At 40.8% G+C, this 121896-nt stretch overlaps 5 protein-coding genes, 1 long non-coding RNA gene and 1 pseudogene across 7 annotated transcripts in view; 4 read left to right on the plus strand and 3 right to left on the minus strand.

The window, feature by feature from the left end:
- Positions 1-2909, plus strand: part of LOC137047328 (uncharacterized) — a 4176-nt gene extending 1267 nt beyond the window's left edge. Inside the window, exons 2-3 of the long non-coding RNA XR_010899195.1 lie at positions 2409-2612; positions 2717-2909. This is a non-coding gene — a long non-coding RNA (uncharacterized lncRNA). The remainder of the gene's footprint in view (positions 1-2408; positions 2613-2716) is intronic.
- A 12498-nt stretch (positions 2910-15407) lies between these two features.
- Positions 15408-20208, plus strand: LOC137047430 (HMG domain-containing protein 3-like; annotated as a pseudogene).
- A 16336-nt stretch (positions 20209-36544) lies between these two features.
- Positions 36545-52478, minus strand: LOC137047818 (uncharacterized). Its single transcript, XM_067425705.1, has 6 exons — positions 52347-52478; positions 49591-49643; positions 43549-43836; positions 43405-43425; positions 37052-37096; positions 36545-36971 (listed from the first exon to the last, which is right to left on the minus strand). Coding segments are annotated over exons 1-6 (618 nt in total). The 5' UTR covers positions 52349-52478; the 3' UTR covers positions 36545-36762.
- A 10769-nt stretch (positions 52479-63247) lies between these two features.
- glmp (glycosylated lysosomal membrane protein) lies at positions 63248-75905 on the plus strand. The gene is made up of 6 exons (XM_067425673.1): positions 63248-63424; positions 65102-65374; positions 66780-66974; positions 67696-67914; positions 68799-69064; positions 75342-75905. Exons 1-6 carry the CDS (start codon positions 63335-63337, stop codon positions 75511-75513), a joined length of 1215 nt encoding a protein of 404 aa, XP_067281774.1. The 5' UTR covers positions 63248-63334; the 3' UTR covers positions 75514-75905.
- Positions 75906-76113: 208 nt separating this feature from the next.
- tmem79a (transmembrane protein 79a) lies at positions 76114-81634 on the minus strand. Its single transcript, XM_067425674.1, has 4 exons — positions 81178-81634; positions 78818-79003; positions 77468-77690; positions 76114-77326 (listed from the first exon to the last, which is right to left on the minus strand). The coding sequence occupies exons 1-4, from the start codon at positions 81560-81562 to the stop codon at positions 77134-77136; spliced, it is 987 nt and encodes a 328-aa protein (XP_067281775.1). The 5' UTR covers positions 81563-81634; the 3' UTR covers positions 76114-77133.
- Positions 81635-82427: 793 nt separating this feature from the next.
- On the plus strand, positions 82428-103326 carry msto1 (misato mitochondrial distribution and morphology regulator 1). Its single transcript, XM_067424929.1, has 14 exons — positions 82428-82962; positions 83636-83765; positions 84028-84097; positions 84185-84260; positions 84340-84403; positions 86338-86503; positions 89994-90108; positions 92532-92666; positions 94416-94568; positions 95484-95615; positions 98538-98722; positions 100121-100225; positions 101046-101158; positions 102976-103326. Exons 1-14 carry the CDS (start codon positions 82879-82881, stop codon positions 103230-103232), a joined length of 1785 nt encoding a protein of 594 aa, XP_067281030.1. The 5' UTR covers positions 82428-82878; the 3' UTR covers positions 103233-103326.
- Positions 103327-111008: 7682 nt separating this feature from the next.
- On the minus strand, positions 111009-120627 carry LOC137047706 (4-galactosyl-N-acetylglucosaminide 3-alpha-L-fucosyltransferase 9-like). Of its 2 annotated transcripts, none has more exons than XM_067425539.1 (2): positions 120406-120627; positions 111009-112564 (listed from the first exon to the last, which is right to left on the minus strand). In XM_067425539.1, the coding sequence occupies exon 2, from the start codon at positions 112552-112554 to the stop codon at positions 111475-111477; it is 1080 nt and encodes a 359-aa protein (XP_067281640.1). In that variant the 5' UTR covers positions 112555-112564; positions 120406-120627; the 3' UTR covers positions 111009-111474. The 2 variants fall into 2 exon arrangements, with proteins under 2 accessions (XP_067281640.1, XP_067281641.1); XM_067425540.1 differs by lacking the exon at positions 120406-120627 and adding an exon at positions 117345-117502.
- Positions 120628-121896: the final 1269 nt, after the last annotated feature.

The following is a 121896-nucleotide window of genomic DNA, read 5'->3' on the forward strand; positions in this document are numbered from 1 at the left end:
CAAATACAGCAGAGAAATAAAAGAAACTCACTTTGGAGGTGGCAACCAGCAGGTAACCCTCCATACTGGAGTTATTTATCTCAGTGGGGGGAAGGTGAAGTCCTTTGCATCGCTTTCGGACTGTCTTCAGCATAATGCCATAGCCACATGGGCTCACCCCATGTACTCAGGAGCATACGAGAGGAGCATCCAAATTCAAGGGACATCCACTTTATTTCAGATGGGCCCACATCTCAATACCGGAACAAAACTAATTTTTATCTAGCCTCAACTGTGCCATTCATGAGAGGATTTAATCGTGTAACATGGAACTTCACAGAAGCATCCCATGGAAAGGGTGCTCCTGATGGAGTGGGTGGTGCCTTGAAAAACCTGGCTGACAGAATTGTGTGCTACGGTACCAGCATTCCAGATGCCAACACTCTTTTTGAGCAGCTAAATCTCAATTCATCTGTAAGGCTCTTTAAAATTACAGAGGAAGATGTCAAAACAAGTGCCGAATTAGTACAACCAGACTTAAAGACAGTACCTGGGACGATGAGAATTCATCAGGTGAGTAAACATATTGAACAACATCTTCAAACTCAAAGCAAATAGACAAAAGTAACTTTACCTAAAAAGAGAAAATGTTGTTTTTATGTTGAGTTGCTGGATGAAACATTCTTAAAGCTGTAAATAAGAGATAGTTTAAAAAGAAAACTTAGTACTGAAATGTAGTTACTGTGTAAAAGTCTGAAATTTTTGTCCGAAATGTTTTCTCACACATTTAAAAAACTATTATGACCGCATGTTGTGTCAATCGAATTTACACACTGCCTCCAAAAATTTCATCTGTCATAAAAAAATTTGGATCAGGTTTGAATTTCTGCGTTTTTGTATCCATAGCAAGCATTTTGATTGGAAAAGGATGACAAACATGAAAAAAAAAAAAAAATGCACACGATAATTTTGGATTCAGTGTGCGGGGACCTTAAAGGGTTACTCCACTACAAAATTTAAATTTTGTCATTAATTGCTTAAAGTCACTGGAACAGTTACAAGACTCCCGGTTTTCATCCAAAATATCTTAAATTGTGTTCCGAAGACGAACAAAGCTTTTACGGGTTCGGAACGACATGGGGGTAAGTGATTAATGACAATTTTCATTTTGGGGTGGACTAACTTTAAGTACGAGTGTGGTCGGAACTAAAAGAGGCAGTTATGTGGGTCCATTGAGGTAATTACCTGCAAACTCTAAAAGAGAGAAGTTTAAGATCAAAATATGTTATTTACCTGTTATTTGATATTACACTCTAAAAAAATGCTGGGTTAAAAACAACCCAAGTTGGGTTGAAAATGCACTAACCCAACAATTGAGTTGTTTTAACCCAATGGTTGAGTTGTTTTAACCCAGTGGTTGAGTTGTTTTAACCCAGTGGTTGGGTTAAATGTTGCTTAAAGGGTTACTTCAGCGATTAGCATATGGCTTTGTATCAGTAGAAACCCTGGAGTATATTCAAATGATTGTGCTTTCCCCCCTCATATCCCCCTGAGACAAGAGATTTATGCATTTTTATTCCTGGAAAAATTCCTCCTATGATGCAAATTGACGATTTTTGCATCATAGGAGGAATGTTTGGCCAAAGGCTAAAGACTACAGCCAGCAGAGGGAGCCATTTCCGCGTGTTTTGAATCCGGCATTGGGGGATGGGAGATTACACTCAGCTTGCAGGGAGAGCTCAGCTGGCAGCTACAGGCACTCATTTAAACGGAGCTATGTTGAGCAATGTAAGTCTTTTAACTTCTCAAATTAATTTCTATGAAAGTTAAGCTTGCAAAGGCATGAACTGAAACGCGCCAGACTGAACTCTCGTTGTGAATGTATGCCGCGAGTGTAGTCGCGATTACCTCAGCTCTCATCACTCGTGCAGTTAGTGTTCAGTGCTGTGATACTCGCGCAGTGACTCACTCATTATATTGAACAGACACGTTCAGTTTTTAATTGAAGTGTCTTCTCTAACTCAGTCACTGTAATCAAGTAGGTGGCATTGGGAATGGCCTCGTAGGGCAGCGAAGCATTCTGGGAATTGTAGTCTTTCATCCCCATGGGACAAAAATACATTTTCTGTCTTTTCTCAGTCTAGAAGACACCAAATTCAAAAATAATTTCACATTTCTACTGCATTGATGACCCAGTTTAAATACAGATTCATCTTCCCAGCGCTGAAGTACCCCTTTAAGACAACCCAATTGCTGGGTAAGAACAACTCAACCATTGGGTTAAAACAACCCAATTGTTGGGTTAGTGCATTTTCAACCCAACTTGGGTTGTTTTTAACCCAGCATTTTTTAGAGTGTAGTATGTCCATATTTAATATCTTAAATATTTAATATATTTAAATCAAAATAACTGTTTGTTTCTCTTTAAGCTTACATCAACAAAAGCAGGCCTTATCTACACCAGAGAAGTGTCCTGCTTTTGTGATTTTGCCTGTGGATGTTTCAGTCCAAAAGAGTTTGACTTCCGAGACAATGTGGAGCCAGAAAAGGAGAACACCGAGGCAGTTTTGGAAGCAGGAAAGTGGGTCCTTGTACAATATGATGGAGAACTGTTCCCTGGCACAATCACACAGGTATAAAGAAGTATTTGGTGCTATGGATATTTGTTGTCAGTGATGGAAATATTCTTACATTTATGTATGTATTGTTTGTTTATTTATTTATTTTTACTCTCTAGATTGTAGATGGTCAGTATGAAGTTGACACAATGAGTTGTGCTGGACCGAACAAATTTTTCATTCCATCAATAAGATATGAGGGAGAAAAAGTGTGGTACTACTTTGATGACATAAAAGCCATCATTCCAGAGCCACAACCTGCCACATCCTCAGCTCGACACTTCTGCGTGTTGCCTGAGATCTGGGCAAAGTACACAAACAAACACTGAATTGGTAAAGATGTTACCAAGAGATTTTGGGGTCGTGATACCTCCAAGATGATTCCAATACAGTAAACCAGAGTGTCATTTAAGCTCCTGAAAGGGATAGTTCACCCAAAAATGAGCCTGTGATGTTTATCTGCTGACCCCCAGGTCATCTGAGATGTAGGTGTGTTTGTTTCTTCAGTACAACCCAAATGAAGATTTTTAACTCCAACCGTTGCTCGTATAATGGATGTCAATGGGGTGTATTTCTATGAGAGTAAAAAACACACAGATATACGAATCCATATTAAACCCTGTGGCTCATGGAGACACACTGATGTCTTAAGACACGAAACGATCGGTTTCTGTGAGAAACACAACAGTATTTGTGTTATTTTGTGTACCAGCGCCATTACTTTCGTCGGAAAAGGTCAAAAACCTGATCATTATTTATATATATATATAATCTGATATGAGGTAAAAAATAACACAAATACTGTTGTGTTTCTGGCAGAAACCGATCGTTTCGTGTCTTAAGACATCAATGTGTTGCCATGAGCCACAGGGTTTAATATGGATTCGTATGTGTGTGTGTTTTTTACTCTCATGGTAATACACCCCATTGACATGCATTATATGAGCAACGGTTGAGTTAAAAATTTTCATTTGGGTTCTCCTGAAGAAACAAACACACCTATGATGCTCTGCAGATAAACATCACAGGCTCATTTCTGGGTCAACTATCCCATGAAGTATAGTTAACAGGTTGTCTTCTATTAAATGTTCCTGTTTGCACCACAGCCAGTTAATTAAATACCATGCCAATATAATTAATTCATATTTGTTTTTTGTTTTGAAACAACCACTAATTTACATTGAAAGAAAATGTTTTTAGGCACACGTTGATATGTTGCCCTGTTTATTCCTGTTCTAATGTTTTCTTTCTTTCTTTTTTTTTTTTTGGCGTATGTATTTTTCAAACCCTACACAATAAAACTTTTTTTGAACTTGAATGGATGATTGTGAAAATATTATCCGTTTTTCTACTTTAAAATTAGTTTTTAAAAAAATCTCAGACTATTATACGTATTATCATTACCGAAATAATTAACCTCATTTCCGAAACCTATGTATCATTACCGCAACAGATGTTTATTAAATGTTAATTTAATTAATAGAAACATGGTACTTTGATTTTAAATGCATGTGCAGAATCTACAAATTATGTTCTTTCAGGTTTGTCATGTCATTTTGAAAATGTGTCAGGTTTCATCGGAATATATTAAAAAAATGGTTGTAAATTGTGGAAGGTGTTGCGGTAATGAGAGAAATTAATAAAAATAAAAAAAACTGTTAAATTAAAAATTAAAATTATTTCAGAATTTCAAGTAACTGTGCATAACTATTAATAATCAATTTTTGAAAATGTGAAAATATATTAGCTTTTCTAACAGTGTTGATGTTCTCAGACTGTTGCGGTAATGAGATTTTTTAGGACTTATTTTCAAAATTATGTAAAAAAAAGTGTTAAATAATAAGTAAAAGTTTTAAAAGTATTTTTTACAAATACTCCAGACTTTGTTTCTAATGTCTGAAAAAAAAAGAAGTACATTTAAGCATGTTTTACATTTTCATGCTTGACATTTTTAAAACCAAGTTTTCGTGAGAATCACCCAGGGATGGCGAAAACTAAACATTTTCTTGACCGACCACTGAGCCTCATTAGCCGGTTGAAACCGGTTAACCGATTAGTTTAAAATATGCTGTGCTATTTAAAATAACAGCCGCGAGCCGCGCTCCCTCTGTCTCTCTCTCACTCACACTCACACACACACACACACACGCAGTCCTAGCGCTGCCGCCTCCCATTCCACTCACGTCACTTTTTTTAATTCCCTCACAGCGCGAAACACGAGTCCCGCAAACGCGGCGCTGAGGAGCTTGTTTGTTCGGACAAATGGCTGCTTAGTTTCGAAATGGTTTGGGTACGAGGTGATCGCGTTGAAAATAAAGGCGTTTGTCCAGCGTTAGAAGCTCATCTGAAACATTGCCGCGGCTCATTTAAGAAAATGACAGCTCTGAAGAGACGCCGCTTTAGTTCGAGGTAAGTTAGTGCCAACAATAATAAAGAAAGACGATCAACACCTTATGTGTTACCACTGAAATGAAGATGTGATATATTTCCAAATGTAAGCCCATCTTATGTGGACTGACACTTCATCCTGTCGTCTGCCCCGGCTCTAACCTCCAGTGTTTACTTTTTGCAAACCTTGTGAGCGCGCAAACCCAAACGCTGACCTCGCGCCAAATGTTTTTATAGGTTTATTAAGTACAAACAGACGAGTTATGAAAAATTGAGTGCGAGGGATATGTTCACTTCACACAAAAAGATTTTGGAATGAGACGGCCACCTGTAGTAGCGTTTAGTCCACTGTCTATAATAGCCTAATTTAGAGATCACTTTTTTTTTTTAACCAACAACTTTGATTGGTTAACGTTGATACGGTCAGCCATCGGTCAAACGGTCATCGGTTAACATCCCTAGGCAGGTGTTAACTTTACCAACAGTCTTGCTTTAAAAAAAGGTTCTAAATAAAATAAAAATGTAGTCCATACTACCTTTATTTGTTTTGTATATCATTTCAAACTGCATTTCCACATTGCAATTTTGTATAGACTATTCATAAACTGAATTAACAGAAAAATTGCTATATCGTTATCGGGATATCAAATGAGCTATATCGGGATATGAAATTTTGGCCATATCGCCCAGCCCTAGCGCTATCCTATCGCGTGCAGAGGGAGTTTGACAGACAGCCGTTTATCCGCCCCTCAGATTGAGCCGTCAATGGAGAGTTTCAGACCAAACATCTGGATGAGGCTCTGGATTGTCAGGCTAGGGTAGTGCCTATATGTCTGAGGATATAGTGGAGCAAACTCCAACACAGCAGTTTGGGGTGGGTGAAGAAAGGATTATCATTGAGGAATGAGGCTGAATCCAGCTTCTTATTCGCAGCTTCATATTGACGCTATCCAGTCCAACTTAAAAGATGCGATGCTTCCCGTCTTTGGTTTCTTATTCACGCTCAACTAGGGATGTCAATTTTCACAAATTCCCATGATCGATCGTCGTTTAAATTAACGATCAATTAATCGATTAATCGTTAACCATAATACTGAAATATGCGTCTAGCAGTGGCTTATAGCCGACAGCATGACAGTAGGCCTTAGTGCAATGCTGCTCAAAACGCCATGTTCTTCACCAAATGAATGAGAAGGATTTTTATCTAAAGAAAGGGCTATGGGATTGTAAAATTAGTCGATGTTATTTATAATTTAATTAAATTAGGCTACTTATTTAATAACCAAATATAACCTGTAATACAACACGAACGCCGCCTCAGATCTGTTATTCAGAATTTGTGGACGCACTTGCAAGAGCAACGTGCTGAAACGTCACCTAAACCCAGTTAATTCAAAAGGATTTATTAAAATATTGTTTTCATTAATGTTATGTAATGTGACAGTCCCAATCATAGTTATTATTAGTCGTGCGTTGCTGTTTGAACTGCGCGAGCTGAAGCGGATCGCGCTGAATCAACACTACACTGAAACTTTGCTAGCACGTTATTTAACTGAACAAAAAGCTTCCTATATGAGATTAATCATATTTATATAAAGTTAACAAAATATTACAAATTATATATCTTCACAAAATGATGCGAATGGACAAGTGAACTTGAATTGAGTTGCTGATATTCATCTTCAGAATGGGAGACGCGTGGTGTTCACGCGCTCTAGGAACAACGCTCTGAACACGGCACCTAAACCCAATGACTTTACAACCATTTATTAAAACGGTGTTCTCATTTCTGTTATATAATATGACCGTCCCAATCATCGTTATTATGCATTGCTCTGTATGCGCTAAAGCAGAAGCACTGAATGAAAACCGGTAGCCATCACTGACGCCATTTGTTAGTGCGTTTTATTTCGCTTGAAAGAAACGCATCCTATATGATTGATCACATATATAACGTTACAAAATAAATGTAATATTACAAATTACTTCAGCACAATCTGATGCGAATGCACAAGTGAACTAAGTTACATGCGCGAGTCAGAATGCGTGACTCATGTTGTGCACGCGCTCTTCCTGGATCAACGCAATGAAACACACGACAAATAAACCCAAATAATTAACAATCCCAATGTTTTATTAGGCTACAATAGTGTTCTCATTAATGTGGTGTAATATGAAAGTCCCAATCATAGTCATTATTAGTGCTGTTGGAGCTGCACGCTGAAGCTGATCACAGCCACGCTTTTACTACCGCTCACCTCTAACGTTAATTATTAACCAAATGCATCCTTATGAGATAAATCAGCTAAAGATAGGCCTGCACAAAATAAACACAATATTACAACTTACATTTGCACAAAACAAAAGGCTGCGAATGCACATGCAAACTTGCAGTCATGATGAAGGAGTAACTCCAGCTGTAAAATGGTTCCAAATAGAACTCGGGCACGCTCGCATCATTTTTCCTCCCGTTTCCTCACGCACGCGCATGACCCTGCTTAATCGATGATCGATAAGTCTTATCGATCAAATGTCTTATCGACAATTAATCGATCATCGATTAATCGTTGACATCCCTACGCTCAACTTAAAAAAAACGTGCGTTTTTTCTCTTTTAATGCTTTTAAAGGGGTTGTGTTGCTTTTGTGTCCATTTTCAGAATAAAAGAATAATATATTAGTGAAGATTGACTATAAACATATTAAAGCACATACAATATAATTACAGTATGCCTTTAATTATTTGCACTTGCCATCAGCTCAATTTAGGGACCATGCATGTGGTTTTTCTCTTATTCACACTTTTTGGGACCCTGATACTATTGTGTCTATTTTCAGAAAAGAATAATAAATAAAGAAGGTAATTAACACAGAAATATCAGTGAAAAATATAAATGTACATAAAATATAATTACATCATTCTTCAATAATTGAACTTGAATGCCTTTGAATGCATTAATAAATCAATAAAAGGTAAGGTAACTAGAGATTAATGCCAGCTCCAGCTTGGATCCAGCCTCCGAAGACTTCAGATGAACCAACACCAGATAATACCTACCCCGGCAAGATCTCACATCAAATATGGATGAAATGCATACAAGAAAATGCATAATCTAATTGAGTTAATCGTATCGAATTTTAATGAGAATCGTCTTGAATTGAATCATTCTGAATTGGCAAAAATCGTTCTTGAATCGAAAACCTATGAATTGTGAATCAAATCGATTCACTGCCTACCCAAAGATGCACAGCCATACAAACAAGCCTATCATCAGCCTCAGCCGAACCGCTTCAACACGTCGTGTTGTTTTTGATTTGTGTATTTTAAGGAATCAAATGAATGGATTGAACTCACTCATTACTAGGGCTTTCAAAATTGTTCAAAAATGACGTTTGAATATTCCCTCTAAAACAAACACGAATATTCGAATTATTCAAACATCTGGGAGCGCATTTTGTCAATGACGTGCATTACGTCAATAACAGGACAAATAATACAGAGATATAACTACTTGTATAGGAAGTCTATTTAAATTTATACATATTTGACAACTAATTACTGACACAATAACAAGTAAATCAACTAACAACCCCCCCCCCCCCCCCCCCGCCCTCACTGCGGATAACGGTTTAAATGAACAAACTTTAAGTGCTGAGCAAAAGTTTTGTGCAAGCAATTTAAGGTCGTGACTCTTGTCCCAAATATAGCAGGCTTCATTCAGTGATTGAAACAAATATTATTAATATTAATTGAAGTTTCACAGAACGCTCCGAGCGAGCTCTGCTGTGCTAAACATGGAGCTTTACCTTGACATGAAACGGTGAATAATCACACCAGTGAAGCAGTGCATTTATCCTTTATTCATGCGACATCTCTTCAGTCGGTACTAGGGATGGGACGAAATATCGTTTGACAAAATATCGCGATACAAAACGTGACGAAACGCATCGAGGTCGAAAAAAATGGATCGCGAAATAAAGATAGATGGCACCGCTGCATGATTTGCTTAGTATATAAATAATTTAGTGTATTATATGTGTGTGTGTGTGTGTGTGTGTGTGTGGCAGACATGACATAAAACGCAGCGCGCATTTTCTGTTTGATCTGAGGCATAGCCCGTAGTTGGAAAAAGTGAGAGCAGTCAGACAAAGGATGTAGCAGCAAACATTAATAGGGAAAGAAAATGGCATTAGCATTAATATTCTAAACCAAAAATGCAGTTATTGCCTACATAAACTACCATATTTTCTGTTTAACTTTTATTAGACTCCAGAAAGAAAAGGGCGTTTTTTTATGAGCACATTCTCTGCAGTCTGAGCGTGATGCACTGCAGCTCACTCTCGCTCATGTCTGAGGTAAATCATTAACACCATCACCGCTTACAGTACACCTGTTTTATTGAACTAAATACATTACAATCGGCTAAAACGAATGCACAGGTTACTTTCCTGAACAAGCGCGCTCCCGAGTCCATGTTCTTCACACTGTCCACGTGAATCGCGGACCAGTTCGGCGCGCACAGCCGCACACGCAAAATACCGGCAGTTCAACAGGGAATGCGGATCTCTTAAAGGGGCCGCACTATATTCCTCCTCGTGTAATATGGACCTCCTCCAGGTATGGTGTGGTTCTGGTTTACTCACTGGTACACATTAACAATTTTTCATACGAACTTTGCCCTGTTCTGAATTAAACTGCCAGTGTAAAAACTCCCTTTATATTGTTAAAATGAGAGAAATCACTACTTACTCATTTTTAAGTTTAGGCTTAAGAGACATGAACAATTTCTTAGATAAACATATCTATGACCTTTGATATGTCTAGTCTTCATGCTGTATTGATTATTATTGAATAAGTATGGTTTCACTAATAATAAATGTACATTTGCATAAAGCATGCATATTTGTCCATACCTAAGTTGATTAGAGTATTAAAAACTTAATTTAAACTTAATTTAAGATACATTTACAATTGCTAAAAAGGTGCGATTAAATTGCGATTAATCACGAGTTAACTCAAGACAATCATGCAGTTAATCGCGATTCAATATTTTAATCGATTGACATCCCTACAGTGCCCTCCACAATTATTGGCACCCCTGTTTAAGATGTGGTCGCGGACTCCTTTTTTTTTAAACAACATAGAACCAAAATGCAAAAAAAGAGAAAAATCCCACCTTTCGTTTAAGTACATTACTTAGGTGGTACAAAAAAAAAAAAAAAATCACAGAATTTGAATTTAAAAAAAAAAAAATTTGATATCGTATCGTGACGTATCGTATCGTAACCCTGGCATATCGAGGTGCATCATATCGTGAGTTTAAGTGTATCGTCCCATCCCTAGTCGGTACAGTAGTCTACACTTTAGTAGTGTTTCTGTTTAACATTAAATAAAATGAGGCATGCTATGCTAACTGTATCTTACATAGCTTGCATATAACTTTATCTTTTGGCTCAACAATTTTACCGACCAAAATCCAACGTACTTCCAGACATGGCTTTAGATTATGGAGTTAAAATCAGAGGTCAAGATGGAAATTTGTCAGGTTTGTGCTGCAGTTCAATGGAGTTCATGGTGGTTTTGCTCTCCAAGGCTCCGTGAAAGTCACGTAACTGAAAACTATGTTGGCCTAGCTATAGCTATACTTGCAGAGCAGGGCCCGTATTTATCAAGCTTCTCAAAGTGCTATTTTAGTCTTAAGTGCTGAGAATTCATGAAATTTACTCCTAGTTTCAAACTTCAGTTTAAAAGCAAGTAATCAAATTCCTTAAAGCTAAGAATCCCTCTTCCTCTCCCAGTTATTTAAGACAGCTCGAGAGGTCTCTCAGTGGTCAGGAGTGTCCAGTAGGGGCTTGAGATGGCGCTGAGGAGACAGAGACGTGCGCAACTCTTTCAATAGATGGAAAATGTGTTCGAAATGTTTGACGACAAGCATTTAATCAAACAATATCATTTGGACAGAGCAGACATCATCTTTTTCAGCGCTGGTTAATGTTGGGCTCTTTATTGTCAAATGTGTATTGGATTTAAACTCCTCTTAGGAATTTCACCATTCAATGTGAATTTATCTGAGAATATTCTTAAATAAGGACATCTCTTCAGTGATTGGTTCATGCCTATGACATCATCCAAAATCCCGTTTGTGGCAGAGAAAAGTGTCATGAATCAACTCTAAGACTGACACATAAGATTTAGTCCTACTTTACTTAAAGTATGATTGGGATGCTTGATAACTAACTTTTAAGCGCAGCTTTGAGCCAAGAATTTTTTTACTCTTAAGTCAATTCTTAGCAGTGTTCCTGTGAGTAATTCTAAGATATTTGATAAATACGGGCCCTGAACATCAGCTGAACTCTGTGTGATGGGACAAGCAAGACCGGGGGAGTTGATGAGCGTTTTAGGGCACACTCATGCCAAAATAGGCCAATTAAAACAACCCACTTTTACCCCTGAACGAAAATTACACAAGCTCTAGCTTAATTTTCATAAAAAAAACTAAATCAAACCTTATTTCACTTTAAGTTGAAAATCAAATTATCAAAAGGTGCACCAGGTCCAATAAAACATGCAATATTTCATTAGCCTATTTCTTTAGAAAACCAAAATAATTTTTTAAAAATAAAATAAAAGAATTATCAACAATAATTATGTATGAAACAAACCACATACAATATTTGTTGGTTTGTGTACCGGGAGTATTTTCTGTTATGGTTCCATATTTCTTTGAAAATATGAAACTGTTATTCTTGGTTTTACATATGAGAAAGAAGATACGTGTTTTTTTTTTTTTGTTTGTTTGTTTGTTTTTTTTTTTAAATCAGTCTTATTTTGTTTTTGGCTATTTAATTTATTTTTATAGACAACCTTGGGCCTAAGCCTTTCTTTGATCTTTTTAGCTATACTAGACTTAATAGATATACTTTATGTAACCTAACTGATATTTTCTGATTCTTCTAATCACTTTCTAAGAAATCTGTGATGTATCGCCAATAATTCAATGTCATATATTTTAAACACAAAAGCAGCACAAACGATTGAGATTACTTTGCCGACGTTTTGCGTTGATGGAGGCAAACTCCACGCATGCATTCTACTGTAATACTGAAAATGATCGGTCAAACTCAATAAACAAACACCAGGCTTTGTTAGACTACATCATATAATAACCTCGCTAGTAAAAAACACATTCTTCTTCTTCTTTGGGTTTTAACGGCAGCTTGCATCCTTAATGTTGCGTAAAAAACACATATTCGTCATAAACATGTCGGTTCACTTCCTCATCAAGAGCAGGTTTAGTTTTACAGAAACACAACACTAGGTCTATATAACGAGTCTAATGTAACACACCGATTTATATTTAAAAACATGAAAACTTACATGGTTAAAAGGGTCTTCATGAGTCTTGTTCATCAGGGGTCAGAACTCTATAAACTACAGCTTGTTTAGCGAGATGTAAACACAAAAATGAAAGCAAGCGTCTCTGCAAGGGCGTACGTGTTTCCTTTTCCTTTTGTGTGTTTTCAGAGCGGGGCTGCGTTCGGAACCGCATACTTCCCTACTATATAGCTAGTATGGAAAAAGCAGTAGGTGAGCGAATAGTATGTCCGAATCCTTAGTATCCTTAGTGTTTGCACACGTATTTTAATTTGTTACCATCAGGGAGACCATCAGGGAGACGATTTAGGGTTGTGAAGTGTAAGTCAAGCCGTTACAAAAATTATTTTGTGCCAACTGCGGTCAAAATCTTAAATAGAGAATCTTATGTCTGAGATATAATGCTGTATTTTTTCATATTAAAATGTAGGTAGGCTTTTATGTATGTAAGTATGTGTGTATGTATTGTCCTATTGTACACTGGCGGCCCTGTCACGATATCTAAGACAAATTTCCCAGTAATGGGACAATAAAGTATATTCTATTCTATTCTATTCTATTCTATTCTATTCTATTCTATCTAGTATTCATAAAAGAGTAGACGAGAACTACCAGGCGTTTGGACTATTTCTCGCGAGATTCGGACGTGCGTGTGTTATGTTGCGTCCGAATATGCCTACTAGGCTACTAACCTAGGCTACTATAGTAGGCTAAAACAGTACGTGAAAGGAGTAGTATGTTCGAAACCTCAGTAATCATAAAAGAGTAGGCGAGAAATCCCCGGATGGCCTACCCGCGCTCCGCCCAGATTGTGAACTTGTTAAGCACTCATCGTCAGATAAGGCTTGTTTGAGATGCGCCTTGCCTCAGTTTTACCCTTTCTTTTACTGTCTATGGTTTACTTTACTGTACCACAGCAGTTCTGACCGCGCATGCGCATTGCGTCGCATGTTACTAGCATAGACTGTAAAACTAGTCTGCAGGTTACTAGCCTAGAAATCTAGACGCACCCTAGCGGCAGCAAATTTAATTTCATCTTGATGTGGGTCTGGCTTGTCAGGCTAGCATGTTACGGTACTGGAGGGGAATAATTTCCCGAATTATTCTAAATGCTCATATTGCTGCGACCAATTCCACTGTCCGTTCTGCTCGATTAAATATTATAAGCCATCAGGAGAAAATCACCTCAAGCGCCATCTTAAATCACATTTTAACCGGGCAGTCCAACACGAAGGTAAGCGACACTAACTTTAAGTTAGCCAACTGTTAGAACTTTAGAAAGCTAATGCTAATGTATTCTGCGTGAAATAGTTATCGATAAGTAGCCATAACGAAGTAACGTAGCCTGTACAATCTTGTCATCCTTAACAGATATTATTTTGTACCCCCGTTGTGTTCATTTCATGGTAACGTTAACTAGTTTTGTGTCCCCTGTCCAAAATGACTGCCCCATTATAGCAGATTATAAATTCGTAATAATACGTTTATTATCACCTAATGTGTTAGATCTTTTTTATATATCAATGTATGTTTTTATGAACAAGTTGAACTTTGTTATTTATGGCGCGTAAATGTACTAAAAAAAATACTAGTTTTTGAGTAAAACATGATGGATTATTTTGACTATAACAATTTATAAATCATACTATCACCAAATGTGATGTATATTTTTAGCAACTTAAATCATTGTGAACAGCACAAGTTTTGAACTTCTGTTTACTTTGTGTGGCTTTTTTTCTTTTCTTTTTTTTTTAGAAAAAAACAATATATGGATAATTTTGACTTAAACAAATACTTGTATAAAACATATTGTGCTCCTTATCACAAACTGTTTTGTAATACAAATATGTCATTGTGTGAACAAAAATCATGGAACCTTATGACAATCAGATTAAATGAAAAATTGTAAATCGTACACATTTGACCAGAACACAGACCCAACATTTCATTGAGTATGTTTTCTTATGTTACAGGATACACTATTCACCGGTGTGGCTTAGGCTGTAGATCACAACTCCATTACCACTGCATGTACTGTCAGTCTATGCTGCTGCGTAAGGAAGACTTTAAAAAACATTTAACTGTGTGCCAGACTAAGTAGTCAACCTCAGTGCCACTTTCAGAGCCATGTTCTGCCAGCACAATGCCTTGTCCACCCCCAGTGCAGAGTCAACCTCAGAACCAAGTGCAGAGTCAGCTGACCATGGCATTCATGCAGTCAAAAGAGTCCATGTGAGACCAGTTGTCCGGGAAAGGTGTCCTATGTGCAATGTGGTTATGAATAAACATAACATTAGAAAGCACATTGACCGTAAGCATACCAACCAGGTTTTGGACGTGAATTCCAAACGCCACCTCAGGAGTGAGTGTATTGATGAGGTTAATGGTATATATTCTGTCCAAAAGACTTTCCTTGGTCACAGTGTCCCTCTTCATGTCCAGAATAAAACATGGGGTGAAAATCATCGTGTGACCTGTGAGTCACAAGAATGTCAAGGAAACATGAATTTGGCATGGAGGAGTGGCATTAAAGCATATAGATGTGTACATCTGAGGTCAGTCACTTACTGTACCAACACAGCTAAGCTTGACACACTATGGGAGGATTCACTGGCAAAGATGGTGCAAACCAAATGGTTTACTGAAGAAACCAGGAAGAATGGCCTTGCCCGGCAAAGCCTATCCAGAGAGAACAATGTCCCTCTATCTGTGTGCCTAAATTTTGGATTTCTTCAAAACAAAAAAATAGTATCTGTATTTGAGCCCACGGTGTCCTATTACAGTGTTCTTGGACGAGTTATGGTGGTGTACAACACCAAATTAAACTTGTGGCATTGTCCATGTTCAAAAACAAAACGTTCCTGTCCACATATTTATGTGGCCAAGTGGCATTTTTTCCAAGAGCAGCCTGAATTGTTTAGGACAGTCAGAAGCACAGAAGAAGCAGTGGATTCAGTTGGTAAAACAGACAAGCATTAATGTCTGGGTGGGACAGAGGAGGGAGTGACCAGTCCATTATATCCACCAAAAGGTGATGGCCTGAGCAGTATGGTGAAATACATACTAAAAGACAAGAAGCTTCCTGCTGTGCTGCCTGATCATTTACGCCTCCCATCAAAAGAATTCCAGTACCCAAGACAACTGGTTCCAGTGGAAATGATATGCCAGAAGTGTCCAGGGAATGTGCCTCTCAGTGAACCGATCCTCATCACTGACAAAGCGAGAATCCTCACCAGCTTTGGCATTATTGAAGGTAGGTTACAATTCTATCCAGCAGCTTTTACAATGTCATGCTCTGACAAATGTGCCTAATATGTAAACATATTGCTCAGTTAACGTTATTGTATCTCCTGTTGAATCATCCAATCACTAGATGTGTCCACTTACTGCAAACGTTGCCCAGTCTGTGCTTTGTGTTACCGTTACCAAGAGTGGAAAGACGGTGTGCACAATTTCAGTGACCGGATATTGCTAGACCTGCCCTTGTGTGTCTCATTGAGAAACCTACTTCAGGTAATGTCTTTGGATATCTAAATTATAACTAAAAGTTATAACCAAAAGTTGCTTAAAGTGTAAACTATATAGGGAGCCCAAATTAGCCTAAATTCATTTTACATCAAAGAGCGGCAAAACAGCATTTATATATAAAATATTGATATATATACATACGTCTGAACTTTTACACATTTTGACACGTTGCAACCACAAACAAAAATGTATATTATTGGAATTTTATATGATAAACCAACACAAAGTGGCACATAATTGTGAAGTGGAAAGAAAATGATAAATGGTGTCCAAGCATTTTTCCAAATATCTGAAAAGTGTGGCATGCATTTGTATTCAGCCCCCATCAATAAATACTTTGCATATATAATTTTATGTAGTTTTTTTATATACACACACACACATATATATATGGTTTACATAAGTTTACATAAGATTATATATATAATCTTATGTAAACCAACTTTTATATATCGAGATTAATCGTTTGCCATCCCTAATACATATATTGTGATTTTTTTTTTTTCCATCCAGGTACATACAGCAGTCAGCCGAGCAGTAGATTACCTTCAGCTTACCACAGGAGTAAAGTTCCCCTCAAAGGATGCAGTGCTCCATGCGTATCTGCACTTTGAGGCCCTCACAGATCATGACTACAACTATTCCTGTGTGACCTGTGGGGATCACCCTGCTGTGGTCATAATGGATTTGCACAAAAAAGGTGCCTTCCATTTGTCAAGTAAGTATGTTTCTGCTTAATGTACTGATATAACTGTTGTCAGTTTTTTGTAAATTAATATTGAAAATGGTTTTAATGTTTCTCTTCTTTACTACTTAAGTAGGTGATCTGGAAGATCCTCCTGAGGGTTACAATGGGGAAGTGGATTGTGACATGTTTTGGAATGCTTTGGCCATGGAGATGATTGGTCGTGGATTTGTAAAAAGTAATTAAAGCTTAAGTACACCGTATGATACCAATACCATTTGCATAATAGACTAAGATGTATTAACAAATAACTCTTTCTGGAATTTTGTAAAGGTTCAAAAGAGAACCCATTTTTGGTCCCACCAACTTTTGGGCTCCATGGATCGGTCCACGCACAAGGTCAGACATTGTACTCAATACAGAGTTTGCCAAAATACATGCCCCAAAATCTGCAGCTGAAGTGCAAGAGATCACAGTCACAGAGGACCGCCTAACAGATGAGCTTTCTAAACAAAAGGTATGTCTGTATTGAATCAACAATACTTACTCAAAACATAGATGCACTTCTGGATAGATGCCTAACTGCATTTTGAAGTAAATCTATATTACTCTTACCAAACCTAATCTCTTCCTATTGGGACTGCTTTATATTGACATGCTGTTCGTTGTCTTACATTGTTGACTAGGTGGGAGTTTTACGAAAGCTGTGTAGAGAGTGTGGCTTAGATGCCACAGGTTCCCGTAATGATATTCTTCTCAGAATTTCCCGTGAGATGAAATCAAGACATGCTTACGACAAAATATTTCAAAATATTTGGGCTGCCTCAGGTAATCCCATTTTTGCATTGAAATATAAAGTGTTGGTGAAATGTGCATACTTTGTTATGCTATTTAAAAATTTGTACAAACACATACATTTACTTGTTTGAGGTTTAACCTGGTAGAAATGGAAAGGATTTGCCATGTAAAACCTATTTACATACATAATGTGTTTAATGTGATGGTAATAGCCATTTCTTTTTTCTAACCCTTGTTATTTGTGGCATTAACACATATTTTCTCAGGAGGATGGGCAGTCATCCTGCGCCCATGTGGGATTGTGTATAGCATAAAGCACAACATTCGTTCTGAGAGTCCACGTGACTTTGCCGATATCCTTCTGTCATGGAGGCACATGCTGAATGTGGCTATATATGACTTTGCACTTGGACTGGCCACCCACACTAACTTGAGGGAACCTGAAAAGGTGCCCTTTAGCCCCTTTGAAGGACGCTTACTGGCACCTTCTGAAGAAAGAATAGCTCTGGCAAAACAAGGAAAGGTGAAGGTATCATTACCTTGGCTGGAAAGCTCCAAAACAGTCCCGGACAGGGGAGGTCATCCAGTGACTGGCTCAGCAGAGCATTATTGCTTGTATGACAAGTTCCATGAGGCGAATACCAAAGATGACAGGGATCTTCTGCGTAAAATTTCCTTGGTCCCACAGTTGGCTGGGAAAGTAAATAGCCAAGTGGCAGAGCAGTTTTTTGCAAAACTTAAAAAAAATAACTACTTCCTGAACATGAGCCAACCATCTACCCATGTATTCTTGATGAGGAACATTGTTCACCACATGAATACACAAAAAAACAATGCAAGGTTGGAGAGAATCCAGAAGACTTTTGGAGTAGAGGTGTCAATGAACATCCACGGCCAAGCTGTGATGGGTGAGCAAACTGTTTGCCAGTGAAATAGCAGGCTGTTATGGCAATATCTTCAATAAATGTATATCTTTGACTTGCAGCAGATCATTTGTTTTAAGATTATTTATATTAGAAATTAATTTGCTATAATTGTTATTTTAGGAACTGCAGTTTCCACTGAGATTCCTACTGAAGTACACCCTACACAGATGTCAATTTCAGTTGGTGAGTGTGACTTTGGATGGATGTTAGCCTGTAAAGTCCTGGATCATGTGCTTAATCTGGTTTTCTGTATACCAGAAACATTTCCGGTATGTGGTGATGAATGTCGACGCCTGACATCCCTGGATAACATCTGTACTACAAGAGCATCATGGAACTTCACTTTACATGCTGGTCAGAAGGCACTGGTATGAATGTTTATAAAATATACCACCAAAATAAATTGTAGATTTTTTTTCATTGATAAATAATATTTGAGAATATCTGAACATCGTTTCAAACTTGATTATGTCCTGGACACAAAGAGGACTCCAGATGAGCCAATAGTAGACGTTGGCACAACCACACTGAAACGCTCTGACTTCTTGTCATTGGGTCTACATCAACAAGTTGAGGCAACAGTAAGTTCAATTTACTGCCACATAAGAAATGCTACACATACGTTTTGAACATAATTGCCTCTTAATCGAAACAATTTTACAGATTGCCAATTGCTGTTTCCAAATGATAAGCGAAATTGGAATACATCAGGTATATGGATATTGATGATTACACTCGCTGAAGACATTTAGCATGTTACGTATTGTTTCAGTTCTAATAAGTATTGAATTGATTCATTGTTAGGGAAAGGATGTACATGACATTGATGCCTATGTTATAGCAACCTGGATGCCCCCTTTGAAAGCATATCTGTCTCTTCCAGTAAGTGATCACTTTCTTTTTAATTTATTTTTGTTTCAAATTCACTTTGATGCTTTAAAGGAACACGCTGACTTTTGGGGTCAAAGAAAATCACAACTTTTAATTTCCGTCAGTCTTTTTTCTCTTATCCAACTTTAGGGGATATGCAGAATAAGCTTAAGTCCCAAAAAGTCAGTGTGTTCCTTTAACACATTTGTTTTTTTGTGGCCATTAATATGAAAACTGTTATATCTACTTCCTGTATGCATTTTCTCTTCAATATCATTTCAATAGGTTGATGTAGCATCTAAGGACATGATTATCCTCCCCGTGTGGAAAACAGGGCACTGGGTGTTGTGTGTAGGTTTATTTTGTTTTATTATGTGGACTGCACTGTACAACTAACTTATCATGGAATTATTAAAAACAAAATTATCAGGGAAACATTTTACTTTTGAGGCTAAGGAAATGTCATCAAATGGAATATTACACGCCTGTAGACGATGTATTTCTCAGGTCTTGAAGCCAAAAGAGAGAGTGATGCACTTTCTTTGCTCCAAAAACCTTCATGGCTACGGTGATGGCTCATGTGTGGCGTGGTTCAGGTTTTACATACCCATTATAAATTTGGCTTGAGTTCAGCCGTTCAACATTCCCTGTTCCACTGTTCAAGCGTGTGTGTGTGTGTGTGTGTGTGTGTGTGTGTGTGTGTGTGTGTGTGTGTGTGTGTGTGTGTGTGTGTGTGTGTGTGTGTGTGTGTTTCTCCTCAGATGAGATCTCTGTGAACACAGGTGAGGAGCTGAAGTTGGATCTTCTGTTGACCAATGCTGATAAAGTGGAGACAAACTCCAGTGGAGAGTGGACAGAGGTGTGGACGAGAGGTCACGGGGTCAGCAGTGATCGACTGACCGACAGTGATGGGAATCTGACCATTAATGCGTTCACATCCACTGACACTGGAACATACAGAGTTCTGGACTCTGAAGGACAAATCCTGATCACACTCACACTCACAGGTCAGAGGACAGCAGAGGAGGACTGGGAATATTAGGTTTAATGTGGTCTTTGAAGTCCTAATCCACACTTTCTGTCAAGGTATGATGACTGGTAGATCTTTAGCTCTGTGTCTGGACCTGAATGTTTCTCTTTTAACATCCTGTCTTTCCTTCTGAACACTTTCAGAGAGATTTAGGTGTAACTGGGACCTCCTCCCCATCAGGAGTTCTGCAGGCGAGATCCCATGAGCTAATGGAGTCGATCTGTAGGCCAAAAGAGCTCTCTGTGAGTCTTGAGTCTTCCTTAGCATCTGTTTCACTGTTCGCACCGCTCTCTCTGCCTCTCCTTTGCTCTCCGGGTAACGTGGACTACTTGTAACATGTTCAAAATCGTAGTCTTGAGCAAACTCTGCAAACTCACATGATGCAAACTGCGGACCGTTATCTGTCACCAGTGTTTTAGGAATTCCATACCTGGCAAAGATTACCTTCAACCTTTCCACGTTCTCATAACGTTACTGTTATGAGTTCCCTTATCGAGGGAACTTCCCACTGCGTCGAAACGCTTTGGGGATGCTCCCTAAGCATCAGCGAATCTGAAGTCTGAAATAAACACTAGTCCAATCCGATTGGTCGTGCGTGATGACGTCATTGTGACGGCGTACCCGGAAGTATAAAAGGGGAGCCGGCGCATAATGGCGGCAGTTATTGCTCTTCAGCATAGCGCTCTCTGTTTGGTCTGTCTATTTACTGTTGTCTGTCCAGTTGCGAGGGTGTGTGTGAAAGATTTATTTAAAAAGTATGGAAGAGAGAAGGAGTGCATTAAGGCAGTGTGTGCATCCGTGTCCCCGTTATATCTCGGGATCGGATACACACCTGTTATGTGTGCAGTGTCTGGGTGTTCAGCACGCTCGGGCTGCTCTCGAGGGAGCCGCCTGTGAACACTGCGAGCGGCTGACACTCAGACTGCTCCGCTCTCGGCTGGCCTTGTTCGATGAGACCGGCCAACCTCGTGAGCCCCGTGGTTCTGGACCCGCGGTCGCTGAGGCGGCTCGGCGTCGCAGATCATGGGGCTCACAGCGGGAGTCAGAGGGTTTCGGGACTGCCGCGGCACTTTCCCAATCCCCCTCTGACAGTTCCGACGATCTTCCTCCCCGTGTGGAAGCCCGCTTGGCGGCATCTTCCCCCGGGTTGGAGGGTCCGATGCTTGAGCTGTCTGATTCTGAGGAATTAGATGTGCTCAGCATCGAGGCGGGTGACATTAAAACACCATACACACTGCTTCATTCATAAAATAAGGTGCTCATGCAGTCCCCGAGGGGGCTGCCTGTAGTAACCCGGTGTTCTCCGTTCCCGTGCGGAAGCCCGCGATGCGGCTCTTCCCCGGGATGGAGAACCAGATGCTTGAGCGATCTGATTCCGAGGAATTAGATGTGCTCAGCGTCGACGGAGTGAAGCAAACGAGAGCTCGCCACCTCATAATGCAAGGCTCGATCTCGCGTTGCCGAGGCAGCGCGTGCATTAAGGGTCTGCAACAGAAGTGAACACATGCTATATGTGTACATGTGATACTGTTTAGCGAGGCTTGCAGTCAGCTCCTGACGGTGCTGGCTGTGGTCGTTGAGAAATGTCTCGTAGCGTACAGAAACGCGCGTTTTTGAGTGTTTCAGCCTCGCGCCTGTGGTCTTTCATCTCGAGGGATGAAAGCCAAATATGTTGGGAACGATTCGAATCTCGCGTTGCTGAGGCAGCGTGTAGATGACGAGTAGTTGAATACATATTTAAACAGTATGGTCTGGTGATTAGGGCTGCATTTAATTCTGAGGAATTTAAATTAAACATTATCTGACTTTGAGGAGTTAGATATGTCTATTCAGCCTATCATTCAGCATGTTCACGTGATGGGTGATTATGGTGGCATTTATTTCTGAGGAATTAAATGGGATTTATCTAACTTTGAGGAGTTAGATTATCAGCCTATCATCCCAGTTGTGTTCACTATTTGGGTGTTTTTGGTGGCATTTAATTCTGTGCAATTAAATGGGATTTATCTGACTTTGAGGAGTTAGGTATTTCAGCCTATCATTCAAATTGTGTTCGCTTGTATATGGAAGTCGATGCTGCGATCCGCCGTCTACGACGCTCGGGCCACATTGGCTTCCAGCGAACGCATGCTGCTCTAGCCGCCTCTAGAAAGACTGCAGCTGGGCAGCAAACGCGTTCGCACACCGAAAATTCTCCCCGACTAAGCCCTGCCGGGTGGCCGCTTCAGGGGGTCGGGCAGGAGGCTCGGTGGGTACCAGAGACCAGCCTTGAGAGGCTGGTTCCCCTAGTAGAATATATCAGCGCATAGTCATTATGCTCCTGAATATATCTGCTTGGGCCCTGTGTACCATGGGCAAAGGGTGCAGACTGCAGTTCAGTGTTCCAATACCGAAGTCATCGGTGTGGTCTGAGTGGTGGTGTGCCCAGCCCAGTGGCCTGCTGGCCAGCCCCCTCTCCAGAGGAGCGATCGAGGTCGCCTCCTCTGTGGAGTTTTCTGGAAGTCGATGCTGCGATCCGCCGTCTATGACGCTCGGGCCACATTGACTTCCTGCGAACGCATGCTACTCTAGCCGCCTCTAGGGAGACCTCGGCTGGGCAGCGAACGTGTTCGCACACCGAAAATCCTCCCCGACTAAGCCCTGCCGGGTGGCCGCTTCAGGGGGTCTGGCAGGAGGTTTGGTGGGTATCAGAGACCAGCCTTGAGAGGCTGGTTCCCCTAGTAGAATATATCAGCGCATAGTCATTATGCTCCTGAATATATCTGCTTGGGCCCTGTGTACCATGGGCAAAGGGTGCAGACTGCAGTTCAGTGTTCCAATACCGAAGTCATCGGTGTGGTCTGAGTGGTGGTGTGCCCAGCCCAGTGGCCTGCTGGCCAGCCCCCTCTCCAGAGGAGCGATCGAGGTCGCCTCCTCTGTGGAGTTTTCTGGAAGTCGATGCTGCGATCCGCCGTCTATGACGCTCGGGCCACATTGACTTCCTGCGAACGCATGCTACTCTAGCCGCCTCTAGGGAGACCTCGGCTGGGCAGCGAACGTGTTCGCACACCGAAAATCCTCCCCGACTAAGCCCTGCCGGGTGGCCGCTTCAGGGGGTCTGGCAGGAGGTTTGGTGGGTATCAGAGACCAGCCTTGAGAGGCTGGTTCCCCTAGTAGAATATCTCGGCGCATGGTTATGCTCCCAAATATATCTGCTGGGGCCCTGTGTACCTTGGGCAAAGGGTAGAGACTGCAGTTCAGTGTTCCACCACCGGGGTTCATCGGTGTGGCCTGAATAGTGGTGTGCCCAGCGCAGTGGCAGGTAGGGAACAGGAAGTGTGCTCCCTGAGGGTAAAGGAGGCTATATTGTGTATCCCTCCGCCAGACAGGGAGTCCGGCTTTACGGTCGCTACTTCATGGTTCCCAAAGAGGATGGAAGGGTGCGTCTTTTATTAAATCGGAGGTACTTGAACCGTTCTCTGAGGAGATTCAGGTTCAAGATGCTCACTATCCCATCGTGAGTCAGATCCAGTTCGAGGACTGGTTCGTCACGATGTATCTAAAGACGCATATTTCATATCTCCATCCTTCCTGCCCACAGGAGGCCTGAGGTTCGCTTTCGGGGGTGAGGCGTACCAATATCGGGTTCTTCCCTTCGGCCTCACTGTTAAGCACACCACTGTGAAGCACTTTCAGAGAGTGCTGGGGCACATGGCAGCAGCGTCCAACGTGATACCGTTCGGCCTGCTACACATGAGACCCCTCCAGTGGTGGTTTTCCCCCAGAGGGAATCCCTTTCATATGATCAGGGTAACACGCAGATGCCTTCGTTCCCTAGTCATATGGAAGAAACCTTGGTTTCTGTCCCAGGGGCCAGTGTTGGGAGCGTCCTGTTGCCGGAAATCCGTTTCAACAGACGCCTCCCTCACTGGTTGGGGCGCGGTCATGGACGGCCGCTTTGCGAGGGGCCCGTGGGAGGGCCGTCATTCCTCCTGGCACATAAATTGCCTGGAGATGATGGCGGTCTACAAAGCTCTCAGGAGCTTTTTCCCGGACCTCCGCGGCCAACATGTCCTGGTGTGGACAGACAATACGGCTGTCATAGCGTACCTCAATCGCCAGGGAGGGTTAAGGTCGCGCCCTCTGTGCAGACTGGCGCATCTAATCCTCCTGTGGTCCCAGGGGAAACTGTTGTCCATCAGGGCAATGTACGTCCCGGGGGTTCAAAATCAGGGAGCAGACATCGTGTCGAGGCAGGGGCTGAGGCCCGGGGAGTGGCGGCTCCACCCCGAGGTGGTGGAGGCCATGTGCGAGAGGTTCGGCCCAGTGGTTCGATCTGTTTGCGTCTCGAGAGACGTCCCACTGTCCACTGTGGTTCTCCCTCACGCATCCAGCCCCGCTGGGGTTGGATGCCATGGTGCAGACGTGGCCAAGGCTGCGTCTGTACGCATTTCCCCCGATTGCTCTGCTCCCGGGAGTCCTGGAGAGGGTCCGTCGGCAGGGGATCAGTCTACTTCTGGTAGCGCCCCGCTGGCCGACTCGAGTTTGGTTCTCAGATATCATAGCCCTGCTGGCAGGTCATCCATGGCAGATTCCTCTGAGGAGGGATCTCCTGTCTCAGGCGGCGGGTACGATATTCCACCCCCGGCCAGAGATCTGGAACCTTTGGGTCTGGCCCCTGAGGGGGCCAGGTACCTAGAGGCTGGCCTGTCGGCAGAGGTGGTAGAGACCTTACTCAGTTCCAGGGCTCCGTCTACAAGGAGACTGTACAGCCTCAAGTGGAATGTGTTTTCCACTTGGTGTAGGGGGCGTGAGGTGGACCCAGTTAACTGCCCAGTGGCTTCAGTGCTGGAGTTCCTCCAAGATCGCTTCTCTGCGGGCCTAACCCCGTCCACACTCAAGGTGTATGTGGCTGCCATTGCGGCTTTCCACACTCCTCTGGGTGATGGGCCTCTGGGTAGGCACCAGTTCGTGGGGCTCAGAGGATGAGCCCTGTGGCTCAGTCCAGAGTTCCATCCTGGGATCTGGCAGTGGTTCTCGAGGGGCTGGCTGAGGCCCCCTTCGAGCCATTGGAGTCAGCAGAACCGAAAAATCTGACCCTCAAGGTGGCTTTTCTCCTCGCCATTACCTCTCTGAGGAGAGTGGGAGATCTCCAGGCCTTGGCAGTAACGCCGACTTGCCTGGAGTTTGCCCCGGGTGGAGTGAAGGCCATCTTACACCCTAGGCCAGGCTACGTGTCTAAGGTCCCATCGAGGGTGGTCAGGTCTTTGGTTCTGCAGGCATTTCATCCTCCGCCTCACGTGACGGCGGAAGAGGGGGAGACTTCACCTACTCTGCCCGGTCAGGGCACTCAGGGTGTATCTGGCGAAGTCTGCACAGTGGAGGAGATCACAACAACTGTTGGTGTGTTTCGGCTCACCCAAGAAGGGGTTGCCTGCGTGTACTCAGACAATCAGTAACTGGATTGTCCAGGCGATACCATGGCTTATCAGGTGCGCAGTTTGCCTTCACCTGTAGCCGTGAGGGCACATTCCACCAGAGGTATGGCCTCTTCGGTGGCACTCCTCTCTCGGGTCCCCTTGCAGGATATCTGCGAGGCGGCGGGGTGGGCTACCCCACACACTTTTATCAGGTTTTACAGCCTGGATCTCCCTGCGACGCCTGGCGCGAGGGTGCTCCAACCCTAGTTGTGCCCGGTTTCCGGCTTCACACTAGGACAGGCGCTACCCTCAGTGTGGCCTAGTGGGTACTCGTTCCCCAAAGCGTTTCGACGCAGTGCTCGTTCCCTCGATAAGGGAACGGCTCGGGTTATGTATATAGCCCTTGTTCCCTGAGAGGGAATGAGCACTGCGTCGTTCCGCCACACCTCGGCACGCCTGGAGCGCATGCTTCAGAGCAAAGAACTGCCGCCATTATGTGCCGGCTCCCCTTTTATACTTCCGGGTACGCCGTCACAATGACGTCATCATGCACGACCAATCGGATTGGACTAGTGTTTATTTCAGACTTCAGATTCGCTGATGCTTAGGGAGCATCCCCAAAGCGTTTCGACGCAGTGCTCGTTCCCTCTCAGGGAACAAGGGTTATATACATAACCCGAGCCGTTTTGGCAAGTTCGCAACCTCGATGTATCTTGAGAAGTAATCAATCACGACCAGATAATGGCCTCCTTCCCATTGAAAGGTATCAGCTGCGACACATTGCCAGGGTCTCGCTGGTAACGGTGTTGGCATCAACTGCTCGGTTTTCTGCTGTAAATGCTGACAGCAGATGTCGCATCTCTCCACCAACTCTCTTACGTCTCTTAGTACACCAGGCCACCATATAGATTGCTGTGCTCTTGCAGTGGACTTGGTTCTTCCTTGACGACCCTGATGAAGTCTCTCGAGCATCTCATTCCGCATGGGATTTAGAATCAAACGCAGTTCTCCTTTCAGGAGAATCCCATCAGCTACATGGATATCTGCTCTATGAGACCAGAATGGCATGAGATGTTCCGACACTGATTTCTGATGTTCTGGCCAGCCTTTTAGTGTATATCGTTTCAGCTTTTGGCATGTTAGATCCTCGTTCTGCTTTTCCTGTTTCAGTTATGTTTTTGTCGCAGGGATTTGTTGAAATATGACATCCACAAAAACTCTGCACTCATCCTCCAATGTTGATTGTCTGTGGATTGTTCAGTTCCAGCTGGTGCTCGTGATAACGCATCTGCAGTGACCAGATGTTTTCCAGGGACATGCATGACGGTGTAACTGAATCTGAGCAACCTCAGTCTCAACCGAAGAATCTAGGAGGTAAGTCATCAATTGGTCTTCTGCCCAACAGAGATATTAGGGGTTTGTGGTCGGCATCCTAAATTCCAGTCCCAGCAGATATGGTAAATAGACTGCATTTATATAGCACTTTTATCCAAAGCGCTTTACATTTTTGCCTCACATTCACCCATTAATACACCGACGGCGATGTCAGCCATGTAAGGCGTCGGGAGCAGCTGGGGTTAGGCGTCTTGCTCATGGACACTTCGACACTTGGTCAGGTGGAACCGGGGATTGAACCACCAACCTTCTGGTTTGTAGACAACCTATATGAACCACTGAGCCACTGCCGCCCCAGATATGCACTGAGCTGCTCACATGCCCATGTTACCGCAAGAGCTTCTTTTTCAATTTGTGCATATCGTGTCTCTGTGGGTATTAGACTTCTTGAGATACACACAACAGGCCTAGTGGCATATGACAGAATTACATAAAATAATACAAACTGAATATGGCTCATACACCCCAGCCCCTAATTGCGTCTACCAGAGCAATTACACCAAATTCAAAAGAGCCATAAACACAGAGAATATAGACAGACCATATGCAATGGGAACCAATTAGTCTTTAGCTTCATTAAGCAAGCATATTTTAGTTATGGATCCTTCAATAATATTTGTCTTCAAATGAACCACATGTACCAAACCTTTTTTTTTTATCAGGGAGGGTCTCCAGGACTCTTCCTAGCATCCATGTCCCTCCTGAAGCTGTGGAATCCACAACCATGACCAGGTCTCCAGGAATATAACTCCTCTTTTCCTGGTTCCATTTTTGACGCTCCTGTAAAGCGGTAAGTACTCAAGGATCCACCTCTTCCAAAAGAGATCTGAAATGTACTGGGCTTGTTTCCACCTTCTCCTTGCGTAAACATCCTGTAACGGGGTTCGTGGATGGAAGGAAGGAGGTGGGAACCGGCGAACGTTCAACAAACTTTAATTCAAAATAAATAAACCAAAAACAAAAGTAAATCACGGGCAGCCCCTCACGGACAACTCCCCGCCCATACACACACATAATAAAACGCGGGCAGCCCCTCACGGACGACTGCCCACACACACATAATAAGACGTAAACAAAAAATAACATAAATCCAGGCCTGCTCCTCTCTCGTCTTCCGCTGCCTTCGCTCCTCCTTTTATGCTCCCGTCACTTGGCCGCGAGACGAGACCGGTGTGTGGCGCAGCTGGTACTCATTACCACTCGCCACCGGCCCGCTCTCACGGCCCCTTGCCCCGCTCTCGCGGTCCCTCGCCCCGCTGCTTGCCACATACCCCCATCGCCCCTCGCAGGCCGGGGGGCACTCCCAAGACTGCGCTCTACTCCCCAATCATGGCGGCCGCGGCACCTGGGGGTAAGGACAGAGAGGCGAGAGAAATGGAGATGGGAGCACGAGGAGCTACAGAACGAGAGAGGGGAGAGAGGGAAAAAGAAAAAAAAGAAAAAATCTGTTCCGGTTCCCAGACACACTGCCGTTCGGCCCTCCGCCCGCCGAGAGGCTCTTCCTCGCGGTGCTGTGCGATGGCACTGGACGATTGGTGAACAGCTCGATCCTCCTCCGCCCCCTGGCGGCCGGCGGTGACTCCTCCTACTGAGGGACCCGGCAGCGGGCAGCCCCTCACGGACGACTGCCCACACACACATAATAAGACGTAAGCAAAACATAACATAAAATCCAGGCTTGGTCCTCTCTCTTCTTCCGCTGCCTTCGCTCCTCCTTTTATGCTCCCGTCACTTGGCCGCGAGACGAGACCGGTGGGTCGCACAGCTGGTACTCATTACCACTCGCCACCGGCCCGCTCTCACGGCCCCTCGCCCCGCTGCTTGCCACACATGCCTTTTGTCAAACAATCCTGGTGGAATAACTGGTTTTTCTTTGAGGAGTAACAGATGGTTTGGCGTCAACACCTCAAGATCGTTGGGATCTTCTGACAGTCTTGTGATAGAGCAATCGTTAAGCATAGCTCCAGCCTCACAGAGCACAGTATGGAACCCTTCATCATCCAAGGTTTGCTGACGGAGCATAAGATCTTCCTGATCATCCGTATCATGCGCTCCCATACGCCACCATGATGTGACCAAGCTGGAGGGTTAAAGCTCCACTTAATTCCCTTTTTGGACAAGGCTCTTTCAATGCGGTCATGATTCAAAGTGGCTAATGCTTCTCGAAGCTCCCTTTCTGCACCCACAAAGTTAGTGCCATTGTCAGATCTCAAGTGTGAGACTTGTCCTCTTCGACAGATGAACCTTTGCAACGGGTTGATGCATGAGTCGGTGTCAAGAGAATTGGCCACTTCCAGATTCACGGCCCTGCTTTTCATAAAAGTAAATATCACTCCATATCATTTCACGATGCTACGCCCTTGTTTTACGTCAACTGGCCCAAAGTAATCTACGCCAACGTTAGTGGTAGATCAGGAACCGCTCTCTCTTCTGGCAGGTCTGCCATTTTTTGCTCACCAGGTTTTCCACCATGGATCTTGCAAATGAGACATCTTGAGATGATCTTCCTCACTGCAGTAGGTCCACTTGTGATCCAGTATTTTCTCCTTGTAGCGGAAAGAACATGATTTCTACCTCCATGTCCAAGCTGTAAATGGACATGACGGAGGATAAGATCGGAAATATGTTGGTCCTTTCACAAGATGAAAAGATGTTTAATGTACTCAGGGATAGTTTGTAGTATTGTTTTTTTTTTTTTTACAGTTTATGGTTTTCGCCTACTAAGTTTGGCAGCCGCCGTTGATTTCCCCGAGCGATGTAGCTATCCCACGTCCGGTAGCGGGTAAGGAAGCCAGCTGTACACTTTTATTTTCATTTCTGTATTAGTGTTTGATGTTTTTGTGTATTGAGATATATATTATATTATATTATATTATATTATATTATATTATATTATATTATATTATATTATATTATATATGTGGTGGTTGTATTGCCGGGGAGACCCATTTAAGGTGTGTGCCAAATTTGGTCCCCCGGCGCTTTTTGTCTGTAAAGTGAGTGTGTGTGTGTGTGTGTGTGTGTGTGTGTGTGTGTGCAGGGGTATGAGGGCAGGTTATTGTTATAATGAGTTGATTATTTATGCTACTTTGAGGTTTGCTGTGTAATGAAATCTTGCACGTTTTGTGATTAATTAATTAAATGGGTGTGTTTCTATAATAACCGTTGAAACCCCGAGCTAAATATGTTCCTGCTTGATGTTGTATTCTCCTTATAGTTAACCTTGCTGATTATTACTGTTATCAATTAACAAATCTCCAGTGACTTGTACCTCTAATGATCATATTAACCTGGCGCCCCCTGAGTTTTAATACCATTGTCCATAAATAAAAGTTACATTTTTGTCTCTTGATTGTTTTCTTGGTGAGCCCATAGTAAAGTCATTGTCCAGTAGAGAACCTGTAGATTAACCTTTCGTAGTATTTGGGGTTGGTTACAACATCAGTACATTCAGATAATTGATCAAGTAATGCTGAACTTTTTGTTGAAAAACTGTATACATTATATTAGAAAATCTGTATTTGTTAATTCATATAAAATCGGTGGGCTTGATTATTTAGACTTTTCAATTTTAAATAACACCTTCAAAATTAACTGGTTGAAATATTTTCTGAACAACACTGTGGAATAATATTTCTAAATATATTATTGGACCAACTTGGTGGCCTTTCATTTTTGCATACGTGTGATTACAAAGTAGAAAAACTTCCCGTTAAACTGTCAGCTTTTCATAGGCAAGCACTTTTGGCTTGGAAGTTTGGCAAGGTTTATTGGTATTAGTAAATGTAATAGGCATTCTATTGAGTAACCCCGAGGTGGCAGTATAGCCTTTCCTTTTATGTGATGCTTATGTTGTTGAGAGAAAAAACCAACAAGTAGACAGGAAGTTGTTTAATATACCATGTTGTGGATGCATACAAAAAAAAAAAAAAAAACCTGTAGCTCACAGAAGTTCGTGTGACTTCCTTTATAACAGAAGGCTCAACATTACAGTAAGGTTTGACTGTTACCTGATACATTTATGATTACAAGTAAGGTCAAGGAAATTTCATTTAAGATATTGCACAAATTTTACCTCGCTAAACATTTTCTATCTAAGTTTATCAAAGACATTGAGGTAAATTGTTCATTTTGTTCTTGGCACTGACAGTTTACAAAAAGGTTATGGTGGGAAGTCTCTAAATGTATTAATGACAAAAGAGAAACCTTTTTCCAGTGGTATTGAAGAATTTGAAAATGATTTGGAGAGTACAAACAAAAAGGCTGTTAAAACTGTTCATTTATTGAAGATTATTCGTGAAGATTTGTTTGTTTGGTCTTCTGGTTCAAATCACTTTATTGTATTTTATATTTTTGTATCCTTATTTTTTTGTCCTGTCACTATTGTTACTGTGGTTCAAACAATAAAAAAAAATTAAATAATAGAATAAATGAAAAAGTGACTGTCTCGGCTAGCATTCCCAGCACATTAGCTCCGACATATGTACACACAAAGGTCAAATATGACTATAGAAATGCTACTCTTTGTACAGTAATAATTTGATAGTAATACAAACCTTAATTTCATTCAGGAAGTTTCCCCTCGGACATTCTCTTACCCAACATTGGGTTACACTGACCCAGCACTGGGTCGGTATGTGAGGGAGTTACAGAAAAACTCTCAGCTCTGGGTAAAATAATAAACATAACCCAATGACCCAGCATTTGGGTTTAAAAAAAAATAACCCAGCATTATTATATTCGTATCTGTCACACATCTTCAATGCATCTGTTTTTGGGAATATGTCTTTGTTGATTTTATTATTTTTGTTCTTTCTCTTTGTATACATGCTTTACTTTAGGGTTTTATTAAAATGTATTCTTCCCAGTTCTGGAAATAATCAAATCAGTTATATATTTTAAAGGTCATGTGATCTAATGACTTCACATTGCATGTATTTGCAACAATGCCCAAACCATAAATGTGACATGATTTGAAATAATCAAATGTTTAGCAGATTCATGAATGTGTGGTGGATTTTTTTCTTCCTTGAAAGCTGTCCATGGCTTATAAACTGGTTCAGTGACGTGTGTGTGTGTGTGTGTGTGTGTGTGTGTGTGTGTGTGTGTGTGTGTGTGTGTGAACAGCGAGTAAACCTGCAGCTGTGGCTTGACATATTCTCCCAAACCAGTCAAGTGTAAAAGAGCCCAGCGGAGACGGAGATGAACAGGGGCGGGGCCGAGCGTACATCAGAACCGCAGTGACGGATTGATTGACAGCTGTCAGACTTGCAAAGATGGAGAGTGAAGTCAACAGAGCGGTCATTTGAAGTAGAGGACGTTTCTCCTTCACCTGAAGTGGAGGAGAGTGAATTATCTGTGGACACAGGGCCAGAGCCGCTGACTCAAACTGCAGCTTTAACCCTTAAATGTTTCGCCATCATTATTACATATTTGGGTCTTTAGCGACCCGGATCTATTTCTAACACAGATGGATACCTGTCACGATAAAATAAAACTCTCCTGATATTACAGTAACAAGTACAGCAGAGTAAAATAAAGCATATTTCTACATTTTGAAGCTTGTAAGGGTTCAGTTTGAGCAGATGTTTTATACCATCTTCACTGTCCTCGTCAGAGCTCAGTTCCCAGTACATTCAACATCTGGCTCGTATTTGCCATCTCAAACATTTTCTCAAAACCTATTCAAAAACAACTTATTGACTGACAGCAAGAAAGTTGATGTCCTTGCTTTAAAAAAAAAAAAAATGAATGAGGGGGTAGGTGGTGAATGACCCGAGGTGTGCGTTTAAGGGTTAACTCTGACAATGACAGCGAAGCAGAAGCGCAAGAGAGAATAATCTGAGAATAAACCACTGACCTAATCTGAGAACAGTCCAATCCTTACTGAATGCCCCTAAAATAGATTTGGGCAGTTAGCCGTTGGAAGAGACAACATACATTGCAAACAACGTCCAATAGTAAAACTCAACTGCAGATCCAATCAACCCCAAGAGGGCAGCACTCGGACGCTTTTACACCATATGTAGAATTAAAACACTTTATACCCAAATGACAAAACATTTACTCAAATTAATGAACAGCACTAAAGCCCCAGTCTTACAGATCATTAACTAAAAAAAGTTGTTTTTAGGGCTGTTACCCTTTAAAGGGGTCTAATCTAGAAATCAACTTTTGATATATAAAGGTCATGGTAATATAAGAATATCCTGTAAGTTTCAGAGCTGAAAACTTCCTTATTAGTCAAAGAAAAGCTTTTATAGACACCAGACCCAGAAAACGAGAATCTCAGAATATGCCTCACCTTGACGTCAGATTGTGAAGCAGCGCCTGGACGGAAGAACAGCGCCTGATTCTGCAGCTCCAGGCCTGACACGACACAGGTCTATAAACAGCTCAACCGCATCGAACTTCTAGGCAATAAACATACCGCATAAGCTTCACTCGGATTCTAATATTATGAATGCATGGATGAGAGATGAATGCTGTCCAGCCTGGTCTGCCGACAGGCTCTCTCAAATAGTTAATTAACTTTCCTTTATGTGTGTTGTTCTCTTGCTTGCCTTGACTTGATATTTAAAGTTTCTGTTGATCATCTGTCCGTCATCGGCTAAAGCCCGCCCTGATGATCTCATTGGTCAGTTTCTGTTGATCATCTGTCCATCATCGGCTAAAGCCCGCCCTGATGATCTCATTGGTCAGTTTCTCTTGATCATCTGTCCGTCATCGGCTAAAGCCCGCCCTGATGATCTCATTGGTCAGTGTCTGTTGATCATCTGTCCGTCATCGGCTAAAGCCCGCCCTGATGATCTCATTGGTCAGTTTCTGTTGATCATCTGTCCGTCATCGGCTAAAGCCCGCCCTGATGATCTCATTGGTCAGTTTCTGTTGATCATCTGTCCGTCATCGGCTAAAGCCCGCCCTGATGATCTCATTGGTCAGTTTCTGTTGATCATCTGTCCGTCATCGGCTAAAGCCCGCCCTGATGATCTCATTGGTCAGATTCTGTTGATCATCTGTCCGTCATCGGCTAAAGCCCGCCCTGATGATCTCATTGGTCAGCTTCTGTTGATCATCTGTCCGTCATCGGCTAAAGCCCGCCCTGATGATCTCATTGGTCAGTTACTGCTGATCATCTGTCTGTCATCGGCTAAAGCCCGCCCTGATGATCTCATTGGTCTGTTTCTGTTGATCATCTGTCCGTCATCGGCTAAAGCCCGCCCTGATGATCTCATTGGTCAGTTTCTGTTGATCATCTGTCCGTCATCGTCTAAAGCCCGCCCTGATGATCTCATTGGTCAGTTTCTGTTGATCATCTGTCCGTCATCGGCTAAAGCCCGCCCTGATGATCTCATTGGTCAGTTTCTGTTGATCATCTGTCCGTCATCAGCTAAAGCCCGCCCTGATGATCTCATTGGTCAGTTTCTGTTGATCATCTGTCCGTCATCAGCTAAAGCCCGCCCTGATGATCTCATTGGTCAGTTTCTGTTGATCATCTGTCCGTCATCGGCTAAAGCACACCCTGATGATCTCATTGGTCAGTTTCTGTTGATCATCTGTCCGTCATCGGCTAAAGCCCGTCCTGATGATCTCATTGGTCAGTTTCTGTTGATCATCTGTCCATCATCGGCTAAAGCCCGCCCTGATGATCTCATTGGTCAGTGTCTGTTGATCATCTGTCCGTCATCGGCTAAAGCCCGCCCTGATGATCTCATTGGTCAGTTTCTGTTGATCATCTGTCCGTCATCGGCTAAAGCCCGCCCTGATGATCTCATTGGTCAGTTTCTGTTGATCATCTGTCCGTCATCGGCTAAAGCCCGTCCTGATGATCTCATTGGTTAGTTTCGGTTCGGGGATAATTACTCCTCTATGGAGCGAGGCCAGACCGAACTGCCCGACCTAAAAATGTTGTGGGCGGGGCTGAGTATGGTTGGTATCCAGTAGGGCTGCACGATTTGGGGAAAATATATAATTGCGATTATTCTGGGAAAAATTGCGATTTAAAATGCGATTATTGTTATTAGTATTTTCTACAAATGAAAAGTGTGTGTATATAACATTTTGTGTTTTTATATTAATGTGACTAATAATAATTATTATGACTATTATTACTGCTAAAAATATTTTTAAAAATAAGAAATATTACCATTACAATAACATTTTCATAATTACAAATAAAAAAGAGTATGTCAGAATAAATATAACAATATAATACGAATACTAATTATTATTATTATTATTGTAATATTTTACAGAAAACTTTATTTTGACTGCTGGGTTACCTATTAATATGCAGACAGCCTATGACTAAAAAACATTAGAAAGGTCTAAGGAGTTATTGTAAAAAAATACACACAGTGTGTGTGTGTGTGTGTGTGTGTGTGTGTGTGTGTGTGTGTGTGTGTGTGTGTGTGTGTGTGTGTGTGTGTGTGTAAACAGTGTAAACAGAAGATAGAGATGCTTTGATTAAACATGACGACAATAAACACGACTGCAGCAAAATATGGTGTATTTGAGTTCTTCAAGCCGTCAAGGGTATTTTCATAATAATAAAGTGTATTATAATGCAGTGCTGATTGACATAGAATACTATAAAATAACGCCTCGTCTGCCTCACACTGATGAGAAGCCACATCAGCTCACACACACTCGACTGACGATAGGAAGTGAGGTAAAACATGTTATTAAACGTCTTTTGTTGAACAGGTTTATGAGCGCTTCACTAGTTTGTGAAGATGTTTGACTCGTGTTGCTTTTTCAAACGCTCGTTATAAGCGACTCAAACTCGCAGTCTTTCAGACGGAGCAGCGTTCATCACAGAGCCGCTCTTCGCTAACGCTGGGCATTTATTTATTTAATTTAAATCGCAGCCTTTGAGCTTTCATAATCGCACACAAGCCAAATCGCGATTGCGGTTCGATTTCGATTAATCGTGCAGCCCTAGAATCCAGGCTAGGAGTATTTATCTATCCAGCAAAACTCTCCTGTGCATTCAATGATGTCCCCAGAACTCTTCTGCGCATGCGTATAGGACGTCATCGAATTGTGAATGAAACCACCGCGCATGAGCGTCCAGTTCGTGTTGGATCTGATCCAGTACGTCATCGTGTTACAGACTGCAGCGAGGACTAGCCTATTACTTATTAGTTATGATGTTTTTGAATGTAAAAACCACACAAACATCATTAGTTGACCTCAGACAACAGTAAAAGATTAAAAAAGCCAGTTCATGACACCTTTAATTCCCCTGGAACACTTATTCACTGCAGTTGTGCAATTACATTACTGTGTAATTACTGTGTGTTTGTGGATCAGCTACAGTGGTTCAGACTGCAGGGTTGCTGAACGACTAAAGAAACGTTATCGGCGTGATGGTAGAAAACTGTACATTTCTCGTCTATAACCACCCACTGCAACTTATACCAATGATGGAAATAAGTGCAGTTACAATAGCAAAATATGTGGGTGAGCGTTGCTTTAATGTGACTACCGGTCTATTTGGTTGCAATAGGTAACACTTCAAAGTCAATACCAAATCAAAACTAGTTAGCAAATAATTTATAATTGAAAGAATTTAATGACATAATTTGGTTATTGTTACACTTAAAATAGTTACAAAACAGATGAATGAGATGATGAAAACTTTTAATCATACCCATCATGAATAGAATGATACCTGAGGGATACACTGTACATCAGTTCCACATGACTCAAACAATTAAACAAACAGTGGTGTGCACAGTTATAGTACAGTGACTTACTAATTATTTGTTTAGTTAACAGCCTTCATTTCAAAGTCTTCTGATTCTGATTCTGATTGAGATTCTATTTCTGTTTCTGGTCCTGTTTCTGATTCTGGAGCCCTTTCTGTGTTCTTGTGTTGAAGTCTGCATTCAGAAACTATAATCCAGGCCACAGCCAGAACCAACAGAACCACTATAAGCACTGAAGACACTAAAACAAGAAGAAACTGGAAAGAAGCTGGGAAGAAGGAAAGTGAGAATTTTTTAATATTTTTTATGTTTTGTTCATTTTTAAACTCATTGCCCAGTTTTACTTACTTGGTTCAGTTTCATCATTGATGTCGTTCAGTTTTCTCTTTGATTCTGTAAATGACATTTAAAGGTCAGTCGTTCAGTTTATCATCATCTGATGTTCAGATCATGATGTATCCTCACCTGTTTAAATGCTTTAATATTCACACACACATCACAGGACTAGTGCTGTACAGTATAATAGAGCTCAGACTAATAATCATCATTATTTTACTCAATTATAATCAATTCAGTTTCTGTTTGCCTTTGTCACTGTAAGTTGAGTCAGTTTCATCGCTAATGAAGTTGCGATGAACGACAAACTGCCGTTATAATGAAAGGTGACACTGTTAAAGGAGCACAACAGGAGCTCTTACTGTATCATGTCGGTGTCGTGTTTGCTGTTAGCTGTGGTGAAAGCATTTTGTGAGAGAAATAAAGAGTTGCAAAGTTCACTCGTGTTTATTCAGAGCTCTCAGATTAGAGGTCAGATCGGGCTGAAAAAATCAAGCCCGACCCTACCCGAGCCCAGCCCGACCCGACACATTAACTGTAATTATGAGCCTGAGCCTGATTTAAACCCGACCATTTTTCAATACGTGGGCGTTTTGATGAGAACGAGCCTGTAATGAGCAAAGCGCAGCGAAGCGGACCAGTGAGACTCATGTTAAAACCAAGCGGCAACCTCCCCCAGTTTCTCTTGAAGCCAATACGGAAGTAATGTAAACTGCAGTTCATCGTCTGGCCACTAGAGCGGCTCCAGAAGGAGCAGAATCTCATTGAACCCCATGTTAAAATGCCCAACTTTACAGCAGAATAAAACATGTTTACAGTCTGGGACAAATTGTGGTTTTGGCCTATACGGCTAATTTTGATCTTCATGACAACTCTGAGGGGGGTGAATTTTTTTATAACTCATTCGTTTACGTTATATAAAGCCTTAAAGTTCTGCATAATTAAGGGCGTGGTTACAAGTGGATAGCCATTTATCTGCCGTCTATAGTTATTGCGTCACCTCAGCTCCGCCCACATCCCGTCTTTTTGTCCATTTTCTGTTATCCGGGAGTGACGCGCGATGACTCGCTCACAAGATGGCGACGCCCAGCTCGCCCCTACTTTAAGCTTCAGAACGGCTTATCAGAATCCTATGGGTGACGTCACGGACACTACAGCCATATTTTCTTACAGTCTATGGTTAAAACTAACATTGATAAACTTAAATGAGTTGATAACATCGCTGTTTTCTCCACAGCGACTATACCACCGAATCCAATTTTGTTGCAATATTTTCATGTTTAACACTTGAAACTGCTTTGAAACAATCATCATTGTAAAACCGCGATATAAATAAAGTTGACTTGACTCCGCTCAATAATCCGCAGGCGGGCGCTCATGTAAACAGGTAAACTGATGTCTGCTCAAATCCAGCTCAGAAATTTATCTGTAGCTTACGTCATTCAGAAACACGGCTTCTCCTATCACTGCTATGCTGATGACACTCAACTCTACTTCACTCAACTCTACTTCACTCAACTCTACTTCACTCAACTCTACTTCACTCAACTCTACTTCACTCAACTCTACTTCACTCAACTCTACTTCACTCAACTCTACTTCACTCAACTCTACTTCTCATTTCATCCAGATGATCCTACAGTCAGTGTTCGTATCGCTGCCTGTCTGACAGACATTTCTGACTGGATGAAAGAGCATCATCTTAAACTCAATCTTCCAAAGACAGAATTACTTGTTTTCTCAACCAACACAGCACTTCATCAAAATTTCTCCATTCAGCTTGGTTCATCGATCATAACTCCATCAAGGACAGCCAGGAACCTTGGAGTTGTGATTGATGACCAGTTAAACTTCACTGACCACATTACTGCAACAGCCCAGTCCTGCAGATTTGCTTTATACAACATTAGAAAGATCAGACCCTTCCTATCAGAACAGGCTGCACAACTCCTGGTTCAAGCCCTTGTTCTCTCCAGACTGGACTATTGTAATGCTCTTCTGGCTGGGCTTCCAGCATCCACTATCAAACCCTTGCGGCTGATCCAGAATGCAGCGTCGAGAGTGGTCTTTAATGAGCCGAAGAGAGCGCATGTTACGCCTCTCTTCATCAGACTTGCACTGGTTGCCAATGGCTGCTCGCATCAAATTCAAGGCACTAGTTATCGCCTAAAAAACAACCACTGGCTCTGCACCAATATACCTAAACTCACTTGCTCAGACTTACACACCCTCCAGAAGCTTGCGTTCTGCGAGTGAGCGGCGCCTCGTGGTTCCATCCCAAAGAGGCATGAAATCACTCTCACGGACATTTTCCTGGACCGTTCCCACCTGGTGGAATGACCTGCCGATCTCAATTCGTGCTGCCGAGTCTGTAGCCATTTTTAAAAAACATCTTAAGACACATCTTTTCCATTTGCACTTGACCAATACAGAATAGCACTTACTGATCACCACAGCAACGACCAAAAGCGTACACTCCTGGATCATATCTACGTCTCTCATCCGGATTTGTGCCTTCAGGCGGGTGTGTTACATAGTAATCATAACTATCAGAATCCAGTGTGCTGTATATTGCGTACGTGAGTTTTTGTTGTAGATGGCTATTGCTGCGCGTTTAGCTAGAATACAAAACCAACCCATTGGGCCACTGAATCTGCATTAACGACAACAGCTGGGGCAACAGCCTTAGTCCTAATGGGTTGTTATCATAGCTATCAAAATCCAGTGTTCGGCATTTTGCGTACGTGAGTTTTTGTTGTAGGTGGCTATAAAAAAAAAAAAAAAAAAAATGTTGTGTCCTGTGCTAATTAATTGAGATTTCTTACAGCTCTTACAGGTTGTTGGCCTTGTCTGTTTCATTGCTTCTATTACTCTCCCCTTTTGTGTAAGTCGCTTTGGATAAAAGCGTCTGCTAAATGATTAAATGTAAATGTACTTTGTTGTTGCCATTAAACAATGTGTTTTTTCCTTCATTTTTATGTTTAAATATTATAATATTATTTTTACATATTTCATCTGATTATGATAAGTGAAAAGATGCGAGTGGGTCAGAAATGATTTTGGTGGTCATATTTAGTTTAATATTAAGTTTTGTTTTGTAGAAAGCATTTATTTTGTTTTGTTTAAATTGTATCTTAATTTTAAAAAGTTTTCTTAGGCCAATTGCCTGGATTTAATAAATAAAAAGCAAATAGCAGACTATAATCGCGAGGTGAAGTCGTGGGAGTGATTGCTTTCATTGCTCATGAACTGGAGCGCGCGTCTCATAAATAAACCCAAACTCAGCAGCTACTCGTCTCACAGACATGAGAAATATGCGTATAGAAAGCTTGAAATGACCACTTTTAAACGAAACGATTCGAAGATATTTAATTAAGCAGAGTGCAGTGTTGACGCGAGCAGCTCTTGACTGTTTATAACGCTGCGCTCCATCACTGCTCCAGCTGTGAGTTTAACACACATTTACACTAATCCTGACTAGTGCAATTTTGTAGCCGACACATTTGTTTCTTAGTTGTTGTATTAGTTCTTACTTTGCTAAAAATATATATAATTTCTGATTATAGCATAGCTTTCTGCTCACCCAATTAGACTAGTAAAGTAGGGTAATGATTAAAAAAACAAACGCTTGATCACGGGCCCGGCCCAACCCGACCCGAGGATAGTGCAGGGAAATCTCGGCCCGCGGGTCGGTTCGGGTCAGGTTCGGGCTCGGGCAGAGAATCTAAACTCTAGTGTGCGTGTGTGTGTGTGTGTGTCAGATCTGCTTCAAGGTCTTCATGATAATGTAGCATTTCTGTGTTTAGAATCCAGTATTACTGTAATCCTATTGTCTTTTATGAGTTTAATAAAGAGCTCAACAGGTCCGTCAGCTTAAACCTGCTCGGGCTTATTTCATGTAAACCGGGTTAGATCGCATCTTGAGCTGATGCTTAAAATCTGCCCCAGCCACTGCTACTGTATTACAAGAGTTCATTACTGAACCAGGGGCAATAATCATTTAAAATAATAATAAATATAAAAGTTTATATGAAAATAATATTTTAATGTTGTGTAAAATATTATAGACACAGTCACTGGATTGAGAGATTTATTTGTGAATTGTGATGGAACGATTGTATTGGAAGTTTACACACATTGTGCAGTTAATCTCCGTCGTGCATTAATGCGAGTGATGATGGATATTATGGGATGGCTGATGCAGCGCAAGAGATGCAGATCATTTGATCTTGACTGTTAAGAAAATTTAATTAATATTGTCACACAACAAATCTGCTTCAGATGACGTTGCTGGATCAGATCCAATACGTACTGGATGGTGGATCGTTAGCGACGTCATTCATACAGATCTTTGGATTAATTTATAATGTGTATGTGCTAGTCTTAATGTATGATCAATATTGTATATAGATGATGTTCTAAACTGTGTAGTTGTAGTACTGATAAATAGTTTTAAGTAATTATTGATGAATAAATCCACTTTTCATAAATATGATGCTTAAATTATCCTAGTTTCGCTGTACATGCATGCAAAACAGTTAAAATATTAATATATTCTGATCATATTTGCTGTTGAGGGGAAGGAAAAAATTAGTCAAGTAATTGTCTCTGTAATTTTAATCCTCAATGCAACACGATCTGTAAAGAACTTAAAATACCAGTAGCCTACACATTCAAGGGGAGATGCAAAACGTGTGTCCTGATGGCGTGAGCATGTTATTAATCGTTATTTTTGCGCGAGCGGTTTGAGTATTTATCTATCCAGTAAAACTCTCCTGTGCATTCAATGTCGTCCCCAAAACTCTACTGCACATGCATAAATGACGTCATCGAATTGTGAATGAAACCACCGCGCATGAGCGTCCAGTACATGTTGGATCTGATCCAGTACGTCATCGGGCTACAGGCTTCAGCCAGGACTTCTTGAAACAGAGGGCTAATATCACTATAGAAAAAATTATGACCGATATTGATTTTTTTATAACCAATGCTGATTATTTGCATGTTTATGTGTCGATAACCGATATATATAGAACCAATATTTACTTATTGTGTCATTTCGGTTTTGTACAATTACAACATCACTGAACTGAGTTTTTTAAACACTGTAATTTTTGCAGTTTCACTCCCTTACATACAGAACAAAACACATTTACATCAATAAATAGTCTGAATTATTTTTTTAAATACGGTGCAGACTTTTTAACATTAATGCTGTTTCACCTTTTTATTTATAAATACAGCCATATTAACAACAGGCAAAATACATTTATAAAGTCTAATGTTTTCAAATGAGAGTCGAGTCTATTAACTCCCCATAACTATGAGCATAAATATAAGCGTTCATTTTAAACTACAGTTTTAAAAGGTTATGTGTTTAATAGACTAAAGAGTGAATATTCTCTGGATTATGCAAACATTGTAAAAGCTGATGTATTCGCCGGTTTATTTCTTTTTCTTACGGAGTCGATCTCATCTAGTACGGTATCAGAATGATGTTTGTGTCCTGATGACAGAGCGCTGTTTTCATCTCTGCGTTTAACACACGTCTCTCGGAGATAGGCATTCATTTTCACGGAGCTGTAATTAATTTGATTATAAAACATTGAATTGTTATATAATGTTATATAGCAGACGTTAATATAATGTAAGGAGTTTTAAACGAGTCGGTCTTGTTAACATACGGTAGCCTGTGAGAGAACGGCTGAACGCGACTGAGAATAAACACAGAGAGACAAACAAGGTCGGCGCTTTTATTTCCAACAGGCTCTCATTCATGGCTGTTTTATTTTTTATTCATGTGAAGTTACGTCTTTATTGTGACATGACGGATTACCTGACCGACTCAGTGAGTTCATCTCTATCGCCAAGTTTAAACTAAATAACTACATATGATCATCTCATAACATCTTATTTGAGGTTATCTCAATTTTACATGACTGTTATGTTAAACAAAGTTGATTATTTAAGGGATGCTTTTGAGGTTATTTTACCTCTGAACACCGCTGTTAATAATCTCCCTTCAGACACAGTGTTTTAATGGCTTGTATGCAATTCTCAAAACGTCCACAAGATGGCGCCATTTATCGGGAAATAAGATATTTTCAAAACCGATACCCGATTATGGGAAATGCCTAAATATCGGGAATACAATATATCGGTCGATCACTAGAAAAAATGCCTTTTATTTCTAAGTTATGACATTTTTTTATGTAAAAAACATACTAACAATACAAGTACACCTCAGGAAACATTATAAAATAATAACTAAATCCATGCCATTGGACCTTTAATAAATAGAGAGAAGCAGAAATCATGATTAAAATATGATTGATTGATCAATAGAAGATCCAACTTCAGCTCACCTGTGTTTACAGAGATCTCATCTGAGGAGAAACACACACACACACACACTCATCATTATTATAATGCTGTCAGTCAGTCAAAGCCACACACACAGATTTAGGATTGGGAGATCAAATGTAATTTTAAAAAAAAATCAGCTTTACCGTGAATATGAAGATGGTACGTCCTGCTGAGCCGCTTCGTCTCTGTCTGATCATTAGTGTAATAGACGCTCAGAAAGTATTTCCCAGCATCCCTCAGTGTCAGATTCTTGATGATGACGTCACATGATCCTTCTCTAAACACTCGGCCGGAACAATCTTTAGTCTCACAAATATCAATGACTTCTGTCTGATTGCTTAAAACAATATACACAATCTTCTTGTGCTCAAGGTGACACGGCAGGATTACGTCACCTCCCTTTAGTCCTGTCAGAGGTGCAGCAGTGGATCCTGCAAATACAGACAGTAAAATATCCATTCAGTACAAAGTGTCAATACTGAAAAATACATGTGGTGTTTCTCTCCGTAATCGAGGCCATCATTAAATATTCTTATTTTCAGAATATGTCAGAATATGAGTCTGATGCTCCAATGGGCTGTGATTATGAGGCGTGTGTCAACCGAATCAGGAAAGACATCAATTGGACAGACCGACAACCTGTAATATACTTGAATAACTGGAGGAGACATCACAGGTTTAGGAACTTAACTGAAGTATCAGGCAGTGTAGAAAATACAACTTCATTTGGCCATAGTCGGAACTTAACTGACCCAAACACATATTCAATCCCTCAGAGGGAAAAACAGGAGCGCCCTCCCCAGCCTTGGGTCTCTTAAAGGAGCCTACTATTGCAAAGGTCCGTCAAAACATTACACAACCAATCAGAGCAACGAAGCGACGTCAACAGAGCTCAACTGCACTGTTGCCAAGTCCGCGTTTTGCCATGTCTGTGGGTTGAAGCGACTATTATGTGATATATAGACCTTGGCAACCTTGCCAAAAGAACACACATTTTACCCTCCAAACATCTTTTTTTTTTTTTTCAAAAATCAAGAATGTAATGATAAACAGAGCACTTCCCAACATGATCATCATTTCTGAGAGAAATAGTGAAGGTGATGCAGATACGAACAAGCTCTCCGTTTAGGATTAGAACAAATATAACCCAAGCCCCTTTGATGGCGTGATGATTACGCTACTGTTGATCATCCGTCCGTCATCGGCTAAAGCCCGCCCTGATGATCTCATTGGTCAGTTTCTGTTGATCATCTGTCCGTCATCGGCTAAAGCCCGCCCTGATGATCTCATTGGTCAGTTTCTGTTGATCATCTGTCCGTCATCGGCTAAAGCCCGCCCTGATGATCTCATTGGTCAGTTTCTGTTGATCATCTGTCCGTCATCGGCTAAAGCCCGCCCTGATGATCTCATTGGTCAGTTTCTGTTGATCATCTGTCCGTCATCGGCTAAAGCCCGCCCTGATGATCTCATTGGTCAGTTTCTGTTGATCATCTGTCCGTCATCGGCTAAAGCCCGCCCTGATGATCTCATTGGTCAGTTTCTGTTGATCATCTGTCCGTCATCGGCTAAAGCCCGTCCTGATGATCTCATTGGTCAGTTTCTGTTGATCATCTGTCCGTCATCGGCTAAAGCCCGCCCTGATGATCTCATTGGTCAGTTTCTGTTGATTATCTGTCCGTCATCGGCTAAAGCCCTCCCTGATGATCTCATTGGTCAGTTTCTGTTGATCATCTGTCCGTCATCGGCTAAAGCCCGCCCTGATGATCTCATTGGTCAGTTTCTGTTGATCATCTGTCCGTCATCGGCTAAAGCCCGCCATGATGATCTCATTGGTCAGTTTCTGTTGATCATCTGTCCATCATCGGCTAAAGCCCGCCCTGATGATCTCATTGGTCAGTTTCTGTTGATCATCTGTCCATCATCGGCTAAAGCCCGCCCTGATGATCTCATTGGTCAGTTTCTGTTGATCATCTGTCCGTCATCGGCTAAAGCCCGCCCTGATGATCTCATTGGTCAGTTTCTGTTGATCATCTGTCCGTCATCGGCTAAAGCCCGCCCTGATGATCTCATTGGTCAGTTTCTGTTGATCATCTGTCCGTCATCGTCTAAAGCCCGCCCTGATGATCTCATTGGTCAGCTTCTGTTGATCATCTGTCCGTCATCGTCTAAAGCCCGCCCTGATGATCTCATTGGTCAGTTTCTGTTGATCATCTGTCCGTCATCGGCTAAAGCCCGCCCTGAGGATCTCATTGGTCAGTTACTGTTGATCATCTGTCCGTCATCAGCTAAAGCCCGCCATGATGATCTCATTGGTCAGTTTCTGTTGATCATCTGTCCGTCATCGGCTAAAGCCCGCCCTGATGATCTCATTGGTCAGTTACTGTTGATCATCTGTCCGTCATCGGCTAAAGCCCGCCCTGATGATCTCATTGGTCAGTTTCTGTTGATCATCTGTCCATCATCGGCTAAAGCCCGCCCTGATGATCTCATTGGTCAGTTTCTGTTGATCATCTGTCCGTCATCGGCTAAAGCCCGTCCTGATGATCTCATTGGTCAGTTTCTGTTGATCATCTGTCCGTCATCGGCTAAAGCCCGCCCTGATGATCTCATTGGTCAGTTTCTGTTGATCATCTGTCCGTCATCGTCTAAAGCCCCGCCCTGATGATCTCATTGGTCAGCTACTGTTGATCCTCTGTCCGTCATCGGCTAAAGCCCGCCCTGATGATCTCATTGGTCAGTTTCTGTTGATCATCTGACCGTCATCGGCTAAAGCCCGCCCTGATGATCTCATTGGTCAGTTTCTGTTGATCATCTGTCCATCATCGGCTAAAGCCCGCCCTGATGATCTCATTGGTCAGTTACTGTTGATCATCTGTCCGTCATCAGCTGAAGCCCGCCCTGATGATCTCATTGGTCAGTTTCTGTTGATCATCTGTCCGTCATCGGCTAAAGCCCGCCCTGATGATCTCATTGGTCAGTTTCTGTTGATCATCTGTCCGTCATCGGCTAAAGCCCGCCCTGATGATCTCATTGGTCAGTTACTGTCGATCATCTGTCCGTCATCGGCTAAAGCCCGCCCTGATGATCTCATTGGTCAGTTACTGTCGATCATCTGTCCGTCATCGGCTAAAGCCCGCCCTGATGATCTCATTGGTCAGTTACTGTCGATCATCTGTCCGTCATCGGCTAAAGCCCGCCCTGATGATCTCATTGGTCAGTTTCTGTTGATCATCTGTCTGTCATCGGCTAAAGCCCGCCCTGATGATCTCATTGGTCAGTTTCTGTTGATCATCTGTCCGTCATCGGCTAAAGCCCGCCCTGATGATCTCATTGGTCAGTTACTGTCGATCATCTGTCCGTCATCGGCTAAAGCCCGCCCTGATGATCTCATTGGTCAGTTACTGTCGATCATCTGTCCGTCATCGGCTAAAGCCCGCCCTGATGATCTCATTGGTCAGTTACTGTCGATCATCTGTCCGTCATCGGCTAAAGCCCGCCCTGATGATCTCATTGGTCAGTTTCTGTTGATCATCTGTCTGTCATCGGCTAAAGCCCGCCCTGATGATCTCATTGGTCAGTTACTGTCGATCATCTGTCCGTCATCGGCTAAAGCCCGCCCTGATGATCTCATTGGTCAGTTACTGTCGATCATCTGTCCGTCATCGGCTAAAGCCCGCCCTGATGATCTCATTGGTCAGTTTCTGTTGATCATCTGTCTGTCATCGGCTAAAGCCCGCCCTGATGATCTCATTGGTCAGTTACTGTCGATCATCTGTCCGTCATCGTCTAAAGCCCGCCCTGATGATCTCATTGGTCAGTTACTGTCGATCATCTGTCCGTCATCGGCTAAAGCCCGCCCTGATGATCTCATTGGTCAGTTTCTGTTGATCATCTGTCCGTCATCGGCTAAAGCCCGCCCTGATGATCTCATTGGTCAGTTACTGTTGATCATCTGTCGGTCATCAGCTAAAGCCCGCCCTGATGATCTCATTGGTCAGTTTCTGTTCGGGGATAATTACTCCTCTATGGAGCGAGGCCAGACCGAACCGCCCGACCTAAACATTTTGTGGGCGGGGCTAAGTTCGGCTGGCATCCAGGCTAGATGAAAGTAATAACAATATTGGATGTGCCACATTTTAACATTTCAGATCTTGATGACATTAGTATAATTCTGTCTCAGATGTGTCAGTGCAGTTACAGTGAATTCCTGAACAATGTTTATTAATAAATGACCTGCACTGATAAACCAGTGATGATGGGATATGACAATCCACAAATGTCCACCAAAGTCACTTGACTGAGCGGCACGACAGACAACCTTTAGAGTAACTCCTGGAACTGAACATCAATAATAGTTATAATTTATCAACACAAATGATACTGACCAGTGGCGTAACTTACTAATGATGGGCCCCAGTGCAGGCTATGCAGTTAGTTTAGGGTCCAAATTGCGCTATTAAGTAATAGCTTACAAACATGCATACCCCTAAGATATTGGCTGTTTATCATTACTTATAAAGCAAATATTAACACCTTACTGCATGGCCATACTGTACATGCATTAATCATACCCAATAATGTAGGCAGGTTTATAATAACCAAGATCCCAAATGTTAGGGGGTTCTAACATGGTCCCCCGAGAAAATCTTGATTTCTATGGTCTACATATGAGCATTTTAAGATGTTCTTTTAAGATAATCTACTTACTTAATTTACTATTTATCAAAGTTTTAAGTTTATTAAAATCACAATATGAACACATTCAATACTAATCTTATGCCCAATACAGGCTGAAAAAGCTGAGTTTAAAAAAAATATATATTTATTGAATGTTAAAAATAGAATTATATTAATTTACAATATATACACATTTATTATTAATCTTATGCCTAATCTGATGAAAATGGCTTTGTTAATATTTCTTGTTCGTTAATTAGGCCTACATTATGAATCACATAGGCATATTTCCAGTTAAAAATGTCTAAAAATTAGACACAACAAGTTTATTCATTTGCCTAAATATTTTTTCTTTTGATTAACATTTCTGACTTAAAGCAGCAGCTGTCAAACATGAATGTTTAGTTTAGCTGCATTTATCTTACTTGACGTTGAGTTGCGCTCCTAAAAAAAAATTTGCGCTCAGCCTCAGCAGTTTCTGTGTGCCCATAAAGCCCGCCTTCTCTGATTTGATTGGTTTTATCAAATATTTTGACATTGACGAGCGGTGACAGACCAATGACGCTCAGATTCACACACACACACACACACACACACACACACACACACACCTCTGCTTCTGACGTGCGCTGCGCTCTGCTCAGAGCCGCTACGGATTGGAGAGACAGGCTAAAAAACGGGACGAAGCCCACATTTCGGACGTATTGTTTCGGTGATGAAAGTCTTTCGGCCAAGAATGCACCGAGAGAATGCACATGGTCCATTTTCGCCTGAATATTTGATGCATCCCTAATTAAAATAATTAATAATAAATTATATTATGGGCTATTATTTAAACATAAATATGAAACTAAATAGGCTACGGTTTCTTTAACCCTCTGGCTGAAGAACGTACCGGCTGTTTTTCCCCCTCACGAGTCATGACGAGGGATAGCCTATAACTCGCAATACTCCGTAATTTTTGGCCATACAGATAAATGTGAGACATAATTATAAACTATAAATTGTCTACTTTTATTTGTGTACACTCACATAACAACAAAACTTTGTGCTTTAGTAAAATAAATAAAAAAGGTGCGCTTTCTATCTGCGAGAATCTGAAACTCGGTGAATACATGACATAAACATGAACGTCTAATGAAAGCTTGAAATCGCTAGATTTAAATCAAATAATTCACATTTTATAGTGAATTGTGGAGCTCACTGGCATAGAGCGGAATATCTAGCGCAGCGTCACGCAACTGTGCTCCGCTCACATGCTGAAAAAAGGTGGTCAGTAGCCTATTCTAAGCGTGACGGTAGAGCACCGTGTACAGCCGTGTGAAATCTGAAACAAGTGCTTTTCATTTGAAATGTAAGTGTCACAATATTCTGTGGAGTCACTTTGTCGCCAGGGGCCCGTTTGCAATGTGGGCATGGGCCTGTGTGCGCTGCGGGCCCCCCTGCCGCACGGGCCCCAGTGCAGCTGCACTGCCTGCACTGTCTGTAGTTACGCCCCTGATACTGACCTCTATAACTGATGAAGCCACACAGAAACAGCTGAAGAGTCATCCATCTGAACCTGAGGAGAAAACACAAGAGCTGGTAATATCACAGACACACACACACACACACACACATTTATACAGGGAGAACACACTTTCCGAGGATAGTCCTGGTTTTTGGTGTTCTATCCCCGACTAGAGCTGTCCCCAAAAATGTCCCAGTTTTACAGCTCGTTCCAAACAACCTGCAGATATATATAAAGCGTCCAACCAACACACAGCAGCTGCTGGTTATTAGATCAATCGTGTAGCGATTATTTTCACCAGCAGAAGGCGCGATATCGATACAGTTGTAATGGAATCAATATCTTAATTTAAATATCTCTCCTCTACATTCATTGTACTTTGCTTGTGTCTTCTACCTCTACAATCCTGAGCAAAATACTGCTTTCACCTCCTGACCCACTTTACTCCTCTTCCTCTTCCTGCTGCGAGTCGTTGTTGTGTCGTCACGTGACTCACTGACACAAGACGCCGAGGAGCAGCGAGAGTTGAGTGAAGCTGAATGAGGAGCCATTTTACGGCACTAAATGATAATACTGCAGCTTGTGATACGTGTAAATAGAGCATTCGGTACTGTGGCAACACTACAAACCTATACAAACAGTTAAAAAAGGCTGTAAAGAATGAATTCTACTGTGCCTAATAACTAATCATTTTAACATTAAAAAATATTGCCTAAAGAATTGATCATTCATTCACCTCAGAAATAATGACATACTACTCTCCCTTACACAAAAGTCTTTTTTAAAGTAAAAAGTATCGTATCGTATCGGTATCGGCAATACTGGCTCTATATGTAGGGCTGGGGATCGACTCCTCTTTAAGAGCCCTTTTCAATCCTACACAGTTCAGCATTCACTTGTCTCTCACTCACTAATAATGACTGAAGTCTATTTAATTTCTGCAAAAGGTTCTTTTGAACAGTTACCAGTTAAAAATAAAGTAATTCAGCGTTTATGTATTTTTCGTCATTGCGGGATGACGTCACTAGAACGTAATTCTAACAACTTATTTTTATGCTATGAAACGTTCGAATAAAGCCATATGTGCACGCATATCGCTGATTATTACCACACCTTTTATTAACGTAGGTTATAGTCTTTATTGTCATTGTTTCCTTATGTGATCCTCTGGACAAGTTTACTACATTTTGCACACACATAATTTTAAATCGATTCAGGCTTTCGTAGATAAGACACATTTAAATTAGGTTTACTTTACCTAATCAAATGAAGTTGTGTCGAAATGTGTTCAATCAGCCTAATATATTTAAAACTGAAGTATGCTTTGCAAGGGACTGCGCTAGGAGAGAAAATGTACGGCTTAAAGTGTTATTTGATGTGTTTTTTAGTAAAGGGAAAGATGTTATTAGTTCATGTTCGTGTTTAATGTTCAGTTATGGTGGACATTAAGAGGAGTTTCTCTAATATTGTGGTTACCATTATGCAGAAGTGTGTGTGTGTGTGTGTGTGTGTGTGTGTGTGTGTGTGTGTGTGTGATGGGTAGGTTTAGGGGCAGTGTAAGGGGATAGAAAATACGGTTTGTACAGTATAAAAACCATTACGCCTATGGAGAGTCCCTGTAAACCACATAGACCAACGTGTGTGTGTGTGTGTGTGTGTGTGTGTGTGTGTGTGTGTGTGTGTGTGTGTGTGTGTGAGCCTGTTTATGTGGTTTATGAGGACACAAATTTGTATAACTACATGGGTATTACACTGATATTACACTATAAATGTGGTTTATTCAAATGGCCTTAAAAACATAATAAATGATGTTTTTTTGAGAAAGTAAAAATGCAGAATGTTTCCTGTGATGGGTAGGTTTAGGGGCAGTGTGTGTGTGTGTGTGTGTGTGTGTGTGTGTGTGTGTGTGTGTGTGTGTGTGTGTGTGTGTGTGTGTGTGTGTGTGATGGGTAGGTTTAGGGGCAGTGTAAGGGGATAGAAAATAAGGTTTGTACAGTATAAAAACCATTACGCCTATGGAGAGTCCCTGTAAACCACATAGACCAACATGTGTGTGTGTGTGTGTGTGTGTGTGTGTGTTGTATTGGAAGGATGTGGTACTGGGATTTGTTGGATGTAAAGGTCCATTTTTTTGTAATTAATCGGATCTTGTTACTCGCTACATCCCACATTCATAAATCTAAATATCTAAACGCTGATTGCTTATTTTTGTGAAAAAAATTGAAAAATACCTCTTTTCAGTTATATTATCTGAGAACAAAAAAGCCATAAAACATTATTTGCAATTATTCTCCTTTTTCAGTGTCATGTAGCTCATAATTTATTATGTTTAATGTATACCATTCCCTTCAGTTTGTTTGTTTTTGTATTCTGTTGTTATTTGTTCTGACGTCTGTATTGTTTTGAGCATCATAACTTTTTTCTATCATTATTAAAACGGAAGTGGCACACAAACACACACACACACACCCACACACAAGACTATTTTACCGAGGTTATGCGTTGAGGAGGCAATCTTCACGCATGTATTCAAATGACCAGTCAAACTCAATAAACAGTTTTTTATAAATAATGTCAGCCTATACAGCCTATACATATAAATGTAGTAATTTGAAAAACACATGAAGATAAAGATGTCGACTCGTTTCCGCAGCATGAGCAGGTTTAGTTTCCCACAAACAGAAACACGGCAATAGGTCTAACGTTATAACTATTATAACACACCGATTCATATTTAAAAACATGAAAACTTACATGGCAGGAGTCTTGTGTTCATCAGGTGTCAGAACTTTATAATCTACAGCATGTTTGGTAAGGATGATGGGTAGATCGACACACGTCTCTCAACTTTCACAAATCTTCCCGCAGTTTCTCTTTAACTTTAAGACAGAAGACGGATGCGACTGGTGGCCACTAGGGACGCTATTTTTATTTTTATTTTATTTTTATTGCTGATAACAGAACCATACAAACAAGGTATACATCACATAATATCGACTACAGCAATAATACATGAGACAACCACAGAAAAGATGTAAAAAAGCTAAATTAGAAGAAGAAAAAGAAGAGGAAGATGAGGGCCATTACATCACATGTTCACATGAAGAGATCAGAGCTAGGCACACTGGCAGAAAAAAAGTACATTTGCTGTCACTGGGGCGGTACCTTAAGGTATAAAACCGAAAAGGTATACCTTTAAGGAACTAACTCACACTCTTAGAGTACAGATATGTACTTTTTAAGGTATATGTACCATTTAGGGTCACAAAGATGTACCTTTTCCCTTTTGTACCTCAGGGAACCGCCCGGTGACAGCACTGTACCTTTCATCTGAGAGTGCAGTGCTAATCCTAACAGTCCTTATAGCTTTCTTATTAGTTGATACAGAAATCACATTTAAATAATTTTCCATTTCCTTTAAGAAGACAGAGAAGACAGGCTTAAAGTTTGTAAATTTACATTTGTGAATGTAAATTTTGCTTTGGAAAAAGATTAACTTAATAGCAAAACAGATATTTTGGTTTGTGGGGTCTGAGTCAAAATACCCAAATATAACGTTCCTCATGAGAAGCCTGGTAAAATGTTACACTTGACCGATACAGTAATATCCTTCCAGAGCGTCTGAGTATAATGACATGACCAAAATAAATGAACCAGTGCTTTAAGTGCCCAAAAGAAGTGCCGGTACTCTATTATTATTAGTGCTTGCGGTAGCAAGGCCTCACTATTGTTCTCCACCATACTTATTATTATTCTTCAATCAGCGTAGCGATTCACGATTCGGATCGCGTGTCAAACTGCCAAACTGATCACATCGGCCATCACTATATAAGTCGTTATTTAGTGTTTTTGCGCACTAACTCTATTCTGGCCTCTTCATCAATGATTGTAGAGCCGCTGTAGTGAGATGGGCTTTGTAACGACGTCTTTAGTGCCTTTATGGGCAAATTCCTCTGTCCTCAATCTTTTCAACACACTCCCCTTTTGTGTGTGTGTGGAGCAGGAGTCATCATCAGGGAACCAAGAGGAAAGCCTTCTTCTTTTCTGTGTATAAATATTGGGTCGAGAGGCGAGTTTGTGTCAGACTGCCCGCAGAAGCCTCGCATAGGGCTGCGTAGGAATGTGTAAATCAGGGACAGCTTTTACCCAGAGCTCTGTATGCTTCAAAAAATAATATAAATATAGATAAGATTACTGGTCAGCCAGTGAGGCCAGATCATGCAGAGCAGGGGCAAGAGGCAAGAGGCATTTATTTGTCATTTGCATAGTTAACACTGGGGAAAACTGGCCATTGAAATGCTTGTGACGAGGCTCAGACATACAGTGACAATAACAAGATATAAGACATAGACGTACATGGAAAGCACTGAGGTTCTTGAGTGACTATAGTAGCCATAGACAGAAAGACATGGACTGAGCATAATATGCAACCCAAGGAACAGTTACAATAAAGGTAATCAGTGTTTAGAGTGTACATAAGAAGTCCTGAGGTGATATTATGGTTACTGGGGTAGAACGGTGTCTAAAATGTCTTTGTAAAGTGACGTAAAGCTACATGGAGGAAAATAAAAGTGGCAGTGCAGATGCAATAAATAAACTTAAAGGGTTACTTCAGCGATTAGCATATGGCTTTGTATCAGGAGAAACCCTGGAGTATATTCAAATGATTGTGCTTTCCCCCCTCATATCCCCCTGAGACGAGAGATTTATGCATTTTATTTCCGGAAAAATTCCTCCTATGATGCAAATTGACGATATTTGCGTCATCGGAGGAATGTTTGCTGACCTTATGATTTTTTGAACCCGCTCATGAGGATGGAGATCACACTCACAGCTCAGCTCAGCTGCAGGCACTCATTTAAACGGAGATATGGTGAGCAATGGAAGTCTTCTAACATCTCAAATTAATTTCTATGAAAGTTAAGCTTGTAAAGGCATGAACTGAAACGCGCCAGGCTGAACTGGCGTTGTGAATGTATGCCGCGAGTGTAGTGGCGATTACCTCAGCTCATCACAGGAGCTCATCAGCTCATTTATCTCATTCCTGCAGTTAGTGCTCAGTGCTGTGAGACTCGCGCGGCGACTCGATTGTTATATTGAACACACACGTTCAGTTTTTAATTGTAGTGTCTTCTCTAACTCAGTCACTGTAATCCAGTAGCGGTGGCTTTGGGAATGGCACAGGGCAGTGAATTGCCATTCAGGCTTTTATTTCCTCTCGTCTCGATTTTTGTAATGTATTGTACACTTGTTTAAACAAATCCTCCATGGACAAATTGCAAGTGGCACAGAATGCAGCTGCAAGACTTTTGAATAAGACCAACAGGCGAACACATATTACACCTTTACTTAAGGCTCTACATTGGCTTCCAATTAGTTTTAGAGTACAGTTTAACATTTTAACCATTACTTACAGAGCCTTGCATGATCAAGCTCCCTCTTATATCCAGGATATACTGCATGTATACAATTCTGGTCGCTCTTTGAGGTCTTCAGGCCAAGACCTTTTAACTGTTCCTAGAACACGTTTTAAAACGAGAGGTGACCGAGCCGTCTGTGTAGTGGCTCCAAGGCTCTGGAACGCTCTTCCATTAGCCTTGAGAGCTTTGGACTCTGTGGAAGCTTTTAAAAAACACCTTAAGACACATCTTTTTAGACAAGCATTTAATTAGCAATTATGGTTTTGTATGTTTGTGTGTATTTATGTATATTTCTATGTTATGTGTATATCTTTTATGTGTATATTTTAATTTTGTAAAGCACTTTGTGACCTTTTCTCTGTGAAAAGTGCTATGGAAATAAAGCTTACTTACTTACTTAAAAAAGAAAGTGGCAGTGCAAGTACAATGAAAGTAGACAGAAGAGCAGCATGTATTCCGTTTTTTTAGATGGAGGACAGCTGATTGTGATGAATCGGGCAAGTTCAACCACGACATTACCCTGCAAGAGAGACAATCTCCAGGGTACCTGAAGGACTTTGTGGTTAAATGGTAAAACTGAGTGATTTCTACGGGGCAGAATAAACCCCACACTCAGTAGAAGGCTTGGGCAGTCTACCACACCTTCTTAGTTCAGCTTTTCAGTTCATGTGCTTATTGTTCTTGAGTTGAGCTGCCCCCTTGTGGTGAGGCTGTGGAAGTGGTAAACGCTTTGAGAGCACATGTCAAGTTACAACCACTTAACTCTACACAAACAACTTGGATGTTTAAGTCATTTAAAATTTAATTGTATTAAATTATCTGAAAAATGAATTGAATCTTGTATATAATCTTGTACATAATTTATTGATCAGTCTTGCCAGTACCAGTAATAAATGTCTAATACCGGCCATGGAACGGCATGTACATTCTTTCATGGGCAAAAATATAAAATATACAAATATATAATCTAAATGCATTTTTTTTAATTATTAAAAATAATAGTCAATAGAGAAACATCTTTCTAATCCTATTGTACTGTCCAAAGATAATTGTGTGTTGCATGTGCACTGTCGCTGTGCAATTACAGCTTTTTGTAAAGAAAATATGCTGAGAACTAAATAATTACTAAAGAAAACATTTAAATATATAAATATTTATTATATAAATATCTCAGCATATGGCATTTCACATTAATTCTTCACAGTTAAAAAAAAATACAAAATAAGAAAATTGCATGTAAAAAAGTGTAACTTGGTTGAATTGAGAATATTAGTAAAGGCATCCGTCATGGGGGACTGAATATAAAAACAGTTTAACAAAAATACTAATCTACTTTTGGTCATAAAGCTCTTCTGGTCTTGAATTGAGGTCCTCATGCTTCGTGTTTCAGGTTTTGTAATGCCGTATGTGTAAGATGAGATGAGAAAGCAGCATATAAAGTGGCAGTAAGGGTGGCAGAGAAAGACGGATATAAAACGAGTGTCTGCGGTCATGAACGGTAGAGTTTCAGTGGAGAACAGTGTTTGGCTCTAGCAGATGATTTGTCGAAAGCTGTCTCGGTTCAGAGTCTGCATCCTTCCAAGGCCGATTGTCCCTGAAATGTGGCCTTCGTTTCGTTTGCTAACCCAGAATTCAGTGCAATAAGGTCAGCCGCAGAAATAACCCCGTCCATCCCTTTACAGCGCTGATTTATCACTGCGTGTCTTTAGTCAAACTGGACAGGAGTTTTTAACGTCATTAGAGGGTCTGCACTGCACGCTGTAGTAAATCTGGCTGGTTTTATATAGCTTATGCTCTGAACACAGTTTATATGGTCCATTATCTCAGTTCCTCGAGGATCCAAAGGCAGAAGGTCAGCAGGATCAGGAGTTTGTTACAGCGGTTCATATCGGCATCATCTGGACCTGCAAAACAAACAGAATGTGCATGAAGTCCTGCACCATATTCCTGCTCATTTAACATTAATATGATTACATGTGCACCAATAATGTGATTATTTCCAATACTCGGAGTGAGGACACGAGCAAACCTCTTTACATGCAGATATTGCTCTGATTATTCACTAAGATTTGCGGTTTATTTTGGCTTTAGCACCATTATTGTCATAACACAATGCAAAGCACAAAGGATGAAGTTATTTGGCACGGTGTACTTTCATTTGTTCGTTTTCAACATGAACCGGCATACACCACGCTTTACTACAGTAAAGCTTAAATCTCATCAGAATCACATTATGAGGATGTAAATTTAGTCAGTCATTCAAAAAATAAGTTTTAAATGCAAGCAGAAAACTAATTTAAATGATAACTAAATGTGTGTTTCGCTTGTGTTTACTCACTGCTCCTGCCTGACTGGCCCTCTGGATCACAGTCTGTGGAAACATGAGAGGGTTTAATATAACTCAAAGAATAGTGCACTCAAATGATACATTCATCTTCATGTTTCTCAGAAGAAGGAAAACAGAACACAATGAGGACGAGTTTTGGGTTAACCAGTTGTTGAAAAACCTTCATCCTCTCCTCAGGTGGACCTGAAATGTATTTCGAAATGGTCGGAGATGCCCAATGTTAGGGGGTTGATCTTATTAGGGGCCAATACTCCTATTGTAATCGTTGGCGTTCCTACTATTATTCTTTACAGTAGAATCTCTTACACAATGGCAGCCCATAGGACCGCTTGTGGGAGAGTTATGAAATTGGCACGCAGACAAACACAGCACCTTATGCCGGCATTTTCGGTTATGCCGATTTTCCTGACAATGACACTACTTTTTTGAAAAGTAGAAGGTTTATCCGATTTTCATGAAACTCATCATCTGCAGACATTAAAAGCCTTTTGATAAACCCAACTGTTCTCAAATTACGTGCAAATGAATCTGATGTAGAGCATGTCAAACTGGCCATGAGGCTCCGCAACGCTTTACCGTATATTTGGACCAAACTTTGTACGTCATCCCTTGCGTTTCAGCACCTACTGGTCAAAAGATATGAAAAATAAATACATTTTCTTTTATAACTTCTGAATGGTTTGCCCAAACAGCCATAAATTTAAATGTGGTCTCGTTAGATTCAGGGCAGCATGCCTTTCATGTGTATCTAATTTTTCCATATCAGCCAATTTGGGCGTCAGCCATTTTGAATTTTGTAGTAAAATGCTGTATTTTATGAACACATTAGCGAATCGTTACAAATCTCGGTATTGGTCATCAGGACGATGCCCTGAAGCAATCTGAGATGTTTACCCAGCGCCACCTAGTGGTAAAATCAAATTCACATGCTTATAACATATTGGTTAACTAATTTTCATGGAAGTCATATCTCTAGATTCCCGAATCCTTGCCGAGTCCAACGATACCAAACATGCTAGGTTTCGCCTTATGCAAGGTTGTGATTTAGTGTATTAAAAACTTTCATGAATATCTTTGAAACCGTTAGTCCGATCGAAATAAAACCACCGTAGGAAAATCAGAATCAGAGGGTTGACTAAAAGCCAATGGTAAAATATAAACATCGATAATAAGTGCCAAAAAAAAAAAGCTACATTAGGTGTGGGTCATTTTGTATATGCTCATAAATACAAATCCAAAACAAAATGAGATATTTTCACCTAGTTTGACACACGTATGTACAGGCGCACTCTGAGGACACACACAAAAAGCGGTGTGACTATAATTAAACAAGACATGAAATCGGCTCTATACAACTCAATGTATTTATGTGTTTTTGTGTAAAATGGTCTCCAAATGACTGTCCTCATGTTTGTAGTTGATCTTCTGCACTTCCTGGTTTGCTTCTGTTGGGCTCGGCCCTGATTATTGCTGCTTGCAGCTATATTTGTTATTAAAACGGCCTTTTAAAACGTTTTATAACCGCTTTCCTTTTACCATTTTAAACCTATAAATTGCCTTTATGGTGATTATGAGTGTCAGAGTGAATGTACATGAGTGTGTCTTATATTTGAGTTTAAAGAATGTGAAGAATGTGCTGATGTTCAATTATTAATTAGTGATAAAAATGGTAAATAACAAAAAATAACATCCACAAAAATTGCATTAAAAAATATCAAATGGGGAAAAAAAGGACACAAGTCTAATTTCAGGACTTTGAGAGAATGATCTGTTACAGTAAAGGAGGAGAGGATGAAGGTTAAGCATCGGTTAGATGATGTGTGACCTTACCCGGCAGTAAATCTGTTTTGTTGACGAGTTCTTTAGGCACGGCCTCATCATCATGTCTATATATTTTCACCGAGTACCGCGAGTCCTTCTGGAAACATCCTAACACTGAACAGCGTTCTCCATCACACAAACTGGACACGGTGTGAATTTCCTCCAGAAGTGTGTGCGAATACTGCTCCACAAGAACATGAACACTGGTGTGTGTTTTCAGATCAGGAGCTTCATCCCAGGACAGAGAACATCTGACACACGTCTGTGGCAGAGAAGCACAACCTGAGGACACAAACAAGGCAATATTAATACAGGTCCTTCTCAGAAAGTTAGCATATTGTGATAAAGTTCATTATTTTCCATAATGTAATTAGAAAGAAGTTTATTGTCACTACAAATGCACAAGTACACTGCAACGAAGCCTCCGGGCCGCAGTTATTTACCAGCGCTGCCACACACTCTCCAGAGGAAAAACCAATGCAGATTTTGCAAAGCATAGCATACATACATTCAAAACACAACATAACACCGCACACGTGGTCACGGGATGGGATTTTTAGTTTGGATTGGGTAAGGGAGGAAGAGAGGGAAGAGGCAGACGGATGGAGGGGTGGATGGGATCGGGGAGGAGTGTATGATGCGAGTAAGAGTGTGAGTTTGTGTTGTGAGAATGTCAGCCATAACTTAAGATGTTCACAGTTCAGTTCTGTGGCTTGTCCTTTAAGGGAGATAAGGCAGTGCACGGGGAACGATAGCAGACCCAGCTGTCAGGCTGACCTCCCAAACGAGAGAAAGGGAGAAGGTAGGGGGTGAAGAGTGAAGAGTGAAGTGAAGCAATATTTTAATCCATTTAGTTGATCTTCGGTAATTTGTCGGGATTCAGTCACTGTTCCTCAGCGTTCCTGGCGTGTGTTCATGGAGTGATTTGGACATTTCGTCCAATTTCATACCCAGACCGGTCATAATCAGTTCACCAGTCTGTCCCCCGATGGTGTCCACTCTTTTCTGTGCCTCCACAGTCCGAGCTGAGATGTAACGGTTCAGTTCATCGATCTGTGTCTCTCTCTGATCTAATACCTTCAGTCAGTCATGCACAACCCCGAAGCACCCTATAATTTCCTCAGACAGCGGCTGGGTGAATTTGCTGGTAGCTGTCTTACAAATCTTCCGATGTGTCAGGGCAATCCCAAGGCTGAGAAATAGGAACCCTGCTATCAAAAATACAAATATGAAAATGTCCTCTGCATCCTCCACGGACAGGGCTTCCAGCCACAGGACTTGCCCGTTGATCCAGGCGTCCCGCATGTAGCCCGCAAAACCAAATCTTCATCTCCATAAAGCTTTTCAGCAGATGGAAGCATGAAGTGCTCCAAAATCTCCTGATAGCGAGCTGCATTGACCCTGCCCTTGATAAAACACAGTGGACCAACACCAGCAGCTGACATGGCACCCCAGACCATCACTGACTGTGGGGACTTGACACTGGACTTCAGGCATTTGGGCATTTCCTTCTCCCCAGTCTCCCTCCAGACTCTCGCACCTTGATTTCCGAATGACATGCAAAATTTGCTTTCATCCGAAAAAAGTACTTTGGACCCCTGAGCACCAGTCCAGTGCTGCTTCTCTGCAGCCCAGAAGTGTCTTGAGCTGGGGAATGCGGCACCTGTAGCCCATTTCCTGCACACGCCTGTGCACGGCGGCTCTGGATGTTTCTCCTCCAGACTCAGTCCACTGCTTCCGCAGGTCCCCCAAGGTCTGGAATCGGTCCTTCTCCACAATCTTCCTCAGGGTCCGCTCACCTCTTCTCGTTTTTTTGCCACACTTTTTCCTTCCCACAGACTTCCCACTGAGGTGGCTTGATACAGCACTCTGGGAACAGCCTATTCGTTCAGAAATGTCTTTCTGTGTCTTCCCCTCTCGCTTGAGGGTGTCAATGATGGCCTTCTGGACAGCAGTCAGGTCGGCAGTCTAACCCATGATTGCGGTTTTGAGTAATGAACCAGGCTGGGAGTTTTTAAAAGCCTCAGGAATCTTTTGCAGGTGTTTAGAGTTCATTAGTTGATTCAGATGATTAGGTTAACAGCTCGTTTAGAGAACCGCTTCATGATATGCTCATTTTTTGAGATAGGAATTGTGGGTTTCCATGAGCTGTATGCCAAAATCATCAGTATTAAAACAATAAAAGACCTGAAATAGTTCAGTTGGAGTGCAATGAATCTAAAATATATGAAAGTTTAATTTTTATCATTACATAATGGAAAATAATGAACTTTATCACAATATGCAATTTTTTTGAGAAGGACCTGTATAGGTTTGCTCTCATATTAAAACACTGCAGAAATAAAACACTTACTTGCACAATAAATAATGCACGGCAGCAGAATCAGCCATTTGGCCCTGAGGAGAAGAGGAAAGGCTGATTATTATCTGGATATGACGGCGCCTCATGTTTTTATGACATGAAGAGAGTATTATATAATGAGTTATGATTTATGTGTGCTATTTCATACAGAAGACCTTTGAGACAAACTACTGTTGGGATGTTTTTTTTAATCATTTTGAATTAAAATAATATTAATCTGATTCAGTATTAGCTGTACATGTCATTTAGTGTAATGTGAATATAATTCTACATTTACTATATTGATGTAAATTATTAATAATTACGCAAATCCTTCATTTGAAGTTTAATCAACCAGTGATAAACAACATTGACTAGATCAGAGCTGAAATATATGGATTTATGTGTCATTTTCTCATGTCGTCATTATTATATTGTAACTACACAACTAAATTCATTCAAATTTTGCAATTCTGCTCATAATGTAATATCTGCACATGATGTATTACATTACATTATTAATTACATTGTATTACATTACATTATTAATATTAAAAAAATTCATAATGTGATAATTTTCTCAGAATGTAATAAAAGCTTGAGCTCATAATCTAATCACACATTTTTACAATTGTATTACGTTTTATTTTTTCACACATTTTTATTTACAATTTTATTACAAACAAATGTATTACATTATAGTACATTTAAAAAAAAAAAATCTAAATCCAGTCATAAACTACCTGTGAAATGCAACACATTTAAATATTCATGGTATTATTATTATTATTATTAATAATAATAATAAACAAAGCATTGGTATTCAGTACATTTTAAAAATCTAAATCCAGACAACAAAATTGATTATTATAGAGATTATACAGATTATTATAATTATATTGTTATTAAAGGTGCAAAAGTTTATTAATTTATCTGGGTTTTTTAAAGTAAAGGAATGGTACGGTAAAGGAATACCAATGTTTTATCTTTACTAAACATATAAACATATAATAATAATAATTACGAATATTTATAATGAATATAATGAATATTTAACTATTGCATTTCGTAGGTAGTTTAAGAAAATATGACATTTTGGGTGAGTTTAAAATTGTAATAATTTTCTCATAATTTAAAAAATTGTGTTACAATTTTAGCGTAAGATTTTATTACATTCTGAGAACATTATTACATTATGAACACTTTATTGTAATAATGATGTAATACCCACATCACATTACACAGTTACACACACCCCCCAATGTAAAAAATAAAATAAAAAATACACTACCCAGAATGAGTATAACTTTCCAGAGTGTCCAAAAAGAGTCGAGCTCTTGAGTTTGACATGTCTAAACAGACATAAACCTACTGACAAAATAAGAGACAAACTTGCAAGCATGTTTTGGGCTATATTTAAAATATACTCACGGAGTAAAGCGTGATGGCATGTCAGAAGGCAGCGTGAGCGGAGTTGAGAGTTGCTGAGAGTTCGGTGTTAAAGTAAACAGACGCGAGTACAGAAGAACTTTTGCCAGTGTCCTAAAACTACAACTAGCACTACAGACGAAAACGCGAACTCAGATTGACGACACGGTAAATGCTTAGATAGAAGTGTAAAAATGAATGAGGCTTCCGCACTTCAATGCGTTAAATGCAATGGCGCTGACGTCGATACGTGACGCGGCACAGAACACTGATCTCAGGTCAGCTGAGCGGGTCACATGACTCTGATACTGAACCCATTACAACAACAGCAGTAGACATGTCAGTTCTTCATTCCGCTTTTGTGTCCAGATTCAGAGTTTAAAACATGTCGACGTTTAAAGTTAATTTAATCTGTGCTGTTCTGTGTGTCGTGTTTGCTGCTGCGCTGGGGTTTGGAGATAAATTCCGACGGAAGGTAAGAGAATAAATCACAAAACAATGAAACAAACTTCATACCGGTGCAGCAAAAAGCCTCTAAAAAACTGCACACACCTGCACTTTTTAGAAAAACGATTCATTTTTTAATCTAGTCTTTGGGCGTGATGTGTATTATAGTTGATATAGTGTCAATTTTCATTATTTTGTTTTCCTGTAGCCTATCTTCACGCTAATCAAGGTTTGTCCAACAAGGTGGTTATCATGTTCCTCTTTGTGCTTTTGAAAGTGTTTCAGTATAAGTGACATGGACCAGTGTATTATATTAATGAGGTAAGATTTATGTGTGCTATTTCATACAGAAGACCTTCGAGACCTAACGTTATAACCTGCTGTTGGGATGTTTTTTTTATCATTTTGATTTAAAATAATATTTATCTGATTTAATATTAGCTGTACAACTGATTTAGCGTAATGTGAATATGATTCTACATTTACTATACTAATGTTAATTGTGGAAGTCATTAATTTGAAGTTTAACTGACAAGTGCTAAAAACTATTTAGCTAGATCAGAGCTGAATTGTATGGATTTCATGTGTATTTTTTTAATTTGACATGATTTTAATTTGTCGTAATTGACTTAAAGGGTTACTTCAGCGATTAGCATATGGCTTTGTATCAGTAGAAACCCTGGAGTATATTCAAATGATCGTACTTCCCCCTCTTATATCCCCCTGAGACGAGGGATTTATGCATTTTATTTCTGGAAAAATTCCTCCGATGACGCAAATTGACGATATTTGCGTCATTGGAGGAATTTTTGGCCAGAGGCTAAAGACTACAGCCAGCAGAGGGAGCCGTTTCCTCATGTTTTGAACCCGCTCATGGGGGATGGAGATCACACTCACAGCTCAGCTCAGCTGCAGGCACTCATTTAAACGGAGCTATGGTGAGCAATGTAAGTGTTTTAACTTCTCAAATTATTTCTATGAAAGTTAAGCTTGCAAAGGCATGAACTGAAACGCGCCAGACTGAACACACGCTGAGAAATATGGCCGCGGTCGCGATTAGCGTACCTCAGCTCTCATCACGAGCTCATTCATCACGATGAATATAATCTGACTCCTGCAGCGTTTGTGCTGACGCTCCCTCAGCGGCTCACTCACATTATATTGAACAGACACGTTCAGTTTTTAATTGTAGTGTCTGTTCTCTAACTGAACTGATTTTATGAAAACGAACGCAGCGGAAAAGTAATCCAATGATCCGGTAGCGGTGGCTTTAGGAGTGGCCTCATAGTGCAGCGAAGCATTCTGGGAATTGTAGTCTTTCATCCCCATGAGACAAAAATACATTTTCTGTCTTTTCTCAGTCTAGAAAGAACCAAATTCAAAAATATTTCACATTTCTACTACATTAATGCGCCAGTTTAAATACAGATTCATCTTCTGAAGTGCCCCTTTAACAACTATAAATTCATAAACACAATTTTGCAGGAAAATATTAGCCTGTAGAGCAAAACTTCCAAGACGTACTACAAGTCAACTAAAAGTCATCCATGTTAGTCGCTTTGAAATCGTCATTTTTAAATCAGCTGAATGTACAGCAACAATATTCAACACACAGTCTAAAATGAATCTGACATCTCTACAGTTATGGTTTATAGAGGGTTTGTGGTCATCCTAATGTGACCTCAGTGCTCTCTGATGTCTTCAGGTGTCTCTGGAGCTGAATCCTGGTCTGAATCCTCCAGCATCTCTTCCTCCTGGAGTCGCTTTGGTCCATGCGCGAGGACTGGGACTCAACGACACGCTTCACTTCCTGCTGTGTAATCTTGGAGCTCCGGCGCTGCTTTTGGTCCACACTAACAGCACAGAGTCTGAAGTAAAGGTGGACTGGCCTGTGTTCATCAACGGCAGTTCCCCAGGCAGCCTGAAGGTGGCGCCGGAGAGCAGCGTCCAATACAGATCTGCACTCGTCTTCACCAGGGTGAGTCCGGATTATCTGGGAGTTAAAGGGTTAGTTCAGCCTGTAATGTTAATTGTGTGATTAATTGGACAGCTGTCAGACCTCCGCTCATCTTCACACACAGATGAAGATATTAGTGTTGAAATCCGATGGCTCAGAAAGGCCTTCATTGACACCAATGTCATTTCCTCTCTCAAGACCCATAAAGGCACTAAAGACGTCGTTACAAAGCCCATCTCACTACAGCGGCTCTATGATCATTGATGAAGAGGCCAGAATAGAGTTAGAGCGCAAAAACATTAAATAACTACAACGCTTCAGTTATGAGTCAGTGAATCGATTCATGATTCGGATCACCAAAGTCTCGTGATTTCAGCAGTGTGACACGCCATCCGAATCATGATTGTGGCCAGTGGCCAGTCGCTACATCCTTTTTCATGTGACCACAGACCAAGCTCATACATAGTGTTGGCAAGTTTGATAAAATTACCTCATTCTGGTCAAGAGCGATAGCCTTTTTAGTAAAAGTAACCACGCCCACCTCAAGAGTTTTGGCGCCCCATCATGGATGTGAATATAGTCATTTTGCCTTTTTTTGATAGCTATTATTGAATAGATGAGCTATAGGCGAATTGAGCTTTTTAAAAAACCCAAAATACCTTAAAATGTCAACATTTGAGCCAGTGACAAACGGTTTAGGAGTTATGAGCCATTACGTAGCTTTTTAGCGCTGTAGCGCCACCATCAGGCCGATTGGGGCGATATTTGGTGTCGTTGTAGACGGGGTGGGTACTACCATCCCTCAAAGGTTCAAGTCTCTATGACTTACGGTTTGGTCTGCCCGAACACTTTTAGGAGAGAATACTGATCCTTGGAAATCCTAGCAATTACATTACAGTTTCAGAGCCGCGAGATTGAGCCCCTGATGAGAACGTTTACATTTATGGATTTAGCAGACGCTTTTATCCAACGCGACTTACAACTGAGGGGTACAGGAAGCGATCTGTCATGAGGCGAAGAAACGCAAAAAGTGCCTTAAAGGGATAGTTCACCCAAAAATTCTGCCATCGTTTACATGTTTGTAACCAAGCAGATAGATACCATAGTAGGGGGGGAAAACACTATGGTAGTGAATGGTTGCTCTCTCTGTTTGGTTACGAACATTCTTCAAAATATCTTCTTATGTGTTCAGCAGAACAAAGAAACTCACACAGGTTTGGAGCAACATGAGGGCGAGTAAATGATCACTTTTGGGGGAACTATCGCTTTAAATACAAAGTTTTGGATATTACTCAGAGTAGCAAAAGCTGGAATAGTGAGAGAAAAATAGAGGAAGAGGAGTTTTTTTATTTAAGATGATAAAGATGAAGTGATTAAGAGTAATGAAGGCAATAAATGAACACTGCTGTGTGTGTGTTTCTCTCAGTTGTGGGAGTATGATGACGTCAACAACACCGCGGACCCCCAGCAGGCGGCCGAGTCCAGTTTCTACCCTCCCTACGAGCTCCAAGACTTCATCTGGTCGGATCAGAACCACACGGCTAACGAGTCCGATCACATGATCACGATGTGCGGCGGAGAGAGAACCGAGAGCTTCCTCAACGGCTCCCTCTGTCTGAAAGTGAGCAGAACGGCAGCAAACAAACGACTGACGGACTGAGGCCTGTTTACTTATATTTATCTGTTTACTGGATTTTTAGAGTTCATAAAATTCAGATAAATCCTGACTCAGTTTATCAAACTCAGGATTAGTTACCGGATTAGTTTTGAGTTGACAAAACCAAACCAATCTATTCAGGCTTTGTTGGTCCCATGATGCTGATCATCAGCTTTCTGATGCGACGAGAATAGTTATTGTCGGCACAAAAATCTAAATAACGACTTTATCCTCCAAGTTATTGACGTGAACTCGACGCATGCGTGAGAATATGACTCCGCTCCACCGTTCATGACCCGGAAGAGGAGGAGCAAGACCGACACGGAAGACAATAACTTGGCGGATAAAGTCATTATTTTGATTTTTTTTTTTGCGCACAAACTATTCTTGCTGCTTTGTCAAATTATTGTACAAATAGCCCAATTTTTTAATCAAAATATTTTACTTTTTAATTTACAGTGTGGTGATAAACACTGATAAAAACCAATCCACCTTCTTAAGCCTGAAAAACCAGAGTTTGCTCAAACTAATCGCGAACTTATCTGGGTAGCAACTGAAACCAGCTTTGAGGAACAGGCCACAGGATGAATGTTGGCATGATTGATGCAGAACTGCAGTAAGCAAACGACTGACGGACAGGATGAATGTTGGCATGATTAATGAGTGTTATTCCTTCTCTCCTCAGTTCTCGGTGTTCGACTCGGCGGGTCGGGATCATCCTTGGCCGAGTCTCCTTCATAACGCCAACTCTTCTCAGCTGCGCGTGTGGATGGACGGAGTGAGGCCGCGAGGGAACAGCTCCAGATTCCTGCTGGAGTTTCAGTCGGTCGGAGACTCGGGATTCCAGGGCAGAGTTGATGTCCGCAGCTCCATAGATGATGAGTACACTCCCTCGATCTTCAAGGTACATTTACTCAAAGTATTAAAGCAACACTCCAGCGTTTTTAGAAATAGGGCTTATTCAACTTCTTTCCTACATTAGGTATGTGGGCAGTAGGGCTGTCAAAATTGCTCAAAAATGACTTTCAAATATTCCCTCTAAAAAAACACGGATATTCAAACATCTGGAAGCGCATTTTGTCAATGATGTGCATTACGTCAATACCAGGACAAATAATACAGAGACATAACTACTTGTATAGGTAGTCTATTTAGTTTAAACATATTTGACAATGTATTACTGACACAAAAACAAGTAGATCAACTAGATGAAGCTGTTCTCTGCGGGTACAAGAGCGATGAACACCGCTGACGGTCTGGAGCTCACATCATAATGGCCAAGACCGCAGACCTCTCTCTCTCTAAGAATGACTTCAGTGCCGTTCTTTGTTCTTTTCTCAGAGAAAAGCTGAACTCAAGTCTTCCAGAGTCGCGGTCAAAGCTGATTCGAAAGACCGCCGTTCGCCAGTTTACGTCATTATGGCCCCACCCACCGACTCTATACACGATGTGATTGGCTTGAACAGAATTTGGCGTTTACAGCTCAGAAGGGTATTGAGAGTTGCTAGACGACACTCGAGGCAGATTAGATTTGCTGCCGCTAAGGTGCGTCTAGATTTCTAGGCTACGCAAGCACAACTCAGCCATCATTGTTAAGCCCCGCCCACCGACTCTATACACGATGTGATTGGCCCGTCCAGAGTTTGGCGTTTACAGCTCAGAAGGGTATTGAGAGTTGCTAGACGACACTAACGGCAGATTAGATTTGCTGCCGCTAGGCTGCGTCTAGATTTCTAGGCTAATAATGATGTGCACCCATAGATGGTCTGTAATGCTCTTGATCCTCAGGTGTTGGAGTGGGTGTCGTCTCCGCTGAACTCCAGCTCAGTGAGAGGTTTCTCCCAGTGGAAGCCGGTGGCGTACCGGAAGCCATCGCCCCTGTTTGAGGACGCCACGCCCTGCAGACACTCTCCACTGGAGCCCCTGAGCCACATCCCTAAATCTGCTGTAATTCAGGCCTACTTCAGGGACCAGCCTCAGGTCCACGGCCTCAACTTCAGCTTCGGCGTCGATAAAGACCCCGCCTTCTACAGCGACACCGAATACATCAGCTGGTGAGTGGACACATCACACCTGCGAACTTGTCGCTTTTCGGCGATAATCTGCGTTTTCTTGGTCAATTGGGTCATTTACGTGAATCGCGTAGAACCGAAGAGGTTTTTTTTTTGGGGGGGGGGGGGGGGGGGGTCTACTAGACTAGACATGCGAAACATTATTGGATAATTCTTATAACGGACATTTCTCTGGGCCAATCGGAATCTTAGCTCACTTGCGTCAGAATATTGAAGCACACAGCGTCAACTGAGCTCGCCATCGAATGAGACGCCTGGCAGCCACGCGAGTCTGACAGATGGAAGGAAGCAAGCTTAGTGTTCAATTCAAGCATGGGCGTAGATTACGGGACGTGTCCCCCGCACTTTTAATAAAGTGTATTTTCATCCCCCGCACGTTTACTGGGTCTCCCCGATCCTAGTCGACCCGCTCCGAGCGGGATTTGAACCGGCGTTACCTGCGCGAGGGCGGGCAAGTTAACAGGGACGCTAAAGAGAGCTTTCTCTACCTCGATTGATTGAGCGCTTCTTGAGGTCACGGGCAAGCATATTATTTATACATAGAAACCTACGTGAATACATCAAGATTTAAATTCAGAAACAAAAAATAATATTTGCATGACCTGTCATTTTATTCGCATCTAAATATGAGGAGGCGCTCTCACAGAAAGTCCAAAAACGGATTTGTAGAAACTTTGTCACGCTGAAGGAAAACAATCGTTATGAGCTGAAGCGTGACGACGACAATCAGACGACTGCGACAATATATAAGATTTATTTGTGTTTTTCAAGCCATCTCAATGTAGGCTATTGATTGACTATAAAGCAGGCCTATATCATATGAATAATGCAGTGCTAACCGACAGCTTTTGAAATGTTTATCTTCTGCTCACCAAAGCTGCATTTATTTAATCAAAAATACAGTTAAAACAGCTGTGATCACAGGAATAAATATATATATATATAGGAATAAATAAGACACTTTACTATATATTCACGTAGCGAACAGATGATGTACATCAGAACAATATTTCACTTTATCACGATATTGGCACGTTTGTTTTTTATCCTTAAAACGTGTTTTTTCAATGGGATTTGTCTTATCTTGCGTTGTAACGTGCCTCCACACTGCAAAAAATGCTTTTCTTCCTCAGTATTTTTGTCTTGTTTTGGGGGAAAATAACTCAAAATGAAGAGAGTTTTTGCTTAAAATAAGATAAATAATCTGCCAATGGGGTGAGAAAAATAATCTTGTTTTCTGTTTGAATTAAGATTATTTTTCTCACCCCATTGGCAGATTATTTATCTTATTTTAAGCAAAAACTCTTCATTTTGAGTTATATTTTCCCAAAACAAGATTTATTTATTTTTTACGTGTCTAGTAAATGTTCCTTAATCTAAGAATTTTTAGATATTTAGACTACAAACAAGTTTTTGCAGTGCACTTGCAGTCATGCTTGTGGTTGCCAGATGCGAAGAGCTTAAATCCCCCAAATAGAGCTTTGCTCCTTAAAATGATGTACTTTCTTCCCCGTGTTTTACTTAATCTGTGCAATCTGGCAACTCTGCTCCATCTAAAGGCGGAAGAAGCGCTGATGATCTGAAACAAACCCTGGAGTTTAGTGATCTCCACAGCGGTTGAAGTGTTTGTTTCTTCAAGACACTTGTGCTATTCGTGACTAAATCTGCCATGATCAAACCTTCAGTGATGAATTTCAACAAAAGCAACACGGATCTCCATCTTATAGAGTATGAAGGTGTATTAACTGAAGTTATCATGTTGGTTAAAGGAAGTCGGTGTGCCTCCTACAGGCCTTTGGTAAAGAGCATGAAAAATGGCCATTACATTACCCTTGATGATAGAATAATCGTGATTTATAATTTAGAGCAAAATAATCGTGAATATCAGAGAGAGCAACCATTCACTACCATAGTGTTTATTTCCCTAATATAGCAGCTAATGGTAGTCTATCTGCTTGGTGACAAACATTCTTCAAAATATCTTCTTTTGAGTTCAGCAGAAGAAAGAAACTCATACAGGTTTGAAACATGATGAGGGCGAGTAAATATCATTTTTGGATGAACTATGCCTTTAAATCTGCTGTTCTTAATTCATTATTTACCGTTACCTACACCGGATGATTAGTGTCTGTTAGGAAATAATAACATGATAAAAATATATTTAAATATTAAATAAATATACAATTGTTTTATTGCATTTGTCATTAACAAACATTTTTAATCGTTTTTAAACGATATTAAAAACACTATGTATTAAATAAATATGAAATTAATTTATTGTGTAATTTTCTATTGATTCTGCGTTTACCTTTTTACTCATACTTGTCGATTGGTATCTGTCGGGAATAATAAAATATTAAATATATAAAATAATTAAATTATAAATAATTAAGTTTAAAAAAAAGTTGTATTTAAATTGTAAATATTAAAATACTATATAATAATGCATATGATTAATTGTAATTTTCTATTTGTATTTTCATTTGTTTTATCATAATAATAATTTTTTTTTAAAGTTTTTAAAAAATGAGGGAAAAAATTCCCCCATGCTTGCTGATTAGTTTCCCCAATTCACCAGCGTGAGTTCGCAAAGGATTATGGGTAATGTAGTCTATGATATAAAACTGGCAGTCTGGTTTGGAGTGCCCTCTGGTGGTGATCATGGGCACTCGCACTGGTGAATTGTGACATTAGTATAAATTATAAAATATACTTTTTGATATATTTTTTGATGTGCCTTTTGACCTTTTTATAAAAGTTTTGCTTTTTGAATATTTAAATTAAAAATCTAATAAAAAAACTACTTATTAAATTATTGTAATTGTCTTTAAACATTTTAATTGCTTTTGAATTAACTTTTTTGATTTTCATTTTAATTTGAAGATTAAAAATACTTTATTAAATAAATATTATTTTATTGATTATAATTTTCTATAGGTTCATCATTTACTTTTTCCCCCATATGTGTTGATTTGTATCTTTTAGGAATAATACAATATTTAAAATATTAAAATATAGAAAAATGCATAGTTTTAGAATATTGTTTTTATATTTGCATTGTAAATACCAAAATGTTATATAATAATGAATATACAGTTAATTAATAATTTTCTACTGTTATTTATTTTGGTTTATAAGAAACTTCTCCCCTCATACTTGCTGATTAATATCTGTTAGTAAATAACAAAATATTAAAACAATATTTCAAGTTTGCTTTTGAATATTTAAATTAAAATATTAAAATGCATACATATTAAATAATTTTATTGATTGTAATTTTCTATTGGTTCTGTTTTTTTGTTTTTTTACCCATACTTGGGAAATATTATAAATATTAAAAATGACGATATAAAAATACTACAAATGAAATATTTAAATAGTTATTTTATTGATTATCTTATTGTGTGATTGATCTTAGACTGGGTTTGCAGTAATTGCAACTGGAATCAACTGCATTAACTAACGGCGTCTGAAGCAAATCAAAAGTGGCGGCTGGTGAAAAATATTATAGGGGTCGGCAGGTTCTCACCCAGAAAAAATGATTTTATAGATGTGATTTCCTGCATTATGGTGCGTTTGAGGCCATATCCCTTTCCTATACCAATAAAAGACCTCAAACCAGTCAATACCAATAGTCTAATAAAAAGGCTATATTCATTTAACTGCCATAGACATCAACAGTCTCACAGATAATGATAATGAACAAGTTGCATGTTTATTACGCTCCGTGTCCAGACAGATAAAGTGCCGTTTACTAAACGATTGATTGGGCCAGACAGAATTACAGAAATCACTGAACTATTAACCGTGGCTGTAGAGTAGGGGTAAGAGACGCAGGTTATTAAGTTTTGACACTAATCGATCAGAGGTTCGAATCCGCCTTTTGCCACACTCGCATTACTCCCTTTCCCCATCACATCAGATCGGAAAGGTATTTATTTTCAATTAAAAAAGGAGAAAATATTAGAAAAGTGGAAATAAAGCATCTAACATGTGTTTACAGTTTTTCTCAGTCACTTTGGTACATTTCTCGAATCAAACTCACAATTTGTAAAACAGTAAGTGCATTTCTCAAAACAATTTATACAAATATCAAAACCCCATGGATAACCTGCAAACGCCACCATCTTCCTCAAAGCCCTTCGTTCATCTCTCAGAAGTAAATATCTGTGTCAGTGAACATGTCAGTGCCATCAGAATGACGAGTCCTCGTGTCGTTGTGTCGGATAAGACAGTCAGATTGTTCAGTCATGTTGTCAATATAACAGTTCACTCTGGAGGGATGATCTGATGAAAACTACGGCTAAAGTTTTGATGACAATTATCATCTATTGTAAGTTACATCTTAGTGTGTACACACTAAGATGTCAAATGTACACTCTTACTGTTTGTACTGTATTTTATTGACAGAACATGTCATTGAGATACGGAAATGAAAAGACAGCACTGAATAGCGCACACACACACACACACACACACACACACACACACACACACACACACACACACACAAAAAAAAACCTAAAGAAGAAATGTGAACATAATATATATCTATCTGCTAGATGATGTTTCATGAGAAGCACCTTCGTTAGAGAAAGTCAAGATTCACCTGGGAGCGATTTACCAATTCAGGACAGATTTAGAAAAACGTCTAATGGAAATATAGAAAGTATAGAAATATGCTTGACATATTATGATAACTTGTTCAGCCATTTTGCATGTGAAGACTTATGCTATGAGCTTGAGCCTAAATGTTGTGGGGGCTGAGCCCAGAGTCCTGCAACGGGTCGGGTACCCGCGGGTATCCGCGGGTACCCGCATAAAAGTGGCTAAAACGGGTGGATTATGACATTTATAAAATTCACGGGCGGGGATGCGGGCGGATAATTAACTCTGTGCGGGCGGGTAGTAGCGCGGATGGGCGGATGAAAAATATGTGCAATATTTCTGTGGCAAAGTGAACGCGAGAGCGAGAGAGAGAGAGACCAGGGCGTGATTGTGAATGAGCGTCACCTGCGAGCCACACCGGTCTCGAGTCCTCTGAGGGAGCTCGGAAGCATATAAGGACGAGAGATCACCAGACCTGGATTTGACGTTGAGTTGTGTTTACGTTTTATTATGCGTGTGCGCATGGGAGATGTCCATGAAGGGCTACTCACGTTACTTTCGTTTTGTTTGGTTAAGTCTTTTAAATGTTCGCTGGTTCCCGCCTCCTTCTTCCCCCATCCAACATTTTGTAGGCTATTACAATTTCTATGTCCAAATTACCATTACACATACACGCAACAATGATATACCATTTGACCCATCACGTCACCACCACTGCGACATTGAAACTTTAGTTGATGCCTCTCGTAGCGCAGATGCGAGCGTTGCAGGAGTAGCAATGGATGAAGTAAAAGTAAAGCTGGTGAGTGGAGTAGCTATATGAAATTGTTGACAATGAGTCTTTAAAGGCACTTTTGCCTGTTTCATTAGCCCATTCATGACGCTGTTGATGTTGAGAGAGGTGTAGGATAAAAAAATTAAGCATTTTAATTTGAATGTTTTAGCGTGTGTGATTTATCGCGGGCACGGGTCGGGTAACGGGCCAAATATTAACGGGTCTGGGCGGGTACGGATTTAATTTTGAAATTTTCACGGGTCACGGGTCGGATCTGGTGCTAAACCTTGCGGGTACGGGCGGGGGCGGGTCTCCAAAAATGGACCCGTGCAGGACTCTGGCTGAGCCTGTTCATCAGAGACCCAATATAATACATTCTGATCAACATGACAGAAGCAATGATAATGGAGGAAACAGCAGAGAATTGGACATAATCATTGGCATGGATGTACCAAAGCATTTGCCACTTGTTCAGAGAAATGAGAAACTGCTTTGTTGATGTGCACACAAGAGACACGATGATGAGAGAACTGAACAGGTAGTTTTGAGAATTTCAATTCTGATCTGAGAAATGAACCAAAGCGACGGAGAGAAACTAATAATAAGTGTTCCTCAGTTAGGGGTGAACAGACGCGCTGAATTAGAGATGATAAAAGTGAGTGGGTCCGATATCATGGGTCGTAAAAAGTGGGTGGGTCTCGTCCCACACGCACAAAATGGCCGCCCATGAGTCCCGCCCCCAAACACATGATTGGTTGAGTCAGCTGTCAAACAAACAGATCAACGTTCTGAAAGAGTCAAGCCACCAATGACTGAACATCCCAAACGCATCATTTTGAGTATGTGTGTCTGACCTCTGACCTCTCTCTGCATCAGGACTGTGTTAATGGGCCTGGGCGAGCCTCCAGCCGACTCCTTCTCCGCTTTAATCATCATCATCATCGCCATTGGGCTCGGCACTCCGCTGGCCATCATCATCGTGGGCGGAGTCTTCGTTTGCATACGCAAGAGGATGACACGATCCTCGGGCTACGAGCCAATCAACTGAGACCTCACGGTACAAGCCCCGCCCCCAGGGCACACGCACGACCGCTGATTGGACGATTACTGATGATGATACACACATGCCTGAACGTTTGCACAAACTCTCTCTGACTGGAGGAACATGCGTCATCTTTTTGATTTAGACACGTTACGTGTTTTTTTTATGCCTTAAATCTGATTGGCCAGTCGATCACAGAACAAACCGCGTGATTATTTGAGTTTGTTCAGTTTTACAGCATCATTTTGTTTTAGACACACTGCTTGTTTGTTCTGTGTCCCATCATAATGCTTGCATGATCAGTTATTTGACCATTTTTAATACATGAATCTCTCTTTAATCCTGACTGATATGCAGATGTTTTGGGAAATAACCTCAGGGATTGTGCCGCTCTCTGAAATCTGCTTCTGTTCACTAATAAAACTGTACATATGGACTCAAAAACTGTCAATCAAACCTCATTTATTCATAAACATCACAAAGATGGAAACATCAGATTCAAGATGGCGTTAGGCAAGACTGCGTTAGGACAAATATCAGTAAACATGAGAAATATGGCACAAATCAATAATTATAATCACGGCATGACAAAATCAACCACATAAACATTAAAAAATACTTCAGTAAACACTCGATTATCCAACATATCCGGGTTACACATGACACAGACACCTCGTGCTTATTTTCATGACTATTAAACAAAAAGCACAATTTTTTACATTTGAAAACTCAAAATGAACATGTTTTTTAAACTATAATGAACATTAAAGGAGGAATAATGCAAGCCATCATTCTAAAAGCAAAAATACGCATTATAAAGGTAATCATAATGTACGTTATAAAGCATTATATATATTTCCATTAATATTGTACCCAAAGTTAAAATGCATTATATTGGCAGATTGCTTGTTACAGTTTATAATGCATTATACTTTATAAAGATGTAAGAATTAATCCTCATAATTAGTGCTGTCAATCGATTAATCACATCCGAAATAAACGATTGCGTTTACATAATGTGTGTGTAATTATGTGAATTTGACAAGGTATTTAAGAAATATTTGCGTGTATAAATACACTTTATATTATATATAAACATAATGTTTTCTTAGATATATACATGCATGTGTGTGTGAGTATTTATAAACACATAATTACACACACACACACACACACACATTATGTAAACACACTTTATTTTGGATGTGATTAATAGGTGCATAATTAATCCATTAAAACACTTTATAGTGTATTTTATATTAAAATGCATTAAATCTGCAGATTCCTCATTACATCTGAAATGCTTATTTCAGTGTTGTTAATGCATTATACTTTCTAATGGCGTAAGAATTAATTTATGTGGTTAAACTTATTCATGAGGTGCATAATTAATGCATAAAAAGTGCATGGCTCTCTTTTGCGTCAGACAGGCTGTGTGCGATTGTCAGAGTACTGAGGTCAGATCCTGAAAGAGGAGCTCAGGGTTCAGCTGGTAAACTGGTTCTTTAACTTTCATCTCATCCTTTCATCACGCATGACCCTCCTCTCACTCTTTTGTCTGATTGTGTGGCGGTCTGGATAAAGTCTCACACACACACCTTTATTAAAGTGAACGTGTCCTTGTGTTTATCCCCACCATCTGGGTTTTGGGGGCGGGGCTGTGGTGGGCGGGGCCACGTTAAACACCGCCTCCTGTCCGCTCACTGAGCCAATGAAGTAAAGGTTTGCTCCCAGCAGGACGAGCAGCGGCAGGAAGGAGAGCGAGAAACCCAGAGCACTGACACTGCTGTCCAACGCCACACACACCCAGTAGATCAGCCTGAGGACACACACACACACACACGTTTGTTTTTGTGAAATGTGGGGACATTCCATAGGCGTAATGGTTTTTATACTGTACTAACCGTATTTTCTATCCCCTTACACTGCCCCTAAACCTACCCATCACACACACACACACCTGCCGAGCACGAAGATGATGGTGAGCAGCGGCACCAGTTTGAGCATCTCCGGTTGGGCGTACGTGGCCATGACGGCGAGCTGCAGGAAGTAGAGCAGGAAGAGATGGAGAGAGTCTCGGACGAAGAGTCGATGAACGGAGACCTCACGGTTCACCAACGGCCAGAAGAGAAGAGGCTTCAGAGAGCCCAACCTCAGCCGGGACACGCCCTGGACCAGCACGCCTGACACACACACAGACAGACACACAGACGCACACAGACGCAGACACACGCACACACACACACACACACACACACACAGACAGACAAACAGACAGACACGCGCACACACACGTGAACCGACGCACACACACGTGCGCACACACACACACACACACACACACAGACAGAGACACGCACACAGACAGACAGAGACACAGAGACACACACGCACACACAGATAGAGACACACGCACACAGAGACAGACACACACACACACAGACAAACACAGACACGCACACAGAGACAGACACACACACAGACACACACACACACAGAGACAGACACGCACACAGACAGACAGAGACACACACACACAGACAAACACAGACACACACACAGAGACAGACACAGAGACACACACGCACACACAGATAGAGACACACGCACACAGACAAACACAGACACACACACAGAGACAGACACAGAGACACACACGCACACACAGATAGAGACACACGCACACAGACAGACAAACAGACAGACACGCGCACACACACGTGAACCGACGCACACACACGTGCGCACACACACGTGCGCACACACACGTGCGCACACACACACACACACACAGACAGAGACACACGCACACAGACAGACAGAGACACAGAGACAGACACAGAGACACACACGCACACACAGATAGAGACACACGCACACAGAGACAGACACACACACACACAGACACGCACACAGAGACAGACACACACGCACACAGAGACAGACACGCACACAGAGACAGACACGCACACAGACAGACAGAGACACACACAGACACACACACACACAGCACATATTACCACTGATACTTTATCTCTGTTTCAGAGACATGATGTTCTTCTGAACGCTATATGAATAAAATGTGTCATTTTCATCACTGATAATAATCATAAGTGTGTGTTGATCATCAGATCCTCATCTGAGAATGATTAGTGACTCTGAAGACTGGAGTAATGATGATAAACTCAGCTCTGATCACAGGAATAAATCACACTTTACTATATATTCACACAGAGAACAGATGATCTACACTGGATATGAATATTTCACTGCTGTAATGTGTTTATGAAGATGTTTTGTGGCTCCTCACCAAGCACGATGGGAAGGCTGGCGAAGAACGCACAGCGCAGTGTGTAGATCAACCTGAGGGCGGAGCTGTGGAGGGGCGGGGCTTCGAAGGGGAGGAGCTTATACCCCGCCCACGTCAGTAGCGGGAACATGAGGGCGGCGGCCGCGACACACACACACACCCGCACGACCTCCACACACACACTGTCTGAGACAAAACACAAACACTTTCAGCCAATCAAAACTTATTATACAGTACTGTATCCCACAATGCAATGCACTCTACCTGACCCAGGGCTATTATTCTTCACTAAAACCAGAAAAAAAACTAGTTTTGTCACTTGAAATAATATAAAAATTAATTGAAATAATAAAATATTAAAAAAATTACTTGAAATAAAATAAAAAAATCATATAAAATATATTTAAAAAATGATTTACAAAAACTGTTTCTTGAAATAAAATAGAAATGTTAATAAAAGTAATAATGTAAGTTACTTTAAATAAAACAAACAGGAACTGAAATATAACAAACTTTATTAGAAAAATATTTTTGTTACTTGAAATAAAATAAATGTTAATTGAAACAATAATAAAAAAACATTTTATTAAAAAAAATCTAAGAAAAATTACAAACCAAAAAAACTTTAACATTTCTAAAAAACTTTAAGTATTAAAGTATATCACGCTTCAGTTTCAATAAAATAAATAAACCAGAAAACAATCATGATTTTAAGAGTTAAAACTCATTTGATCATTAAAAATAGTTCACAAACGTGCATTTACTCTAATGAGAAATGAGTGCGTTTATTTCCATAATGATAAATGAATGTTGCTCATGTAATAATGCCATGCAAACATTAGCTTCTCTTTGAATTGAGTGCACTCTGATGCTATTTTTATACTCATTATTAAGACTTTTCCCAGGTTTGTAGTCAGTATTAATGACAGTGATATTAAAATACCAAACTCAATATGCAGCTTATTGATGTGGCACACTTTATACAGGAAAGCAGATGAACACTAGCCTAGAAATCTAGACGCCCCCTAGCGGCAGCAAATCTAATCTGCCGCGAGTGTCGTCTAGCAACTCTCAATACCCTTCTGAACTGTAATCGCCAAACTCTGGTCGGGCCAATCACATCATGTATAGAGTCGGTGGGCGGGGCCATAATGACGACGGCCGAGTTGCGTTTGCGTGCTTCTAGTAAACACAGAAACTGGCGAACGGCGGTCTGTCGAATCAGCTTTGCCCGCGACTCTGGAAGACTTGAGTTAAGCTTTTCTCTGAGAAAAGAACAAAGAACGGCACTGAAGTCATTCTGAAGAAGGGAAGATGTGTTCAGAGTTTAGCCGACCGGATACGGCGAATGTTTAATCTGTCAGCTCTGCTTCACCTTCGTTGCTCTGGTTGGTGTAGCGCTATCCTATCGCGTGCAGAGGGAGTTTGACAGACAGCCGTTTATCCGCCCCTCAGATTGAGCCGTCAATGGTGAGTTTCCAGACCAAACATCTGGATGTGATGTGGCTCTGGCTTGTCAGGCTAACATTATGGCACTTTAATGGTGTAAAAGAAGTCGTCAGCTCCCCCTCCGTCTGCTTGATCAGCTCGATAACGCTTTTACTGCGTTATTAATCTGTTTAAAATCAAGCGGTGTAACAACTCGATTTAAAATAAAACCCAGATCAACCAATCCCAGATTAGCGTTAAACTTAACCTTACAGTGCAACTCACCCTGTAGTGTTTTTCACGTTAAAGCTCCACTGTGTGATATTTTCCCCCATCTAGCGGTGTAAAGGTATATGACCATCCAGTGAATATTAGTTTCTGTTCCTCTCAATTCTGATTTCGTTTTAACTCCTACGGTGGCTGATTTAGTCCAAGATTAACACGGCAATCCCCCTCTTCACATTCGACACGGTGCCATCGAGTGTTAAAACGCGAAAGGCGAAGCTTGAATTTACGGGTATGTCCCTCTTTGGCTACTGTACTTTCAAGATGGAGGAGCAACATGGCGACCGGCATTCGAACCCCTCACCCGTATGTGTTTTCAACGGCATATTATAAACTTACCAGAATACATTATTACTTGAAAGAAGTAAATATACATTAATGAGCACATATATTTTTGAAAGAACTAAGTGTTTTTAGCTAAGAATAAACTAAAAGAGTTACACAGTGTAGCTTTAAGCGTTTTAAAACCGTCCCGTTGTTTTTAGTGATTGAAATACTGCAGAGGGTGCTCTAGTGTCCAAAACGAGCATCTTGTTCACATATTTTTGTTTTAAGATGGAAATTTGACAGGTTTGTGCTGCAGTTCAGTGGAGGCTCCGCGAGAGTCACGTAACTGAATACTATTGATTCATCTCACGGGGGTTTACCTTTAGGTTTGTCTATGCTGTCGATCCACAGCGGGTGGAAGGGTTGAGGATGGTTTACAGCGAGCAAGTTCTGCACACACAGATGAATCTTCTCCTTCCAGATCTCCTGCATCGGCATATCTTCACATCCCGCCGGCTGCACGATCATCACGGTCGGTGTGAACGCCTGCACCGCGTTCCCTCTATCATCCTCCTCTTCATCTTCCTCCTCATCGTCGGCATCGTTCTCCTCCGCCTCCATCCAGTCGTCTCGTCCCTCCTCCGGGTCCTCTGGGCTCTCCGTCCTGCTGTCCGACCCAGGGTCCTCTGCCTCCGCTCGGGTCAGATCCGTCACACACTCGCTGCTGCCATTGAGCTCTTCAGAGTCCTCAGGAGTCTCCATCATGGTGTGTGTGTGTGTGTGTCCGTCTCTCTGTGCTCATGTCATGAACCGCTCAGGATGGATATAAACCTTTCAGATTTCAGAGAGAGAGAGAGAGAGAGAGAGAGAGAGAGAGAGAGAGAGAGAGAGAGAGAGAGAGAGAGAGAGAGAGAGATCAAACTTCTGTCAGTCTCTTTAGAAAATGCAGATCAATCATACTAGCTGACATATAATCAGTCAATATAGTTATGTTCAGTTGTGTTTTTATCTCACTTTATTAAGCGTTAAATTACACAAAAATGAGTTTAATCTCACGTTATTAAGCAATGTATTTGCTCCTGAGCTTTGATGATCTAATTACAACTATAGGAATAAGCAAAAATGACTTTAGATAAACATCACATTTGTCAGAAAAGTATCCTAAAAGTAACGCAACTGATTACTTTCCATAAAAAGTAACTAAGTAGCGCCATTCGTTACTTTCTTTAGTGAGTAGCGCAATATTGTAACACATTACTTTTAAAAGTGACTTTCTCCAACAATGGATACTGTATGTGTGTGTGTGTTTGTGTTTGTGTTAGTCACCCCTTAACAACACACACACACACACACACACACAATACTTCTCTGTGAAGTGTGTTAGTTTACTCTTTGACCTGAATGAGTAATGCAGTTACACCAGTTCAACCTGAACTCACGGAAATAAGCACAAAAACAGCAGAAATAAACACAACACCGACCAAAACGCCTTCACTACACTTTAATTCAGGGGATATTATTAATTTTAAGCTCTTAAAACGCCTCAGATTAGTCTTAAACACCAACTCTAGCGTGAGATCCTTTCACATGAAGTCTGAGAATGAGAGTAAAACGCTGTTTCTTACCTGAGTCTCCATTGAGAAGAATATTATCAATGTATATGGAATATTATAAGTGATAATAAGAGGTCAGGAGAGTGTGAGCAGGATCACTGTGGTCAGACCTATGGGTCAGACACGAACAGGTGCGACCGTCACTCCGCAGGTAAAGCGTTTTCTCGCGCGGGGTCACGTGACTCACGTCGACGCCTCGAACGCAAGTGTCATGTTGTTTACTGAGCGTTGCACATGTGTGCGAGTCAGGCGCGGTGAAACCGAACTACCCCTCAGCTGAGCGACAGCTCCCTCAGCCAATCACATCGCTGCCTGCACGGTAACAGCCAATCACGGTGGAGGACTGCCACAGCGACGCGGAAGTTAGTGTGTACCCACTACAGTGTGATTTCCGAGCGCATCATGAGAAATATCATGTTCAATTTCACTAAACTAATGATGAAGATGATTTAATATCTACCGGGCATCATGAGCGGCATGTGCAGGGAGGTAGTCACACTCCAGCTGGGACATTATTCCAACTTTGTCGGGACGCACTGGTGGAATTTACAGGTGAGTTTGTTTAATAGCGAATATATTCAATTTATAAAAGAAGAATGACTGTTTTTAGTCGGGTAAACATCCAGCGACTGGGTGCCATTAGTTACTACAGTTAGAGTGCAGTTAAATGGTGGAAACTGTGTAAAGAAACACAATGAAGTTTGAAGTGGAGAACGTATTAATGTATGATTTTACAGCACAAATAATAGCTAGAGGAAAGTACACTTGAAAATGTAGTGCTTTGTCATTGTGCAGGTGTTTGTTGGCTATGTAGTATGTTAACACCTTGATGTTCTTTGAAACATGGTCATTATTCAGCAGTACCCTGATTTAAAGAATATAGTGTAGGCCATGTTTTTCCATAAACTCTTTTTGTTATTCTGGTTGAAACCCTCTTTACATCCTAACAGCAATGACTGTGGAAGTCTCAGGACACACACACACACACACACACACACACACACAAATCGTCCAGTCATTGCATTCGGATGTCCTATCTGCCTGTCAAATATATCCCTTTGGAGGAGGCGTGGCTTTAGAGATCCTCTCTGAAATTCCATGAAATCAAAATTGACTATTTTTATGTCATTATTGATTATAAATGATGTATCCATGCACATTATTTTTGTTAAATTCGTGGCTTTAATAGTCTCTGCCTCAGTAAAGTCTATGTGTGTTTGTGTAGGATGCGAGTCTGGTTTATGACGCGGTGGTGCCGGCGGGAGAGCTGCAGAGTGATGTGTTGTTCAGAGAGGGTCTCACACTGGGCGGACACACAACATACACACCTCGACTCATCGCCATGGACCTCAAAGGTAACGGAGACACGACTTTTTAGGTGCATGTATCTTTAAATGCAAATGAGCTGTTGCCCCGCCCCTTTGTCCAGAAGAGGGCGGAGCCTGTACAGCTAATGCCTCAGATACTCTGCCAAACACTAAATGCTAATGCATAAGTCATTACATTTACATCCACATTTATGATCACTGCACACGTCTCCTATAAATGATGCTAGCTGTCATCTGAAATCACTGGTTGTGTTGTTGATGTGTGTGATGTTTGTTTCGTTATCTTCAGGAAGTCTTCAGACGCTGAGGAAGCAGGGCAGTCTGTACGACACAGAGAATGAGAACACCACCTTTACCTGGTACAACACGGCTTTACTCTTTATGCTGTGTTTATATGCTGTTTGTGGATTGTAATTCTCAAAGCGGTGTTTTTTCTCCACTCGTAGGGAAGGAGAGATCATGACCCATAAAGAAAGTCCTCCCACCAAAAACACTTTCCTACAGGATCTGGACAATCTAGATGTGAGTGTGAGTGTGTTAATGAGGGTTTCTGAAAGCGTGAGTGACACTTCTGAAGGGGTGTGTGTGTGTGTGTGTTTAGACGGGCGATTTACTGGCAGATCCAGGTTTCACGTGTCCTTCCTCTTCGCTGGATCACTGCTCAGGTGTGTATGAACCCAAAATAAGGCCTGTTTAATGCCTTAAATCACGTTTCTGCTCTGATTGTGACCATTTGCATTCATGCGTTCGACAGACGCTTTTATCTAAAGTGGCTTATGTTATATTGAATGTTCAGTTCATGCATTCTCTGGGAATCAAACGCATGGTCCTGACGCAGCGCTATTGTCATGAAGCCATAAAAAAAACATTTTCGTTACTTGAAACAAAATAAATGCTAACTGAAATAAAGTTTTTTTAAAAAATACAACTTATAAAAATTAAAAAGTTAGTTGCAACATTTCTCATTTTTATTTAGTTTAACTTGAAGTACTAGAATAACTATAACTAATAACTAAAATTAAAAAATAAAACAAATAAAAATGACAAACCGTTAAAATGTTTACTAACATTATAGTAAAAAACTGAACATATAAAATTCAATCAAATTCAAACTTGATGTACTAAAATAACCCAAATTAATAAACTTATTACACATTTAAAAAATGAATACATCAAATGACAAAAACACAGCAAAATGTCTAAAACAAACTCAAATTATCATAAAAATATACAAATTTAATTCAAACTTGAAGTACTAAAATAACCTAAACTAATAAATCAAAGTAATAAAAACTATACTGACATTTAAAAAGAAATTAAACTAATAAATATGACAAAAACAAAACTACATTTCTAAAACAGTAACTAGAATCATATTGGGAACAAACAATATACAAATAAAATCAAATTCAATAAAATTAATAACTATACTGACATTTAAAAAATAAAACAAAAAAATGACAAAACGTTAAAATGTTTACAAATTATAGTAAAAAAACTGAAAATTAAATTCAGACTTTAAATACTAAAATAACTAAAACTAATAAAATTAATGACAATAAAAAACAACAAAATGTCTAAAACGAACAAAAATTATAGTGAAAATATAAAAATGTAAGTATTAAAATAACCCAAACCAAAACTATACCGACATTTAAAAAAAAAAAAAAAAAATGAAAAGAAAAGAAAAGAACACACAACAAAATTACTAAAACTAAAATCATAGTGAAAGCTAAAAAGCTAAAAATAAAATCTAATTTGAAATATTACCCTAAAGTATAATATAATAGTCAATGCTACTAGAATAACGCTGGCTTTACGTTGCGCTTCAGTTTGACGATCGACAGGATCGATCACTTCATGTTATTCTGAAGAAAAGCATAATTTGCCTTTTATTCTTTTTTTATTATTAAAATGTAATAACCTCTGAAGTGATGCCCTTTGAGCTGACATCATCAATCCCTCTTTACCATCTAACCCAATAAATAAGTCTCATCCTTCGTTTTCTTGGCTGATTTATTATCCCGCTTATATCTGATTACCAAAGCAAAAGGGGTCCAAATGTTCTGCATCATTGGGAATCAGAGTCGGGTGTAATTAGTTACTGTATTTTAATTACTTTTCCCTTAAAAAGTAATGTAATTAAATTACAGTTACTTCTGATGTAATTGAACTAGATACTGTGTATAATTTGTTGAACAATTATAGATAATAGTGGAATTACATCAACATTTAAAAAAAAAAAAACTTGAAAAAGCATGTTTTAAGTATCCTTTGCACATTTGTAATACTTTGGTCAGTTAATAAGAATAATTGACGTAGTTTTAATATTTATTTAAGTTCAAGAGCCGTTTCATGTCTATCGTTGAGTCAGTCACTAGTCGAGGTTGATATAGGATTTAGAAAGTAATTAGTACTAATGAGTAATTAAATACTTTTAGGAGAGAGTAATTTCGACAGTAATCTAATTATGCTAATGAAGATGTTATTAGTAACTAGTAATTAATTACTTTTTTAGTGTAAGTTACTGTTGGGAATATTGTGTTTTTTTTTTTTAGTGTAATTTACTTTTGGGAATATTGTGTGTGTTTTCCTGAAGGGAGCGGTGCGGGTGCGAGCGTTGCCATGGAGACGGTGAACAGCAGTCTGGAGCGAATGCAGAGATCCTATAGGCTGGAGGGAAGCGTGAGGGTGTGGTCAGATTTCCTGAGGATCCATCTTCATCCTCGCACCATCTCCGTCATTAACCAGTACAACCACGACGGGTGAGGAAAACCGTGAGGCTTCACGTCACTAAAAACTGTTTGCATTCGTTACCTTAAAGGGATAGTTCACCCAAAAATGAAAATTAGATGTGTATCTGCCGACCCCCGGTGCATCCAACATGTAGGTGTGTTTGTTTCTTCAGGAGAACACAAATGAAGATGTTTAACTCAACCGCTGCTGTGTGTCGGTCATATAATGATGTGAATGGGGAACAATTCTATGAGAGGAAAACAAACAAACAAAACAAACAAGCTTAGACAACACACACACAAACCCTGCTGCTCTTGACGACACACTGATGTCTTAAGACACAAACCGATCGGTTTCTGTGAGAAACACAACAGTATTTATGTTAAAAACCGGCGCGATCATAGATTCCTCATCAGTGTCTGCCCGGATCGGTCGAATGAGGCATCTACATAATGTATATCTAAGATCGCGCCAGTTTGACCTCACCAGACGGAAATAATAGCGGATGGGAAAACTTAACGAGACTCGTCAGGATATGAGGTAAAAAAAATAACACAAATACTGTTGTGTTAGAATTGTTCCCCATTCACATCATTATGTGACCGACACACAGCAACAGTTGAGTTAAAAATCTTAAAGGTGCACTATGCAGCTTTCCGTCCACTGGAGGGCGCCTATGCAAAACAAATGCGTAGTTTGATGACGCAAAGTGTGAGCGCAGCATCTTGGGAGATGTGGTCTTCTCATCACAGCCGGTGGAAAATAGGACTCAGGCAGAAATCACGTTCATGCATGCGGTTATTAACGTTACTGTAGTGTAAAGCAGAGCAGGACCGAGTGTTGTGGAGCTGAGCACGGCCGCTGGAGCGATTGGTTATTAACGTTACTGTAGTGAAGCAGAGCAGGAGCGAGTGTTGAGGAGCTGAGCGCAGCTGCTGGAGCGATTGGTTATTAACGTTACTGTAGTGAAGCAGAGCAGGAGCGAGTGTTGAGGAGCTGAGCACGGCCGCTGGAGCGATTGGTTATTAACGTTACTGTAGTGAAGCAGAGCAGGAGCGAGTGTTGAGGAGCTGAGCACGGCCGCTGGAGCGATTGGTTATTAACGTTACTGTAGTGTAAAGCAGAGCAGGACCGAGTGTTGTGGAGCTGAGCACAGCTGCTGGAGCGATTGGTTATTAACGTTACTGTAGTGAAGCAGAGCAGGAGCGAGTGTTGAGGAGCTGAGCGCAGCTGCTGGAGCGATTGGTTATTAACGTTACTGTAGTGAAGCAGAGCAGGAGCGAGTGTTGAGGAGCTGAGCACGGCCGCTGGAGCGATTGGTTATTAACGTTACTGTAGTGAAGCAGAGCAGGAGCGAGTGTTGAGGAGCTGAGCACGGCCGCTGGAGCGATTGGTTATTAACGTTACTGTAGTGTAAAGCAGAGCAGGACCGAGTGTTGTGGAGCTGAGCACGGCCGCTGGAGCGATTGGTTATTAACGTTACTGTAGTGAAGCAGAGCAGGAGCGAGTGTTGAGGAGCTGAGCACAGCTGCTGGAGCGATTGGTTATTAACGTTACTGTAGTGTAAAGCAGAGCAGGACCGAGTGTTGTGGAGCTGAGCACGGCCGCTGGAGCGATTGGTTATTAACGTTACTGTAGTGAAGCAGAGCAGGACCGAGTGTTGAGGAGCTGAGCACGGCCGCTGGAGCGATTGGTTATTAACGTTAGTGTGAAGCAGAGCAGGAGCGAGTGTTGAGGAGCTGAGCGCAGCTGCTGGAGCGATTGGTTATTAACGTTACTGTAGTGAAGCAGAGCAGGAGCGAGTGTTGTGGAGCTGAGCACGGCCGCTGGAGCGATTGGTTATTAACGTTACTGTAGTGAAGCAGAGCAGGACCGAGTGTTGAGGAGCTGAGCACAGCTGCTGGAGCGATTGGTTATTAACGTTACTGTAGTGAAGCAGAGCAGGACCGAGTGTTGAGGAGCTGAGCACGGCCGCTGGAGCGATTGGTTATTAACGTTACTGTAGTGAAGCAGAGCAGGACCGAGTGTTGAGGAGCTGAGCACAGCTGCTGGAGCGATTGGTTATTAACGTTACTGTAGTGAAGCAGAGCAGGACCGAGTGTTGTGGAGCTGAGCGCAGCTGCTGGAGCGATTGTTAAACAAATACCCGCCTCGCGAATACCGGGACTTTTATTATGAAGGGACGGGAGACAGTCGCCGGGCGCCTGCACTGATCCGCTCTTCCGGTTATGATTATGAGGTAAAGCAGCTCTGTTTATCATTTTAGATACAATTAAGTGTGTTTAAAACGATGTTATGACGTTACTCCGTGCGTTCACTTGTTCACACTGCTAAGAGTAAAGCGCTCCTGCCAAATAAAAGCCGAAACCGAGGGTAGCGCAGATATGACGCGTTAGACAGGCGACTCCCTCAAACGCTATGCTGAACCGTCCCTGTCCTCAGTTAAAATAGCAATTTACTCACAATTTACAAATAGTTGGAAACTTCTGGGATATTGTAGGAACTCAACTGAACAAAATATATAACACCGGCCTAGTGGTTTTTGGATATTTTACTGCAAAAATACTACATAGTGCACCTTTAATTTGTGTTCTCCTGAAGAAACACACACACCTACATGTTGATGCCCTGGGGGTCAGCAGATAAACATCACAGGCTCATTTTTGGGTCAACTATCCCTTTAAAGGATTAGTTCACTTTTAACCCTTAAATGTGTGACTGTTTCGCCAAACATTCTCTTATATTTGGGGCGTTAGCGACCCAGATCATATCTAACACTGATAGACCTCTACCTGTCGTGATAATATATAAAACTCCTGATGTTAGAGTAACAATCACAGAAGAATAAAATAAAACATATTTCGTGACCTTTTGCAGCTTGTAAGGGTTCAGTCTGAGCAGATGTTTTACCCCTTCATCATCTGGCTCCTTCAGCATCTGCTCATATTCTCCATCTCACCATATCCTCCAAACTCATTTACAACGTCTTCAAGATCAATATTTCACTCGCTGAGAGCTTCTGGACCACATCCATCATCAGAGACACTGACACTAATATCTGACTGTGTTCAGTTCTTGCTCTCTGCTGTAAATCACTGAGACATTTCAAGTTTTGCAGATTATAATTATTATAGTTTTGTTTTCTGTCTGACTAATACTATGAGTGAAAAGCCACTTTATCGTTATATATCAGGCATCGCCACCTTGTGGAATAAAGGTGAATTGTGCCCTATTTTTATTTCAGTACTTTAACTGAACTAATAGAGTTGTGTACTTTGTCCATCTCTGCATGGTGGTGAGTAAATCATCAACAAAAGTTTATTTAAAAGTGAACTAATCCCTTAAGAACCAAGTCATGTTGTAATCTGCTGTCAATTTGGCTAGAAGGAAGGTCTGGGTTACACACCACTGTGTGTGTTCGTGTCAAGCCCTGGTGATGTCACTGTGTTTATTGTATTGTGTGTGTGTGTGTGTGTGTGTGTGTGTGTGTGTGTGTGTGTGTGTGTGGGTGTGGGTCAGTGAATCTGAGCGTCTGGAAGCGTTTGGCCAGGGGGAGGCGCTCTTACAGGGTCCAGTCCTGGAGGATCTGGAGGATCGACTGCACTTCTTCGTGGAGGAGTGTGACTATCTGCAGGTAACACACACACCCATCGGCCGCTACACGGCATGACAAACACCTGTCGGACATTTTAAAGCTTGTTTTTAGGACCAAGTCTCCCTGCAGTCATTAATAGTATCCCTTAAAACTCATCTTTGATCACCAAAATAACATATATTCAAATGTTTTTTCTCCTGTGAAAAGAAAGGATTCATACTTTAAAATAGCTGGATTGTAGCTCGACACCCTTGCTTTATTTAGTGTACGCGGATTCATGAATATGCTAATGAGCCCCGCCTCCACTCACTCAGCTCAGGGGCCTGTACCATGATGGTAGTTTAACAAACTCAGGGTTAAAGGATTAGTTTCGAGTTGACAAAACCAAACCATTGTATTAAGGCTTTGTTGGTCCCATGATGCTGATCATCAGCTTTCTTTGTCAACTCAGGCTTTGATCCTGACTTCAGGAGTTTAGCTGTGACATCAGCAGTGAACAGCCAATCACACGCTGTGGAACTGAGATTCACTTCTCGCGAGACAATCAGTGAGATTAATTTCTCTCTTCTGCAGAATATTGCATGATTGAAAAATATTAAGAATAAAAAATAAAAAAAAATACACAGCAAGAAGAAAAGCTGTTTATGAAAGAGGACAACTTTAAGAAAAAATTGTATACGTCAATGCAAGTAAAAGTTATGAAGTTAGTTTAGTTGATATAGAGAAAATAAAACATTTAAGCTCAGTGAGCATCTTTTTTTTATAGGCTATTTTTATTTATTGATTTTAAAACTTTGTCCATATGACTTTATGCAGGTGATGTTATTTATATGACTTATGTATTAATTTTAACAAAGTGCCTATTAATGATTGATTAACTAAAATGATAAATGTGTAATTGATTTAAGGTATAATAATTACATAAATTATAAGTAAATCATTCAAAATTAATATTATTATAAATAAGCATTGTTAAAAGCAAGACGCTTTAGTCTTTAAAAACCATTTGCTATGTAATGACCTTTAATTTGGAGCAGAAACAGGGGGAGTGGCTTTACTGCATCAGAGGTGTGTCACTTTACTCACAGCTGATTGGCCCAATTTCAGTTTGAGATCTCTAATCCAGAACATAACCTGCCCTGGAGCAGGTTAGCCGTGGAGCATAAGTTACTATGGCGATGAACACAGCTAAAAGCCAAACCACTTTAATGGTACCTAAAACCCAGGATTGGCACAAACTAAGCTTAAACAAATCAGGCTAGCCAGCTAAACCAGCTTCATGGTACAGGCCCCAGGTTATCTGATCCACTCGCTCAACTTTACCGTAGTAAACACTGCACAATGGCACATACTGGTTTCATTCAGCCATATGTGTGTGAACCAGATTCAGAAGAAGAAGTGGAAGAGTGAATTATACTATCATCTTATATACAATTTATATTATTTCATCATCTACAAGGTGATGTTTTAGAATGAAAGCGGTGGTTCCGTGTTTTTTTCTAGGCTTGGTTTGTTTATGGGGCGCAGTATAAAATGTCTTAATACCTCTTTTTTTAAACGCCGTATTTTTCTTCTATTCCCCCTTTATTCCACACCGCTGTCTGTGCTTTGAACGGCTCGTCTGCTTCCTGCTTCTATGAAGCCCCTCCCTCTGAAAAACACAATGGTCTTAGATTGGTCAGATGGCCAAATGTAGTTTCCTGTATTTTGATTGGCTGAAGTGCCAAGCACAGGTTAAGGCCACGCCCCTTCCCATTACGGGCAGAAGTCACATCTGCGGAGACTAGCGAGGGTTTATGATGTCACCAACCCAGGAAGAAGCTCGTTGTAGTCCAAACCGGCCATTTTTGTAGGCAATAAACTGCCGTAACTTTAAAAGACAATATCTCCGTTTGCAGTGAACTCTCAGCGCTGTAACTTTGCAGAGACTGTTTATGCTCAAGCAGCGACATTACACACTAACTAAAGTTAAAAAAGTCAAATCGCATGACACCACCCCTTTAATTTATCGCTCTCTACACGTCGGACACAAAGCGGTGATTGATATGATTAGCCTTTTGCCTGACTGCGTTATCAAACAGCCAATAACATCCCCACTGACACCAGTGTGACCTAATGGTGGTTTTGAGATTTATGGAAAAATTATGAGATTTAGCTTCTCTTTCTTTTCTTTTTTCTTTTTTTTAAATCAACATCAAAATCTAAAAGTTTCTGTTTGGGTAAAAAAAAATGAGACTTTTATTTTGACGGCGTTTAGAACATTAAACATTTTAAGAATTTAAAGTGTCTCAAGTTTTATGAGCGAACGCAAGTTTTTTCCTCGGGGGGTGAAAAGGTTTTGCAAGTGAATGCAATAGCACTGAAATATGATCTATCGTCTCATATTCTGTGTGTTATTATAATGTCAAGAGCGTTACTGTAAATATGAGCGTCCCTCTCTGCTTCTGTTTCCTGCTGATCAGGGTTTCCAGGTGTTGTGCGACCTCGCGGACGGGTTTTCAGGATTGGGGTCAAAGGTCACAGAGTTGCTGCAGGACTCTTATGGAGGTCGTGGCATCCTCACCTGGGGCGTGGCACCTGTCAGTCATCCAGACACGGTGAGAGAACGGCACTTGATTCATCGCTCATCTATCATTGAAACTTAGTGTATTTATTTAAATCAATGAGTTTAAGCTATATCTTATAGTTATCAAAAATGAAATGTCTGTCATTAACTCCTCTCCCTAATGTCGCTCCACACCCGTAAGACCTCCGTTCATCTTCACACACAGTTTAAGATATTTTATATTTAGTCCGAGAGCGTATGCAAGTGTATGCACACTATACTGTCCATGTCCAGAAAGGGAATAAAAACATCATCACAGTAGTCCATATGAGACATCAGTGGGTTAATTAGAGTCTCTTGAAGCATCCAAAATACATTTGGGTCCAAAAATAACAAAAACTACGACTTTATTCAGCATTGGCTTCTCTTCCGGGTTTGTGTTCAATCCTCAAATAAAGATTCAAACGGTTATGAGTCAGTGAATCGATTCATGATTCGGATCGCGTGTCAAACTGCTGAAATCACGAGACATTGGCGATCCGAATCACACATTTTTTGCAGTGCAGGTGTCTCATATGGACTACTGTGATGATGTTTTTATTCCCTTTCTGGACATGGACAGTATAGTGTGCATACACTTGCATACGCTCTCAGACTAAATATAAAATATCTTAAACTGTGTGTGAAGATGAACGGAGGTCTTACGGGTGTGGAGCGACATTAGGGAGAGGAGTTAATGACAGACATTTCATTTTTGGCTGAACTAACCCTTTAAGGGAACTTTCCAAACTCTCTGCACTTGTTCTTAATCTTGTTTTCTTGCTGGAAATGTGTTGTGTTGTGATTATTGTTTTATGTATTTCATTTCAATTTGTTGGTTTTTTGTTTTTTTGTGTGCTGCTACCACCGCCAGGGCTCACTTGTAAATGAGATATCTATCTCAATGTGATTTTATTCCCTGGTTAAATAAAGGTATAATAAATAATACAAATCGTTAACCCTTATGGGATGTTGGAGATGTTTCCGTCCACTAGGGGTGCTGTTGAGTCTGAATTTGGCCACAACTTTCTCAGTGTTTCAGTAAATAGAATGATTTTTGGGGACAAATCATATTTTGACACATATTTGGGGAAAATGCTTGTAAAATGTTCAAAAACTCAGCGATACACTGTGGGCAAATTCACTAACCTATCCTTATGTTCGGGATGAAAAATCCACGCAATTAAACCGCTGTAAACATGTTTTGCATAAATCTGTTAATCAACTTCAGTCCTGATCAAAACTATTAAATGTTAAACAAAATTAATTGCCAGGTTCATAAATGATGTCACTGATTTGGAGGGAAAAACACACAAAATGGCTGATTTCTGAGGAGAAAACCTTCAGATCTGAAGCTGCACAGAAACTCTCACTGCATCAAAGCCGATGTTGGTCCGAATCTCTCACACACACACACACACACACACACACACACATACAAGACTGTGATAAAAGGGACAAAATATCCAGCGCACAATCACTTTACTTTTTGAAGATCAGTCCTTCCTCCGAATCAGAGACATCATTTATGAACTAAGAGTAAAAATACCAGATTTTTTAAACATTTAGTAGTTTTGATCAGGACTGAGATTGATTAACAGATTTATGCAAGCAAAATATATATATATATATATATATATATATAATTTGAATTTGAACAATACACAAGGGTTGATGTAACTCCTCATCTTGAATGTAAAGCATTGCCCCATCTGAAGTCTTCATGTGCTGAAGTGTCTGGATGTGTGTGTCCTGCTGACAGAGCTCTATATTGGACTTGTACCACATGATGAACTGTGCGTTGGGGACGCTCCATATGGCCAATCACAGCTCTTTCTTCTGCCCTTTGACCCTGAGGGGTGGACTGGGCAGACGCCCTCCGCCGCCCACATCTTTCCCGCTCCTCAACTATGACGTAAGCCGTTTTCATTCACTGAAACAAATATCCTTGGAAAAAAATTTTTTTTTACTTGTAATCAAATAGATGTTAACTGAAATAAATCCCTCAGATGTTACATCGCTGCTCTTTTATCTAAAGCGACTGGCGTTGCGTTGAGTGTGTCTGTATTATGAGTTCATGCTTTCCCTGGGAATTTATTATTTTTCATTTGAACTAAAATCATAAATTACATTTTTGTTACTTTAAAGATAATTAACTGAAATACAATAAATATAAAAACATCTTTTTTAATGTCTTCATACATATTTCTACACAAATACATGTGTGCATTTGGCAGGGTTTTATTACAAAAAAAATGTCACACACACACACACACACACACACTTTCTCTCTCTCACACACACACTTTCTCTCGCTCACACACACACACACACACACACACTCTCGTTCACACGCACACTCACTTACACACTTACACTCTTGCTCTTTCACTCACACTCTCTCACACACACACTTTCTCTCACACACACACACTCTTGCTCTCTCACTCACACTCTCTCACACACACACTTTCTCTCACACACACACACTCTTGCTCTCTCACTCATACTCTCTCACACACACACACACTCTCTTGCTCTCTCACTCACACTCTCTCTTACACACACACACTCTCTTGCTCTCTCACTCACACACACTCACACTCTCTCACACACACACACTCTCTTGCTCTCTCACTCACACTCTCTCACACACTCATTCTCGCTCTCTCACTCACTCTCTCTCTCTCTCTCTCTCTCTCTCTCTCTCTCTCTCTCTCTCTCTCTCTCTCCTCTCCCTCTCTCTCTCTCTCTCTCTCTCTCTCTCTCTCTCTCTCTCTCTCTCTCTCTCTCTCTCTCTCTCTCTCTCTCTCCTCTCTCCCTCTCTCAGCCGGCGCTGTGGTTCCACTCCGGCTCAGTTCTGGCTCTGGCTCTGGACAGCATGACGGTGTCGTATCGGCTGGGCCATGGCAGCGCTCCGATGTGGCAGCTCGCCGACGCTCTGACCGCCTCGGGGAGGAAGGTCCGTGTGCTCCAGTCCATTCTCAGTGCTCTCAAAACAGCTTTCGTTCTTCTCTTTGGGGTCAAAAGAAGTTTGTAGTGACACGATTGTTAGTGAACATCCTCAACACTGTTAAGAGAGCCGTTTAGATGAGTGTGTGAGAATGAGCTTTCCTCCCATTAATGTCCCGTCACGTTCAAGGCTTGACATGAACTCTTTTGCTCACCTGTCACTGTGGCTAGTGGTTTTCAAAAGTAACCAGCCACTCAGCATTTTCACTGGCCATAATTCTGACATTGAGAGGGAAAACTGCCATATAGATATTTTTAATATCTCATAATTTGTCAGCAGGTTTATTAGGCTGCTGTCACTTTAAGAGCTGACGCACGGATCCAATACACTGATACACATGCGTTTTCTGTTTACGTTCTCATAAAACAGAACTGACTGTGTTTACGTGAAAACTCCCCACATTTTGACATTATTCAGGGTTTTTCCTACATTAAATTTTTTTTGGCGGCCGCCAAAACTAATTTTTATCCCACCAAAGGCTTATTTGATCAGTTATTGTGATTTTGAGTGTAGAATAGATGAGTGCTGCGCTTGTGAAAGGGTTAAGCCTAGTTCACACTGCCTGATTTTTGCCCCGATTTTGAGTCGCCGACAGGTTTTGTGAAATCGCCGACAAATGCCCGAGATCACAGGCAAATCGGTGCTCGTGCACGCGAGTGACAATCACGCAGTGTGAATGATCAAAGACGCGATCAGAGAGAATCGCCGACGAGTCGCCGACGCCTGTGAGATATTTGGCATGCTAAATATCTGGAGCTGTCGGCGATTCAAACTCCTGCTGTGTGAACTGCATTCTGACTGAAAATTACACTGACAGCCAATGAGAGAGTGAGATACAGGGCAGCAGGAGGTTCAGGGAGGAGTTATAGAGCAGAATATCAGTATTTTAATAGATATATTTACAATTCTATCAAACAGAAACAAGGCCAAACATTTGCACATCCAGCCACAGCAGCAGCACATTAAATAATTATTTATTTACCTCAAACTGTCTTTGCAGAACACAATCCTGGCTCCCTCTGTCTCTCCAACAATTTCTTCCGCCATAATCTTTTTTCTTTTTCTCCACAAATCAGCGCACAGACAATTTGAAGCAAACTTTGTGCAGTTTATCATTTTTAATAACAATTCCAAGTCTCGCGCGAGAACTCCGGTCTGACGCACGTGTGATCTCGCGTTGTTTACTCGGCACATCGCACGTGTGTTTGGGAAGCGTAGTTTGCACCGGAGAGAGAGAGAGTTGTCGGTGATTCTTCCTCTTGTTCAGTCATGCAGTGTGAACTCCTCTGTCGTCAAACCATCGGTCAGTGTGAACACAGCAGTGACTGAATGATACCTCAGATAGTCATGCAGTGTGAATAGAGCAGTGACCCGACGAGTTTGAACATCGTGCAGTCTGAACTAGGCTTAACAGAGAACGATCAGAGAGCCACACACACACACACACACTCTCTCTGTCTTTAAAATAAGCACTGTCTGAGCGCTTTCTCATATTTAATATATATATTAATCAAAATCAAAATTTCAGAAGATCGAATCCTTGTTGCACGTGACACATTCAGACAGTTATTTTCTTTGAATTACCGCGGAGTGTGAATTTCGCTCAAAAAACGTTGACTCTCCTCTGACCAGCTGATATAAACCATACTTTAACAAACGGCTTGTGAAGTGTTTTCAGTGTGTTGATAAATCTTTCGTGACGCTCACAGACGAGATTCACACACAACGCATCCGCTAATGTCCGCTTCGTGACCTAATGACTCCTTTGAACCGAATCATTTTATTAAAACACCTGATCTGTCCAACATTGAACTGAACGAATCAGTTTAATCATTTACTCAGAACACCTCTGAAACGTGTGCTTACCCAGGTTAGAAAGAGTGGATAGTAAGAATAAGTTTGTAATTATCCACAGTATTTAAGCTTATTTATGTTGACGATGTGTAGATAAATAAAAAGCCTGAAATCATTTAGTTAGGACTGGAGTGAGGTGAAAACAGAACAAATTTGTATTTAGCTAGCTGATGATTTTATTAAATTGTACAAGGGAGAAAATTAGGCTATTTGTAAAAAAAAATATATATATGCTAAAATATGTTCTTAAATAGTGTAAAAAATAGTTACACGGTAAGAGATCCTACATTACAAACTGTTTCTCTGCATTTATTTTACATTTATTGTCAGTATTGCGCTCGCAGATCACGTGGGTACGGTACTTTTTACTGTGTGTGTGTGTGTGTGTGTGTGTGTGTGTGTGTGTGTGTGTGTGTGTGTGTGTGTGTGTGTGTGTGTGTGTGTGTGTGTGTGTGTGTGTGTGTGTGTGTGTGTGTGTGTGTGTTGATGACCATGTCTGTCAGCCACCAACAGACCATTTTTGACCAGGAAAAACCCTGTTATTTTGTGTGTATTTGAGTGTTTAAGCGCAATAAGCAGTAATTAAGCACTCGATTTAGTGCTCCGAGTCGGCATTACACACCGCACTTTGGGCGTGAGCTCAAAATCTGCAGGAATGAGTAAAATTATACCAACTTCAAGCCCTGCAGCAGCATTCATCTGGAGCATATGTAACGAGTGAGTGGAGGCGGGTCGTGTGCGAGTCAGCCTCAAAAAGAGGGCGGAGCCTCAGAGCCACACCCACCTGTTACATCATCACCACGGACCAATGGGAGCTTAAAGCTGTTAGAAGCTTTTCCAGAAACGTCCCTTTAGCGAGCTATTTCCATGAAAAAACTTCGACTAAAGCCAATCAGAGTCAAGACTTTAAAGCGCTCGAGCATTGAAAGCGGCAGACAACAGAACTTCTGTGCCAAACGTTATTGACTCCAATGTTGTTGCCTTTAGTCTGTAACTTTATTTATCTGTATTTTCCAGGTAGTTTCAGCTTATGGCTCGGTCCCGTTTCCCATGATGCACGGCAGCTGCCTCCCTGAGGCGTTGGATGCTTTTGCTGATGCGTTACCGTGGAAACCCCTGTCAGCGTGTCCTGAGCTCGGCGACGGACGCTGTTTCGGCCAATCAGTGACTCTGAAAGGTTTAGACGGGCAGAGATTAGTCAGGTGAGATAATCGTTACATTGTTATACATCACACACAAATCCTGGTGTTGAGGAGCATTATTATTAAAGTAACATTTAAAACATTATACCCTAATAAATCTAATTATTTAATCAATTAGTTGTGTATTAGTTGTTGATTGGATTTTGAGATTTGGGCGTGGCACTCACAAAAAGGGGCGGGGTTTTAGCAAACTAAGTGATTGTGAACATTGGGTCAAAAAAAAAAGTATGTATACATTGATGAATTGTTAATTAAATCAAGTTAATAACATGCATTTAGAAATAATTTCATGCTGAATTTTAAAAACATGAATTTCATTCTGCTTCTTAAAAATCTGATTTTGCACCATGTTTGTTTCCTTTCAGATTTAGCGATTAAATTGGAATTAAAAACGCAGTTTATTTCATTTTTCAGTGCTGTACCCTGTCCACCAGGATTATTATCTCTAACTAAAACGATTAAAAATCATGGCAATACGACTGAAATATAATGAAAATATATTTGATTAGAACTAAATAAAAAATAGAAATGTTGTCTTTGCAACTAAGTAAAATAAATAAGTATTAATTGGAAATCAATAAATAACTAAAACTGAACCAAAAATAAATTAACCTAATTAGTAATATTTAAAAAAAAATCTAAAACTAATTGAAAATGAAAAATGCACATAACACATGAAAACTGAAAATATAAAAATCAAAGCTAATTCAAAATATCAATAAAAACTATAATGGTATATAAATATTACTAACACTGCATAATAAGGTTTAAATTGTTAACATGAACTATGATTGAACACTAATTCTACTTAATTATGTGAGGTCAGCTTCTTCAATTGCCGTTTTTATCTCTTATTTAAAAGCGTATTTATGTCTCTTTAGCATCTGAATGTTGAGTTTGCTTGGGTGTATTCAACATTAAATGTTTTATTGTTCTTATTTTAACTTTGTAAAGCACTTTGGGGCAACGGCTGTTTGGTTAAAAATGTGCTATATAAATAAAGCTGCCTGCTTGCTCAATCTTAATCTTAATTTCTACGTTTACCTAACATTAGTTTATGCGTTAGATTTTTACTAAATTTTAACAAAAATTTATAAATGCTTTAAAAAATATTGCTGATGTTAACTAATGTATCCGCTAATGTTAACACGAGACACTAATCAGGCAGATAGGGATCTATTATCACCATTTTATCTTTATTTTTTTTAATTCTCTTTACAACTGTTTCTGTTTTTATTTTTACTTTTTCTCATGCATATGTTATCAGTATTTTAATTCATCTCTATGTAAAGCACTTTGAATTGCCATTGTGTATGAAATGTGCTATAAACATAAACTTGCCTTGCCTAGAGCTCTATGATACGGTTGTTGTGATATTATAAGTGTTATTTTCCGCAGTCCTGTCCTCCCCGGCGTGGAGCCGCCCAGTCCTCTACATTACGAGCGCTGTGGTGAAGACGTACTGGGGTCGTACATCAGGTCACATTACCCATCATCCCCACTGTGAGTGACGACACACACTAGGTGTTTCTCAATGTCAAGGATGCTTCCTTAGAAGGACTGATCCTTCAGAGGCTAGGCTAGCTCCTCGTTAGCATTCGGAGAACATGTAAATGGAACAGGCTAGCAAGTGCACATCATTGCGTCATTACGTCAGTGAAAAGGTCTGATTTCGGTATGAACGCCTCCGTTTATTCCTTGGTCCTTGTTAAAAAAGACGAGAAAGCTATTAATAATGCTGTGAATAGTATCATATTACCGTTTAATCAATTTGTAGGCCTACAACTTAACTAGTTATTTATAAAAGAATTGCCAGTGACGGCAACCAAGCTTAGTTAAATGACAGGTACGTTGGCCATCAATAACGTAATTTGTATATTTGTATGATTTTTAATATCAATACGGTAGTAATATGTTACGGTTTGAACGTTTGCCGGTTCCCGCCTCCTTCCCATCTACGAACCCGTTTCAAGGATATTGCCCCGTTAAGGCTCCGACTCCACCAACGTCTTACATTTTGAAGATAGCAAAGCTGCACGCATAGGATTGTGGGTGATTTGAGAGTGCGAAGGCTACTCATATGCATCCTTTGCTGTATATGGCATATTTTTCGAACGAAGGACTCGGTTTGGTTGAAATTCCGAGGATCCTCGACATTGGAACGGTCCTTCGACGGATGTTGATGACGTAGCATCCTCTGAATTCTGGCTTCCGAGGATCCTTCCTTGACATTGAGAAACACCTACTGCTAACCGTACGGCTCTGAGCCTGCTGTCATTGGTCTGAGTCGTGTGTGTGTGTGTATGTGTGTGTGTGTGTGCAGGGCGGTGCAGCTGCTGTCCAGCCCCAGTAAACTCACCAGTCCGTTCCCACAGATCTTCAGTCCGGCTCTGGGTCCACAGGGTTTCCTCCCGAACCAGTCTGCTCCTGCTCACAGTGAGTGCTGCTCTATAACCATCAGCTCATGAGCAAAAAAACAGCTCAACCTCAGGATTTACTAAGTCTTTTTGAGTTTTCCTGCTTTCCTGGTTATTCCTCATATTCTCCATTATTGCTCCTGTCTTCCCGGTCTGTCTGTATCTCTGTTAAGTTCTTGTCTCTATGAAGATTGGTCTGCTGGAGCAGTGTGTAGTGATTGGGGTTTGGGAAATACCACGCCCCTTAACATAACCGCCATTTTCAACACACTACTAACTAACTAACCCCGCCCCTTTATTCTGCATATTAATTATTTATACCTATTATGGTAAAAATCAACCCACTTCTGTCAGACTCCACCCTATTAGCACAGGCCCGCATTTTACTTCTGACAGACTCCGCCCTATTAGCACAGGCCCCGCCTATTACTTCTGACAGACTCCACCCTATTAGCACAGGCCCGCATTTTACTTCTGACAGACTCCGCCCTATTAGCACAGGCCCCGCCTATTACTTCTGACAGACTCCACCCTATTAGCACAGGCCCGCATTTTACTTCTGACAGACTCCGCCCTATTAGCACAGGCCCCGCCTATTACTTCTGACAGACTCCACCCTATTAGCACAGGCCCGCCTTTTACTTCGGATAGACTCCGCCCTATTAGCACAGACCCCGCCTATTACTTCTGTCAGACTCCGTCCTATTAGCACAGACCCCGCCTATTACTTCTGTCAGACTCCGTCCTATTAGCACTGACCCCGCCTATTACTTCTGTCAGACTCCGTCCTATTAGCACTGACCCCGCCTATTACTTCTGACAGACTCCGTCCTATTAGCACAGGCCCCGCCTATTACTTCTGACAAACTCCACCCTATTAGCACAGGCCCCGCCTCTTACTTCTGTCAGACTCCGTCCTATTAGCACAGGCCCCGCCTATTACTTCTGTCAGACTCCGCCCTATTAGCACAGACCCCGCCGATTACTTCTGTCAGACTCCGTCCTATTAGCACAGACCCCGCCTATTACTTCTGACAAACTCCACCCTATTAGCACAGGCCCCGCCTATTACTTCTGACAGACTCCGTCCTATTAGCACAGGCCCCGCCTCTTACTTCTGACAGACTCCGCCCTATTAGCACAGGCCCCGCCTATTACTTCTGACAGACTCCGTCCTATTAGCACAGGCCCCGCCTATTACTTCTGACAAACTCCACCCTATTAGCACAGGCCCCGCCTCTTACTTCTGACAAACTCCGCCCTATTAGCACAGGCCCCGCCTATTACTTCTGACAGACTCCGTCCTATAAGCACAGGCCCCGCCTATTACTTCTGACAAACTCCACCCTATTAGCACAGGCCCCGCCTCTTACTTCTGACAAACTCCGCCCTATTAGCACAGGCCCCGCCTATTACTTCTGACAGACTCCGTCCTATTAGCACAGGCCCCGCCTATTACTTCTGTCAGACTCCGCCCTATTAGTACAGACCCCGCCGATTACTTCTGTCAGACTCCGTCCTATTAGCACAGGCCCCGCCTATTACTTCTGACAAACTCCGCCCTTTTAGCACAGGCCCCGCCTATTACTTCTGACAGACTCCGTCCTATTAGCACAGGCCCCGCCTATTACTTCTGACAAACTCCACCCTATTAGCACAGGCCCCGCCTCTTACTTCTGACAAACTCCGCCCTATTAGCACAGGCCCCGCCTATTACTTCTGACAAACTCCGCCCTATTAGCATAGACCCTGCCAACGACTTCTGACAGACTCCGCCCTGTTAGCATTAAGGAGCATTTGTCCCTGGTTAACCCCACTTCTCTCCGTGTCTCCCAGCTCCCTCTCAGCCGGTCTCTAGTGTTCCGGTCCTGACGTCTCTTCAGTCCAGTCCTGCTGTGGGTCTCCAGCTGTCTGAGCTCCAGAAAGCCTGCTCTGCGCTGGATCTGCGCCGCGTGACTCCCAGCTTCCTCGCTCACGGGCCCGAATTCGGCGAGCTCACCGAATCCCTGGAGCAACTCCGAGACCTCGCACACTGCTACCGCCAGGACCGCTCCCACTCTTCATCTGATCAGGATGATGATGATGATGACTAATGACATTTATTATTATTATTAAAGGGTTAATTCACCCAGAAATGAAATGTCTGTCATTAACTCCTCTCCCTAATGTCGCTCCACACCCGTAAGACCTCCGTTCATCTTCACACACAGTTTAAGATATTTTATATTTAGTCCGAGAGCGTATGCAAGTGTATGCACACTATACTGTCCATGTCCAGAAAGGGAATAAAAACATCATCACAGTAGTCCATATGAGACATCAGTGGGTTAATTAGAGTTACTGTGATGATGTTTTTATTCCCTTTCTGGACATGGACAGTATAGTGTGCATACACTTGCATACGCTCTCGGACTAAATATAAAATATCTTAAACTGTGTGTGAAGATGAACGGAGGTCTGACGGGTGTGGAGCGACAGTAGGGAGAGGAGTTAATGACAGACATTTCATTTTTGGGTGAACTAACCCTTTAATGAGGGCTCTTCCATCCTCCCGTTGTAGAGTCGGGTCAGAGCCCTGAATTATCAGTCGCTCCGCTGCGCTCACGGCATGTTCCCTCTGGGAATTATGGGACATGAGCTCACTTCAAAACGCCATGGACATTTAGACGAAAGAACTGTGAGAAGGGAATGCTGTGCATGTCTCTAAACCTCAGCAAACCTGCTTTTATAGAACTTAACTGTGTAAAAGTCCCAATTAAATATTTTTCCTTCATATAAATTATTGCGTTATCATCAAATACGCCTGTTATACCCTTTAAGAACAATAACGGTTATTAAAAAAGGACATGTACCTTCATCAAATAATTGTTTAATAAAACTATTTTATTTTAGTTGACTGTAATGTTTTCGCTGTGTGATCTGAAAATGAAGAAAATATACACTTTTAAAAGTTGAGACTAGTTTGTTTTTTCCACTTGATAACGAAGTGGCAAAATATATTGCTTTGTTTTCAGTAGAACAAAGATATTCATACAGGTTTGGATCAACATGAGAGTGAGTAAGAGCTAGGTGGGTAAATGATGACAGATTATTTTTTTATTTCTTTTGGGGGGGGGGGGTGAACTATCCCTTTAAGGAACGTAAACACGATTTAATTAATATTAATGAGTGTAACCGTTGATCTGGACCCGGTATCATGGACAAATCCTGTCTGCCCGTGAAATCCAAAGGTAGCCTGACAAGCCAGAGCCCACATCCAGATGTTTGGTCTGGAAACTCTCCATTGACGGCTCAATCTGAGGGGCGGATAAACGGCTGTCTGTCAAACTCCCTCTGCACGCGATAGGATAGCGCTACAACCAACCAGAGCAACGAAGGTGAAGCAGAGCTGACAGATTAAACATTCGCCGTATCCGGTCGGCTAAACTCTGAACACATCTTCCCTTCTTCAGAATGACTTCAGTGCCGTTCTTTGTTCTTTTCTCAGAGAAAAGCTTAACTCAAGTCTTCCAGAGTCGCGGTCTGATTCGAAAGACCGCCGTTCGCCAGTTTCTGTGTTTACTAGAAGCACGCAAACGCAACTCGGCCGTCGTCATTATGGCCCCGCCCACCGACTCTATACACGATGTGATTGGGCCGTCCAGATTCTGAGGAATACAGCTCAGATAGGAATTGAGAGTTGCTAGACCACACTTGCGGGCAAATTAAATTTGCTGCCGCTAGGGTGCGTCTAGATTTCTAGGCTAATCCAAAGGGGTAATCTAGCGCTCGGAAAGCGTTCCACCCCTAGGGGCGGCCATTGCTAATCAAGCCATCACCTGCTGTTAGCATCCCATTGACTCCCATTCATTTTTGAGTCACTTTGACAGTGAATAACTTTACATCTGAGACGTTTAAAGACTCCATTTGTCCATTGTTTATTTCTAAAGAAACACGACAATGTATAAAAGGCTCCATTACCTTGTATCTTACACTATCGCCCCGCAGAAGCTGTTTTTGTAAAAATAGGCTAACGATTGCGTCAAAACCAACGCGACTCTGTCGCACAGTTGAGAAATTACCGTATAGACCTGAGGAGACGCTCGCAGGCAATCTTTACTGTCTATGAGACGGTCGGGGGGACGTGGAGACATAAAGTCTGATAAAGTCAAGGGGGAAGAATGGGGAGAAGCCCATAGTGAGCCAAAAGCAACGGGAGAAAATATTTAAACAACGTGATTCAGATTTCGCTTTCCACATCTACTAGAAGACTCACAGCTGTCAGACAGGAGGCTCACGTCACATCTACGTCGTCAAGCTCAGTCTGAGCCGGCGCAGTTCGCTCAGCCATCAGGAAGTGAGTGCCTCTGATTGGCCTCATTTTCCGCCGTTGAAGTCTATGGGATAGCTTTGTCCATTTCTTTTACTGTCTATGGTGAAATCGTGTCAGCCGTACCAGCGGTTTTAAATCCCTGATCAAAAGTTGTTATACATAGTTCTGGACAAGCAATCGTTTAAAAATATGAGTTTAAAAAAAAAAAAGAGTTAAATAACTATGAGTTCATTGTCATACTAAGTACACACATACACACGCAACACATTTATTTGAAATATGTAATTGATTGCTAATGGGAGCAAAAGCATGTTCTGAATTATTTCGACTTAAAAACTAAGTGCCAATACAAAATCATGACATCGTAATGTACCTATAATGTAAATAATAAAGAATTAAAAAAAAAAAACATCAATATACAGAACAGGTGCACAAAATAAATATATTATTTACGAGATATCCTTGTATATATCTTATATACTTATATAAGCACTTATAGCTTCAGTTATATAGTACTAGTAAATGAAACATATGATTTGTAAGACATTAAAGACTATTTTAACACAATTTAAACAGCAAAAATTAAAACGCGATTGTGTAAGAATTGTAATCAGGCTCTGAACAGATTACCTATTAAAATTTCTTTCAGCCAATAGAATCGCTCTGGGGGTCTTGCGGACACAATTTCCGGCGAGAGTTCGAGTGAGTGATGATTCATTCGGGTTATTCCTGTGAGTATTTTCATAGTATTTATCCGTTATTAGATATTTTGTGCTTTAAACCTTCAATTTGTTGTGTCTAAATACAGAAATACTGATAGCCGGTTTTAAAACATCGATTAAATCCACTTTCGGAAGGTTGCGCGGCAACTTGCCCCCCAAAAATATGAGAATGTTCCTTTCATGTAACATTAGTAAACGTTTGAAATGTTTGTGAGTTATTTTCATACAAATGTACTCACTTATTGTGATATAGTGAGCTGTTCTTGATTAACCTGTAGGGGGCAATCTAATGTTGTTCGACTATACTTAAAAGTAGCAAAGAAGAAGTTGTTAGTGTGCACATGGAATCACCTGTGATGCCATACAATGTACTTCTGGCTGCTTCATTTGTAATAGATTAATATTTTTTTCAAATTGTTTTGCATACATTTTTTAATCGACGTCAGTCCTGATCAAAAATACTAAATGTTTAAATAAAAAAATCAGGATTTTAACTCTTTAATTGCCAATTTCATAAATGATGTCATTGATTTGGGGACAAAACACAAAATGACAGATTTTCAATATAAAATGTAACTGTGGAATAGATTTTTTTTAACCTTTTATCAGTCTCGGACATGTCAAAGATTAGAAAAAACATTGGCTTTGCATTGTTAGTTTTTGTGCACCATCAGATAAAAATGTTCTCCCTCATTTACTCCTCGTGGCTGTTTTTGCCCCATTGACTTTCATTATGACCACATTTTTTGATTGCAAAGCCATGACACCATACTCATGCATTTTTGATTGTTGATGGTTTTTCCCTGTTGGGAAGAGGTAAAATGTGTCATTTTTACAGCTGATAACCAGGTGGCACTATTAACCCATTAGATAGGACTGTGCACATAAAGGTTAGTTTCTGGCTTTTCTATGGAGTTTTCAATGGAGTATTATAGCATATTAGTGTGAGAGTGAGTGTGTGAGAGTTTCTGTATAAAGTCATGTTTTTCTATCATTTTCGAAATATACTCGTCAGACCAAATATTGATGAGGCACTTTACCTCCTCGTTGCTCCATGTGAAGCGCACTAACCGAGCAATCGCACCAGGGTTCGTTTCTTGTATTTTTTAAAAACATAAAAATATACTACTCAATGTATTTTTTTACAACGGGGTCATTGTGTTGCAGTAGCTTACACACAGCACAAGGAAGCTTGATTTTGAATGGTAAATTGAATTTAAAAAGACAAGTAAATGGTAATAAAATAAGAACAAATAAATAGATACAAACAATAGCACAAATAAATACAATAGAATAAAAGATACAAATTAAATAGGCTGCTTTATTTTTTCAGGTAAGTCTAACATTCAGTTAAAAACAGGAAAGTAATTAAATTTAAAATAACATTGGCCTAGAGATGAAACCATTAAAGTTACACACGTTGATCAGTCAAGAGCATTGTGATCGTTTGTCTTTTTATAGTTTGAATAATAAAAAACTGCTTTCCCGTTAAGACAGGCATGCATGGACTGTTCCTTTTACTCATTCTTCCTGAACTGTTTATAGTTGTGGTTACGTTAATACTCTTCAACTTCTGCACTGAGAATGTTTTTGAGTGTATTTGACCAATAAAAAAGCTGGAAAAGGAAGCAAATGTTTGCACTTGTTTTGTAAGCCAGAGGTGACTTTATTACGGTATGTGTGTGTGTGCGAAATGTAAGCAAAATCTGCAGGGATTCGTAGAATTATGTGCAATCCCGGAAATTCAGACCGATCACACACAAACGCTAACACTGTCAGCTGGTATTGATACTGTAGGAGCAGAGTATCGTATCGTTTCAGATATTTAAGTATTGATACTGTAGGATTAGAGTATCGTAACATTTCAGATATTTCAGTATCGATACTGTAGGAACTGAGTATCGTATCGTTTCAGATATTTCAGTATCGATACTGTAGGAACTGAGTATCGTATCGTTTCAGATATTTCAGTATCGATACTGTAGGAGCAGAGTATCGTATCGTTTCAGATATTTCAGTATCGATACTGTAGGAGCAGAGTATCGTATTGTTTTAGATATTTCAGTATCGATACTGTAGGAGCAGAGTATCGTATTGTTTCAGATATTTCAGTATCGATACTGTAGGAGCAGAGTATCGTAACATTTCAGATATTTCAGTATCGATACTGTAGGAGCAGAGTATCGTAACATTTCAGATATTTCAGTATCGATACTGTAGGAGCAGAGTATCGTAACATTTCAGATATTTCAGTATCGATACTGTAGGAGCAGAGTATCGTAACATTTCAGATATTTCAGTATCGATACTGTAGGAGCAGAGTATCGTATCGTTTCAGATATTTCAGTATCGATACTGTAGGACCAGAGTATCGTATTGTTTCAGATATTTCAGTATCGATACTGTAGGACCAGAGTATCGTATTGTTTCAGATATTTCAGTATCGATACTGTAGGAGCAGAGTATCGTATCGTTTCAGATATTTCAGTATCGATGCTGTAGGAGCAGAGTATCGTATCGTTATAGATATTTCAGTATCGATACTGTAGGAGCAGAGTATCATATTGTTTCAGATATTTCAGTATCGATACTGTAGGAGCAGAGTATCGTATTGTTTCAGATATTTCAGTATCGATACTGTAGGAGCAGAGTATCGTATTGTTTCAGATATTTCAGTATCGATACTGTAGGAGCAGAGTATCGTATCGTTATAGATATTTCAGTATCGATACTGTAGAAGCTGAGTATCGTCTCGTTTCTGATATTTCAGTATCGATACTGTAGGAGCAGAGTATCGTATCGTTTCAGATATTTCAGTATCAATACTGTAGGAGCAGAGTATCGTATTGTTTCAGATATTTCAGTATCAATACTGTAGGAGCAGAGTATCGTATCGTTATAGATATTCCAGTATCGATACTGTAAGATTAGAGTATCGTAACATTTCAGATATTTAAGTATTGATACTGTAGGAGCAGAGTATCGTATCGTTATAGATATTTCAGTATCGATACTGTAGAAGCTGAGTATCGTCTCGTTTCTGATATTTCAGTATCGATACTGTAGGAGCAGAGTATCGTATCGTTTCAGATATTTCAGTATCGATACTGTAGGAGCAGAGTATCGTATCGTTTCAGATATTTCAGTATCGACATTGTAGAAGCTGAGTATTGTTTCAGATATTTTTAGTATCGACACTGTTGAAGCTGAGTATCGTATCGTTTCAGATATTTCAGTATCGATACTGTTGAAGCTGAGTATCGTATCGCTTCATATATTTCAGTATCGATACTGTTGAAGCTGAGTATCGTATCGTTTCAGATATTTCAGTATCGATACTGTAGAAGCTGAGTATCGTATCGTTTCAGATATTTCAGTATCGATACTGTAGAAGCTGAGTATCGTATTGTTTCAGATATTTCAGTATTGATACTGTAAGTACGACCAAATCGTCCCAATGGAGGCCAGCGATGGCGGGTGAAGGTTGCTGCGCGTTCTATGTTTTCAGTTGGGCATAAAGGATTTTGTTCCAATTCTTCTTAATCATAATTTAGAATTTAGGTTAGAATGCCATTTGGTTATTTGGTCATTTATATTTAATAGTTTACGTACACATTTAATTATTCCATTAAACCCTTTGATGAAATTATGCCCGTTCGTAACCTGAATAATTCCAGAGCAAGTCAGAATCAATCAAAGTGTAACAATTTATTAACAGTCAGGTAAATGTATAAAGCCAATTACACAATCAATTCAAAGGTAGCCTAATCCATATAACATCAAATGCTCTGAAGTAAAGAATGAAATGTATACCTGACTTCTGAAAACTACATAATGCTGGCTATCTTGAAACGTCCAGCATTACGGGCTGACCTGACTACAGAATCGAGCCCTGAGCTCTGTGCAACATTTCCTTAAACACCCAGAACCAGATGTATACCCAGAGCCATGTGAAACTCTTTCAAATGGAAACACCAGTTCACAATAGGAATTTGCATTAATCAAGTCCTATAGACTTGAGAAGAAGAGAGGCCAAATGGCTGAAAGCCACACCCACCATACACCAAGAAAAGATATAATATATAAATATATATATATATATATATATATATATATATATATATATATATATATATATATATATATATATATATATATATATATATATTTAAACTCTTAAAACATTTATGATGTTCTAGTTTACTTCTGTGGAGTTGAGATATTTGTACCAGTCGCACTGAGACATTTCAAATGATATCAAACACATATAATACTGTGCTGTGAGGATTGACATTGTAACAGAGAGATTTCTGGTGCATTTCAGGTGATCTCTTCAGGTGAAGTTTGTGGGAGCAGGAGTTTGGGGGAAGTTTCATGTGAAAGGAAAGGCATGTAAATTAGTGTCATTCATAGATGGTTCACTCAGTGTGATGTTGTCTCGGACAGAGACGCTAACTGTATGAATGAGTTCAGATGCTAATTTCCTAAGTTTTCTCAGAGCGATTAGACATTTCGGCATCTACTAGGTTTTTCCAGCCTTACAATACTGTAGAAGCTGAGTATCGTTTCAGATATTTCAGTATCGATACAATAGAAGCTGAGTATCGTATCGTTTCAGATATTTCAGTATCGATACAATAGAAGCTGAGTATCGTATCGTTTCAGATATTTCAGTATCGATGCTGTAGGAGCAGAGTATCGTATCGTTTCAGATATTTCAGTATCGATACAATAGAAGCTGAGTATCGTATCGTTTCAGATATTTCAGTATTGATACTGTAGAAGCTGAGTATCGTATCGTTTCAGATATTTCAGTATCGATACTGTAGAAGCTGAGTATCGTATCGTTTCAGATATTTCAGTATTGATACTGTAGAAGCTGAGTATCGTATCGTTTCAGATATTTCAGTGTATTATTAGTTTATCTAATAAGTGTACGGTAAGTGTATGTTCCACAAGATCTAGTTCGAGAATACTGCATTTAGTACTTAGTTGAATACATTCAAATCTCCTTCATACTTTGTTAAATAGGCATTAAAATGCATGCATAATGATCTTAAAAAGTCTTACATTTCATTCATTGAAAGCTGCAAAAACCCTGAATTTAAAAAAAGGCTGAGGGAGATATACCATAAAAAATAACTGAGCAAATGTAAACATGATGCAATGAGGCCTAGTGCAAACGCAGATCTTATCAACCAATAAATTCTTGTAAGGCATTACTTCAATGGGTGTCTGCCCTTTCTGGGTAACTGCTATTGGGGTGAATGAAAATATGGCATCTACTGTTGTTAAAATCCTTTAACCCCAGAACCAGCTGTTGAGATCTTTAACAACTCTGTAGTTCTTGTTTCTTCTGATATGATCGCAAGCCAGACAGGCGTGCTCAAGACCAAAGGGGGCTCGTCTTGCTACAAAATGTTCCCTCCAGCTGAAGTACTGCCTGTACAAATCCTCGTTTTTATCCAGAACCTTAAGATGCTCAGCTAGTTTTTCAGGGGAGTTGAAGTCATCCACATGGATAAAGGCACTTCCTGGTACGAATTCCTCATAGTTCTTTCGGGATGGGCCGATGACCACGGGAACAGTGCCGAGAGAGAGAGGGTTGAAGAGTTTTTCTGTAATGTAGTCTTTATGGATGGAGTTCTCAAAGGACAGAAAGAATTTGCAGCTTGAAACCACATCTAAATACTCTTGATTGCTAATGTATTTGCCGAAGTGATTTCCGTAGGTTTCTATTCTGATGTGTTTCTGTAACTCTGAATAGTATTCTGAACGCTTGTGGGCCGAGTTCCAGTTGCTCACAATCCAGCAAACAAGTTTATTCTTCTGTGGGATTTCATTGTGTTTTTCTCCACCAGTGTTCTCCAAGATTCGGCCGTACGGGACCATGATATCTGAATCTCGTCTGTAAGTCGTGGTCAGATTAAACAGGTCTTTTACATTTGTATTCGGTGAGTTAGTGGGAGATTCCATGTTCATCCAGACCCATTTCTGGTGTGGCGGTCGTGGCAGTTTCGGCATGTTGGATAAGTCCCAATGGATGTCTCTGTGATGAAATAAAACGCCATGTGCTCTGTGAAACTGACTCCTGTCGTCTGTCAAGCGGCAGCCATGCATCCCGTACAATGAACCACAGCTTTCTAAATCAAACTTTAACCCAAACGGCCAGATCCAGATCAGGAGAATGGTGTCAGGATCCTCTCCCGATGAAGCCAGTTCTGTGATGTTCCTGCTGATGTCATGTATGGGAACGGATGGACAGTTCAGCCAGTTGACAGTCGGCTTGTAGTAAATGTAGAATATTGCTGAGAAACACGTAATCAAAGCCACTGCGATGAGGAAGTTCTGACGGCATCTGGAGGAGTTTTGGGGCTCCATCTTTGACCATCTGTGAAGAGAGAAGGATTAGTTCACTTCAAAATGAAAATGTCCTGATAATTTAATAACCCCCATCTCATCCCAGATGTTCATGTATTTTTTTCTAAATTACGTTTATTTAGGAAAACATTCCAGGATTTACTCCAAATAATGGACTTCAATGGCAACCAACAGCACTAGACTTTATACATGGGGTAGCCAAGACTCAGCCCTCTCTGAACTCAGTCTCGACTCGGACTCAGCCCTCTCTGAACTCAGTCTCGACTCGGACTCAGCCCTCTCTGAACTCAGTCTCGACTCGGACTCAGCCCTCTCTGAACTCAGTCTCGACTCGGACTCAGCCCTCTCTGAACTCGGTCTTGACTCGGACTCAGCCCTCTCTGAGCTCGGTCTTGACTCGGACTCAGCCCTCTCTGAACTCAGTCTTGACTCGGACTCAGCCCTCTCTGAACTCAGTCTCGACTCGGACTCAGCCCTCTCTGAACTCAGACTCGACTCAGCCCTCTCTGAACTCAGTCTCGACTCGTACTCAGCCCTCTCTGAACTCAGTCTTGACTCGGACTCAGCCCTCTCTGAACTCGGTCTCGACTCGGACTCAGCCCTCTCTGAACTCAGTCTTGACTCGGACTCAGCCCTCTCTGAACTCAGACTCGACTCGGACTCAGCCCTCTCTGAACTCGGTCTTGACTCGGACTCAGCCCTCTCTGAACTCGGTCTTGACTCGGACTCAGCCCTCTCTGAACTCAGTCTTGACTCGGACTCAGCCCTCTCTGAACTCAGTCTCGACTCGGACTCAGCCCTCTCTGAACTCGGTCTTGACTCGGACTCAGCCCTCTCTGAACTCAGTCTTGACTCGGACTCAGCCCTCTCTGAACTCAGTCTTGACTCGGACTCAGCCCTCTCTGAACTCAGTCTTGACTCTGACTCAGCCCTCTCTGAACTCAGTCTTGACTCGGACTCAGCCCTCTCTGAACTCAGTCTTGACTCTGACTCAGCCCTCTCTGAACTCGGTCTTGACTCGGACTCAGCCCTCTCTGAACTCGGTCTTGACTCGGACTCAGCCCTCTCTGAACTCAGTCTTGACTCGGACTCAGCCCTCTCTGAACTCAGACTCGACTCGGACTCAGCCCTCTCTGAACTCAGACTCGACTCGGACTCAGCCCTCTCTGAACTCAGTCTTGACTCGGACTCAGCCCTCTCTGAACTCAGTCTTGACTCGGACTCAGCCCTCTCTGAACTCAGTCTTGACTCGGACTCAGCCCTCTCTGAACTCAGTCTTGACTCGGACTCAGCCCTCTCTGAACTCAGTCTTGACTCGGACTCAGCCCTCTCTGAACTCAGTCTTGACTCGGACTCAGCCCTCTCTGAACTCAGTCTTGACTCGGACTCAGCCCTTTCTGAACTCAGTCTTGACTCGGACTCAGCCCTCTCTGAACTCAGTCTCAACTCGGACTCAGCCCTCTCTGAACTCAGTCTTGACTCGGACTCAGCCCTCTCTGACCTCAGTCTTGACTTGGACTCAGCCCTCTCTGAACTCAGTCTTGACTCGGACTCAGCCCTTTCTGAACTCAGTCTCGACTCTGACTCAGCCCTCTCTGAACTCAGTCTCGACTCGGACTCAGCCCTCTCTGAACTCAGTCTCGACTCGGACTCAGTCCTCTCTGAACTCAGTCTTGACTTGGACTCAGCCCTCTCTGAACTCAGTCTTGACTTGGACTCAGCCCTCTCTGAACTCAGTCTTGACTTGGACTCAGCCCTCTCTGAACTCAGTCTCGACTCGGACTCATCCCTCTCTGAACTCAGTCTTGACTTGGACTCAGCCCTCTCTGAACTCAGACTCGACTCGGACTCAACCCTCTCTGATCTCGGTCTTGACTCGGACTCAGCCCTCTCTGAACTCAGTCTTGACTCGGACTCAGCCCTCTCTGAACTCAGTCTTGACTTGGACTCAGCCCTTTCTGAACTCAGTCTTGACTCGGACTCAGCCCTCTCTGAACTCAGTCTTGACTCGGACTCAGCCCTCTCTGAACTCAGTCTTGACTTGGACTCAGCCCTTTCTGAACTCAGTCTTGACTCGGACTCAGCCCTCTGAACTCAGTCTTGACTTGGACTCAGCCCTTTCTGAACTCAGTCTTGACTTGCACTCAGCCCTTTCTGAACTCAGTCTTGACTCTGACTCAGCCCTCTCTGAACTCAGTCTTGACTTGGACTCAGCCCTCTGAACTCAGTCTTGACTCGGACTCAGCCCTCTCTGAACTCAGTCTTGACTCGGACTCAGCCCTCTCTGATCTCGGTCTTGACTCGGACTCAGCCCTCTCTGAACTCAGTCTTGACTCGGACTCAGTCCTCTCTGAACTCAGTCTCAACTCGGACTCAGCCCTCTCTGAACTCAGTCTTGACTCGGACTCAGCCCTCTCTGAACTCAGACTCGACTCGGACTCAGCCCTCTCTGAGCTCAGTCTTGACTCGGACTCAGCCCTCTCTGAACTCAGTCTCAACTCGGACTCGGCCCTTTCTGAACTCAGTCTTGACTCGGACTCAGCCCTCTCTGAACTCGGTCTTGACTCGGACTCAGCCCTTTCTGAACTCAGTCTCGACTCGGACTCAGCCCTCTCTGAACTTAGTCTAGACTCGGACTCAGCCCTCTCTGAACTCAGACTCGACTCGGACTCAGCCCTCTCTGAACTCGGTCTTGACTCGGACTCAGCCCTTTCTGAACTCAGTCTCGACTCGGACTCAGCCCTCTCTGAACTCAGTCTCGACTCGGACTCAGCCCTCTCTGAACTCAGTCTCAACTCGGACTCAGCCCTTTCTGAACTCAGACTCGACTCGGACTCAGCCCTCTCTGAACTCAGTCTGGACTTGGACTCAGCCCTCTCTGAACTCAGTCTTGACTCGGACTCAGCCCTCTCTGAACTCAGTTTCCGAATCCGGTCGGCTAAACTCCGAACACATCTTCCCTTCTTCAGAATGACTTCAGTGCCGTTCTTTGTTCTTTTCTCAGAGAAAAGCTGAACTCCAAGTCTTCCAGAGTCACGGTCAAAGCTGATTCGAAAGACCGCCGCCGTTCACCAGTTTCTGAGTTTACTAGAAGCACGCAAACGCAACTTGGCCGTCGTCATTGTGGCCACGCCCGCCGACTCTATACACGACGTTATTGGCCCGTCCAGATTGTGAGGAATACAGCTCAGAAGGGTATTGAGAGTTCCTAGACGACACTTGCGGGCAGATTAAATTTGCTGCCGCTAGGGTGTGTCTAGATTTCTAGGCTAGGGGGGAATGGTTGTCTGAGGTCAACTAATAAGGCTTGTGTGATTTGTACATTCTTAAAAATCTCCATTATTGGAGAGCATTACAGACATGTACACACCTTAATCTAACTATTAACGTCGTGTCGGAGATTTCGCCGCATTTTGTGACAGGACACATAACGTTACGCTCACCAGGGAAGTGCAGAGGGGAGGCTTTGTGGGTTCGAGCCTCTGCCCTTTTTGAAAATTAATCAAAAGTGTCCCTCTCAACAATCATCGATAATATTGTGGCCAATAAAACAGAATTGGAATTATAATTAATTTAACAACGTCTACAAACCAGTAACAAATGGCAGAAAAGTCCTGTTTATCTTTTACGGAACTGTCAGTCTGAAATGTCGTGAAAGGTGTGTGTTTTACTTGACTGTTCATTCTGAACACTGCGTCCTCTCTCTATATTTTTATTTTTGTTGTAATTATTATGCTCATTGTAAAAGTAAAATACAATAAGTTTGTATCTGTAATCGCGAACCAGATGGGTCATTCAGTGAACGCCTGTGGCTCGACGGCAGGAAAAACAATCCAATCCACGATTTTTAAACCTTTTTCATCATTAATCAAAGCTATTATTATAAATGTAGGCTGTCAATAAGGAGGAAAGAGGGGCAGTGTCTCTTCAAAGAAACAGAAAGAGACAATACATAATATTACAAAAATAAATCAACGTAAATGTATATAAAACATAAAAACGCATGTTTTTTTATACTTCTTAATGTAAAGTAACACTGTCCAACAGCAACACCAGCAGGTGAAGTTACAGCGGGTTTCCTGAGCCCATAAAATTAACAGACCTGCCAAAGTCACGCCATGATTGGATGTTGGAGAACAGCGTGGCATGGGGACGTAATGACGTGCCATAATCAATCTATGTTCTATCACATGTAAAACGGGAACATGAACAGAGTACTCTAAAAGCAACTCATGTAAACACCTTAATCATAATATTGTCTTATTTAGAATAAGGTCAATAATTAGATTACTGCTGTCCATGTAAACGTAGTCAGTGATTTATCTCTCATCCACCCGCGATTCATTGGAATGTTATTTTTTATTACTTGGCCCGGCCGATCGGTGAATATAACCATGAATCACTGACACACACACACACAAGCCAAGTTCATTCAAAACTTCTGCGACTGTATTTTTACTTCAAATGTCAAGTCAAGAGAATGAACAATGCACATCAAGAAATAAATATTATTTTACTATTTAAGATAGTGACGATATCACAGGCTGGTGATAGTATTTAGTATCCTGAATGGAAAACACATTAGCCCCAGGACGTTGAGCTTTACGAGCCCTGGCCCATACATGTCGAAGTGTGAACCTGAATCACAGGACAATGAACCAACAACACCTCAAATACAAAGCCTGTGACAGCGTGAAAGTTAAGATCACTTAGACACATACACGTAATCAATCTATCAAACGATCTGTAACAATGCAGTACTATCACATATGAAAACATGTTTTACTCACATAAGTGATCCGGAAGGCACAGAGTCTTATTTTAATCGCATCCTGCATTCACTGCACACTATTGTGTAATGTTCAACGGCAGGTTTATTGCTTGGTCGCTCGATTTGACTAACAAGGAATTTTTCAGCGCCGAAACGTATAGGATATTCTTATATTAAGATGACCTAACCCCTAACCCTAACCCTATCACTTCATGACCCTTTTAAGCAGCCTGGTCAGAAGTTTACAAGCATCCATGACAAAAAAAAAATCTTCTACCTAAAAGCAGCCGTCCTGGATCCAGTTATTTCACTGCAGTGGTGGAGCACTGAGCTGGTCAGCCTTGAAGTCACGGAAGTGGTTACACAGAAAGTGAAGGGTAAATATTATCAAGCTTAATAATTTTTTTCCTGCCATGGCACGCTCTCAATGACCTCTTGCATGTCAAAATATCAAGGGAAATGTGATTTCTCAAATCATGAGCAGCTGAGAGAAAATCGAATGTGTATTCAGCAGCCTAATATTGCTGATGCTGTTTTTGTCATTAATGGGATAGTTCACCCAAAAATGAAAATGAACCCATGATTTACTCTCCCCCAGGTCATACTAGGTGTGTATGACACACACAATCAGAGTTATATTAAAAAAATATCCTGGCTCTTCCAAGTTTTATAATGGCAGTTATTAGTTTTTATTTTTGAAGTCCATAAAAGTGCATCTATCCATCATAAAAGTGCATCTATCCGTCATAAAAGTGCATCTATCCATCATAAAAGTGCATCTATCCGTCATAAAAGTGCATCTATCCATCATAAAAGTGCATCTATCCGTCATAAAAGTGCATCTATCCATCATAAAAGTGCATCTATCCATCATAAAAGTGCATCTATCCATCATAAAAGTGCATCTATCCATCATAAAAGTGCATCTATCCGTCATAAAAGTGCATCTGTCCATCATAAAAGTGCATCTATCCGTCATAAAAGTGCATCTGTCCATCATAAAAGTGCATCTATCCGTCATAAAAGTGCATCTGTCCATCATAAAAGTGCATCTATCCGTCATAAAAGTGCATCTATCCATCATAAAAGTGCATCTATCCGTCATAAAAGTGCATCTATCCATCATAAAAGTGCATCTATCCGTCATAAAAGTGCATCTATCCATCATAAAAGTGCATCTATCCGTCATAAAAGTGCATCTATCCATCATAAAAGTGCATCTATCCGTCATAAAAGTGCATCTATCCATCATAAAAGTGCATCTGTCCATCATAAAAGTGCATCTGTCCATCATAAAAGTGCATCTATCCGTCATAAAAGTGCATCTGTCCATCATAAAATTGCATCTATCCGTCATAAAAGTGCATCTATCCATCATAAAAGTGCATCTATCCATCATAAAAGTGCATCTATCCGTCATAAAAGTGCATCTATCCATCATAAAAGTGCATCTATCCATCATAAAAGTGCATCTATCCGTCATAAAAGTGCATCTATCCGTCATAAAAGTGCATCTATCCATCATAAAAGTGCATCTATCCGTCATAAAAGTGCATCTGTCCATCATAAAAGTGCATCTATCCATCATAAAAGTGCATCTATCCGTCATATGCTCTTTTATGATGATGGATTAATGCACTTTTATGATGGATAGATGCTCTTTTATGATGGATAGATGCACTTTTATGATGGATAGATGCTCTTTTATGATGGATAGATGCTCTTTTATGATGGATAGATGCACTTTTATGATGGATAGATGCACTTTTATGATGGATAGATGCACTTTTATGATGGATAGATGCTCTTTTATGATGGATAGATGCACTTTTATGATGGATAGATGCACTTTTATGATGGACAGATGCACTTTTATGATGATGGATAGATGCTCTTTTATGATGGATAGATGCTCTTTTATGATGGATAGATGCACTTTAATGAGGGATAGATGCTCTTTTATGATGATGGATTAATGCACTTTTATGGACATCAAAATTTAAACGCTATTCACTGCTATTATAAAGCTTAGAAGAGCCGGGAATTTTTTTTAATATAACCGATTGTCCCTGAAAGATGAATATCATACACACCTAGGATGACCTGAGGGAGAGTAAATCGTGGGGGGATTTTAATTTTTGGGTGAACTAACCCTTGATATCAATCAGTGAAAAACTGAAAATCACTCACTGCTCATGACTGAATAAGAATCTGTGTATATTAACTGTCTGGAAAACTTGAAGCACGTTTTATTACATTTATATATTTGTCCTGTTGTATTTAGTTGTCCTGTTGTATTTTGTTTTGTCTTCAATAAATTAACTTTCGTTTTTTTTCTGTGATTTTAAAAATTGTGTGCAGAATTGTGAAATCTCCATTATCTAAAACTGTGTTGTCTTAACCTTAACCTTAAATCTCAACTACTTTGTGATATCTCTATCATGAAGCCTTTGGGTCATATCCCCCACCCCTAATGAGATGAAGAGAAGGAAACGCCTGTATTTACACAGTGTGTGCACAGCTTTAAACAGGGTTTTGTTGAATTATTAAGGTCCAAAGGTTGGGCAATAAAGATTTCCACGCGTTTATTGACTTTGAAATGGCCATGTATGCTTTCTGGGATTGGTGCTTTCCTAAATATCCCTTTGAATGACTTAATTTCTGCTCGTTTAAAGGAAAATACAGTTTGATCGAGGGAAGGTTTTTATTCAAAGCTGATCATTTGAATACAAGAGTTTTGTGTTTGTGTTTATAAGAGGATTTCTTGCACGCTTTACCTTGTAAAATATTCTAAATTTGACACAAATGACACTGGGGGATGAATACTTATTAACTTACTGTAGTTTTTACTTGACACAGCATTTTAAAAAGACCGTAATTGACCATTATAAATAGTTTCAACTTATATCCTAACAATACACCAACTTAAATCAATATTGAACATTTACTTTTTTTTGATTATCCCATTAAACTCTGATATGAATTCAAAGTAGCTTGAGTTTTGTTCTTGTCTGAAATATATCAAAAGGTCCTTCAATGAGAGTTACTCCATCAAACGTAAAGCAATGTTAAAGACTCACCTGTGCTGATCTTCCAGGTAATCTCTTCAGCTTTGAAGCGCTTTCTGACTCCCATACGGTCACAAGTTTCCAGAAGTACATTAAAACATGTGCATTGTTCAGTGAGTCATAGGTAACCTGCGCAGGTGAGAAATGACGTCTGAATGATTTACCGGCGGGGTTGCCAGATTGGGTCAGCAGTTTCCAGCCCAAAAGCGAGACCAAACCACTCCAAGAAAAAAACACCCAAAACTTTAATGGCTAAAATAATGTGATATAATTTTATTGCAATACCAATCAAGTTTGATAAGTACCATTTTTATCTCCTTAAAACATTATTGTGAAAATGGTTTAAAACAGGGAACCTTAGGTCCCTAAAAGTCCCACATTTTAAGTAGTTAGGAGATTCGGGGAGAATTTTTTATTTCTCTGATCTGCATGAGTATTTTTAAGATTTTGAAGGCCAAAAATTATAGTCATTTTATTTTCATCTGTGTCTGTGACTCAGAGCTGGACAGTCCCTCAGCTCATGTACTCGAGTCCTGTACTGAAGTTCACTGTTTGAGTCTCTGTGCTTTACTGGAGTATTATTTTTTCTGTAAACTTCTGACTTTAACTTCACTCCATCTGAAAGACAAATATCGTCCTCTTTACTCCACTACATTTCTATCAAGGTCCTCGAAGTGGAAAGTCGTTTCTGTCGCAGCTTTGAAAGTCAGTGATGATTTTTTTCTTCTTTTAAAGGTGTTTGGGTTTTTGCAGAAAGCCTTTCAGGAATCACTCTTGTAGAGTCTCGTGAAGTTCAATGATTTCACAGCATTTATTAAACACTGATTTATAGTTTAGAGCAAAATGGAAGAAGACGGATGTCCAAATGCTCATTTAGTGGAGTATTCACATAAACAAAGTTGATTCTGTCTTCAGTGAAGGTGAACAGTGTGAGAATATCAGATGTGTATCAGTGTATTGGATCCGTGCATTCGGCCTTAAAGTGACAGCAGCTTTATAAAGAGCTTTGTAACTTTTCTACAAGTATTTAAATGAGTTTAAGTTAGTCGTCTGCTAGTGTGTCAGATGGAGCGTCACTGACTGGCTTAAACCATGATGGCATAATGTGCATTTATACAACTATAATACAATAATGCGGCGACATAAAGAAGGACATTTACTTTTGATACTTAAATACTTTTGAAAACAAATACTTCTGATAACTTTCACTTGTAACGGAGTAATATTTGACCAGCAGTACTTTTACTTTTACTCAAGTAATGAAGTTGTGTAGTTTGTCCAGCTCTGCCGTGAAGAAAGTAAACATAGGTTCAACTGATAATAGCCTATATGTTTTATTAGTTAAATTCATCCACAGTGTGTATGGAGTGAGCGGGGTTTAACCTAAAGCACATGTAACACACATGATTTAACACTCTACACATGCCAGTGTAACAGAAGCCAGCTCGTAGCTGCTGTGCGAATAAACCTCACTCCTCTGACCTCAAGGGACGCTCTAGTGAC

Source organism: Pseudorasbora parva, chromosome 19 (genome assembly GCF_024679245.1).
Source record: "Pseudorasbora parva isolate DD20220531a chromosome 19, ASM2467924v1, whole genome shotgun sequence".
Lineage (NCBI taxonomy): Eukaryota > Metazoa > Chordata > Actinopteri > Cypriniformes > Gobionidae > Pseudorasbora > Pseudorasbora parva.

Bases quoted from the DNA above. Each gene is read 5' to 3' on its own strand.
- msto1 (XM_067424929.1), top strand. From the start codon at position 82,879: ATGAGCGGCATGTGCAGGGAGGTAGTCACACTCCAGCTGGGACATTAT. The intron at 84,404-86,337 runs GTGTGTATGAAC...GTTTTCCTGAAG, and splicing joins TTCGCTGGATCACTGCTCAG to GGAGCGGTGCGGGTGCGAGC. The intron at 90,109-92,531 runs GTAACACACACA...CCTGCTGATCAG, and splicing joins AGGAGTGTGACTATCTGCAG to GGTTTCCAGGTGTTGTGCGA.
- LOC137047706 (XM_067425539.1), bottom strand. From the start codon at position 112,554: ATGGAGCCCCAAAACTCCTCCAGATGCCGTCAGAACTTCCTCATCGCA.
- tmem79a (XM_067425674.1), bottom strand. From the start codon at position 81,562: ATGATGGAGACTCCTGAGGACTCTGAAGAGCTCAATGGCAGCAGCGAG. The intron at 79,004-81,177 runs GTAAACCCCCGT...GTTTTGTCTCAG, and splicing joins CAGCATAGACAAACCTAAAG to ACAGTGTGTGTGTGGAGGTC. The intron at 77,691-78,817 runs GTGAGGAGCCAC...TGTGTGTGTCAG, and splicing joins CAGCCTTCCCATCGTGCTTG to GCGTGCTGGTCCAGGGCGTG.
- LOC137047818 (XM_067425705.1), bottom strand. The intron at 43,837-49,590 runs GTCAGTATCAGG...CTGTATTTGCAG, and splicing joins TGGCTTCATCAGTTATAGAG to GATCCACTGCTGCACCTCTG. The intron at 43,426-43,548 runs GTAAAGCTGATT...GTTTCTCCTCAG, and splicing joins GTACCATCTTCATATTCACG to ATGAGATCTCTGTAAACACA.
- glmp (XM_067425673.1), top strand. From the start codon at position 63,335: ATGTCGACGTTTAAAGTTAATTTAATCTGTGCTGTTCTGTGTGTCGTG. The intron at 63,425-65,101 runs GTAAGAGAATAA...TGATGTCTTCAG, and splicing joins GAGATAAATTCCGACGGAAG to GTGTCTCTGGAGCTGAATCC. The intron at 67,915-68,798 runs GTACATTTACTC...CTTGATCCTCAG, and splicing joins ACACTCCCTCGATCTTCAAG to GTGTTGGAGTGGGTGTCGTC.